A 123,654-nucleotide genomic window follows, 5' to 3' on the forward strand; every position below is an offset into this window, starting at 1 on the left:
AGAAATTGGATTCAACACATCTTCAATTTTTAATGAATATTAATGTTAAAATTTTGACAATAAACTGAGTTTTACATCGTCAGTGACATAAGACTGTGAACGATAAATAGTGTGTAAAAAATCATGTGTAAATATCAAAGAATTTAAACTAAAAGGATCACGAGATGAGTATTTATTAGATATCATCGAAGATATATTTCTAATATATCTGTTGTAGATAATTAGATATAATAGAACCGATGAAAAAATTATATCTACTTGTGCAACGCTGAAATACGTACGTTCTTAATGTATCTCTTATTCGATAAAAATTCACGTAAAGATTTCCGCAAATACTGATAACTTCGCTAGGCAGCCTTTGCCATAGCGTGTTTCTTTCTGCACTTTTTTTTTGTTATCCTTTTTGTTTTTCTCATCCGTTTGCTCGACGTAAACTCGTTTATATATTCTCATGAATGTTTATGAGACTGATTGTGATGCAAAAATATTTTTAACACAATTATACACTTCGATGAAAAAAAAATTTCAAACTTTTTCCTCGCAGCTGTAATCCGGCATTTCCTTAACTTCGCGTCTTCAATGTGCAAAAGCAAACGATTTGGTTGGTTACCTTAGAAAAAAAAAAAAATCTGTGGTTCAGCGGGGAAGCTATCGTTCTCCATTTAGCGTAGATATTAGAGTGGATAGTGTAATTCTTGTTATTTAATTATGCAGGAATAAATATTATTTGAAATTAGTTTTTTCGTCAACATGAACTATAACATCTTAGGTGTTATAATTATCTCTTGTCTAGATACATTAGATATATTGCTTAGGTGTTATAATTATCTCTTGTCTAGATATATTAGATATATTGCTTGCTGGATAAAAGGCAAAAAGAAATTTGATCATACACTTGGTGAATATCAGGAATGATATTTCGAAATATACGTTACGGCTTTGAATAAATTAACCGTCAAAAATAATTATCTACTATCATATGGCGCATTAAATTAGGGTAACGATAGGTTGCTGATGAACGGTTATAATGCGTGTAAGTTTTTATAATCGTCAAGTAAGTACGGCGGACAACCAATACAAATAGGTATACACCGACGGTGTATGTCAAATACGAGGGGTGATACTTTATTCCTCAAAATCACGTCTCCTGCATGCGTATAAAATTGCTTTTTTATCAATTTAAGAAAAGAAGAAAAAAAAAAGAAATTCTCGCGATGATATGTACGTACAAGCACAGGCTGTGCAAAGCTTTATGGATCTATATATAGTGAAAGCTGTTTGGGAATGACGGGATTTGCGTATTCACACAATATGTAATCAAAACGTAAACAGAAACAATCTCGCTCATCAATTCTTGAAGAGACCGATTAACCCTTTTACATTAAAACTATACACATGACGCACATGACGCACTGACTTTCCATTTCCACACTTTGCGGAGTCGCGATATCTCGGATTTGATAACATGCCTCCTGAAACACTGTTCGCAAATTTAACGTTAACGACTTACAGCGGTATCGTCGTTCGCAGAGATAAAGCTTCCTGACCTCTGCACCCATCTTGAAAGCTGTAATTTACATCACAAGTAGCCACGGGCCAGTGCAGTACTTGCGCGAACGTGAAGGCAAAGTGTCCCCGTGTCAAATCGACTCAGGATTTGAAAATTTTTTGACTCTAGATCATTTCATCATCACCACCAGCAGTCTTTTCGCGTTAACGAAAATGTCGTGATGCTGTATCGAGTGGTAAGTCTAATCATCCTCGACTGACGAGTCTCCAACAACGGATTTTACTTTTTTGACATCGAGATCCCGTCGTGCTTCGTACCAATTAGTGTTGTGAAGATCGGTCGAAAAATTCTTCGCCATTTTTATAGGATTGAACGATAAGTCTGTGTGTTCGTTGACGGTCGACGTTGTCCTGAAGTTTAAATGCGTCAAGTCTCGAACTTGCCTTCAAGCTGAGAAATATTTTTCCTGCAAAAATATGCCAATTATAATTTTAAAACTACCGATCTTCGCGGAACGACTGAAAGTCAATTAAAACAATCGTAGCATCTTATGGAAAAGGAAGTTCCTTTCGAACAAAAAAAACTTTATTCGAATCTGAATTTGGCTATAAATCATTTATTTTTCGTGAATGAAAATATTTTTATTCGATTAGATTCAAATAAAATTCCATTCGATCTGCAGACGAACTTCTGTTTTGCGCAATTAAATTTTTTACCAATTGGTAGTTATTGTACAAGAAATATTAGATCGGCTATATATTTTTATTTGCATAAAAATGCTTACGAATGAGGAAACTCTGATCTCCGACGCGTTATTTATTATGCTATTAAACAAATAAAACTGTAATCTTCTATCTTTTTTTATACTAGCTCTGAGTATGATGGCCACCCCCGTAAATAATCCTGGAGTAAATGAAAAAGAAATTCTATTAATTTATCTGATTTTGGAAACCTCAAAGTAGTTTGTAATACATTGTTTCAACTTATGTAATTTAAAGCTTCATTATGCGGAAGAATAATTTTGAGACTTCATTTTGTATAATAGATATTAACTATGGGTCAAAAATTCGAAAAATTGTAAATAAAATATATCTATCTCGTTTGTGAATCTTTTGAAGCTCACACATCCACAATTCTTGATGTATCAATCAACAGTATAATTCATCGAGTCATTTAGATATGCCGAGAATGGTTAATGTCTCGTGAATAACGTTCTATTGTGACGTTAAGATTACGTTGTTTGTATCGTGTTAAAATAACTGTGGCACGTAACATTGACGCGTTGAAACTTGTAATAATTAACATAGAAATGAATATGTTGGTGAATGTGAATCGCCAGCAAAGCTTTGCAGAAATCTGAAAATTCATACTTAGGCCAGAATAACTGAAAACACTTGAACACAAAAATTTAACTGATGGTTAAATCATGGTTTTTGTCTTCATATGCTTTTCTGTGCCACTTGGAATGGACTCAGGTTACCTTACCGATTACATAGCGTGGATAAAGAAGTCTAATGTCAAACATTCAACCAAACAAATAATCAAAGCAACGTAGGTAAATAGATAACTATACATTAGATCGAAAGATTAGAAGTTTATCAAATTCTAGGTCATGGTCCCCTCTGCAGAATCGCACATTGTACAGAGGGTGAGAAAAGAGAATAATGATGCAAAATGTATATTGTATAGGCGTATTACATGTATGTATGTATGTACGTATGTACGTATGTACATATTTAAATTAAGAACGAAGTCCGAGAGTCAAGTGTCACGAGTTACAGATACAGAATACGCGGACAACAGAGAAAACAATCATAATAGTAAACGTAATAATAATAACAACAACAATACGGATTAAGAAGGGATGTGGTCATGCGGAAATTTTTATATACCTACAGAGTGAATTCCTAACGACTGCATGATCCGTCGTCTGCTAATAAAAATTCGAAAGCGGTTGTTTGCCAGGGTGATCAACCACTGCGATGTATGTAACCTCAAAAATTTTGACAGCACTCGGTATCAGTGGTGCTCAATTAATTGATAACTGTCAAAATTTTTGAGGTTAGATACATCACGCTGAAATGTCGTCTAAGTTCATGGCGGTTGGTCACCCTCGGAAATAGCTGCTCTCGGATTGTGGCGCGTGCGCATTAAATATTACCAGACAACGCACCATGAAGTCCTTGGGTCTTTACTCTGTATAATTCACAACAAATTTCACAGAAATATCACTGGATTGCAAACGAATTCAATGTAAACTCATTTGTTTACTTTCTCCGAGATAAAAATTGCAAGGGGAAACAGTAACTCGTAATAAGGGATAAAAATATGGTGCTGTGGCATCTGGTGACAAAAAAATACATTATTCCAACTACGGGCCATTTTTTATTTTAGGATTCACGTCTCAGCGCCATATTACTTAGCCACGCCCCCATATTATTTTTTAAATCCTTAGGCCGCCGGGAAATCGAAATGTAGACGCTGTGGAGCAATCTATCAAAACTCTGTACTCGAGGCTTTTTGAGGTCGCTGATTGCGAATCTGAATTCAAAATTTCGAAATTCAAGACGGTGGACCAAAATCCGAAAAGTTACTCGACTTGGATAAAACTCGGTATTTGAGGGTTTTCGAGATCACTGATCACGAATCTGAACTCAAAATTTTTTAATTTGTTATGGTTGATCCAATATGGTTGCGTGGAGTAACTTTTTCGATTCTTATCTGCCATGTTGGATCTGCCCTCGTGAATTTTGAAAATCTGATTCCAGATCCATTATCAGCGTAATTGAAACTATGTATAGGTTATATTTAAGATATAGGCACACTATTTGGAGACTTTCTAAGGGGATTAAAGCTCATGAAATCCCGGCAGTCTAAAGGTATTGCACACTGACGGTATTGCAAGTTCATAAGATTTATTCCATGAACGAAAATTGATTTTTCTAATGAACTTATCTCGTTGTATAGTCATTTATGGACAAAGCTGTGTGTTATCTTTAGCGGTCATGTACAGCATGCAACTGAATTGGAACTTCCCCTAATGGTGAAAAGATTGAGCAATTCGCAACATTATTATTATGTGGATATGAATTATCCAGCAAATGTTGAGCACCGTTATCAGAATGGTTTAATGATTACACATAACATAATATTATGAGGATGATCTGTTTCTAGAAATAATTAACAACTATACTTAAATATGTATGTATGAAAAAAAAGTTTTTTATATGCTCCGCAATATCAGAACGTATCGTAATATCAAATCACGTTGAATATGCGACCATAATTTTGCGTGATAATGAAATTAGGAAACTGAATCGGGATAACGTTGTGACGAATTTGATATTCGACAACAATTTTTTATGGTATACCTACAGTGACCAGCGTAATAATATGAATGAATTTTCACTTTTTAAAGCAGAAAAGCCATCCTCGATGTTTCATGGATTCCGAGCTTTCGATCATAACCGTTAAAGCCCACGACGCTAGCCAGCACGCGACTTGTAAATACCTGAAGACCCCGGCGAGGAATTCACATTTCAAATGACTGCTGAGAAAACGAACTATTGGTTTAAACAAGGAAATACAAAAGGTGGAAAAATTTTCCAACAGGAATGGCTTTCGATTTTGCAGCGGGCTGCCTGGGAGGTGAGTTATCGAGACAAATGAAGATTTTTCATAAAGAAATTAAGAAGGTAGAAGGGGAGAAGGAGGGCACAATAGATGCCAAAATATGATATATTCGTGAGATTCGAATATATCATTAAAAACAAAAAATTGCAAGTACTAGGAATTATAAATGTGAGCTTTTCAAGCAGCCCAAAATCATTGATTGACATTAGACCTAAAGATGGCTTGATGATGACGATTTTGAAAAGACCTTCGTAACTTACGAATATAATAATTCGACAGGCATTCAATTTATGATTTTCTAGTATTAAAATTTATAAAAAAGCATAGATTTCTGGCCAATCATAATATTTTTGAAAGTGCCCGCTACGTCTGAGGCAGGAGCCTTCAAACCGGATTAGTTGAACTGAAATCACAAAAAAGATGGTTAAAATGAAGGGCCCAGGCTCTGTTGTAAAACCCAGAATTTAGCATTTCGGAAGATTGAAAAAAAATGACGCAACTCAAAACGAAACTTATATTTTTACTTGTTTTGTCAATGAATTTTTTACTTTAATCAAACAAACTTACTTCTAAAAGCCTGGAACTCATATTTTAAGAATCGTTTTCATTTGTTGCTTTCAGGTTAAACCTATGCTCAAAAAGGTGTCAACCAACAGACCGCTGAGCTTTTTCTTTATGGTATCCTTTAACCGGTCAGTTTTAAAGGGTACAAAAATGAAATCATTTTACTAATTTTCTCTGCAAAAAACCTCGAAAAGATGTACTTTCGAAACATTAAAATCGAATTTCATTTATACGCACAGTTTTTCCAAACATTTCGCAAAATTTCTTATTTTTTCGCATTCGATTATATATTTCACTTCAGCTCGTTTAATAGTCACGAAATAAACTACTGCAATAGTCGATGGACACGTTTCGGTAATTGACTTTGAACGAGGCATTTCAATAACGTCGCCAATACCCTCAAAATTTACCTTGTGTAAATTAATTTGCAACTGCAGCGATCAATCTGTTTGAATTTTCAGAACTTAACGAGATCGTCATACGGCCTTATATCGTCCATGCACCAAAACTGTAGCCTTATCTAATATGTCCCACGCAATATCAGCCTATCGTCGTCGGAATAATTATTGGCCGTAATTGCGTATTTTTTCGCGCGACAACTCCGGCCTCATGTCGATAGAATCCGCAATGTCGAAGGCCAAAAAGCGTGTGTATAAGATAAGAACTGCTATAACTGAACGTAGCACGTGCTATATTATTTATTTTGACTTTGGTAGCTACTCGTTTATTTACGTACAGACTACAGTAGCTTAGCTCAAGCACAAGCACAATAAGCTATCAGAATGGGGGAATTATGACTTGCAGAGTATATTAAACAAAAAGTCCAAAAGGGATTTATATGTTCAGTTTTTGAAACAGAATCGACATCGTGTATTTGCTCAGTCTTCATTTTCCATATCCGTTTTTCAATTCTATGCGATGTTAAAACTATTAAAGTTATTATTTTTTATAAAACAATCATCGCCAAATAATGGCAAGAACTTTGCGAAATCCTTCTACAACTGCAGATAAGACTTAATATTCTCATAAGATCGACTGCATTCCAACAGCCGTGGGACCCTGGTTCAATCACTGTAGGCGGAGACTATGGCTGATTACTGAATTTCATTGTGTACCTCCGATTAACGCGAAATAAAATCGTCTTAACGAATTGCTAAATACCGTTTATTCGGAACATATGAGATTCAACAACAACAGATTGTGGTTGTACGCTTATCGCTTTATAGTTTTACAGTTAGGTTTTTGTGTGCACGCAATTTGACACCAGAATCAATCACTGAGTGATCACTTACGAAGTTAGTTATATTTTTTTCGAACCCTCAATCGTGGCTCCGTCAATCGAAACCTGAACTTTGCCATTACGCTCGAAACCACCTTATTAAAAGTTTCGAGTTACAAAATTACACTTTACAATGAGGCTAAATCGTCGTGACGGTATAAGCGGAGCATATTTGTAGGTTAAATCGTATTACATGCTTCAGCTTTCAAGTAATATACAGTTTTCGATGAACCGGAAGGGGTAGGTAATATGAAATATCCATTGCAAACGGAATAATACCATTTTACGAATGATTTCCTTAATGAGATTCAATTCAGCTCCTTTGTCTCTCTGTTTTTCTTTTCTTTTTTCTAAATCGTTTCGAAATGCTGCCGTCACGGCACACTCGTAGTAGATACTTCTTCGTGTTCATTCATGCCGTAAAAGCGTGTAAAGGTTATCTCAAAGGCATGATTACTCTGTTTTCTGCTATCGTAAAGACCAGATAAAAATGATCGTGGATAATGAGGTATGCGTCGATGTTATTCCATAACCACGGTTTTCGATTAATGCGCAGAACTCTGAACGTTATATATGCTGAAAATTTAATTCAGAATAGCGGAATGGTTTACTTTTTTGAGAAATTTTTTTTTTTCCAAATCTAAAACGGTGTACATTTGTATAAGAATAATTGAACAAATTTTTTGTTCTTTCAGGGTGCGCCGGTGTTATGGTGGGACATCCTCTGGATACCATTAAGGTACACATTCAGACGCAAGACTTCCGAAATCCGAAATATACTGGAACATGGAATTGCTTTCGTACTATCGTGGCTCGAGACTCGGTAACCACATCATGATGATGACAATCTTTTTTCACGCATTTCTTGTTCACTCAAATCATTGTTGAAGCATTCATCTTGACAATAATGACAAATCGATTATCAACCTGGTGAAATCTTTCGAAGTTTTGGAAGATACCAATTTGCTCTTTCTATGGAATGCATCATTGGATTCAATGAATTATTATTGGAGTTTATAATTTCTGTTCTGTTTTGTTTACAATTACTAGTTATGGAATCTCTTTGACCCGAGAAATATTCACTGTTTACCTTGATCCAAGTGGCTTCTACTATTTAAACTAAGACAGCAATCATCTGCAGAAAATTGGATTTCAAGACAATCAATATATTTAGATGAATATCTAACGAATTGTTGATTGATGAATTTTTTGTTACACTGTAAAAAATAGCGGTCTTGAAATTAATCAAAATCGCCCGTTGTGTACTACCACAAAACAATCTTTATTGTTACATAAATTTTCTTACAGTTTAGATTTTCAAAAAGGGTTCGTCAACGGGTCAAAAGCATCAAATATTACATTAGAGTTAGTTCCAGGCCATGTTACTCGTCGTTTATTTGTTATCGACAAAATTTTTCTACTTCAACTTGAAATGAAAAAGGTCTCCGGTTTTGGTCTATAGGTGGCGGGTCTTTACCGTGGAATGTCATCACCGATGGTCGGCGTAGCATTCGTGAATGCGATAGTTTTCGGGGTTTATGGAAACACCCAGCGACAGTTGTCTCAGCCAGAGGCCCTACACTCCCACTTTATAGCAGGTGCAATGGCTGGGATCGCTCAAAGTCCAGTATGCAGTTCGATGGAATTGGCCAAGACTCGTTTGCAGCTCCAAACCATCGACGGACCTCGATTTTCCGGGCCTGTTCACTGCTTGAAACACATATACAGCAATGAAGGTTTCCGTGGAATATTCAAGGGCTTGGGTGTGACATTCCTCAGAGAAGCTCCTGGCTACGGCATATACTTCTTGACCTACGAAGCGCTGACCAGATCGAGTTCACCTGCCCCAATATCAACCTTCAAGATGCTGATGGCCGGTGGACTGGCCGGTACAGCTTCTTGGATAGTCACTTATCCCGTCGACGTAATCAAGTCTCGATTGCAAGCTGAACTAACCGGCAGATACTCCGGAGCGTTAGATTGTCTCCGGCAATCCATCAGCGCTGAAGGTTACGCTTGTTTGTTCAAAGGCTTAAACTCCACCATAATAAGGGCTTTTCCAACCAACGCGGCCACCTTCACAGTCGTCACATGGTCCTTCAGACTTCTGGACAACGGACCCACCAAGGCACCCGAGGTTCAAACGCAGCCTGCAGTCCTCTACAAAGAACCTCATCGAGTCCAAAAGCAGGATGCTGGTTTGCTCAGGCAATGGCATACGGCCATGACGAGCGTTTTGACGGACGCACATCAAGCCAGGTCCTACTCGACGATGTCTACCTTTGGACTGAACCAAACATTAGCAGTTTCGTTGGCTTCGTCAGTCACACACGATCATACGGAGTCCAAAAAGGTACTCAACTCGGGACCAGATGTACAAATGTTCAAAGACAAGGATTCCCATCTTGTGTCTGAAATCGAAGATGAAGGTGAACAGCGTGAATCGATGTCTGAAAAGAAGGATGAACCTCATGTAGCGTCGATTGCCAAAAGTGTCTCCGAGATCGTGCGTGTTGTCGATCAGTTTGACGCGTCCTTTGGCGAACTTAAGGGGAATTCTTGATCCTGGTGCTGCACGATCTTATATTGACAGTGTGCACGTTTATCAAGTATAAACTCTTAGAAAGCGCAAACAACAGTTTTCACGGGCAGAGCTGGAAAATCACAATCGTCGATACTAGTTGCACTTAAAAGAATTTTTCGTTACAACAGCTGGCATCATCTGCAGTGTTACGTTTGTCAATTATCAGATTCCATATGTGGCAGTGTAACTGTTGACGTGACTAGAAACTCTTCCTCGCAGTTTGGAGGTTCGTTGTTGGTCCTTAAAGACCTTCAGAAAAGAAGTGTCTAAATGTAATATAAGACAATTATACTAGTAAATAAAAGTATCGATAATTGTAAATAGAATATGTGTTATGAAATGTGATCAAATTTTTGTGATTCTTTACAATCATAATTGAACTAGCGCCTGAGCAATATTGCTGATTTATTATAGAATGCTTGAAATAAAAAAAAAGTACAATTGTACAAGCTATTACAAATGAAATATCGTAACAATTAGAGGAAACAGTGAAACTTATCAGGCTTAGTGATCAACTGCACACGCGCAAAATAATGAAATTCTATTGGCTGGTAAGATCGTATCGCGGCAATTACAGAGTATGAAGTGCAAACCGTCCCACATCAGGTGGCACATTCAAAAGGATGTCATTATACTGACTCGTAGCAGTCATCAACTATCATCGGTCAGTTAATATAAATGAAAGTTTGCCAAGCCTCCCCTAATATCATTACATCAACCATTTGGGAGCTGCTTGCCTACCATCACCCTGAGAAAATGATGTGGCCTATAGACCTTCCATAAGCCGCTGATGACAGGTGAAACTTGGGGTGGCTAGCCTGGATGTAAAGATGGCAATGTTCGCGCATGCCCAGTCGGACTTGATCTACTAGCAATAAATTTCACCGTTTCCTGTCGGTATGTCTATGTACCTATAATGATTATTGTATATAGATCATCGCTGCATGTAAATAAGTATACACGTACATTTATTATACAATAAATGTTTTGATATTATTTAAATGACTAATTTTTTCACACTTATTCTATCTGCAATTATGCTTTTCGAGAGCTGATTTGCGTTGTTACGTAATCCAGAAGACTTTTAAGATACAATTAAATTCCAGGTAGATCACTTTGCTGTATTGTAATTCAATTTATTAGTACGAGAATCAAAAGATTACCAGTTAATTACTAATTTTTACTACACTTTTTAGATCCTCTGGAGTGTCGCAAATAAATCACCACTTTTTAGTTGACTACTTGAAAGTATTGTCTGAATTTTCTTTTGATTTTCAAAACAATTCTGTGGGAATGTTCTTTTTATGTAATTCGTACAACTAGGATTGGTTAAGTCTGGCAAAAAAGTTGCTTATACAAGAAAATGTTATATTTAATTGAATTTTAGTGTAGTAATTTAAAAAAAAAATTTTATAGCACCTGCTGCTTGTCAAGATCAACTTTCGAAGCCTGTAGAGCGTCGTGCGTACAAAAGTGCCCCATTTCCGAATGTGGGGTGAAACAACGTTGGCACATTAGTGCTTTTTTTTTTTGGCCCATGCACACTTTCGAATGAGTAAGATTTGAATACTACAGACGAAAATATTGCCGCGACATGATCTCCTTGATCAATAGATTTGTTATGTTATGCTTTCGATCAGATCAACTTCAAATGAGTCGAAAACAATTGCCTAATTTGCCTGGGATAGTCCGCTCTGTAATTGAATTTTTTTTATGGAAATAACAATGTGGGAAAAACTTGTTTCCTCAGTACCTACTTGTACTTGGAAAATTGTGATTGAAACTGAAATTAATTGCTGATTACAATTATAATTTTTATCTCATTTCATCTCTAAGCATTATATAAAAAAAAATTGATATTCATGTTATTTTATTTTGTTTCTTTTATTTATTTTGATTTTATTTACTTCTTATTACGAATTACAACTAATTGTAAGATTTACATTTCATTTCATCGTAATTACAAATTGCATAGGTAATCTTTTTGAACAATAATAATATATGTTTTAAGGTTTAAAATAATAAAGTTTTGCCTTGTTTTTGAAATACAGAAAGAAATCTAGTCTTGAAGTGGTTGGATAAAACCACCACTTATCCGGGAAAAAACTATAAAATTCTGATATTCCGAAAACTGGCAGTCATGTAAATAGAAGGGGTGATTTTATACCCAAAAGGCGTTCGATTTATAGGTAATAATAATTATTCACACACCACATTTTTTTGATATGAGACCGGAATTCTTCTTTACACATTATTTAAATAGGCTGAGTCACTTATTCCAAATAGTCCTCGGTTAGCCAATCCCTTCGATTTTAGTTTAGTTAATATAAGTTGTAGTGCGTCGAAAGCTAAGAGTCACGTATTTTGTAATTTTTTAAAACCACGGGGATGATTTCCTGATGCGTTTGATGTATTCGAACAGAAACAAAGCTGAAATGTTTCTATTGATGAATAAAATTATTAATGACGAAATGCTTCTATTCAACCCCAAGAAGTTTTGAAAATGGCAATTAGTCAAGTCCCAGAATCGAAGAATACGGACATTATTACACATATTTAACGGTTTTTTATAATAATATGTCAATTAAAAAAGAGCAAGTAAGCTCATGGAGTGAAATTAGAAACATACTACCACATCACGTAAAAAAACATTCAAAAGTATGCATTGTTTTTCGGCACATATATATATATATATATATCAAATGATCGACGATGAAAAAATATAATTATAAATAATGAGGGAATTTTTTCCATTTTCAAGAACTATCGATTTGAAATCGTGAAAATGTAAAAAATGCTATGCAACAATGAAAATTTGTCAAATAATTCATGTAACAACTGGTCAAGTCAAGTCAAGTCAAAAAAAAAAAAAAAAAAAAAAAAAAAAAACGAGTGAAAATATAATTTTTTTTTTTTACAGTTTCAAACTTATTGCAAATCGAAGTCTGGAAACTGGGTGGAAAGTTTTTATTTTTTCCAAGCTAGCTAAATTTCAATTTTCGATTAATTTTTTTTTCTATTCTGAAAATTCAACGATTTTTTTCAACGATCATTCGTCAATATTTGTTTAATGAAGAACATTTTGCGCAGAGTTTCAGGAGGAGCTTTTTGAGAACCTTCAAAAAGGTACATGAGAGGTCGAAATTTGAGACATAGGCTCTATAAAGGAACGCGAATAGGACCTTCTACTGCGCTTGGTGATGAGCCTGCCATGAGTTACTTGGAAACTTTTTCTGCTGTGGTAACAATTGGTACAAATTCCAGACAATGGCTTCGGTTTGTGTGACTCAAGATCTGAGGTAGGTATAGTAATATCGGGGTGGAAAATTCAATGAATCACCTTTTGAATTTCAAGAATTAATATCCAGCCGTTTGACGATTTCAAACGATCGCAATCATCTCAACTGATTTCAAGTGATTTTAAGTGATTTCAAGCGATCTTAAAGTAACTGCTTTTCAAAGAAGTTTTCGATTTCAACAAGTAAATATCCCCTTGGTTTAGTCATTGAACCAGATAAATAATTCTCAGTTCGTTAAATAATTCAAATTTCACAAGTTTCTTTTTTATGTGTCCAAATCACCTTCCTTCGACCGCGTTAAGAATTAAATTCTATTATTATTTAATGTTTAACAGATAGATGCATAGATTAATAGTTACTTATTTCTGATTCAGGAATATGTTTTCTACCAGCTCATAGCCAAGGCATACAAAGGTGAACATGAGGAGGAAAGTCATAATATTTTTTACCCACGTATTACGTGAGGTCATCCACGTCAAACCGACAGAACCGGACCTCATCGCGAACGCGGACCGCGTGTTTGCAAATTAAATCAGAATATTCCACGTATTTCCTACGTATTTTCCCACGTATATTCATCGAATTGGGTTGGATGGGTGGAGTAGTAACATACTTGGCGTTGAACGTCCACGTCAGTTACCATATTGAAATAGAGTGTATAACTTGGAGAGAGACTGACTAAACACTTGTTAACAGCACACACGTAAAGCGATTCGGTGAACCACTCACTCGCAATTTGAGAGAGAGAGATGGATAGATAGATAGATATTCGTTTATTATGCCCAATTGCAATGTTGGGCAATTTGAGTAGGGTACAAAGCAAGGGTAACAGTAAAATCAAAGGTAAAAATAAAAACAAAAATATATAGAGCGCTAGTGAATAATTGGATGTGACAGTAGTTGATAAATAAATAAGTAATTAAATAAATAAATACGGATGAAATGGAATAGGATTGAAATAAAACAGGAATTAACTTAACGATAAAGATAGAAGTAATAAACAATAACAAATAAAATAAAAATAAAGCATAAAATAGAAGTAAATAAAAATAAAAATAGAAATAGAAATAAAAGTGCAGAGTGATAAGTACGATAGGTGGCACAGTATACGAGAGAGGCTTTGACAGACGGAGCCTCCTTGACCGGTGCTGGAAGAGAATTCCAAAAGTAGGTGCGAGACTGCAAATGAGCGCCTGTAGCTCTGGGTGTGGAAGCGCGGCACGAGAAGATCCCCCCTCTCAATTCTTTCGGCCTCAGAAGCGGCCCGCACTCTAAGAGTAAATAGCTCGCGCAGATATAGCGGCCGGTCGGTACGCAGCACCGAGAAAATTAGTATGCCCAGGAAATAGAGTCACCGGTCGCGAATAGTTAGCCAGCGGTATTGAACGGGTCAGAATAATTTCCGAAGAATGTATATCGTTAAACTTATTCATGAAATTTCCCAAACCATAAGACGAAGCAATCCCAGGCCAATGATGATCTCACGCGTTGCACGTGCCAGAAAGGCCGTACATCAGTTATTCAAGGAAGAACCATACCTGGAAAGGTAGCACAAACAAGGCCAGAACATGGCCGATGAACTCGGGCCTCTGACTTTCTCCCGTTTACGGGGTCCAGGTGGTCGCCATTTACGTCGTCATGGGCTACCCGCTAAAGGACCTTTCCTTAAATTGCCTCCCACCCTCACGGGTCCAGTCTTTACCGCCTAAGGCATGCATGAATTGTCAATAGCTCGGAACGGTAGTGACAAGAGAATGAGACAGAATTTAGGATAGACTATAACTAACAAGATAGATTAACGTTGATTAACAATCTTAAGAGATCGGTAGCTTCGTCGGGGGAATATTATTTACAGTAAATCGTGAGAGATGAGTTACGAGAGTATTATAAATAGATAATTGAATTAATAATATACAACAGTCAAAAATACGAGATAAGACTAACAAAGAAATTCTGATTTATAATTAACAAGAGAATATGAAAGCGTGAGAGTGAGTGATTTAGAGAAGGGTTCGCAAGATAAAGAAATACACTAAGTACATCTGATTACGATAAGCAGAACTTAAATTAATAGAAAAATACAGAATTACAAGAATCATGAAATATATAAGAGGTAATAAGCGATACAAAATCAATAATAAGCGATAAAAAAGTACGGTAGTATTTAGCGGTTTAATCTGCGCTCGAATATGCTCCAAGGAACTCTATTTCCGATACAAAAACCATTCACCATTACTCATCGGAATCATGCAGTCGTACGACGGCCTACACCAACCACAATGACTCACAAGGATTATGGTCCTTACCGATGAGACTTGGCATCGATTCTCGAAAATCTCTCGATGGTGGTAGAAACCTGCATCAGCCCAGGTGTCTCAGAAACACACCAGGGTTGGCCACATGAATCAGTCAGTAGATGAAGTCATCCGGAGCAGCGAACGGTAGTCATCGGTAGTTGTTGATCCCTCGGTGGTTGGGATGGTCGTCGCCCTGGTATCTAGTTTGCTTGCGCCGGAGCGCGAAATAACAAAATTCACAGAGAAAAGCATTAGTTGCTAGTAGTTATTGCCTATTTTGTATGCCAGGGGCGCGTTTCATGGGAGTTTCCTTCAGCTGTGTGCCCTTGTGACAGGCCATTCTAAAATGCCACGTTACAGTGGTTATATAAACTCATTTGAGTATTTTGTCTTTACTCACCATTGGAGTTACAACATCAATTAAAGCATGCAGAATTTTTCGCTGTTCAGGATGTCCAGTATTATGTGCTGCACAGCCAACGCAGTTTGCTGTATTCGAGGCAAAATAGCAATCGTCGTTTGTCAAATGACAGTCCTTGACTGAACGGCGGACATGTAAGACCTATGTCACAGCCAGAGGCGATAGTAATTCGCTCTTAAAATCACACAAAATAGTTTGTATCTCTCTGCCAGTCCACCCAACTCTTCTACTTTGTTTCACACCACTGGCTCCAATACAGTTTGCAACTGATAAATTGCCCGCATGTACGTCTGCAGCCTGGCGATTAAAATTTTAGTCCGTATGAGCAGGTCCATCAGCCAAACAATTTCGTCCAGCGCGATCAAAATCAGCAGCATTTTGCCTACGCTTTGACGGAACCCATGTGCTACAAGATCACTGGAAAATTATAAGTTGCATCCACCAGCCATTACCTGAATAGCGCTGCCCAACTGGGTCAGCTAACCTTGTAGCGCACAACACTCGGAAGATCTTTGGCAGTTTTCTTTGAAATTGTACAAGGTAAAACACGCCAAATATTTCACTACAAAAAGAAGACTTCCTTTTATTCAAAGTGTCATTTGCAAAGTTAAGCAATTTCCGCACCACATACAGACCACGAGTCCCATTTAATTCAGCTCCTCGCTTCTGCTCTCTAGAACATTATACAAGACTGGGCGGTCATCGTCGGAACAGTGGCTGCCTCGAACCCTTCGCAACCTACCTGAGAAAAGGATAAGGTCGTTGGATTTGTGGATTCTAATATGGAGGTGGATCAAAATGCCAGCAACTCAGCACCAGACAACTGTAACACAAACGCACAGCGTTTGATCGCGGAAAACGGGGGTCGATGTATGAGTACGCAAGCGATGCAATCACTCTACGACCTTCGTCAGAACAACTTACTCTGCGACGCAGTACTTCGGCTCGAAGATGGCGGTATTTTTCCTATTCATAGAGCAATTCTGTCCGCCTGCAGCACCTACTTTAGGTTCGTTACGCTACATGTCTTAGTTAATTTTATTTATCTTTGCCTAATTCCCGTGAAGTCAAGGATATCATAGAATATCTTAAATGTCCATATCGAGCTTACGTTGTAGGCACAACAGAAAATGTTCACAACAACATCACATTACCTTGCATCGAAAAGTATAACCGATTTAAATCTACTTTATTGAAATGAAGAACTTTTTTGATTTGGTATCAACATCAAGTCTAAGTTGATGGTTTACACCCACTTCTTCCACGCAGAGCCCTCTTCACGACGACTCTTCACTCGCGTGAAAAAACTGACGTACTTTTACCAGGGGTGAACAGTCACATGATGAATTTACTGCTGGAATATGCTTACCTCCGTTCGTTAGAGGTAAACAGGGATAACGTGTGTCAACTCTTGGTCACTGCGGATTACTTGAGCATTCTTGGAGTTCTCGATCTCTGCTGTGACTATCTCAGACAGAATTTGGCACCAGAGAACTGTATTGGCGTGATGAGATTCGCCAGGGAGCATTTTTGCAAGGGATTGGAGACCGATGCCCACCGATACGTAATGCGGCACTTCGTACAGGTGTGTCATCGACTTGACGTTTAGTTTTTTCATTGGTCTCTTTAAATCTCCTACTTCGCCAACGACAGGTTGCACAGAAAAGTGATGAAGTGCTATTTTTACCGATATCCGAACTTCGCGAGCTGGTCGGAGCTGACGAGCTAAACGTCAAGAGCGAGGAAGCTGTGTGGGAGCTGGTTCTCAGGTGGATAAACCACGACCCTGATCCCCGAAAAGGGCACATTGTCGAACTGATGAAGAACATCCGCCTCGGACTGCTAGACACCCAGTTTTTCCTCGAGAACGTCAAGGATCATCCGTATGTAACCGGCAATGAGGCCTGCAGACCCATCATCATCGAGACGCTAAAGTTTCTCTACGACTTGGAGATGATTACGCAGAAGGACGGGGAAGTACCAACGCCAGAAATCGCCAGGCCAAGAGTTCCGCACGAGATATTATTTGCACTTGGTGGTTGGAGCGGTGGAAGCCCAACAAACTTCATCGAAACGTACGACACCCGAGCCGATCGTTGGGTCAAAGTAAATTGATCGTAAACATACCAATCATCTCTGGTCGCTTTCAATCCCCTACAATCACTCAGGGTCACTGAATATCCGCAGGTCGAAGAAGTAGATCCAACGGGTCCGAGAGCTTACCATGGCACTGCAGTTGTCGGTTTCAATATCTACGTAATCGGGGGCTTCGACGGTATGGATTATTTCAACAGCTGTCGTTGTTTCAACGCTGTTAGCAAGGTGTGGCGAGAAGTTGCTCCCATGAATGCTAGAAGGTTGACTATATTTCATGGCTGACCCACCACGTTGCAGCCTTACTAGAGCTTATTTATATATGAGAAAATACAGGTGCTACGTTAGCGTCGCAGTGCTGAACGATCTCGTCTACGCAATGGGAGGTTACGATGGTCATCACCGGCAGAACACAGCCGAACGGTACAATTATCGCAGCAATCAGTGGTCCCTTATCGCTCCGATGAACGTCCAGCGATCAGACGCGAGTGCAACGATGCTTAATGGTAACTTATTGCAATCCTTGATGCATTTTTCGGGATCTTCATTCGCAGTTGCCTATTTTATTCTATTTCTTAGACAAGATCTACATCACCGGTGGTTTCAATGGACAAGAGTGCATGAATTCGGCCGAGGTCTATGACCCGGAAACTAATCAGTGGACTCTTATATCCGCCATGAGATCCCGCAGAAGTGGCGTTTCATGCATAGCCTATCACAGCTGTGTTTATGTCATTGGTAAGTATCATTTCTTGACTCTGTTAGAGAACGGGCAGAATACGGAGGTGGAGTCTCCACAACTTCTTGCCCTCATGCCTGCACTTCGCTATTGCAGTTTGACATGAAAATGGGCCCAGGGAAATTATTAATGGGAGTGACGAACGGGAAGTTGGAGAGCAACAAGTTCTGCGAGACCCACCGTAATTTGATATTTTCAGGTGGTTTCAACGGTATATCCCGAATGTGTAGCGGCGAAAAATACAATCCAGCTACGAACAGCTGGACTCAGATACCCGACATGTACAATCCACGCAGCAATTTCGCCATTGAAGTTATAGACGACATGATTTTTGCGATCGGAGGCTTCAATGGAGTCACCACTATCTACCACGTCGAGTGTTACGATGAACGGACGAACGAGTGGTGCGTTTTGTAATAAAGAGAATGCAATACTCGTAAAGGTGTTCTAATCTTGGCGAGGCATACTAAATATTCACAGGTACGAAGCAACCGACATGAACATTTACCGTTCGGCTTTATCTGCTTGCGTTATCATGGGATTACCGAACGTTTATGACTATATCCATAAGCATCGTGAACGGCTGATGGAAGAAAAGAGGCAAAAGCTACTTGCTCTGGAGGTGCAAAGAACACAACAGCAGCAACAAAATCAGCAGAACGAGAACAATCAAATACCACCAGCCCCACCTCTGGCGCAAATCGACCTTGACAATGATAATCAAATTTAAACGAAAGCGAATTCCTTTCTAGTATGGCATTGAGCGCTATTATTCTCTCTCAAATTTCAATTTCGATGGTCTCGCGGTCGATCGAATTCAGGCGGTGATGTTTCACGCGTATTGGAAATTTTTATTTCATTTCACTTTTTAAGTAGTAAAGGTTTGACAAAAACCTGTACCGGTGAACTCGACGATCAATGCGAGTGCTATCTTATGTGCCTTACAGAAAGACATGTTATAAAAACGACTTTGGAAATACTGGGGCATATTCAATCCTAACTGTTAGTAAAAGTGAAATTTTCACGTACTGTAACCTGTAACAATGAATTTAGCGCTCAATCTCACACCAGACAGGACGTAAAATGTTTTGAGAAAATTATTGCGAGGTGACGTTGATCGAAAAGAATGTTGCCTTGTTTGCGATCATTTTTTTTTATTTGCAGGATATTTTGAACCGTTTTATCATGTTTTTTATAAACCTTTTAAGGGTGGTCATTAGTTATAATCACTGATCGCTAATCGTCACCCAAAAAAATAGCTATAGAATTTTTACCGTAAGAACAACGCACGAGTGATATGAAAGGAGGTGTGTAAAGTGGAACTGGATGAAAGTGTGAAACTTGTAGAAAATATTTGACGAAGAATTCGTTAATTTCTGACTTTACTCTTTAGATTTGTGAATAAATCACACTAACCCAAAAAGGAGCAATGCTTTTACGCATAATCGAGAGAGCAATATTCGTAGAAAGAGAAATAAATTTACAAAATTAAAAAATTACTTTCCATATCCATGAACGGTCTTCCAATGACCAAATCTTATTCTCATCGGTTTCGTTTCCCAGCCTATTTAAATTGACCGAGTGTTGGTGTGAATAAATTTCTAGTCGGTTACTGATCAGGGCCGTCTTAAAGCATGAACTAGCGGGGCTCAGACCCATGGCGCCGAAGTGGCTGACCCCACGATGCTGGACTTGATGCTATACGACTCTGACTGACGTCAAAACTTGGCCTGAGATCATGCAGTGATTGTTAGTCTGTATACGGTATATCGGTGCCTGAGCGTCTGGCTGGTCGAATTTACGGCGTGTATTGAAGTACCTACGACCACCGCAAGGCGGCGCCTGCTCGTTGATTCGCCCACAAGTAAAGCTTTCCGGCGAATAATTATACCATGGTATATGGAGTATGTCGTATGGGGTTGCACACATTACAGTTTACCTATAATTCGTGCGCATTTGACTCATATCGATGTCTCATCATTTCTGATCAGTAATTCTCGCCTTCTTGATCGAAAGATAACTTCGATGACTCGGGTGCGTTGCACTGTGTGCTGTCGAAACGTTTCTGCTCGGGCATAGTATTCTATATAATTTTGGAAAGTAAAATTCAAAAAGAACAAGTGCTGGTAAATCACACTTTACTCCATAATATATTAGTTTGTCTTATGTCACTGTTACTAATCGTCCATCTTAATTTTTCTACCTTACAACTTGATAATATGAATACTAATAAATTGAGTGGTGCATAGTGCCTGAATTAAACAAAAACAAAGATGAGAAGCTCTCTGCAGTTTTACAAAACGTTCCCAAGCTGGACAGCTTTTTTAAGTTACAATCGAATGATGAATCCGCTTTTTCGAGAGCGATGGCAAACTCGGTCGCGCCTGACAACGACATTACCTGAGCTGACAGCACTGGGCCTCTGGAACAACCGATTCTGGTACAGTTGCAACAAATGTCTGCAATTCTGATTTAGAGTTTTCTGAAAATGAGCTCGAAATAGACGACTTACCAATAACCGACTTTTCAGATCCAGCTAAATGGCTGCCATTGTCTAAAGTGACAAGAGATTTGATACTTTGAAATATCACCTCTTTGAATAACTTAAAAGACATTGATTTTAAAAATTCTAAGCGCGTTTATGCAACCCAAACGAGATTAGCTTCGATATCTATGTTTTTTAGTAAAATGAAGAATAGTCAGTTGAGTAAAAGAGAGTGGCTTCGATAGTCACAATCTCAAGGGAAATTTTTCTGCATTTCGGGTAAACAATTTTCCGAAAACCGCGCAATGCAAATTCTTTTACAACAGGTTTTAACGTTTTGTTGTTAAAACCTCCTTTCATTCTAATACCCGAGAAAAATGATTCTAAATAATCTTGGAGTAACTTATAGGTCAACAAGTATTGAAATCCATAATGTTGTCGAAGATAATCTTACACGATAAAAACATTTTTCAAGCAAGTGGTAAAATCTTTGAATCCGGATTTTCGGTCAAAATGAACAGCCTAAATTCCACAATTGTTTTTCGGTCCAATAATGTAAGATGTAACATCATTAGCGAGTTTCTGAAGCTTCTCCTTTGTTGTTTCCATTTTTAGTATTCTGTACGGTTGTTTAAGAGTTCGCTATTTTGGTATCGTTGTCTGCAATTCTCCATGTCGAATCCGTTCTTAAAGATAGTACAAAATTTCACTGTTCTCCCGACGTTACCGTAAACCTAACCCTGTCTTTGCAAAAAACACAAGGCATCTTTTACAGAATTACTCAAAGTTTGTGCTGCGAGTCTGACATTCATTTTCTTTTCGTAAAATTAAATGTGTCTGTCAGTAATTTTCGTGCCTAAATGCAAACCTATTTCCTCCCTTCGGAATCGCATCTTCAACCTTTTTGAGAAGATTTAAGATTAATAAAACGTTGCAAAAGTTAGTTGCAATTAAGTAAAAAAAAAGGGTTTTTGATTTCTAAGAGCAGGAAATTTCCTACAAGAATTTTCCAACTCCCGGAACTCTACCACCAGTATTTATTATTTTAATCTGGAGGTGAAAATACGGCTGAAAACGGGCGATGTGACAACCGTGCGATCGGCACGATTCGCTCATATTTACAAAAAAAATTCTTTTAACCCATCTACTATAAATATTAAGGAACTAAACAATTCAGGTACCATTGAAACACATAAATGAACAATAATCCGTATAAACAAAATGTTGTCTATGAATAAACAAAAAAAATTTTTTACTCCGATTATTTAAAAAATTGTTATAAACAAATGCATTGTGAATTCCATTACGATTTCCTGTAAAATAATTTTTCGACATCTTTTACTGTCAGGAATATTTAAAAAAATGTCTTTTCCAGTGTCAGAATGCTCGGCATTTTGATTTGTGGTGATTGAATCAAAATTTTCCTCCTTTTTTAATAAATGTGAATGAGAATGTCCTGAATTCTCTTTATCTTCTTCAAATGTTTTACTTTCTGTTGGATCTGTTGTTTCCTTACTTTTTTTCTATTCCATTTGTTTTCCCACAAGAAACAAAACAAATTTTTATTTTAAACATTTACTCAACCATTGAATTTTCAAATCGATATAATATACATACCAGAATCGAGTTAAAAATGAAGTAGGCACAGCAGTTTTCTTTGATCTCGATCCTTTGGATACATTTGAGTCACGTAAAAAATATTGTTTCTCAAAATATGACTACTGCAGAGGCACACATTATCAGAAACAGAGTTGACTTGACACACATGTAGCCACAAACGCCTTCTCTTATCTTTTGGAAAGCTTTATATAAATTGTTTTCAATCATTTATTACTTATGAATCTTGGCTAACTTCAATTTTTTTATGGAACAGCAGACATCTTTTACTTATGTAAAATATGACAGATTTATTCCACTTTAGCGTTTGCAAATGACACATGTCTTCGTTTTTTTTAGTTTCTACTGTGGAATTGTTGAGTCTTGATTATTTACATTATCATTGTCTTTCACTTTCTGTGTTGCCCGTACATTAGTCATTCTTCTGATTTGTACATTACCTACGTCAACCTCTCGGAGCCTCAAAATAACTTTTCACAGTCACAGTTATTTGAATACAACGATAAGTAACAACTGAGTAAGTGATCTCATATATTATCTCAACCGTCACTAGCTGTCGGCCATATTGAAAGTGGACCTTATTTCACCGACCCATTATCCTACGTTGGGACCGTTGGAACCGTTGGGACCACGCCGCCGTGATTGGTGCCCAGTCCATGTAAAACCACTGTACTGAGGTGTAACGGTATGGATATGTGACGACATGCCGGATTTAACACATCTTTGGAACAGATTCATTCATTCCCTCAGATGTTCACCGCTCCGTAAGTATGCGTAACTGCTTTATTGCGAAATAATAAGGCACAGTTATTCTTGAATAGCTGTGTCTTGGCTTAAAATAAAGACCTTATTATTATCAACTTTCGATTATATGAGCATGAGAGATATCTAAGTGAAAGTCGCTTCATACTCTCTAAAGGAGAAGCCATCCTGTATCGTGCAGTTGAACACAAATTCACCTCGACAGGCTCGAATGAAAGATTTTTCATTCATATGTCGCGTACATTGATGATATCTGTCGGATTAAATTATACTCTTACAATGGACACGGATTGTATTATGTAAATATATTCATTTGTATATTCACCAGTATAAATGACATATCGGCGACGTAATCTAACATAACCTATGCGCACTGATCTAAAATTTTCGGTAAAAAAAATATACAAAAATTAGCAGCTTTTCTCGAAATTATTGGTAACCTTGCGGTTTTACTGTACTTAGAATCTACAATACTGCGAATCTGTTACTATACAACGAACTCTTTTAATATACCTACAATGTAAACACAAAAGCAATCTTCCGTCTCGAGAATACTCATCGCAAATTCCCTGTTTTTTGTGCCGATTATAATGATGATTAAAAATGACAAAATTTCTTCCCGCGATTCCAGATAGTTCTTACGTAGCTGGGCTCGTAGAATCTTTTCCAAATTTGTTGTAACTTTACCATGATTTTTCGTTCTTCGATCACTCATTCGTTTCGATTTTGGGCCGGTGTTACCGACACATGTGAATAAATTATAAAAACCGCTTTGCAAAATGTAAGGAATATTAAGACCTTGCACAAAATTGTTTAATCATTGGCTTTAATATTGTAAACAGTAAAATTTTGGGAAAATTGCAATGATTTTGAAACGCTGCCAAAAGTGATTATTTCCTGCTTGCTAATTTTTAGTAATATGACCTAAGGGCTTAAAAATGGGAGAATTTTTATACCTTAGATTACACTAAAGCATATAGAAATTAATATAACGTTGATATTTAAAAAAGACAGTAGCGCAAGCGGAGCTAATGATAAACTAATTCATTCTCAAGGAGTGTAGAGTTCTTCGTAATTTTTCAAGTCTTTCTTTTCAATTTTTTCCTGTTAGTCATAAGACTGAATGACGTCTATGTAGGTGATGTCAATTGAGTTTTCTCAGAAACTTAGTTTGCAAATAATTTGTTATCCTCATATCATAGTTAGTAAGAGGTAATATGTCATGTGTATATCCAAAACAGATTTGAGGGCGAGGTTTGAAAATTAAATTACCAAACAAATTTTGTAAATGTGAAAAATAAACCGTAAATCGTAACTGTATTTTGAAATTTTAAATCGAGGTTTTCCTTGATAAAAAGTATTGCTGAGTACTTCTCCAACAACTAACATGTGAGACGAATTAGTACTAACAGCCTTGACTCAAAAAAATGTTAACAAATCGCTCTGATTTTTGTTTCGCAAAAATCAATATGACGAGTTACCTTTGCCATTGATATTCTCAAAAGACATTTATACAGCTCGCTTATATTTGAACAAAACTTTAAAAAGTACTGCGGACAGGTTTATTCTGATGCGGTTAGGAATTGAATCGCAAACCAGAAATTTTTTGAAAGACTTGTGTTTAAAAGAGCAAAAGGTAATGTGAAAATGATGGACTTTTAAAAACATATGAATTTATCAAGGTCCAAAGTTTCTCGGATGCTTGTTTTTAAAAAACTAAAACTCGCGAATTCACGGTAAATTATAGCGATTTCGGAATCTCATAACAACTATTGAAATTTCAATATTTTTATTGATTTTATGAATGAACAATTTTATAAAATCAATTTCGGAGGCTCGTTTTATGGAGTAATATATTGCAAGCATTGTTTTTTATACTCATTCAATAAATTATTTGCATAGATAAATCGATAAAAATACTGATTTAGATATGTGATGACTAAGATGCGACTATATTTTATATTCTTGAGATAGTTTTAAACAGGCCATAAGGGGAAAGCAGAGTAAAAATCCTTTTTGCGAATATCTAAATGATATTTCATGGATAAGTAGGTATTATGAAAATATCAAGATCCTGAAAGTAAAAGACTTCAATCTCAGTTGGATATGGAGAAAGAGAGAAAATAATAAGAAATACAAAATAATTTTTTTCTCACTTCACCGATTTATTTGAAAATTATTTATGAAATCGAGAAAGTCAAGATTTTTTCTATATACAATGGAGAGATTTCGAGCTATATATATGTATATAATCAGGGTGATTTTTTGTCGAAAATGTTTTTCACTCCTCACATAAAATTTTGTTGGATTACGTAGAACAATTTACGCAGAATTCAACGATCTTCAAAAGTGTCTAGAACGCCGTAAGTGCAACTTACACTGCTGAGATGGTACCGATCAGTAAAGTTGATTTTTACCCGAAATTCTCGTTTTTTCGCTGTTATCTCCGAAATAATCAACCTTACCGAAAAAATGTTGAGAAAACATTTCTTCCCAGATTAATATTTCTTGATATTAATTTCTAATAACTGTTGGCTATTGTCAAAAATAAAAGATATCGCTGAAATAAAGGTCCCCGTAGAACGACTCGATTTTTTGACAATTTATAGGAGGCGCGCGGGATGCTCAAAAATGCCATTTTTAGTGTTAAATTTACGTAATCATTGATAAACGAAAACAGATTATTCAAAAAATTTTGATTTAATTATATAAGGTGCTCAGACATGTACATGCAAGCCCATATTTGCGGAACATTGACAAATCGTTCATATCTTCGAGAGAAATTTTTGAAAATTTATATTTTCACCATTTTTCAATTAATTCTCAATAAATACTGATTCTTCTATTTGATATAGTTTAGCGAAAGTTCGTGTGTTTTCAAAAGACTTTCTTGGCTGGCAGTTCATGATAAAGGAAATTACGTTCTCTCGAATTTTTTTTCCCTTACTGCGATAATTTTCGAGCAAGAAGATAAATAAACTATAAAAGCTCATGACTCTTTCAATGAAATCTTAAATTTTCAATGAAATCGGTTGTGTCAATCCTGAAAAAAAAATTTTCTTTTTTTTTTTGTAATAGTTTCTTCTCAAAAACCAATAGGCTGAGGTCTGATACTTTTACGGTTCTAGTATTTTAATTAGAGATGTGCAGGTTCCTGAAAACTCTGGGGAAAAAGTTCGGTTCTGGTCGCGTATAGGATCGGGTTTTTCGGCGATCCCGGAATAGTCAAGAAACGCGAAATTTCGCAAATCCGAAATCTTCAGGAAACGAGAAGTTCTTGAGCAACCCGAAACACGGATAACCTAACTTACCTAATATTTATAATATTTTACAAATACTAAATACTAAGGGAGATCCAGGAACCCTGAAAAATTCGGCAAAACTAATATTTTCGTGAATCCCAAGGTTTTCGGGAATCCCGAAGTGTTCTGTAGGTACTTCCCGAGTTATGGGGAAGCCGACCCGAAACCAAAAGATTTTTCTCGACCCGACTCGATCCACAGAATTCTGGTACCCATTCAGCCCTAATTTTAATAGTACCCATATTATGAAAATTGATTCTGCGATAGTTTATTTTCATCCCCAGCCAGTTACGTTGGCAATTAATTGCAATTGGAAAAATTAGCTGTCATAGTATCAATTTCCATATGTGTACCTACTTGTCCATAACACATCATTCAGATATTCGCAAAAGGCATTTTTACCCTCCCCCCTTCCCTATGGCCGTTATTTTATCGATGTGCAATAATTTTAGGTAATGCTAGATTGGTAACAAATATTGGTCGCATTATTGATTCATCACAACGAGCCTTAAAATTTAAAGACACAATTTGCTTCGAAGCGAAAGGAACAAATTACACATTTACGAGCCTGGGGGGGGGGGGGGGGGGGGGGAGGAGGATTCTCCCCCTGGTTTAGCGTATGCGCGTCGAATCATCCACAGTATTTAAAGAGCTGCAGGCAACATGTGATCCCAAACCGCGAACGGCGTGAGCTTACCAGCGAAATTTTGGTGGACACATCGAAGGTGGTCAACAATATATTGTGAAATTCGTAAAAGTGTCATAAAATCGTGAGTCTGGTTAGTTTTAATTTTTTTCGAAAGCAGATATCAGTGTCATAGGTATTATAGAAACTTGAAGGTCATTTGTAACTTCAATAGGTGGTGGAAATATGCATGCAGACACGTGATGGCTATCATTACTATTGTTGCCCTTTAGTATTATAATTTTGCAAGACGACGACAAAAAATTTTTTAATCATCAGTGACATGAGCGAATATTCCGAATTAAGCAACATTAGCTAGCAATCATTTAGTGTTACAGAAGTTACCTACCAACTTAATATATGTGACCATTGTGCTCGGCACATGGCTTGATTGTCATAAATTGGTTGTCGCATGTGAGTAATTGCTTGAACAAATGATCTTTGTCAGCCAAAATTTATTAAAAACTGTTGACGAACTTGTTTTATTTTTTAAGTCAATAATTAGGTTATTTTGACAAGAAAGTTTTCGTCAAAACTGCACCGATTTTTACGGTTGTTTCTTATCTTACAAAAGAATACGTAAATATAACAAATTAAATTGAATCGATGATCAATTTGGAAGCTCACAGAAATGAATTGAGGATTATGCTGAAAATAATGGTTGTTAGTTTACTAGTCTGTATATAGGTATTATCAATTGCTGAAAATTAATGAATTGAAATGAGATTCCAGAAGCTCAAACCCACAGAATAATAATAACACTAAGATCTATTATTATAAAGCCTAAAAGTCTGTGTTTGGGAAAGATATAACTATAACATGATCGAATCTGTGATATTCACTCCAATTGTACGAGTTGCCTTACGGCAGTCACATCAAAATGACTGGACAACATTCTATTCAGTTAAATTATTTCATCTTTTCTATTACACATTATAACAGCATCACTATGATTCCATTTGTCTACTGTGTGGCCTAAGAAGTTGAAACTTGGAAAGAAATAAAATTTCGAAATTCACTGCAAACAACATACTATATCATAAACTTGTCCAAGAGTCATTTCCGCAAACAAATCATAAAATCTCATCACCGAAAATAGCTAGCCAATGTTCTTATCAACATGCAGGTATCTCAAATGCCTTATAACTTCAAGTGAGGAGAATAGGTTTTTTAATTCTACATGCGAGTCCTTCACGAATTTGTAGTATTGTTTGCCATCGTACAATCGTACCACTTCACAATCGATCGCAACACGAATTTCTTACTCATGCAAAACTTTTATGATTCACCAATTAATTGATGAAAAATATTCGTACTCTGTTGCACGACTTTGCATAATATTTTTGAGTTCGCACGATGTATTCGATAGGCAGATTGGCGAACGACAGCTCATTAAAACCTAGGCTTGGTTCACCATTGGTTCAAAAAAATTAGTATCCAAATGGCGTAAAATCCAAGCCTATAGATTCAAGAATGTAGATATCGTAGAAGTCTTTAATTCGATCGTATGCTTATAGGTATAACTTCTACTCAAAAAGTATATGGGTCAACAAACTATAATCTTGAAGAAACTTTCACTACAAATTTAATATTAGTATTATTTTTTGTCATGGTTCCACAAATTGGAAATATTCATTTCATTATGTTACGTTTATAATTTGTACGAATTGCAAAAGGACGCATTTTCCAAATGGTCCAATTTTGAATCACGATAATCAAAGTTCACAGGTAGTTCAGGCTTACATATCAACCTCTCAAAGCTTTCAAATCAGAACTTTCCTTTCGACGTTTAAGTATGTGTAATCAGTATTTAACAAATATATTTTCATTTCCTAAATGCAAAAATCTTTATGATTACAGACTCAATGGCGATCGCACATTTGGTAACGACAACAATTGCATCTGTAATCTTGATCTCATCAAGTTCGCCTGGAGTATTGGTAGCCTCAAAAGAAATAAATAAAACACACCAATGTCAGAAAAAATTTATGAACTATTCTGTGAACGACGCGGATGACGATGGTCGGAGTTGTTCGGGCATAGTTGAAATTGGAGTTTGCGCTGGTTATTGCCGGACCGCTGAGGTCAGTACCATCCAAATTTTCGTTACATACTGCATCTTCTTGTGTTCAACTGTCTGATCCGAATAAATGTAATCACTTTCTTATCAACCCCATGGAAAAGGCTTTCGAGTTGGCAAACAGTAGTTACTTCCCAAGTAGAGTTGACTCAAATTTGACTTATTGTCAATAAAAAATGAATCCTCAATAGATTTAAGAAATTCACTAGGTTGTCAATTCACAGTTAATAGTGTACAAGGTGACTGGAAATTGACTTGTCATCTAAAAATATTGAAACAAAAGTTTGAAATTTTGAAAATTACTTTATTACATTATTTTCATCCTATTACATTCACTATGGTGAGTTCTGCACAATATCCAACATTCGTTTTAGCTTAGTCTTGATCGTGACGTTTTTGAGAAAATTTGTCTATATACGGTTGGCCTAGCTCCAATTTCCGGTGTATTGACAGTCATCCCCACGTACCTGACGAACAGTCACCGTATTGCCAACTTGTTGCCAATTCTACATCAAAGGCTTTACCTGTTGCCATTATGTCGGCTTAAATCAGGCAAATGATAATCAATATTTCGATAAGTGCACGCTCTGGGTTGCGTACGTTAAATGGCGAACAAAAAATGCCGACACTTTGAACAGATAAGACATGCTTTAAAGATTTTTACGTTGTATTTACGATTCCAGATCGGGTACTACGAATTTCCATTCAAACAACACAGCCACCATTCCTGCGTTCCAAGCTCAGTAGAGCGAAGAATGTTAGAGGTGCCATGCTATGGAGACGGGATATCTAAAATAGTAAAGTGAGCATCTCAAGTCATTTCGTTCATGCACACAGGGACGCAGTGATTCTGAAATGGCTAATTTTCGGACAAGTTAGTTACGTTGGCAATGCGGTATCAGGCCACAGCGCCACCGCCAGCTGCGAAATAGGGTCACAACCAATCTTTGTAAACATAACCTCCCCCATTTGAGTTTTGTATTATTGTATTGGGTTATGTTTACCAAGATTAATTGTAAGCCTATTTCGCGGCCGGCTGGAGATGGCGCTGCAGGCTGATTCTGCATTGCCAACGTAACCAACTTGGCCAAAAACATTAGCCGTTTGAGAATCACTGCATACGTGTGTACTTTGTTATTTCAGTCTGATACGATATTCCTAAGAATAAATACGTCAAGCGTTAAATTTAGCCCGTGAAACAAATATAGCATAATGAGTATGTAACATTTTTTTTAGCTTTGAATACGACGAACCAATTGAATGTAACTGTTCGCTGTGTAATACTTCTACTACCTTGTGCGAGGGATTAGTAAAAAAATCAGCCCCTGTGCGTTCAAAACCACCAATGGACGTGATATATGGTAAGGAACTTTCAGTTATTGAATTCTTTTTTCAGTCATACAAAATCCGTTCGATGCTCGTGCGTCATAAACAATATTATTAACCCAGTCTAGTGTTTTTTTTTTAAATTTATTTATAAAAAAGTGTGCAGATCTTTAATCATTTTAGGTGTTCTACGTAATGGTTTATTTGTAATTTTTCAGTAACAGAACGCTAGAAATTGTTCTCCTTGTCAAATTTGTCCGGCTGTAATGTGTATTCTTGAAGTCATTGTGAAATCATTGTACTAGATACCTGCTTCACCATGACTGATGATCATGTTTTGGATTCTTTTTTAAAGAATTGATGCCTATATTGAGTGGAAATTATCGATCACGTCGCCGACGGTCCGTCCCTTTCTAAGTCCTGCTGTCTGTCAAAAAATTCGGTCCAACATAAGCCTGAAACTACCCAAAACGACGACATGGCAACATGACAATTCATTCCGTTCAAAGTATTCCCGAACAAGAGTTATGCAAGATAGTATAATCCTTCTTACGAGTCACTTATGTACCTTTATAAATGTATTTGACAGCTACTGCTATTCGGCAGCTAATCGTTGTGATATTATTGAAACCTCTAGTATTAGATATGGTAGAATGTGAAGTATTTAATTACTCATAGATAAATTATCTTATTTATTAATGTTATTTATAAGAATATTTATTGGAATGATTGTGACATTATTGACGCTACAAGTAAATATTGTAAAGAGTACCTACCTGTGTTGTAATTTTTTTTGTTTTGCATATATCCTTGTCATAGCCCGTTATTTGCTAGAATTTAGTAGAATGAGAGCCATTCCTTTATTTCTGCGTCAAATTAAAATGTGTTGGAATGTTTTTGTTCGAAAGTGTGTATAAAATAGGGCTGTTTAACTCTTTTTTGCTTTTAAGATACACGGACTTCGATATTCAGACGAAAGAATGCCGCATTTTTTTGATGAATTTAGTAAAGCATCGTATAAATTGACTGCAAATTACGAGTTTTTAACGTGCGGACTTTATATGTTCAATTTAAAATACTAACGTACATTCTTCATAGATGCCAAATTAGATTGCATTGCTATACACTTGGAGACTACCAGTCGACTTTTAAGTACTATAGTGTTCATGAAAACTACAAAATAGTCGAGTTGTTGAGGGAGGTAGCGCAGCAAATATATTCTGCATTCGAATGACCATTTACGTAGGAATACGTATCCTGATCTTATTCTCGCATTGAACAAAAAAGGAATATTTGGAATTCGACCAGCATTGATGTAGATGCGAACTCACATCTACATCATTCTTTTGAAAAAATTAAATTTGCTAAAATCCATATTATATGGAAGTGCCACTTGGCAACGAGATGCATTAAATATGGCATTGCTGTATCCTGAACTAATTTGGTTTCTACCCGGCGATAACATGGCCGTACCGTATTTTGCACTTCGTAATACTGCCACTAGATGAATGCTGTTTCCGCAAACAAAGTTTCACAATAGACGAGATAATACCAAGCGGCCGATTCATTATGCGCGCATGTATAATTTTCCGTATATGGCATTAGGAATATAAGTTGTTTACTTTTAATAAAAATTGAAAACATCTCAAGAAATACGCATTGTGCAAAGAAATGTTCAAAACAAAAGCTACTCGATATTGACGGGGAAAATTGACCCCGTAAAATTCAAGCCCCCACCCAACCCCTAAGTACGTGAGGGGCAGTAACTTCGAAATCTTGAATAAAAACCCCAATTTTTTTTATTGTCGATTCAAATTTCTCATGAGAAAATACACAAGTTTTATTGAACAATCTTTTTTGCCATACGGATGTGCAAAGTGGTATTTTACGCACTGTTTTACGAGTATAAAATCCCGTTTTACGCACCGGTATTCGTAAAATAAAAAAAGCCCCTAAATTCCCATAACAGTTGTTTCCTGCACTCATAGAGTTGTGGTCAGATTGATTCGCAGAATGAATTGTCAGTTCGAAAACAGTGTAATTCGTGAGAGTTGGGCAACGCCTCTTTGTTTACTATTTCCCGAACTCGAACGTCCCCGAGTTGTCTCGCTGTCGTACGGAATCCTGATTCTATTATCCGCAGTCGAATAATGTAAGAGTACGAATTTCTATACGTAGTACATCAGTCGTCAGTCAGAAGTTCAAGAGTGAACACGCGCGTGCTGCGAAATTTTCATTTCATAGTCTGACATGGACATTGCAGTGATCTTTGTGATAAATAATTTTTACCCCAAGAGCTAATGGCTAATAAATAAAAATAATAATATAGTCATTTTGTTTTCTTTAATGAATGATAATCTATGTTTTAGGAAGGAAGGGGGAGCGGGGGGAGGGGGAGGGGGGAGGTTCTCCCCGCTTTTCTTTCAACTTTTATACAATGTTTTCCAAGTTTATGGCTCGTATGGAAAAAAATATAGATCGTATCACGTGCGGAACAATTCACTCCTTCTTTTGTTTTGAACATTTCTTTGTACAATGCGTATTTCTTGAGATATTTCGATGTCTCGAGATAAAAAAACTCACCCTGTATACTGTCAAAAGTGGCTGCTTGGTGATGGTGAGGTGATAAAGTTCACAGTTTTGTGTTTGTTTTGTGTCAGTGCAAACCCTGACGTTGGAATTTGCAGGCCAGGGAATGTAAGTAATTTCATATATTTTTTATTCAACAGTAGTCATTTTTATTGTATGAATACACCAAAATACAAGTAAAGACCCAATTTAATTAATACTTTTCGTAAGTTTACACGAAATAGATTATCTTTCATTAGTATTGGGCTCTGATAATATATGTATAAAAAGCATTAAACAAGTTCGCAGAATTCCGGAACATGCATTTCGTTCTTCTCACGATCAGCAGCATGCCTCTCAAAATCATTCGGCTGTGACGTAGATCGATGATTTCTTGATCGATATGAAATTTTCATGCCATATTTTATACTTACCAAAAATCAAGTCGAAAAAAACTGTCACCTCAGAAACAAAACGTAATTTTAAAACTATTTACAATTAGAAGTGAATCCGGCGGCCGAGTCAAGTCGTGCTCAAGCTATTGGTGGTGGGAAGTAATTTTCAAAAATCAAATTCCCTCAGTAATACTGAAACACTGTATTAGCTGTCACTTGAAATTGTTACCAGAGTTAAAATTATGGGGTGCCAGGCTGGCGGAAAAATAAATAAAATTAACGAGTGTGAAAAATCACTCATATTTAATTCGAGCCCTGCAGGAATTCTCTGAACACATAGATTCAAAATATAATTATAAGTACTTATACACGGTGAATGGGAGGTAATCTGATCGGCTTGATGAAGAGAAATTTAATCGGTGTCATCAATAAGTGATACAGCACATCGATTCATCTGACTAATAAACCGGTGATCACTTTACCATCCACCCAGAGTCGAGTATTCGTAATATATTATTTGGATGTGATGAATCATACTCAAACTAGACCCAAAAAGTACTGATCGCCAATGCATCGTATCTTCGATGTGTTGCTGGCAAAAAATAAAGTCAACGAATTAAAGTTATATAAAAAAAAAAAACGCATTTGAAACAAATAGTTGACTCTCGGACAGTCCAAAGTTTAGGAATTTTCTGCAGATTGTCGATTTACAGTCGAGAAGGGAGATATTGATTTTCAAATAACTTACCTGTCGTCGTGGAATGATAATCTAAATTTTTCAATTTTAATGTCAACGAAAACATTTTGTTGTGACTTACAACATTTCCTACGTGGCAAGTGCTTGTGTACGATATTCGTTTTTGCTGTGTTGAGGGTACGAAGTGACACCCAAGTGAGGTTTTTTTTTGTTCGTAATTTTTTAATATTTATATACCACCTACTCTCACGCCATTTTTTCTGCAATTCGAATCGCGTAAAATTAAAAGAGATATCGAAGGTGATATTGAGTAAAAAAAATTCATATCCATTGTTTTCTATTCACACAGCTCTTGCAATAAACTCAAGGTATACCAATTAAAAAGAAAAATCGTTTCCGGAAAGAATTTATTTGAAAATATACGAACATTCACAAATATTTATACTTTTGAGTATTAGGCACTACAATATAGGTGAAGGTCCGTAAAAACGTGGCTAAACAATGAAGAATGTCCCATTTACAGATCATTTCCGAAAATTTCATACACTTCAAATACCACTTACTTGGTTAACAACCCATATTACGCTATTCACACATCAAATTACAATTCTAAATCATAATCTTAGAGAAATCTTATCGAGTTAGCCAATTTCCTATAAGAATAGTCGACACAGGAATTTATACACTATCAGCATCGTAAGTTTACATGGATTTATATTCCTGAGTAAAAATTCTGAATACCGTCTGTTCCATATGACTACCATAAAATGTTCAACACGTGTAGTCGTTTAAAAAAAATCAAACTATCATACGAGAATCGTGATTTTTTTGTTGAAAAGTAGCGCATTGAGTGGTCGATCGACGTCATTTCGTAGCGTGATATGTTTCGGCTTCTACACTGTACGGATAGTGAAAAAGAATATGAATATACACTAGTGTATGTGTATAGGTGTGTATAACAAATATTATGATTAACACGTAGCTCACGAATCAGACGATCGGCACACTCAATAACTGGTCCATCTTTCCTTAATTTGAAGTACATGATCTCTATGATGATGAAAATTTCTATCGTTTAACATTCCTATTTTGTACTAGGTACTGTGAAGTGGGTCAGAAGTTTTGTAAATTTATGTACTTTCCAATGGTGTCGCGAAACAAAGTCTATTTTGAGCTCTAGGTATAAGAAATCCGAAAAACGTAATTTCAGTAATCTATCTATATATGCAACAGACATATTGATAATCATCACTTTCAATCTTATAGTGAAGTTAATATGTAATTCAGGTAAATAATTATAGGCGTCGTTAACTAACGCAATATTACGAAATTGTATATTAGTTTGAAATTACACTTCATTGACTGATATTCTTTAAACGTAACCCGTAAAAAATGATTAAAATTGTAATTGGAATTCGCGTAATTCGAGTGGAAATCTTAAAACTGAAAATTTTCGTATCTTTCAATCATTTTCTCTCCAATAATTTAACTTTTACCTTGATTAAAACTCGGAGATTTTCGATTATCGAATTAATCATACTACCTGCTAATCTATAACCGTATTAAAATTAAATTAAAAATGTGTGAAAAAAATGACTCGAAATCTCAACAATTGATCGTATGAAACTTCACCAAGTTTGAACAGATTCTGACAAATGCAAGAGTTTTTACCATGTCAAAATTACGTGGGAAGCCGGATAATAAAACCAATAAATTAAAACCATACATACCTCCATTACAACGCAGTTAAAAAAAAAATAAACAGACATAAAAAACCCATATAACTATGTCACTGTTGTTGTTAAAAATTGTATAACAATTTTTAAATTATACAATTATAAAAAATGCCACCACTTTCAAGCTGTTATAGTTAAGAGTCAAGAAAACTTAAAAATCATTGAATGCGAATTGTAAAATGGAATAACAGGAGCCTGCGTGGCATGCTTCGATTAGCACCTTATCACATAGAATGCCACGTGAGGTTTCTGGAGACGAACTCAAGCAATGCGTGAACTTTGTACTTAGTGGTGTAATGTGAGCCTATTGGCTGTTTGTTGTTGCAGTTCGTTGCCGCACCAATACTCATACGCAACTAATTACATGCTCTTTTTCACATATGATTTTTATATTTAAATACACTGCTCGATACAATTTTTTCAATTATTTGTTGCCGAGGTACGTGTAAATTATAATTGGGCCAAGGAATATTTCACGCAATTTGAGATGCGTTCCGAAATTAGCTTCCAGTGCTATCAGCAATCTCTTGTCTCTTTTGCGCTGCCGAGTTTGTCCCTAGCTCTGTCTCTGTACTAGGGAGTTTCTAGCGCTGCCAGGCTGCCAGTTAGTTTCGGAACACACCCTCGATAGTCTGTATATACTTACTTCGTAACAATAAATATAAATGTGGAATATCGTCACACTTGCTGACGTCACGAGGTAACTGGACAAGATGAAATGGTCCACTGCAATTGCACGGAATGTAAACTCACCGCGGAGTTCAAGCTAAAATTTACTTTTTAACATATCGCATTACTTCGTGTATAAAATTTAATAAAACAAGATTTCAAAGTTGTTAGTTATCAGAATATATATTTATATTTCTGATCTTTTATTACAAGTTCAAAGCCTCTCTACACATGAAAGGATCGACGATGGAATTATGTAACAATTCAAACACTTTATCAACTAATTTCAATACATATTTCGTAAACTACAGTAATGTTTTTAATGAGTATGATGGCAATAAGTAGTTATACATGTTAACAAAATGTTTTTTCTTATTGTTTAGCAACCTCTTCAAATATCATCTACGTTGATGATAATATTTATTATTACAGAACTAAAGCTGTACTAAAAATAGGAAAAGCAAAAACAGTGTAAAGGAAATTTGGAAATTAGTTAAGAATTTTTGAAAATTTTAGACAATTAAAAATTATATTAATGGTGATTGACGAACTAACTATTTATGCAATCATGGCACCAGCACGATGTTGCCGAAGGCACGGTGACTTTTTGTGTATGCGTCCCACACTGAATGGTGGTTGTAAACTATAAGAAAAAGTACAAGATTATGCTGTATCAATAATGAATAAGTTAGAAAACTAATATCAAAACCCGAATTTCACTCTAATAATTAGAATACATTCACAATTAGTTTAGGAATTAATTTACTATTCGATCGTAGAGATTAATACAAGAAAATCTTATTAAAAATTATCGAGTCCTACAAGGTAATGCAAAAATTTCAAAAAAAGTGGTAAATTAACTAACAATAATGATAAGACTGGTAACACTTACATTCTCATAGTCTTTTATACTACAGCATGAAGCTCTTGACATTGTTATTGGTCTTGGATACTTATTTGAACGTATTTTGAGAGGCGTAGGGAAGGAGCCACTCCAGCAGTATCCACTGCAAACATTTATACCAACCCGCGTCATGCCGGGACAATCTTTCCCAGGAATATCCGCATGATGACCTAGAGAAAAAAAGAGACAAGTTAAATTATTGTGATAATATGCGTGAATGTCCCCGTTATTCAATATTACATATACATTACACATATGAGGTATTCCATTCCAAGTCAGTGAACGATTGATCGGTAGATTTTCTATTCACACCAAGAATTTTTCGTATGATACTAAAACCCTAAAAAACTTACGGAAAAAATTCGTTTTTTTAGAAACTCATATTGAACCTACGATTTTTCAAACTTCTCTTAAAAACTTATCTGATTGATTTTCAGAAACCATGAGTAGGATTATTTGCTTTTCGATTGAGACAATTTTCAGACAAACTTCAGTTGGAAGGTAATTTTTTTTTGTACTGCTTTTCCTAAATCTTGTTTTATATTTTCATATACCGGTGTATTGCGTGATTTATCGTAATTTATCAACTGTAATTCATACCGAATATTTGAATGTGTAGTGCTAAATTTACATTTTGAAAATTGGAATGAAACCGTTTGAGAAAATGCAGACCCTCACTAGCTCAGGTTTAATAACTGTGTTTTTCAATGATTCTCCAAGTTCTATGCTATGGATTCCGGTTCTCAGTTTTAAAAATAAAATAATTTCAAATAACGCCCTTTTTTCAAATTTCGAATCAGTGTAAAAATCATAAAATCCAATTAAAGAATGAAAAACAGTTTACTGACACGCTAAAGTCTGTGAATGAGAAAGTTATAAATTGAAACCCTTCTAAAAAAAATGGAATGCTTTTGAGGAATGTCTGAAAACTCATTATAGCCTGAAAACGAGTTGTAAAAAAAGTAAAAATCTATTTTGGATGGTTTTTAAGGATTGTACGATCATATGAAACATTCTTGACGAACATAAAAAATGTCATGATCAATCGTTTACTGAGTTGGCATGTAACATCCTGAATATAGGGAAGATCGGGGCACAACGGCCCCTCTAAGCCAGTAATAATTTTTTGTGGCTTTTGAGAACCGGGTTAGTTATTTTGATTTATCTCAAACAAATTCATCATCATTTTGCCGTAATTCATAAAAGAAAAGAAAAAAATTCCGGGGCACCACGATCCCCCTCCAAAAAATGACAAAAACAAATTTTTGTACGGATTTTTAAAGGGGGTCCGTCGTGCCCCGGTCTACAACTTATTGGTTGCAGGAAAAATTAAAACCGGGTTTCCTAATGTTTCCGGGAAATGCGCTTTTTGGATTACAATTTTTTTCGTCAACGATTCTTCGAAAATGATCAATTGATCAGGTGATGACGTTTGTCGTGTCAACCTGCAGTAAATTGTATTCTGAACTGTAATTTTTCTTTAGTAAGCCGGGATATGAAAGAAATGTAGAAATTTGGGTTCACCTCTATTTCAAATCTTTAGAGAAATCATTTTTTGAATGAACAAATAGTCGAAACCGCTAAAAAAAAGACCTTTAAACGCATTGATCGACCTATAAAAGTTGATTTTATACGTCCTACTTGCAGCTGTGGATTCTTTTTATATCTCGAAACTTTTAAAAGGCGTGCTCGAAAAAAATTAAAAAGTCGTGTTTTATGAACCATCCTAATACACATGCGTTACCAACGTAATCGACTCAGCCAAAAAACTAGCCGTCTATGTATTATAACCACATGTTGATGTATATAATAAATTGACCATCGCGCAGATAAAAAATACGAGTTGAGAAACTTGAGCTGCATCGATATCACATAAACATATACCGAGAGCTTTTCTTGAAAGTAAAAATGTTACCAGCATAGTAGGCCGATAACCAATACTGGCATTGACACAAAAGAATAGATCGCGGGAGTGAGCGAATATAATGCGATAGTCATGTAGAAAGAGAAAACTGCATTGGACCCATAGACATCCTTCTCTACTCCCATATGTCTGACAAGAATACTCAGCCGTTTATACGCTTATCCATGACTCACGCGATTTATTCTTATATGTCTATGGGTTGTGGTCTTATCGCTAACGGTGGGCTCCTAGGGACATTTTACGACAGTAGCGATTGGTATTGCATCGGCTGTTCATTCTGGCGGTAACCGTTGGCCAATAAGATTCGAACGATTTGACGCACGCACATAATAAGGTGCGCACTTTCCATACGAACACACGTTATATTCGGGCTGCTCCGTCTCTCTCAGTCAATTAAGTGTACAGCGAGACAGATTATAGCCAACACATATCTTTCTCTCACTCCTCCGCTAGACTTTCCGTAAACGCAAAGCTACCTCCAGTAGTATATACTCTAGGGTTGTGGTTGATTGTCACTTGTCAACCGGTCAATTCTAGGGAATTTGTTCTTTTCAGGGAAGAGCACGGATGTCAGCCAATCGAAATTAAGCAGGTTGAATCGCATGCGCTACGAGCAAGTCCTTTCAGGAAAATTCTCGATATATTTCGAAATTTTCAGTCAATGGACATGTTATGGTAATCATAATTTACTCACCCACTAAAAGACACTGCGGTTCATCTGTATCAATCTCTTGACCTATGATTACGGTGCAGAAAACGAGAAGTAAAAAATAGATTACTCTTTTTCTTGTCTTGCGCATCACGCTAGTCCATCTGCACCAGCAATAGTCACTACTTCCCATGGTTGTCTGTAAGTACTGCATGAATCGTATACCGGTGTTCAGGAGGAAAGTGCGCACTTTCCTCATCGACACACGGTATAAGAAAATTTCGCATGTCTACTTATAATGTATAATTAATTGATGCAAAAAAAAAAAAAAAAAAAAAAACGAGCAGTACAAATTGACTGGCCTATAAAGACTATACTTACTTAATTCAATAAAATACTTCTGTCGGACGAAATACTTGTGACATTTTAATAGGGAATCGAATCAAGCCTTTGAATGATCATGCTGACTATTAATTTAATCAAGATATCACGGTGCACGTTCCTTGCAATAATAAATGAATATTAAATCGAGAAAATGTGTGATTGAAATTACTAAAAATTAGATCAAACGCACCGTCATCATCTTGTTTAGATAATATAAGATTTCGGTACCAAACAAATTGAGTTCATTTCAATAAATATTTTGTTAAGTAAGGAGGTCAATATGGATGAAACCGGTAATGAAATTTTTTGTAACAAATATCTTTTACATTGACTGAATTGACAGTTATTCAAGCGCAGAAAGCGTATTCCTCGAATGATATCTTTTATAATTTCTTTTACTCAAAATTTTTTGGAATTTAACTGCTATTTTATGGGTAAAACCTGAAAACTTATTTTCGTATACATAGAAGTATAAATTGAGCATGTGTCAATAGTGTACAGTTTATTTACAGTCAATATTAATTTCGATGATTCGAACTTTGATATTATGCTTTCTTCGGTTGTAATTCGTCTGATGACAAATTTTTTTTACATCATCGATATCTGATTTCCTAGCTGAATACCCGGTTGTATAACTATTTCTAAATTAAGCTACTTCTGTAGCCAGAAAATAACCGCCTAGTGGCCGTTCATAGTACTAGTATATATACGAGATATTTTTATACAAGACTTTCGTTGAATCAAGGAATTTGTTTGACTCATCATTTTGACAAACTAACTAAATCGAAATTGTTGAATTTCAAGTCGTTGTATTTGGAACAAATAAGGAATACTAGATTGCAGTGAATAGACGCCATCAAAATCTAATTTGTTGGTTCAAGAATTCCTTTCTATCCGTGTGAGAATAGTGCCTTTCATCGAAAAATGTTCTTGTGGATTAAAGTTGTGGATTAAAATCCGCAAAATCAAAAATGTGTCAGTCAATTTTTATCCAAACCTATCAGATTTGTAAAAGAAAGTCTCGTATCCCTTTCTTTTGCGGCACTACTTCAGACTTCGAAAATATTTTATTATATGCATTTTTTCCAGTTTCCAGTATTCCATACCTATCCTACTGAAAATGTTCGTGTGATAAATCATAAAAGTTATGAAAGAATTCAGTGTGTAATTTACTCCATGTAAATATGTAAGAGAACGTGTAATAAATTACAAAAGCAGGAATCATTAGATAGTCATGAGTGACATTAGACACGTTAACTTCTGAGAGGATTTGCAATTACAACATATCGTGGTAGTGAAGAACTATGTACCACTACACAAATTCAAGGTGGCGTTAACTTCGATGAAAAATCGTCCGAATGTCATTATTAAAAAATATCCGAATTACTTTTGTTTATAACTTCAAGTTATATCTGACAAAAAAATAGGTTTTTATTTGTAAAAATGGTCCTGATGAAGATTTGACAATTGTGGCACGATCTACAATTACATCGACTTTTCTAATTGCCCCCCCTCGAAAGTGATCAATTTTCATCTCAAACTTTTTCGTGTACCAGTTGGTAATAATTTTCTTTTTACAATAATCCACTTGAAATAAATTGGAATTAATTGTTTTTTTCGAAATTAACTGTTACAAAAGTAATTTGTAATTGAATCGTTTTTTATTGCGAAGTACAAGCGTGTTCAGAAGACTGGCGAAGATGCTATAGTCGAAATGCAGACAATTGCATTAATCTGATATATTTCTCAAGATTAAAAAAAACTTGCGCTGAAAATTGTTCAGTCCCTCGCCCTACAATAAAAACCTTACTTAATTTATGAACAGTACCTTACAAAATAAAAATATTTCGGAAGCTTGAACTTACTGTAAACGTCTACTTGTTCTACGTAAGTACGTGTTTGAATTGTCTCCTGCGATAATTATTATACACTTATTTTTATTTTGTACTCAGAACTGTAATTTTTGCTTTTGGTAAAAAATGGATATAGTGAAGAGCTGTATAGTGTTCGCAACTAGAAATTTGAATCTGTATACTTCGGTGATTCTACGCTCTGAACAGTAGCTGCTTCAGAACACCACTGCTACCGAGTTTTTTGACAAGCTCGATCAAAGAGGAGTTCTCCGAATAATCTACGCATTCATACCCATCCCATGTGACCCACCGTCACCGGTTTCAGTTTGGCCTTGGTCTTATAATTGCTTGACTATCACGCGGGAAGTATTCAAAACTTATATAGCACGGGGCAGAATTTTTCAGATACTTAATTTTTCGTTATTAAACCGGTGATAAAACATGAAAATATGTACAAATATTAATATTGAAATCCAACCATAGAATTTTCTTCTGGTAATACACGTACGCAGACTGAATTCTCGGTTTATTAGAATTTAGGTGAAATTATACTTCAACAGATGTTACGCGCACTGAAAAAAAGGATTGTTTTTGACAAAGAAAAAAATACTTTGCCGTTAGTAGCGAAACAGATATTTTTTTTACCGCATGTTTGAAAAGTTGGTACGCCTTTTTTGAACAGTGTAGTAAAACGACGCTGGCGCATGCGCTTTATTGAAATTCTCATCTTTACACACTACGACTTTCTTGGCGCATGCGCATTTTCTGGTTACTTAATTTTACGCACGGACGACACACCCCGCTAGTGACGGCATTGGGCTGGGTTATTTATTTTTAAGGGGTTTTTCTCAAGCAATTGATAAACACTTCTTCATTTCTATAAATTTATCCCGCAATAATAAGTTGTCACATACATATTATAGACTGACGTCATCATGTTCCGTGAACAAAACACAATTATCCACAAATTTCATAAGTTAAGTACGGAGAAAAATAATAGGAAGTAACAACATGAATTATGATAATTAGGATGAATTACAAGTCTAATTATGAAGCATATTTATTTTTATTACAAATCTTAGTTAAACTGAGTAATTTGTCGGCTTGGATGACAAATGAAAAATGTGAAAAATTTATACACCAAACTTTTTTTGAGTTAGATGTACAACTAACTCAACCATCTCATACTGGAGATTCATCTTGATGAGTATGCTGAATACTCCTGATTAGAAACAAAAATCCTCCTTTCTCTAGTCTTTTATCACATTTCGCTCCATCATACAAAACGCATGCTTGTTGAACAACTTTAATTTAATACTTGAAAGACTTATAATCATAGATGTGTTTACCATTAAGCGTATTAATGATCAATTCATCAAACGGCTAAAAACTTCATCGAAATTAGATGACTACGTTGCGCTACAAATGAAGTGGAAGGTAGTCAGCTTTTCAAGCCTGTTACAATTTCTTCATCATGAAAGCAGCTATCATGCTCATTGGTTAGGTACATCTGTGTTTTTCAAATAGATGCAGTTCGACTTTCTAAATTGATAAATAGGTTTGATTTATACTTTTTTATAATCACTATAATTATAAACAACAACGTGGCAGGTATAATAAACAGGCGATGATCGCAATGTGCCGCCATTCAAACAACTCATTGTCGATGTACCCGAACCAAGATTAACGATACTATAATGTTTTTTATCCATATTCCTAAGGCTTCTGAATGTTCTAAATGTTCTGAATAAATGCAACGCAAATAAAGTATATGGATAATTTAACATCGACGTGAATGAGCATTATTATTTTAGTATGGCTAGGCACATAAATACGCGTGTTGTGATCGATTCATCTAATTGTAATTGATGTTTTCCTACTCATAACCGATGAAAAATAAATTTATTCTGAATTGCCTGAGAGAAAATCAAATTCAACTTGGTGTTATACTTGCTAAATTACTGTAATCAGTGCAGAGACACGTTAAATTTTACATTTTATTTTCAGGGAATACAGTTTTCAAAAGATCAACCTTGTTCACTTTTCCCATAGCATTTTTCGGTATTGCGTCAACTACTTTCAGGACTGTGGGAACGGCATAATTGGGTAGCAATTTCTTGGCGAACTCCCGAAGTTCTGATAAAATTAATTCCTTTCCTGGGTGTAATACGACAATAGCAGCTACCTGAAACGTAAAAAATTGGAATATCAATAATTAATTTTAGCACGAAAGTGCATGGAATTTTGAATTTGTCGTAAAACTCAATTAATTTTCAGTCATCTACTCACTTTTTGGCCCCATGTGGTATCCGGCAAACCAATCACAGCACAATCCTGAATTTTCGGGTGACTAAGAATCTCAGTTTCTACATTCAGTGCACTGACCTTGTAACCCCCAGTTTTAATAATATCTACCGAACTTCGTCCAAGGATTTTAAACACTTCATTTTCGTATTGTACAATATCCCCTGAAATTAACCGCAAGTTTATAATGTCAATCATGTTATTTGTTTCTGTTTTTCTGAATTGTTAACGTCAGTAGTGTTTACGCAAAAACTCTTCTATTTTGACAAACAATTCTACTGAATCAAATTTTTCTTCCAAAGTATCGTCTGATATTTACCAGTTTTGAACCATCCGTCTCTTGTAAACGCCTCTTTTGTAGCTTCAGGCTTTTTCCAATATTCGCGAAAAATTCCACTACCTCTGACTTCAAGATGTCCATCTATTTCTTTATTCGAACCATTAATCTTTTCCAATCCTTTCGAAGAACCCTGTAGTAATACTTCTGTTTCCGGCCCAGCTGGGTCTGATTTTGTAATTCGAACCTCTATGCCAGGGAGTGGGGTGCCGACAGTCCCTAAGTATCCATGTGATCAGTATTAAAATGATATCAATAAAAATATGTTTCAGTGTTGTTAACAAAAATGTAACATGGAATCTCGGGTCTATCACCGAAAAGCAATGTTAAAAATCTATTCAGTTTTTCTTAAAGAGCATTTTCTCGTGAAAAGAAATGGTCAGGTATCAGATATTTTTTCATTCCCATTTGTACAGAAAAATCTAGTTACTGTAAAGCTATCGACGGGTCAATTAAAAAAAATATCTGAAAACTAATTGTTCTCACGTGAAATGGTCCCTTAACAATTGCACATTTTCCGTAAAGCTAAACGGGTAATTTTGATAATGCTAAATTAAGGGGTTGACCATAATAAAAGTCAAGTGTACACCTGAAAAAAATGTCACTTGAATAAAACTAAAGTCACTTGATAGTATTTCATTTTAACGGTGTATATTCGAGTGTATGGCTAAAAAAGTGGGTGAACTATTACCAATTATCCAACTCGATTGGGATTTGTTTTATTCAAAAGTATATAAAACGAACTTCACTTACATTTCTTTTGTACAAATCATTTAACAGTAAGCATTGATTACAATAATGTAAAATACATAATGACAATCACGTCAACTTTTTCAGTCAATGACATGTCTTGCAGTGTCAGTGATCTCCCGAAGGTGGCTCAACCAACTTACTTTAAAATTTCAAACATTATTCTTGGATAGTTTATCCTCCTTGCGACAATCCTCAAATTTGTCTGCTTTTTGAACGTCATGGCAACCATTTGGAGTTGAAATTTGATGCTTACTTAAGTAAGGACAAATACGAAAAGTAAAAGAACAAGTAGGACCGTGGCAAAGAGGATAAACTATCCAAGTATACTGTCTTCAAATTTAAGTAAATCGGTTGAGCCGTTTTTGAGATATCATCAGCACTTGAAAACATGTTATCAAGTAAAACGGTTAACTTTATTGTTATTAACAATGCTTCCGATTGATTCATTTTAATAAAGAGAACAGGGTAAAGAAGCTCGATCTAAATACTTGAAAATAAAACAAACCTCATTCGAATTAAATATTCGGTAGTCCAGATATAAATTTCCAAATTACACCCTGATTTTTAGCCGTCTACTCGTATATACTCTCTTAATTGAAGTGTTAAATTCATGAAGTTGCAGAATCAAACGTTCGTTTGACCCTTGGCTGGTTAACATGTCGTGCTAAATCAATATTACAACTCACTGCAATAAAAAGTACAGCCACACATTATTCCAGAAAGACTTTCATTGAAAAATCACGGTCATCAACTGATACTCTACAATACATTCTGAGATGCAAGGATCAGTATATTATTAATTTATGCTACGTTAAAAGATTTATCACCTGGTATACGTGGCCCATCCACTGGATTGGAGAGTGCCATACCAATTTCGCTCATTCCATATCTTTCCAATAGGCGGTGACCTGTGATCTCCTCCCATCGTTCAAATATAGGACGAGGAAGTGGTGCCGATCCACTAACCATCAATCTAGAAATGTTTAACATTTGTCAATAATGCATTTCTCTCTTGATCAAGAACTTTGACTTCGGCATAAAGTATTGATTTGATCAAATTGATGAGTATAAGTGTAGAATATAAGGATAGAAATCATTTTGTAAGCAAAATTAAAATTAAGTTATCTGGCAACTGGAGAATATAAAATTCCCTGAGGACGTGAGGTTTGCTAGAGCGGGAACATAATTCTTCCCTAAGTGAAAACTGTTGGAGGGTGAAAGGTGAATATTGAAAGTGGAAGGTGTAGAGTAGTTTGACGAGAGTTTGCATTGGGCAGAGTCAAGTAACCATTTTCTGTAATAATATTGATTCTACCGCTGTAGCTTAATAAAACAACACACAGTAAGCAATAACTTACTGATGAATCGTATTATTAGTACAACACTAGTGATGCATTACGGAATGGAGAGGGAGAGGGAGAGGGAGAGAAAATTCTGAATTCCCAAGAATCAGACAAAATTTCCTAACATTGCATTGAATTGTCCAAATTCAACTTCCCTGTTTCAAAATTTTCCCTGATAGCTATAGGCGTTCTATAGAATACGAATTTGTACAGATTGCTCAATTCGATTACAAATTTTAGCATGAAGTATTTGAAGTCTGAAGACATACACTATTTCAGCATTTAAACAGTAATTGAAACTCTCATTAAAAGGTAAACAGTTGCGTTACCATATCGTCCAGCAACTTGTGTAGCAAACCGTCTTGCTTGAGATACTAGACATTGCAACTAACAATAAGCCTCAGAATGTTAAGCTTCTGTACAAGGACTCTAATGGCATGAATTCCGTATATCAGACCTCTGTACATGCGTGTTTATTTTATTTTCGATATCCTGCATTCTTAACTGCATTTTGGGAAACTTTTAATGAGTGTCCTCTAGTCCTTTGAACGTGAATCAAACGAATCATTGTACTCATGATTATTACATCAACACAGTGCTATGAATCTCATGATAAACTGTGTTTTATTGTTAGATAATGTAACTACGAAAAGGTGAAGAATTTTTTGTACTACATGTAATTAGTGAGCTGACCTAATTTTGGTGCTGCATACTGTGTGAATGTATTCCTTCATCTTCTCATTTTTGTTAAACCGTTGCTCATATTCCTGTATGAGCTTTGCATAGATTGTAGGCACTGCCATAAAGACGTTGACTCTTTCTGTATTTTGTACGTTGACTGCCAGCAGTTGAGTCCAAACACTAGATGCATCAAACTTAGGAAGCATAACACATCGTGCTCCAACGTGTAGTGGACACAGAAGAACATTTACTATTCCATGTATATGATAAAGAGGCAGTGTATGTAAAATTATGTCCTTTTCCGTCCATTTCCATGCATCGACCAGTGAAGACACTTGTGACTGTATATTCTTATGGCTTAGAACCACACCTTTACCAATTAATGTTACAAGCAATTATTAGTATCTTCATCAATCTTCGTCAATATTTTTTTATACATCTGCAGTTAGCTTTTAATTAGTTCATACGTGTAACAACATCACTGCTAGTCCTGTATTGATATTGATTCACATCTGGATTCAAGGAGGTTGTTTCGTCAAAAATCCAAACTTTTTCTCAATTTTATTAAGAAATTGTTTTACAATGAGTATTCATGAAATTATCATATTCGTAAGACATGAAGATCTTTTTAAAAATAATAAAACGGAAAATACTGGAATTTCAAATAAAAAATAATATGCATGTTTCGTTTTAAATCGATTCAAACTTGTTGAGAATTTAGTGAATCCGTTCAATTTCAATCTGCAATGACTCATTTTATTCAGTAAACTATTTTCGATGAAGACATCGATGAACCAAATTTTTTTTCGCTAATCAAGTCAATATTGTCAATGCTACTAATAATGTAATGCTACCCGAAAAAAGTATTTCAGTGAGTTCATAAAAAATACTCTTCTGAATAACATAAACCATCGTACAGTGTTATCGAACAAATCTACTAGATTTTTTAATATTTTGAAGCGATTTGGAATGAAGCATCAATATCAGAGCTTCTGTTTGTAATTCCAATATTTTCCTATTTTTGAATTCAAAACTCATATTCTTAAAGACTCAATATAACATTATCTCGGAATAAAATTAATATCAAGTATCGATTCTTGGCCAACCAACATCCTTCAGTAATTCTAAAATCAGGAATTGAAAAGTCGTATTCAACATTTGTGCATACCTAAATTATATTACATCTAATGTAATTGATGTGTACTTTCACATCTGAATTTTTAAACAAGTATCCTGTGTTGAATTTAAGTCACATTCCACTTACTCGCCATTATATTCTGAACTTTTAGGGTACGATTATTCATTTTGACAATTTCGATATTATAACTATACACTCTGAATAATTACAAGAGGAAAATTGATCCGAGATTTATTAATATATAATGAATAAAACATCAATATGCCAATGATAATTTATCGCAAATTGCACATGTATACTTAAAATTTGTCATGAAATGTGTGAATTTTTTGCTAACAAAAAAAAACACACTTCTTGATTGCTACCGGCTGCAAGTATTTATGTAAATAAATATTACCTTTTGGTTTGCCCGTAGTGCCAGAGGTGTAGACAAACAAGGCATTGCTATTATTGTAGAAATCGCCATCCATACCAGCCTCGGGTAAATCTCCTATTTCATATTCAAACTGTCCCCTATTATTGGCTTTTTTCCCATCAAATTTCAAAGCCAACATTCGCAAAGTATCATCGAGAACAATTAATTGTCGTTTTGAACTTTTTGCTATAGGCTCAACAAGAGGCAAAAACTGTGGAGTTGTGATGAGCACCTTAGCATCCGAGTCGGTAATATAGTATTCGAGAATAGACGCTGGGTGAGAAGAACTAAGTGGAACAGCTAGAAAAAGTTGTTACACGTTAATCGGAAACTCACCTAAAACCACAATCGTAAACAATACTTATTACTTCTACCATAAAAATAGAATGTCAGATTGATATTGAAACTCAAACCACAAAATCAATCCCGCTCAAGTTACAGTATCAAGTATACAAGGTCTATGAAAGACTTTTATGTTAGATTTTGTACCTTCCAGGCATTCTGGAACCGAAATTTAAATATTTTCAGACAATATTGAACAATTTAGATGAGTTAAAAATTTTCATGACAATGACAAATACAAAACTTGAAGTTTTCTTAAAATATTAAAAAGGTACCTAAAATCATGCTTCTATAGATTGGCGTTTTAGAGAGACTAACGTATCATTTAAGGATATACAAGCGTATAGATCGAAACTCTTTGATCAAGCTTGGTGAATCGAAACGTCAGGTATATTATCTTATAACTTCTGAGAACTTACCAATTTGGCCACTCATCCAACATGCCCACTGTGTGATGACATAGTTCGCATCATTTGGCATCAGAAAAGCTACTCTTTCTTGTCGAGATGCAGACACAGCCTGCGTTATCTGGGTAGCGAACTGTCGTGAACTAAGGTACAAGCCTCGATAAGTATAATCACCATGTGCATCACGCAGAGCTGTTTTGTCTGCAAATCGCGATGCGTGTTTAAACACAGGAACGACATCGTTTCCTATCTGCAACAAAAATTCACCTTGAACACATGCTTTCTTTCGATCAATAATTAAATTGTCCAATTTTCTATTTGAAAGGGAATGAAAATGTCTTTTAGAATCGTCTACTCTCAAGTTTGATTTATCTGAAAATTCAACAAGATAAGAAATTTGTCTGGAAAAGATGGTGCTGCAAGTTAAATCTGCTTTTAGGTAATCCTACAGAAATGCTTTCTGAAGACAGGGTATTTCAATTTCAGCAATTGTCTGAAAAATTTAGAAACACTTCTCGGTACTGAAATTAAATTCGATAATTTAGAATCAGTATCTTCTTTTGATCTGTCTTATATTTTAACGTAAATCAGATTCTACTATCAGGTTGATGTATTGTTTGTATGATATTATATATCCACGTACAAGATATCCTGCAATACATTTGGGATTACTGGTTCGTGATGATCTCTTTGTTTTGTTTTTTTCAAGGGGCTTCTACTTCTACTAAAAAAAAAACAAACGGTCACATGGTCAATCCCGAGCCAAATTTTCCGGGCTAGAAGAGAAAAACGTTTCTGGTTGCCAATAACACACTTATTTATATCTTGGTGAATCAAATATAGTATGACAATCATGTGCCCGGTGTTTGTATAAACAGGAATAACATGACAATGAAATTCATTGCTGAGATGTTATATGCTAGCATCCAATTGAGTATAAAGAAAGAACCCAATGGACAAATACCAACTATCGGTATTTTTATTCAACCGATTATCCACAGATGTATCAATTACCTGTGGAAAACACGAATTTATAAATATTTAGATATTATTAAAATCTTTCATAGTACTGAACATATTTTTCATTTGCAATATATATAAAATATTTTACAAACATCGTCAAAATACCTTTACAAAAATTTGCTGATATAGTATTTGTCTAAAAATTTTTCAAACATCTACATGAAAATGTTGATCAATGGTATACAAATAAATACACCTTTATATATGTAAAGATAAGTAACATTTTGAATCTTTGGACAAAATATGTGAAAAAAATATTTTATATTGCATAGTCAAGGGCTAATTTCTTGTTATACAAACATTTATTAAACCTTTGACAAATCTATTCAAATATTACGAACACGTTGCGTCCTTATAGAATCAAGTTATTCAAACAATTGCAGGATATTAACAGGCTACCTGAATAACGTAGATATACAAATAACTCAATTTGTATCGCTGTGTGTTTTTTGCGAAGATAAAATAGTCACGTAGATACTAATAGAGTATTTTTGGAGGACTTATATGTGTCAAATTAAGTCTAAAATGCATTGGTTAATTAAACAATGTGTGATGATAAATCATAATATTAACCTAACGGCAGCGTGCTATTTTGAATTGAAAGCTGAAATGTAGTTTGATAATGATAAGAACATGCTTTAAGGAATGTAAGAGGCAGACTATTCATTTTACCTGGGTATTTTCATTTGATGAGTTTACAGCTGCAAATGTTTGTTGCAGGCGACGGATTACCACAGACGATCGCGTCCCAGGACTGGCAAAAAAAGGAAATCTACTTCCCAGGAGGGAACTCATTTTGTATGTCAGTGCGCAGATGAAGTCACTTCAAAAAAGCTGGAAGACATAAATTGAAGGGTCCACATGTTAGGAGTACTATTTTTGTACAGTATATATATATAAAAAAAAAGTTGAGAACGAAAACATAGAGAATCGAAGAAATGGGATAGACGTGACAGCTGTGCGAGAGGCATGTAATAGAAATTCATCGAAGCAAAATTTAGTTCGTATATATTCGATTACCCGAGAAAGTATAACTTTAGTTAAGTATGAAATAAAATACTTATTGAGAAATAAGAATACACACCAAAAATTTTGCCGCACCGCCCAACTGGCGCCGAATTACGTCATGCTTTGAAAGTTGTAAATATAAGGTATATTAAGCTATTCAGCACGAATAGATAAGGCGTAAAATCGTTTAATATTTTTTTCACACGTCAGTGACGAAATGCAACATCGAAATACGATAATTACCAAGCATTTTTCTGTTTTTTATCCTAGATATATGTTTGTCATATATCGTCAATTACGAGTCAACGATCCTCAACTCCAGACGTAGATTGTATTTTTATTTTGATAATTTTTCAGCCTCAAATTATATAGATCAGTATCGTATGTACATACGGATTTTCATGTGAATTAAATATAGACCGGCTTCACGAGTACCCGGAGAACACTTTTTTTAAGATCGATTCACGTACAAAATACAAAACATGATTTTCGGCTTCGACTTAACCTACGTTCGTCCACTGAACAAAGACTGCGCAACTATTTATGACCAGATTAACCACAGTAACGTGAACCGAGGAAAATAAAACTTGCAGATAGCCAATCCCAACAGCCAATGTAAAGAAAAAGATAGTCAATCTTTGCCTAGTTCCAACTGGATCGTCGATAATGAAGGAACCCGAATGCATGTGTCTGTTGTTGACTGAAACCATCCATCAACCTCGCACAAAATGCAAAATGCAACGTCGGAGAAATGTATAGCAGTCTCTATTATATAATATCTTCAGCCAACGCCCCTACATTAATTAATACATTTCAGATTATATTCTACTCAAGTCCGCCTGCGTATATGTAATTGAGAGTATACACCGTATACACCTTAGCCGTTGCCTTAGCGATCGACTGCGACCCTGAATTGCATAAATGCAGGCGCCTTATGCGCTGTTATGACAGAGTCATGAGAGATCCACTCTATCCCATCCTCTTTGCTCATCGGCTCTACCGATTGTTGTTTCCCGCGTAAATTGCGACGCTGTGCAGATGGTAGCGATGGTGGAAAGAAATGTTTTTAATAAATTAATGAAGTTGTTTCGTCAGGTCGTTTTTCAACTTTCATACCAACTTATTTCGTAGCAATGACACGGTCTAAAAATAACCTAGTTCAGGCTAAGCCGACATGGTTAGGTGTTGAAAAGAAATGTAGGAAAAGAAATCCATTTACGTTTACGTGCAAAACTTACGAGTAAGTAGTGTTAAAGTTTTCTTGAACTCAATTATTCCCTGAAAACTTTCTAAACCTGTCAATCATAACTTATCAATTTGATCAACTAAGTAATTATTCATTGAAAGACTGATTTTACGCTACTGTAACATATTTTCTAACTTATCACAGGGGGTTTGAATTTAACGGCACAAGAGCATGCGTTGGCGATTTCGTTTTGGTAAATGCTGACAGTGATGAACCTGATACTGTAGAAGGATGTGATGTAGCAAGAATAGAACATTTATTTGAACACTGTGAGTTTCTGGAATAATCGATAACTACAAAATCAGTAACGATCGGAATTAAATATCTCTTGTACCTTGATTGTTATCCAGCAACAAGAAAAAATGATAAGCATAGAGCAAATGTGCAGTGGTTTTCAAAGCCGAATAAACTACCTGAGAGCGTCGATAGGGATCACATAGATGAGATTTATGAAGTCGTTGAGGACCATCGAAAATTTAGCAACAATGTGAGCATTGAAACGATATATCAAAAGTGTCACGTAAGTTGGAAAATGGTTTATCATTGTGTTCATATGCATGATTTTCCCTATATCTTTTAAGAGAGATTCTTAATGTTGACCTGCTTCCTTAACGATCCATAGAAGGGCTTCTATGTGAAATAAAATTTAATCTTTATTATTTAAACACTATATGGAAACCGTCATTTGGCAACGACAAAAGAAGGCTTAGCTACAATCCTAATAAACAACGGTTTATTTCTTCTGATATTTATTAGAAATCAATTGAAATATTAACAACTGTAACTCGAATAACAAATGTTACAGGTAATCTATGCATATCAAGATGCAATACCTCAACAAGTACATGATGAGAATAGAAGCTATGGAATAGTATTTGTGTGCCGTTACAGACTATGTACAAGAAATTGCCAATTTTACATTGAGCCAGTGTTGAATGTTGATGACATATCGTCGAATCCTACTCAGAGTAAATCTTGTCTTAGAAATGATGATGTGGACAAAAATAGAATAAAATATATGCCAAATACAATTGTGACTGAAGAGTTAAATGGTTTATCAATCAAGGAAAATACATCACAGGAGGCCGAAAGCAGAAAAGAGAAACAACTTGTTACATCAAAGTCTAAATCTGTCGGGTCAAAAAATACTTTGCAAAACAGATCTACATTACAACAATTTTCTACCAAAAGTAACTCTGAAGCTTCTAGCGCTCTATCACCAACCAGAGATGCTTCCGGTGTGTATCAAAATTCGAATATTAAGAATTCTCCAAAAGCAACTCCCAGAAAAAATCTTCTCAGAAGTAGCAGGAGGAGTGAAGCACCGTTGACCAGTACTTGTGTCACCATCTTGAGATCCAGGCGGGATACACATCGAACTCCTTCGGAGAATGATATCAACGACGAAGTAATAGAAAGTACTCCAATCAAAAGCAAGTTGAATGGTACAGTGCGAAAACGTCGAGCTTCTAGTGGTAGTAACAGCGGAGAAAGCTTAGAACCAAGGAGTCGAAGCAGCTCACCCGAAATTGTGTCAGTTGGTAAGGTTTATTTAAATTGTTGATAAACGACTTTTTTATACTAGAGAATCTTATTATACTCTGGTGTGATTTGCTGTATGAATTTCTCATTTTTTTTATTTTCATTCAACAGGCCCTCCAGCAACTTACAAGCTTTGTCAGCTAAGTGGACAAAATTTCATAATAAAGACACCAATCGATATTCAAAGAAAGGAGACAAAAAAATTAAATGACTTGGATATATCAAGCATGCTGTTGTCTGATGATTCTGATAATGAACCAATTATTGACAGAATTATAAGAACCGGGTCAAAAATTGTAGCAAGATCAAAATCAGATGACACTGACTTTGAACTATTGCATACTCCAATAAAAAATGTTGAATCATTGGACAACATAAATGAGAATACTCAAGTAGAGACTCCAAAAAGTGCACGTCGTAATTTGTCACGGTGTTTGGAGAATGAAAATAGTTGTGACGCACGCAAAGACTTACTCTTGAAAAAAATGGCAGAAAAACGTGAAGATGCTTCATTACGAATAAAGCTGTGTAGATCGTCTGAATGGAGTAACTATAAAATAGATTCTGATTCAGATGGCAGCGTTAACAATAAAACGAGAAAACGAAATGTTCCATCTACTCCAAAAAGTATATTAAAAGTTAATTCTAAAAGACCAAACACACCAAGTGTTCATTTTGATAATCATCCTGAGATAAACGAATATTCACCAATCTCTAATCTAACTGAGAAACTGATTAGAGTAGAAATAAAATTAGACCGTGTCGACAGCGAACATGTTCGAAAATCGTCCAGAGATAGAAAATTAAATTCGAAATATTCAGATGGCTGGAATGCTGCTTCCCCGCCAAGCAAAAAAACAGATTCCAAAAAAGTCATTCATGCATCTACAAGATCGAATGAAACTCTCACGAAACGCAGTCGTAGAACTAGTAATTCCAGTGAAAATAACGACGACCCCGATTTTTCTAGAGTGTCTCTGAGACCTAGAACGAGAAGCTTAAAATATTCCGATCATTATGCCGACGATAGTCCGTCACCATCAAAAAAAAAAACTCCCAGCAAACGTATTCGTGAAAATGTTAATTATAACGAAGAGGCCAACAATGATTATACAAATTTAAATGAAAAGGAGATGAGCTGTACAATGGACAAAATGGAGTGGAATGATTGTGAAGTTGTTGAATCTAATGAGGAAAATGATCCCAACGGAACTCCAAGAATGGCTACAAGCTCAAAATATCCTATCATCAAAGGCAGCAATAAAAGCAGAAATGTTCCTAACGACCATGGAATTTTAACCGATAAAGAGAAAGCACTAAATGTAGTATCAAAAGAAAACAATAACAAAACTAGTATTGCCACAAACAAAAATGAAGATCTCAAATTGATGCAAACACCCAGGAGATCTAGAAGAACTCTGAGTACTCATGATGATGTATCGACTCCTGATCGAAGAAGCGGGAAATTAGATCATAAAGAAATTGAACCAAAAACGCCAAGGCGGAGCGTTACTGCACCAAAACTTCAAACGCCTTCGAAATCTGTGAAAACTGGTTTACTGACCCCATCCATGCGACAACGTAACATAAGCATTTCCCAGCCCTCGACGCCTCTGCAGGAAGCCAGAGCCCGTTTACATGTCAGTGCTATTCCTAAGTCTCTGCCGTGCAGGGAAGAAGAGTTTAATAATATTTATACATTTTTAGAAGGAAAACTGACAGACAACAGCGGAGGGTATGTCCTTTTGCTGCATTTTTTTTCTATTATTTAATTGAATCAAGTTATCTCAGTAATAGGATATCCTCATAAATATGAGAGGTTTTCATAGGAACTTGATAAACCATGAGAGTCATAATACGAAAATGTGATCAAAAATGTGCTTAGTAGCACACTTTCAAATCTCACCTTAACTAATATACAGTATTTTTTCCTGTAACGTGTTTGCACTCTCATTTGATTAATGCATTATACATGATTTTCATAGCATTTTTCATTTCCGTAAAATATTGAAACTAATTTTTTCGTTTTATTGTTTAACTGTGTAATATTTTACGAAAAACATAATGTTCTTTTAAAGGAGCAGAACAACCCTGGTAGGAATCTTGCTCTGAATAACTGTAACTTCATACATATTTTCACAGTTTTTTGTAGAAGCATTGTTCTAATCATCTTAGAAAAAGATGCTTATATTTCTTCAAAAATTTTCAGCCATACCGAGAGTCACAAAATGTCTTTCAATGGGTGTAAGAATTTAAACTACGGATATTTCCGAAAATTTTTCTGATTCCAACAATTTTATGAATTTTCTGGATGAACATAAAACTTTTGAAGAGAATCAAAGATGTTATTGAATATAGAAACGTCTCAGATTTACCGTAAAAGTTTGTACATGCATGACAAAGAAGTTATCACAAATATATGGAAAGAATGTGCAGAGAATTTAATAAACTTACAAAATGCAAGTACGAAGTTCTAAGAGAGAATCAGATAAATGTTATGATTGACTTTTAGAGCACTGTAGCAAACATTTTCAGAAATTATCAGAAGAAATCACTGAAACTTCTTGTAACAGTTCTAACTTCTTTAGAACTATACTAAACTTTTCTAAAAATTTTCTGCGTAGCTTTTCAGAGCATTTTTCAGAACATTTTTCAGTACTCCTGTCCTTCATTTTGACTGGTATACTTAATACTGATTGTTGTGAATCTAATTTTTTTTGTCGGAAAAATCCAATTCCAATAGCAATGTTTTTGAAACTCTTTTTTCGTTATAGTTGCCTCTACATAAGTGGAGTACCTGGTGCAGGCAAAACAGCAACTGTAAATGAAGTAATACGGTGTTTGAGAAAATCAGTGTCCAAAAATAAACTTGATCATTTCGAATTCATTGCAATTAACGGGATGAAGTTAACTGAGCCAAGGCAAGCGTATGTCGAGATATTGAAGCAATTAACAGGGAAGAAAGCTACATGGGAACAAGCTCATGAGCTACTTGATAAGAGATTCACAAGGGCTGCGCCCAGGAGGCTTATGACTTTACTGCTCATCGATGAGGTATGAAGAACGCTTAAAAATGAATGTTTTTACAGTCTCTTGAAATATGCAACATTACATAATTAATCAAGCATAACAATAGATTTGAACACTTTACACTGTTTGTCCGAATTTAGCTTGATATTTTGTGCAACAAACGGCAAGATGTAGTCTACAACTTGTTAGATTGGCCTGCTAAATCGACTGCTCAGCTTGTAGTAATTACAATTGCCAATACCATGGATTTGCCTGAAAGAGTTTTAATGGGGCGTGTCACATCTCGATTGGGTCTTACCCGATTGACATTTCAACCCTATACTCACAAACAGCTACAAGAAATAGTTGTTGCTAGATTAAATGATTCAAATGCTTTCAAAAGTGAAGCCATACAATTAGTCGCTCGGTAAGTTAAAATTACTCTTGCAACTTCCTTAAAACCAACAATCAGTTCTAAACACTCTCTATATATATATTGAGAGTTACATTAATTGATGAAATTATCATCAGCTAAGTATAATCTTGCTTCTGTGCAGGAAAGTAGCTGCTGTATCTGGTGATGCAAGAAGGGCACTGGATATTTGTCGGCGCGCAACTGAGTTAGCAGAAGTAAATAGATCTGATATTGTGTCAATTCAAGACGTTAATGAAGCCCTAACGGAAATGATTGCCAGTCCAAAAGTTCAAGCTATAAGGCATTGCTCAGAAATGGAACAAATGTTCTTACAGTCTGTTTGTGCAGAAGTTGGACGTACGGGTGTCGAAGAAGTCGTTTTTAAGAACATTTATAGTCAGCTGATATCACTCTGTTCTCTAGAAGGTAGTTTACTTCATTGAAAATAAGAGTAATACTTTATTCACATCCATTGTATTGTGGAAATCAATTATTAGTGCATCGTTCTACAAAGTTAATTGTATACATAATGCTTTTTTTTTTTATAACAGGTCTAAAGGTGCCTACCGTGACTGAAGCTATTATAATTTGCGCGAAACTCGGTGCTTCCAGATTATTAATATGCGAACATTCGAGAGCGGATATACATCAAAGGGTCCTCTTAAATATCTCGTCGGATGATGTTCATTTTGCGATGCGCATAACTGATGTTTAGCTAAAAAAAATGCCACATATTATCATTGCCCAATAGTATTTTATGTTGATTCGTTGATATTTAAGATAATTTGTGTGTGTCATATTTTAGTAAAATACGAAATTGTGAAAATGATTATTTTTCTTTTACTCTTGTGACTAGCCAAACTTTTACATACATACATAGTATAAATCTCGTCAATATAGTAAAAACATTAGTTTCGATGTGTAAATGTACTTGTATTTTCGTATGATAATATACATATGTTTATTTTTGTAGTTTCGATTGCATTGATTACATGGAAGCATTCATAGATACCTTATTATTAAGGAAACGTTCCCTTGTACTTCACACGCGTATTTCAAACGAATGATAAAAAAGTTTTGTAATTGGAACTACCAAAAATATTGAACTTTAATGTTTTTGGTCTGATTCTAATTATTTAAAGGGCATTTCATTCGTTGCCGAGATTCTCACAAATTACCTGAGACAGGTTCAAAAAATCTTACATAGTAGCCGAGTTATAATGGGTAAATGTGATTGTTAAAATTATCCTTGTCTGATTTTAATAGTAAACAGAATAAGCCCAAACACACCAGAGTTAAGGGTGTACTAGCTATACATTCTCAACCAATCTTTGAACAATTTATTGATAACCTTTGGGCATTATTATTATTCAAATTCAATTTTCTTATCGTCTTTAATGTGGTTAATTTTTTTCCGATTTTTACTTTATCACAAAGTATTCAATATTGTCGACGAGACGCACTTTTGTTGAGAGTTGAGAATCTATAGCCAGTGCATACTTAATTAATCTCTTTGAACGTTCTAGTTATACAACCGACTATAAAAATGTTGATATATTAGTTTGTGTTATTCGAATTTTCTCAATGACATTTTTATCACGTAATAGAAATCTATCGCTTGAGTTCACTATCATTATCGCAAATGACATTGCTGGAGATATTTCCTAACTCTTCATTCAGACAGTGAGGCCGATTCGTGCCCAAGGTTACGGCCAAATGTGAGTTCGGATACGCATAAAATATGAAAATCAGAGAATTACGAGGTCAAGGTTGATAAACCCGGAACAATACCTTCAGCTTCAATTGACGCCCTACCTAGAACAATCATACAGCAAGGATTTGATTATGCCGCCAAGAGGAATGGTTTTCCGCGACTCGTGCCTCATGCGAGGCTTCTAGAATTACAAAATGGCGGTTGATGCGCATATTATTTATTTTGGTTTGATTATTATTCCGTGAGTTTCGGACTGTTGCAAATACGAGACATTCAAAGTAAGTAAAATACAAGTTTTAGAATAGCTCCCTAAATATCCTAACATCCCCATAAGTAGTATGTACATGCGTTTGCTTTGCATTTGTCAACATGTAGCCTCTTTACGGGCCGAAAAAGGTAATAGTTTTTTACATCCGAGTACTCTGATCGGCTAATATGTTTTCTATTTTTCAGACACGACTGTAACACAGGTTGAAAAAATGGATGAAAATAACGTGGAAGTTTTGTCGGTATCGTCGAAAAAATACTGTGACCTAAAAATGCCACGCTCGAAAGCAAAATTGGGTCACAAACGGCGTAGGTCATTGACTCCCATGCGCCCTGTTGCGATCGCGCCAAAAACAAATTTCCCAAGGGGCGTTCAAAATGTAGACCTTAGCCAAAGCTTGGTCGTGAAAAACGAACCTGGGTACATTACTATAGTACCGAGAGTTAGTCAAACTGCGTTAGAAAATGACAGTAACAAATCAGTCTCAGTAATTGATCAATATGAGATTTTGGATTCCTTATCAGGGCCGCAAAATCCAAAGCGCATGAAAGTCAGTGGCACTGAAGACGTAGTTACGCAGCTTGTTATAGTCCCAAATCAACCTTTGGATGCATATAATACGATTCTGATCACAGACACCGATGACAAAATTTTACGTAAAAGAAAAATGAATCCACACGAGTACACGATATTAAAAAATGATCTGTCTAACCATTGTATATTACAACAATGCAACTTTACTACAGATAAATCGAACACTATCAATTGTACATTCTCAGTGTCACCAAAATTTGACTTTGTACATCAGGAACAAATTTCAGTCTCACAAACTGATGAAAAGACTCACAGTAATAATGTATATAAAACTATTCCAACAAAGTCAAAGTCATCTTCTCATAGTTCCAATGCATCAAACTCTGATAGTAGTAAAAGTAACGAATGTAAACTGTCAATTTACGGAAATACAATGTCCAATAATGAAATCGACAAATCCTCCTTATCGAATGTCTCTTCAATTGAATCTTCAGACTCCTTGGACTCCTTGAAAGCTAGATCTCAGAAGCCTGTTGTAATCATGCAACAACTACTATCACCTGCGAATAGAACAAATTCTATCAAAGGGAAACAGATATCGGCAGCAGGCTTAAGTAAAGTAGCACCATCAAATATTGAGAGTATAAATATAGAGATGAAGAATAGATCTGAACATACATCACTGCCAAAATCGAACGAAAGTTTTTATGACTTAAAAACAATGAATCCGAATGCAACTAGGGTAAACAATTACGAACACGAAACGGATTTCTTATTGAAAAAGGAATTCCCTATCATCAGCAGCAGTCAAGTTGACTCCGTGCTGAAAGCCATAGACATGCAAGGCACGAACAGGGGAATCATCTCAAACGACGCCGCTAATCACACTAAAAAGGAAGCGGGAGAGAAAAGTTTAACTGATGGCCATTTGCTGCCTTACATTCAGGTACAATATTTCAGTAACAGTATTTCATTATTATCAAATGTTTGTACCTCGTATTAGTAACAATTTCTGGAAATCGGATTGTGTGAAATAAATACAAGTACAAGAGTTCCTTGAAACTTGTTACTACAGTAATACACTCATGTTTGAAAAATGAAATGACAAGCAATGATGTCAGAGACATCAATTCAGATTTATTATTCAGGGCTTAGAATTGTTTCCAAACATTTTATCCCTAATACCGGTTGTAAGTGACGAAAACATCGGAGAAGACCATCACACAATGACAAAATTATTAGGAATCTATTGTTTCTTCTGATTTGAGATCCAGAAAATTATTCCTCTGATGATGATTTAGAATTGTAGTTGAAACTTTCTTTATTTTTGTACATTTACTCAGGGTGCAGCAAAACTATCCAAAAATGAAAATACGCACTGTGCAAATACAGTTACTAATTGTTCGACCCGATTTCAAACAAACCGACTTACGAAACGACTTCAGTTTGAGGAATCAGTGGGAAATAATGCCATGGTAATCCGTTTTGATTAAAACGATAATTCGTGCTAAATGTATTTCAAGTTAAAGATCAATTCATTCAATTTTAAACATTCCTTGCGAATAACAATTATTTTCACACTTCACATACAGACGATAGAAAAATTGACGGACACTCTACAGTGTTACAAATGCAAGGATTGTTCTTACATGAGTTTGAATGAAGCGTTTATTTTTGAACACATCAAAAAGCATATGAACGAATCTAGGAGCAAAGAAAAGCAAATGTTGAAATGTCCAGGCTGTTCAAATACTTTTCACCATGAAGCCTCACTGCTCTCTCACATTGTGCATGATCACCAGGTAAACAGTATAGATGTATACTATTCATGTTTCAGTTGAAACTGTGATTATTTGAGAAAAATTGGATTTCAGGTACATCAAAGAGAGGCTCAATTCATGGTTGAACAACTGATTTCCCAGCAAACTTTGGCAATTGTAAATAAGAACCAAAAACCATTTTCGGAAATTCGTATCGCTAAAACGGAAAATGAACAAATTCTTATCACAGAAATATCTAATAAATTTCTTGACAACGAAGGTCAGGCACAGTCTCTTTTGGTTTCACATCCAACAGTGCTCACCTCCTTTCAGGACATAGAAGACAACTCAAAGTTACCAAAGAACAATGTAGTGGTTGAAAATAGTGAGTTGCAATGTATGCAAAATGTGAAGAATATGCACGTGGCAATAAGAGAACCTATAGTGGACATACAAGAACTTACTTTTTTGAATGATAAAAAAACGTTTTCAAACAAGTCTAATGTGCAACAAAATCAAACAATCGAAGTAGTCGAAATCAAGCATGGTGATGGTGCCGAAAATCTAAATTTTGTCGAGCCCAAAAATGGTCAACGCCATTTTGAGTTTGTTAACTTTAAAAACGTTAAGGAGAGTGAAGGGTACTTGCAAGAGGATGATACAGTGGACAGAGGAATTTCAGATTCAGAAATAGAGCTCAGTGGTCTTCCGGCATCAAGATTGGACGTAGAAACCATCAGATTAGAGACCAAAAGCACAAAACCAAAGGTGAAACCAAAAAGTAAAGGGAGGCCTAAGGGCTCTAAGAGTCCTTCCACTAAGCCGCAAGCAGTTAGTGTAAAACAAGGATACAAGTAAGCACCAAAATCCTAACATAGTTCGTAAACCTAATATTGTCTATTAAATATACTGGCGAAATTACCAATAATACTGCATAAAATATCGTAAATATGCTATACAGTAGAGCATCGATTATCTGAACTGATTGGGACCGGGAACCATTCGGATAATCGAAAATACAGATAACCGAACAGTGTGAAAAAAAAACGCTGATTCATTCAATGTACAGATGAACTATTTTCTTATTCTTATATAAATAATATTTTGGATAAACGACGCTTTACTCTACTTATCTTCTCCTTTTTGTTTTGAAAATCTTGTATGCTGTTGCAGAATTGACAACATAAATATTTAATTAATATCTAAAATTTCTCCACACTGACAATCAAATTGAAGCAGTTTTGTTAAATTAGTTAACTTGTGCTTCAAGCAAAACTTGGACAATTTATTGTTAAAAAATCATACAAAGCCCAACAAATTCATATCCTAGATAATTTCAATATACGTGCTTTATAGTTCTTCTGGATATCAAGGTATTATTTAAAAATTGTTCTACCCTCAAAACATTTTGGCAGTCGTAGAGAAGACCTATTTACTCAGAACTAAAGTAAGTTCTGTGACCTGTATCGCAATTTTATGCTCACCAAGTCACATTTAAGGGAGTATATACGAGTAAATGATCGGAAAAGTGGTTGAATTTTGGGAATTCATATTTTGGCAACAAATTATTCAATTTATTAGTGTTTTTTTTATTCCAAATTATGTTGATGAAGCTTCATTTACATATTCTTCTTATTATAACCAATTAACAAGACGCATTGTTATTAAGAACATGAAACCAAAATGGTATTGCTATATTTGTAATATATTTACAGCTACACCCTCAAGTTTCTTAATAATCGAAATATCTATTACAGATGTGAAATAGAAGATTGTGGAGTACGTATGCTGTTGCAAGAAAACATTGTGTATCACCAAAAATGTCACGTCACTGCTACACTTCCATGCACTATCAGTTATCAGTGTCCGGAATGTGCAGAATTCAAGAGTAATAATTGGAATAATTTGGCTGGTCACTTATGGAGATCGCATATCATAGACATGGAATTGCACTGCTGTGACTTGTGCAGTTATAAAACGCCTAGGTATATTTATTTTCAATCAAATTTTCGAGTTTCTGATCTGAAAGTCAATTTCATTGATACACATCTGATTGATCTGTAACGTTTTGCACCACACTTACAGCTTAAGTCACTTGACGAATCAACACAGAGGCATACATGGTGAAAACCGTCCATTTTTATGTGATCATTGTGGTAAAGGTAAATACCAGCAACATTTAGTGTTCTCTGTTGAATTGTACAGTTGTAATTTGTACTTGACTATGTAAATCTGCGACTAGGATTCAAAACAAAAAAGCAACGAAGGAATCACCGAGCTCATCACAGAGCCAAAGAAAAGGAACCTTTAAAATGTGATGAATGCCAGCGAAATTTCACCAATGCGAGGTTGTTGAGGTTGCATCAAGACGCTGTACATAAAGAGTCAAAGCCATTCACTTGCAACTCATGCTCGTACTCAGCATCAACGAGAAGTGCCCTTAAACTTCACTTGAGGCGCCACACTGGTGAGAGAAAAAGGCGAATTAATTGCCAATAATTCATAAAAGAAGTTCCAGCACGTACATCAAACAATCTTGACTTGATTTTGCAGGAGAAAAACCATTTTCTTGCGATCAATGCTCGTACACTACAGGTGACCATAATTCGTTACGAAGGCATAAATTAAAACACTTAGGCCTTAAACCTTATAGTTGCCCACATTGCAATTATGCCTGCATTCAGACGTCGACATATAAAGTGCATCTAAAGAACAAGCATCCAGGTAAGACTCTGACTAATCATTTTACACCATGCACAGAGAACTCTGTAATTTACTTTTGATAACAGCATGTGTGCTGCTTTTTGGCATACTGTACGTAATGTTAGTATTTCAAAATGCTGTATTGAAATGACATTACTCTACACATGGTATGCCAAAAAGTAGTACTTGACGTATGGAAATCGAGATCAAAAGACAAATTTACTTTATGTGTACTATATGCAGAAAACTATTATTATTTAATTGTTCACAGGCTTGAACCACGATCTTATGTTTTCTTGCCAGTACTGTTCATACAAATCGATAAAGAAACAGAATCTACTTACTCATATGGCAAAGCACGATCAAGTATTGTCCGACAAATTCCAGGCTGGCTCTGGAATGCCAATTTTCGTAGAATAAGTGTGATTCCCATTCGAATAAACGATATTCATCTGTACCTGGATTCATTCCTGAAGAAGGTATTCTTAGATATCATTTATTTGTATGTTCCAATTATATGAAAGGAATTATTCATTAGATCTGGTGAGCAATGGTTTGTTTATACGTCTATTTCCGAATCAGATCGAATTCCAGAATCAAAATTGAACCACAATTCTCGATGATTTCGATGATTCTGCTTACACAATGAACGACCCACTGAAGTAAATTTCACTTGAAATGTTACTCACACAGATCACTAATTTGGAATTTATGTTTGGATAACTATTGCCCACGAGAACTGCAGGACTCAACATTCGAAAAACATTGTCTCCTCAATAACACGTTAATTAAGAGAAATTCCTTATAATGAGTTTAAGGTGGAAGGAATGATATTGATGATCTAGTGACAAACAATAATTACTTTGCTTACTGATGTCCTCACAGGTAGAAAAGATGAAGATAATTACTTACAGGTATTGAGGGAAATGAATAAAGTTTATTAAATCATTGTATCATGGCGTTTACGACAGTAGAAGAGAAGAAATTATAGTTTTGATAAATAATTAGTTACATTATATCATTCATCGAATATAGTATATTTTCAAGAAAATGACGCTTATACCATTGATATAATTATAGCCGGTATGGCAGCCAGTATTCTATACACTGATTAGGTGGTATTAAAACTATATACAACTGAAAGTGTATGGGTAATCAAAATTTTTTTTCTTACATACAATATATGCATACGATGAAAAGTGCCTAAAAAACCACTATTACCTAACATACACAGCGATATAATCTTTTGTGTTCCTAATCTCCCTAACTGATTCTAATATCCATCCAAGATCCAAAATTTTTTTATCAAATGGAGCCGGATCTGTACAAGATCCCCGACCTTCGCCAGGGCCTATGATTATAACAATTTTCCCCCCGTATTGATTCATGTAATTGAGAAACGCGGGGCCATTGTTAAAATAGCAAAACAGCAAAGCTTGAGATGGCAAAATTTTAAAACTGTCATTTTCTTCGTCTATGAAGTGAATAGTATTTAAAAATAACGGCGGAGAATAACCGCTGGACCACCATTTTCGGTCGACTTCAACACCAATGATAACGATCCCTGAAAAACATCGATTTTATCAATAATGAGGCAGCATACAGTGCAATAATGAGTTTTTTTGCCAATACTAATCAAGCCTTTCATTTCTTTCATTTTACCCGAATTTGATCTTACCCAAGTATTTCTGAAGTAACCATTCCAACAATCCACTACCGCATCCTATGCTTACGATTTCATGAACATTTTTCTTTGTAATAATATTTTGCAACCAATTTAAGTCATCAAAATCTGGCCATACCCACAGAAGTCTAAGCTTTTGAAAACAGTCTGCTGTATCTTTCAAACTCACTATTTCTTTCCACTTGTTTTCACTATACAATTCGACCACAGTTTTTTCTAATTCGTAATCTACCATTTCGACTTATCGCGTGATTATTTTCACGGTGTTAAGTTTACTTGTGAACAAATATATGACCTAACATTGAAACGATAGTTTATTTTTGTCCCGTTTAACACATTCAGCTCTACTTATCTATGCTATAACTTCTCTCGCACGTGGGTCTGATTATATAACCGTCATAATTATGTTTGAAGAGAGCTCGAATTCACAATTTTACCTACATTATATTTCGGACCTCTAAATATTACTTATATTCAATGAACTTGGAACAGCGTTTTGAATGGATATTTTTAGCATAAATAGATCGAGGATACCGTATCGTATAATTGGTTTGCATGCCAATTATTTTCGCAACGAAAAAGATTTAATACGTCAACTGAAGATATAATAGGATTCACGTACATATATAATGGGGGAAAATATGAAATGCACGAGGTAAATGGTGAATGAAACCATTTATTGTTACAAAATGGAACAATTTTGCTTTCGATACATCGGATTTCGGTTTAAGTTAGCATAGAATTTTGGTCTTATTTTCCAGTATTTTATAGCATTTGTTAAGAATTGCGTTATTGCATTTATTGTAACCTTAGAATCTAAAGTCTATACGCTGTGTTTCAAAAATATTTCGACGGCCGTGAAAACGTTCGGGTATAAATATTTGAAATATTTATGGTTTCAACACAATATTTCAGAAACATTCGCATTTCTGTTTGAATATTTCAAATTAAACATTCAGTGATGTGTGGCATTTATACATGTGTCTTCTTTACTATTAAGCATTGATAATAGAAATTACCATTTTTGCTGTTTTTAAATCAACATAATATTTTCTTATACCTATAATTACAAATAAGTTCAGGGCTATTGAATATTCATTGAGGATCGATCAACATGAAATAAATGAGTCAAAAAATTAAGGGAAAGATGAAAAAATGAATGTAGTTGCATCTAAGAAAAAGTATTATACAGAGCTTACAATATGAAGAGTTAAAGGATCACCGTACATAAATGCAGGAATGTAACGTAAATACGTCTATTTACAGTGAAGTTGATCGCGGGTAAAACACCTGCCTGAAGTACTACATAAAAAACACAATTAGATCTACTTGTCATCATTTCACCCTGAGCTGCATTATAAATGCAATATAAGTAAGTGTCGTTATTGTCACCATAGGTATAATCCCATCCGTTTGTAAATTTTAATTCCAGTAACATATACTATTTATTTGGTACTTTACCTCGTGGCAAAGAATGGGAACTCCCATTCCAATACGTCCAGTTTTTTTTTCTTATTTGTGGCATGCATGTCCATATGATACTAGGCGTTGATAAGGGGGGAAATAAGAGACAAGTGTGTGAAATTTTCTTGGTTTGCAATGACGTATCAATCAATTATACAATGTTAACTTTCAACTCAGTCATTTTGCTGTTTATTAGTTGTTTTGTATAAATATTTTCACTTTCTTCTCATACAAGCATTTTGATTGGCAAAGACTGACCCCAGCGTGTCCCAGAATATTCCAGGGTGCAAAAAAATGTGTAAAAATGAACAAAGCGAGAATCCTTCCTATCTGCAGCTCTGTGCTCGTTACGTCCGCGAGCTCTAACGAATTACCCGCTGTTGTAGTCATGGCCGTAAATACGTCACTAGTCTGTTACTAGACCCAGGAGGATAATATCTAGCCGCGAGTAATCCAAATGTTTTATGCAACGATAGATAATGAAAAAGGTGATATTCGCGATGCGGTATATTTTCTCTGCCTGTAATAACTGTTACAATAAATTATAAGTACTAGTAACTGTACAGATATATGTAATACATACATGTGCATGTGTAGCGTTCGAATTTAATTTAAGCTGACCAAGGTATAAAAATTTGTTCTCTCAACGAATGAATATAAATCTGACCCTACCCGGAGAGAAATTATTAGTGTTATTACATCGACTTTAAATGTGAAAAGTATTATGCTTAGTATATCCCATGCGGTGTTAGGATGAAAGCCTTTTTCACCGAGCGATGCGAGTGCATTATTACACGTAATATATTATTATACATTTTTCGCCCGGTGAAAAAAGAGCACGGCTTTCACACTAAAACCGCATAAGATACGCTATAATTTAAAATTTGTTAGTAATCCATCATTTCAATTGTAAGAGTTTGCTCAAAGATTTTATTGATCACTTTACACTTTATTTTTTTCTCCGGCAACTTGTACGGGAAAAATAGTAATCAAACGGGGGCTTCTCAAGTATAATCAGCTCTTTTAGAGGATATTGTTTCTTTCTGAAGCCCACTGAAAATACAGTCCGATCCCAGAATAAGCGCGAATCCTCCGTTTCTCGGTGAATTCTAAGAACACTATATATTCCCCCGCTATGTTCCCACTCCAACTAAGACTTAGAAAAGAGCTGATATTATATATACTCGTAATTTAGGTAAGAATCAATCGGAGAGAGAGCAAGAGAGAGGAAAACGAGTTAGAAAATAGAGAAGAATGGACTGAGCAAGACCGTCACTAATCTCCAGTATGCCGAGAGAAATTGGAACTCCTAAACCCTGCTTCCAGGGAAAGAAAAGGTAACTCTTACCTCTTGACTTCGGATAATTGATTTCGCTCCAAGTTTCTCTTGAACTTCAAGATAATTTCGGTTCGTTGTAACCTTTTATTATATATTGCAACGCGAGTAGGTCTTTCAGGGTGAGAATTGTCTATTGATTTCTTCAATCTAACTTCATATTCCAACGATTATTTCAATTCCGATTCAAATTGCTTTGCCAGGGCTAAAGTTACGAATATCTATTCGTCACGGCGACACAAGCCAATCAACTCACAAGATCATGATCTAAGGGAAAACTGGTCATGAGAGTGCTGCAGCGTTAGTTTCGTAGAAGGACGATGTGAATCGAGCATAATAGAGCGTACTAAGATTTGCGGTGCGGGGGCGACATCTATTGGAGATAAATCAGTGCAACCTGTATGCATGGTCTTTTCGTGGTGTCGGGAATAATTAAAGATTAATTATACAGTTTTAAAATAAATCGATCAAACAAATTGAACACTAGTTTGTCGAATTAATTAGTTATAGATAATAAGTGACCGATTCATTTAATGGATCCTAACATTGGTTGGTTTCAACCCGAGCAGTTCGGCCCCGCTAAGGTCTTGTGGTCACAACTTTGGGAGGCTGAAATTGCTGAAAAGAGACTTGATATCCTGACACTTAAGACCGACAATTCGTCCAACGCGATGGGTAATAAAGTGCAACAGGATTACATATCATTAGATTCGGTGTCGAGTCGTGTCGGGGAGGATCGCTTAGCGCCGCGCGTTCAACTCAGTACCTGTAACATTTATTACAATCCGTCGAGGAGGAAAGGCGACAACCGCGCTAGTACTTACGGTATGAACTACAATTCCGATGCTCTGATCGGAGAATACGGCGGCTGTCCCTGGCGTCAACCGAACAAGCATTACTCGAAGGGAGTCCTTGGGTGAGACAATTTTGTCATACCGTCGCCTCTTACTTTTCCATTTTTATCATATTCACCCCGCCATTAGCCACCTTCTCATTAACCGTATGTCTCCGCCACATCGCGAGGAGTGAGGTTAGGTCTATCACATGCCGAGATTTTATTCAAGGACACCGACACGCTGACACATTACATGCCTACCTACCTACCTACTTTCCAGTCAGTTATCACCTAGACGGCAAAATTTCTACTCATTCTAATCTTCGACAAACACGCGCCTAAATCAAACTATCCAACTTCATCACTGGTTTTGAATATTTTATCTTTTTTTCCCACGACTTATGAGTACCGAAATTGTAACGTCGTTTCCTTTTCCAGTTCTGAACTAATGATTTACATATGAATCAATTGTCATTAACTGATTAGCTGTGCAATGTACATATTCAGCAGCTTTACTTCGCACATGTTTTAGTTCGTCGACCTGTAAGTTAGAATATCGCACAACCTCTGTTACGTATTTATTTTCATGCGATATATCTTTGTTTAGCAAATCTTGTATTAAGATTGCTTGATGCGCAGGGCTGGGAGGATTTTCACTCTGCCAATTGATTTAAGGGTCAAGTTTCAGAGCTAAAGAGATTATGAGTTGAAAATCTAATCAATATGTTTTTTTGAACTGTGATCTTGTTTCGTTTCATCAGACGCACTGGGTACATGAAATGAAACCTGCAATAAGATTAAAATTTGTAACACTATTGTAACGATCCAGTTTTGGTCAATCTGGGCGTATTTTGTAATCTTAGATTCATCTAAAATTCAGTAAACTGTAACTTGTATTTTGCAAAACTTAACTCCTTCGAAATTATTATAAAATTATGAAATTTACACTTATATATATATATAATCATATAAATTGCAGGGCAAGTAGCAAATTACTTTTAATTTTTTTCAAGTAACCATTTCATTGAACTCATGGCTATTGGAACATTTAATTTTCCTGGCAGACTTAAAGAAAAGTCACAGGTCAAGAAATAACGAAGGAACACAATTTGAAACTATGATAATAATTTAATCGATGTAGCTTTCTTTGTTTGTACAGGCAAAGTTGCCTTATATTTTTTCTGGACTTTAAGTCAAGCAATATAATTTTGGCTGAAAATGAAGTTGACATTGATAATGCTAGTATCACAAATGTATAGATAAAAAAATACAGTCTCTTCATCAGTTATAAAGAGTTGTACTGCAGGCTGGTAGGATATAAGCATAAAATTTTAATTCTTTAAAATAATTCATGCATATGATTTATGTCTTCTTCGATCTCCTGATAGTTGAAGTAACTATATTTTTTGTTCATGTGCTGTTCTATTTATACAGGAAAATTCACTTCACTTGCACTTCAACTTTCTTTTTGCATTTCTGCTAACTTAGAACGATTACACATACAGTACTTTTTTTGCTTGTAATAATAAAGTGATACAATTTAGAATTGCTTAGATTGTGATTATTTAAAGGGATTTTGAGGTACAGGAAGCGTAAAGTTGTGATGAGAGAGTGCAACTGGATGGAGAAAGAAAAAAATTCTCATAGCAGAGACCATCACTTGTTTGTTTATCAAACTTTGAGATGAGTGGTCAATGCATATGGACGCATTATACTGATTGGATATATATGTTTTTCTCGTTCATACAATAAAAGCTCTAGATAAGTTATGTAACATCAAACGAAACTCATGATAATAATTTTGTCATTCTTGCTTCTGTGGTCTTCACCATAGTGCATAATCCTATTGTAAATCTGCAAAACTAGAAAAGCAAAGAGTTTTATTTAAAACTTAAAAATTCTGATAAGAGTACAATGATAAAATCATGAGTGAATGGTATAGCAATATTATGGAAAACTGAATTTGTTTATCCATGATTCGAGTGCATTAGATTGTTTTTCATTAATGTGCTGGTCTATAGTTAACTTCATGATTCACCCTCAAAATTCAAATTCAGCAACATTAAGATATGAGCATTTTTTTCTTTAACCAATTTGCTTAGCTGAGTATATTGAATGTCAATGTGAAAATTTAGGATATGTAGTTTTATATTTGACTGCAATACATTAAAAATCAAAATTTTCGTGACCCAGTATGACTAAATGTTTTGAGAATTATTTCAAAATATTTAATTCCTTATTTGGATAATCAGAAAAAATAGCGAAACTTTGCAAGTGATATTTTAACCTACTTTGCAATACAAAAATATATTTGAAATATCAACAAATCAAGTCTGATCGAAACCTCAAATTGCTCCTAAATTAAGTTGCTATAGTAAGTTCTTGATGGGTGAATAAAATTTGGTTAGTTATCCTCAAGCACAAAATGACAAAGTTGAAGTTAAATATTGCAGTGGCCTGTTTTTATTTATCTTTCAAACTCAATATTAACGTCAATTTGAGTTTCAACTTGGTTGATCGAATCTTAATATGTATAAATGATTCTGTTAAACGATTGAGAAATGTATTTACTATTTCTTCGAATTTTGTATGAATGATTGTATTAATATGATCACATACAGGTTTAATATTATGTACATTTTCGATTAGGTTACATGAGGAAATCGATGACTTCTTCACTTACATGTGTCCTTCCATGGAAGAGCATAAATTACGAGTACGTGTCGTAAAAAGAATAGAAGATGTGATACACGATTTATGGCCGAACTCGAAAGTTGAAGTTTTTGGAAGTTTTCGTACTGGTCTATATCTACCTACAAGGTAACTATTTCCTTTAGCTCGAAACTTGGAAATAAATTGTCATAGATTTTAGTATGTCTGGTAATACTTGTAAAAGTGAATGGTATTTTATGATATTGATGCACACATATTATAAAGTTGAAATATTTATTGTTACGTTTATTGAAGCTGCACAGGCTTTTGTCTAATTGACTATAACGATGAATAATAAATATGTTTCCAATAGTGACATTGACCTGGTCGTAATTGGTATGTGGAAAATGCTTCCATTAAGAACACTAGAACGAGCACTACTGGACCGCAATATAGCTGAACCATCGTCCATCAAAGTACTGGACAAAGCTAGCGTACCAATTGTGAAGCTGACTGACAAAGAAACTGAGATCAAGATGGACATCAGTTTCAACATGGATAATGGCGTTAAATCTGCAGAACTTATCAAATCATTCAAACGGCGGTTCCCTGTACTTGACAAACTTGTCATGGTTTTGAAACAATTTTTATTGCAAAGAGACCTGAATGAAGTATTCACTGGTGGCATTTCGTCCTACAGTCTTGTTCTGATGACAATTAGCTTTTTGCAGGTAATTATTCCCAATAATTGCGTTCGTTCTTATTGATACTCTAAAATTATTTCTTCTTTAGACTAGATGAATTCTTTACCATACTAATACTATGATATGTATTAACGGCGATGAAATTATCTTGCAGCTACACCCTAGACAGAATGCCTATTGTCCGAATGCTAATTTGGGTGTATTATTGATTGAATTTCTAGAACTCTATGGCAGAAAATTCAATTATGTTAAAACTGGTATTAGAATCAAAGATGGTGGTACTTACATATCCAAAGAGGAGGTAGGTTCAGTTTTATTCAGACATTTCAATTCATTTTTAAACTTTCTGTAATACCTATTGGTACAACAATTTTTCGATAGGAGAATATTTGTTGCAACTCACTGGGTACAAAAATGAAAATCACTACAAATTTGACTACCTTAGTAATCTCACAAATATTGTCAGAAATTTTCTTTGGGGAATATTGGGCCCCCAAATCAAGTCGACAACATTTAGTTCTTTTATTTTTATCATGAATTCAAAATTTTTTAGTTGTGACACTTTTGAGATTCTTTCATAGACTAGTTAGCTTCCTCAATCTACTAAACGCCGCATATTGTACTATTATTCATAATCGAATCAAAATACTCCTGCCTTTATTCTTTCGTACATATAATTAAAATTATATCCAGTTACATTGCAGTTTTCTTATTACGTATAATAAAGGGTCAGGTATTTATGATACTGTTACTAAAATTTCAATACGATTTTGCAGTAGTTTAAATTTCATGCACAATAATTGGTCCAAGTTTAATTTTATTGTTTTTCTGTGTAGTCCGTATGATTGTTATTTAGGTTATTGCTTGCAGTCTGATCTAAACTACAAATTAAGCATGCCCTTAATTGATAATTTGATGGTCACTTACAGGTCCAACGTGACATGATCGATGGGCACAGACCTTCTCTTCTGTGCATTGAAGATCCTCTTGCGCCAGGCAATGACATTGGTCGCAGTAGCTATGGAGCTCTCTATGTAAAGGAAGCCTTTGATTGGGCTTATTCTGTCCTGTCTCAAGCAGTTAGTCCTCTCAATATACTGGTAAATGATGCAAACAAAGTAAGGTAAGCACAAATTTGAAGTACATTGATGAAGCAATGCTGAATCTTAAATTAAATGATACGTAGGAAAAACATAACAAAAAAATCATGCCTGGGCTGATAACAGAGCTTAGAGTTGAATTTATTAGAACATGAACAGAGTTCACCTATAAAACTACGAAAATTTTAAAGAAAATGGATGATTCGAGAAAAATATTTTGAAACATGTATATTTATCTTACCTATGCAAAAGACCTTGCACGTATTTTTTTTTTGTACTACTTTGTCCAAATATTGTATACGTCCCAACACATCCGGTACATTATTGTTTTTTCTGTTGACTTTGCATGAGGCTGAAGTTAGTAACGTTCATGTAAGGATACACCAGGGTAAAAAATCATTATTGAGCAATGTGAGAATGACCTTCAAGAAGTTTGCTTTTCAAAATAAGAGTATATTTTGTTTACAATGGTTAACTAAATTTCAGAAAGTCATAAAGGTGCGAATTAGCATTTTTCCTAAACATCCATTGTAACAGTAATGTTATTAACTTCATCTTCGTGACTTCGCACATTGGAAATTCTTTGAAGAATGACAATTTTTGATTTCATTCGTAGTTTTATAGTAATTTGATTGATTAAAATGACAATTTTGATATTTTTGAAATAGATTAGCTGCTACTAGTCCTGTAATTCGAGCTGCTGTGGTTTATTAAGAAAAATGAGATTTAAGTACTTTTCACTTAGTTTCAACTCCCAACTGCTCGATGTTTTGAGTACTTTTACAGAATAAATTACTTGATTCAGCCGCTGCATATTTATCGTTTGATTCAGGATATGTTTTTCTATTGGCTATGTATTCAACTATTCACCAATATCTCTGTAGACTATGCTAAAAATAATGAAAATGACAAAAATAATCAACAGTCTTATCACATGGGTTTATTAACTCCAGGAAAAAACTCATATGTTTGATTTTGAAACGTGTCAGAAAGATATTGAGAATTTTTGTGAAATGTGCATGTATAAATGAGCTATCCAATGTCATCTACAATTGACTACTATAAAATATGACGGTACATCGATGACACAAGTTGAATATTACAATTATTCTGTAGACACAGGGTTTCATTTTTTTAAAGTGAATTTTCTGTACTTGATGCGATTTACAAGTCACACAAAAACATGTATGTTCTCATTTTTCTTACCCAGTCTGTATTCATTATGCAACGATGTTATTGTTATATACAATACTTATGAATATTGATTGATAGAAGTTGCGTATAATATGAGGATTTATGTTATCAACTTACAGTATATTGGGCAGAATAATTCGGGTAACAGACGAAGTGATTGAGTATCGAAAATGGATTAAAGAAACATTCCCACTGCCTCTTGGCGAGACGGACTCTCTTTCCAGTTCTACAGGGTCAGATGCGTCAACTCTTTCTGCACCTGCTAGTGACACGGTAAATGTGTAACACATAAAGCTCATTGTTGGTAGAAAAATCATTCTGAGCTTAGCTGTCCTATATATGTATATGCAAACACAGCGTACCTCATAACATAGATTTTATCCACGTGGAGAGGACGAAAACTATGCTAGGCCAAATAATGTATCTGCTTTATAATAGAGGTATTTTCAAATCGCATAGGGATATACAAAATCAATTTCTCAACATCTTTGACTGCATATACCCCCCTAATTGGCAAAAGACGTTTACCTACGTCATGTTTTACAATAATGAAGAAGTTGCCAGTCGAAGTTACGAACCATACTTTGGTTAACGCCGTTTCTTCATAGGATTCTGAGTGCAGTCGTGGCAATTCGCCTAATAATGCTGAGGGTAAAGGAGAAGAACGAAATGAGGATAGTCATACTTGCGACAACCAGCAACGTCATCAACGTCAGCCAAAGAAACACTACAAACCAAATGCACATGGTATGATAAATATTTTCACTGTATATTTAACCAGTACAAATGATAGTTGCTTTTTTCTTGAAGAGCAATTAATGTCATATGCAGAATAGGTAGTATAAGTTATCTTATGAAGATATATTGTATTGGTTATCATTTTATTTCCAATCATCTGTTATATTGATTATTTGCAGTTAATAATCAGCACAACTCGCGTGGAAATTATCAACACGGAGTAAACCACAATAATTCTGGCAAGAACAAGGTGAAGAATCCACAACACAATAATATGAGCAGCAACAACAACAATAACAATAGCAACAATAATAACAATAACAGTGGAAATCAGAGTCCGAACATGAGAACTGTTACAATGAAGCGTAAAAAGTCTCAGCTAACTCGCCGTGGACCCGGAAATGATTGTGTACGGTGATGAAGTATCTCCTGTGTTTCAGTGTGTCAAACTTATTTCTCTTAAAAAAAATCACAAAATCACAAAAACATAAAAAAACAAAAATCAAAAAAAAAATAATAATAAATAATACAACAATACAGTAATTCGTCATGACAGTGTGTCGAAGTTGCCGTGCGATTTATCTTAGCAATACAGATTGCAGTCCAAAACTTAGGTATCTAATAGTGACAATGTACTGCAACTGCTACGTTTTATAAGAAACAAATGTTTCCTCATATTATATGTTTTACATCAGGCAGGGTTTACATTTATAGCCAAGCAATTGGCAGTTGGTTCAATTTGCAGGTAATATGCTGTGACACGGTTAAACTGATTGCATGACTTCATTTTTGCTCTTTTAGTCGAATAAGTAAAAACGAAATTTTCTTATCCCTAAAATTTAAGAATGAAAATTTTGTTAGAAGCTCTGTAATATGATCAAAACTATAGTTTGTCAGGAATTTATTTTTTGGTACTATTAATTATGATTTAGTTCAATTTATATTCTGACTGATAATTAGGGTTTCTAAGTAATAATCGCACAGTTTATTTTAACATATTTAAAAAGTATTATTATGCTCTTACTGCGATTTGATTGTAGATCAGATTCACCAAATCAAAAGATCATTTTCGGTGAAATTTCTTAATTGATCGCAGCTTTATGCAGTAGAATTGCTTTTATTATCATCCTCTGTCTTTTGGGCTTTTACAGTGTCATAAGACATTCACCTTTAATACGAAAAAGACTTAGTTTTCTATATGAAACTATATTCTTATAATAATACAAAGGAATGAAGAAAAATGGTGATAACGGGATACGCCCATTGTAAATATTGTAACATACTCACAACACGTAAAATTTGAAAATGAGTGTCATTTATGTAGATATCTTTATTTTGTGTGAAAAAACGAACACCGTTTTCCTCGCAAACATTCTTATACCACTTTTCGTATGGATTAAAATCCATATTCATAACAAAATTTCAATAGTCTCTTTTTGTAATATACCTATATCATCATCATTTCTGTATAGCGACAAAGTAGCGTGTACAAATATAGCAGCTTATAGCAATTTAACAAACTGTGTAAATCTATATGTACGAATATATGTAAGAAAGATTGTTTTTGAACGAATGAGCCTAAATAGTAATTAACGCTGCTGTATAACTTATTGATTGTAATTTGTACAAACTTATCAGACTGCATATGTAAAAAATAAGCGGTCTCTATGAGATATCACTTTATTTATATACAATATTGTTGTATCATAATCTCAAGTACAAACATATAGTTCATTACGTTTCTTAATAAAATGGAAAAAGCGCGAGCCCAATATTGAATATAATATACAACACCCCAAAACAACTTATGAAAACAAATTTTGTTAACGAAGAAAAATTTATTAAAACTTGAACGGAGTTCGCCAAAAATTGTGATTTACTTATAATATTTAAATGCTCAGTACAACCAGTCAGATCCTAAAACGAATGCACACCCGAGTAAAGTCGCTTTCGACTCATCGCGCTTAAACGAGTCGTAAATATGATTGGCTCCGGTAGCCACCAACCAATCGCAGCGGCGTATCAAGTGGACACTGCGCATGTAGGCGCTAGGGCTGCCAACATTATTTTTAATCCGCGTTATTCGGATGTATACCTGATGAATACGATTCAGAGACGAAATTTTTCTGCAAATGAACCGGAGATTACTTAGCTTGTGCAAATCGGTTAATTCAAACTTATGGATCTAACAAGGAAGACAAGTGTGGTGTCAAACAATGATTCATTGGAAGGACGTTTTGAAGAACCCTTAAAATTGACCACTTATAATTAGATTATAGCTTTTGAACTAAGTGGAAAATATTGTACATACATACTAGTACAGTTTCTTATTACATACCAATTATAATTTGCAAAAGCTCAATCCCTGGAGTTTTGGAGAATGTTCAGAGCCGACATAAAGCGATAATCGAACAGGGTTAATATCAAAGACGAAGTTGAATGTAAATTGATGTACATATTTTTAAAACAGAAATTAAAACTAATGTGAGGTGAATACTGTGATTGTTGAAGGGGCAGCTTTTCAGATACCCAACTTTATTGGTACTAGGTACATTTGACCTTAGATAACATAGGGTAACAATTCGTTTCTTCTTTTTACCAGAATGTACAGAGTATCTGAGGTAAATAATGTGATTTATTAGAAATGATTTTTATTTGTTTTCCGTATGACGGGTGTACGATTTCATGTACAGAACTTGATTGTTACTGCCATACTTCAGACTACTGTAATAATATAACTATAGTACATATTATTCACCAATTGCTTATTTACGGGAATTGATTCCATCAATTGGGTTCATGTCGAGTTTCTTAATACGTTCCAGCTGACCTAGTTGATGTTCTTCGTCAAGCGTTATTGGTAGTGGGGGATAGACTGAAAAATTAAGAGTATAACATAAGCCGCCTCATATTTGATTTCGAGAGTTGAACGAAGTAAATGATATATTTAGAGGTAAACTTACCATACTTCCTCAAGTACATAAACATCCAAAGTGCGAGGCTAGAACCGAATAAAGCCCACCCAACAATACTCTTCCATTCGCCGGTCGGTGCATTAATCTCAGCAAAAGTTTGGCAGAAGCTAGCTCGGTACAATGCTTTTTTTTCGTCTATGGAAAGTTTTTTCCAGTCTCCCCTTTCTTTCTCTCTAAGAGCCTGTAATTACAACAACGTATGTCATTGAATATCCTGATACTTTTCGGCAATAATTATGACATTGTCCTGCAATAACAATTCATTGTTCAACTTTACGAACAAGAATGATTGCCTCAGATTGATTGCTTAGTTCTCATTATAAATCATTTGATAGAAACTTTTATAGCGTTTTCAGATTGCATTGTTCTGCTGTGTTCTGCTGCAGCGGGAAGGTAATTTCACATATGTAATTACTGTTCCGGTACAGCAGAACAGAGCAGAACAGTGCAAGCTAAAAATGATATAAATAAAACCGAGAAGCAACTTTTTAGCAATTTTTATGGATGCATAGTGGCAGTACTTATTCGTAACGAATAGCTTGATTAGTAGAGTCTGTATTGTGTCATAAAACTTTTTAAAATAATGTTTGGTCTGCAATGGAATTCAAGTCAAATGTATTTAAGTATTCTTAAAATAGATGAATTTATCCGGAATATTTAGAAACAAAAGTGAAAGTACTGAGATATCAAGGAAGAGGCTGAGTAATTTTTACTTAGTTCGTAACCGTTTAGACAGTTTCTGCACTGTTACTAAATGTTGAAATTTATATATTGTGCAATAACATTTCACTTCAGTTCCATCAAATATTTGTGAATTTTATTACACGGACGGATGTTATCCATTTTTTTTCATTTAAAGTCTCAAGTAGCACAGGATCATGTCAAAAACTGACCCATCGATAACCTTGAGTACTAATAGAAGTTTGTGGACCTTTGGGCGTCAGTATGTCGTCCTTGGCTACAATGTCAGTTACAGATGATTTCGTGCAACTTGGATTTGTGATATACATTAAAGCATGTACAACTAATTTTAGGTGTTAAAGAATTTGAGAATGGATCGACTGAACAAAATTTTATTAATCAGTTTCTCAAAAAACTAAGTGTTGTTTACAGATTGCTGGAATTTCGACTAATAATCCGGATTAACACCAAATTAAAAGAACTTATTGTCCTAGAGCATCACCTGAATGTCAGCAGTTGGTTCCCTGAAGCGAATTGCTGGCATGGGGTAGTCTACTCGATCAATGTAGTTTGGATCGCCGTTTACACCGTAGCATACTACTTCCCTGTTTCCAATCTTTTCCTTGTAATATGCCTGATAGCTCATACCAGCAGTGTTCTGCACTCGGCTGCATTGCAACAGCCTAGTGGCCAAAACCTTTCCAGCCATTGTGAACTGAAAAAATAAACAAACGAATTTCAGGATTTGTCACTTTGTGCGTGTGCATATTTATTGCAAACAGCCATCTCCCACCCAGCAGACATGTAAACGTGTAGCAGACGTAAGTGCAGCCTAACTGTTACCTAATCGATTGGAAACTGAATTATCAAAGTTACGATGCAATACTTAAAATTACTTACGATAATAGTATATTAGCAAGGGATCGCTAATAGTCATATCGGAAAATATTGCAATGTCGATATCATTAAGGATTACAATTTTATTAGTTTTCCTAATCTTACCTGCTCTCCGTCTCGGGCACTCGGCAGTCCTGATCGTGAACACGAACCAAACGCGAAGATGATGGCGGCGTTACATATAGAAATATTTGTGGGTAGGGTCTCAAAGAAAGTTTAACTTGAGCTCTAGCGGAATTGACCAGCCCCTGTTACCTTGAGTTGAGCATGTGCCATACGTTGATGGTGGCCGCCAGATAGCGCCAGCTATGCAGTGAGGCCCTCAGAGCAAGTGGGCCACATGCTTAGAGCATATCACGGACTTAGGAATAGGAATAGGGTAGCCAATACGTTTCCTCTTAGTTAATTAAATGTAGAGTGAGAGAGACGGAGTAACCCTAATATATATCTTTATCTCTCTTCTATCGAGGATGTCGAAATCGCTGTTTGTGACTCAATTAAAATACTTGGAGTATAACTTGGTAGCACTTCAAGCTGGCGTGCTCAAACCATAGCTACACCGAGAAAATGTTTTGCGGCCTTATCTCGTCTGCGTAAACGCAGCGATTTCTTACCGCGTTGTACTAAGCTTACATTAATCAAGTCACTTGTCTTTCCTTATTTTGATTACTGCGTTGGTGTCTATTTTAAGCTATCAAACAAGCATGTAATGATATTGATACATTTTTTATTTATCTAACGCTTACTTGTTGTCGAAATTACTATTATTTGGGTCCCTATAAGTTTGTTAATTCAATTAACGTTTATTTTATGGCAAGTCCGAATGCGCAGTGCGCGCGCCAAAATTTGTGTTGGCTTAGTACATTAATGGGTCTAAATCATATTGATACGCTCCTGAATAAAAAGAGACGGATATTGACCTCCATCGGTCGCTATCTCTTTCTATCAGCTGGTCATATTCTACCGGCCTAAGCGTAGTCCATACTATACGTCGATGATTTTAACTAATCAAAACATCGGTAGCGTCAATCTGTAGTCGTGTTCTGAAGTGCCGGTAGTGCCTGTTAAAATTCTCTGTACGATTATTATCGATCTGAATTCTATGATGTCGATGCTTTAATAAATAAAGTTTTCGATTCTTGTCTTATGCCAAATTTCTCTTAACACGGATTTTATTGCATTCAAGCTTGTCAATCGGTCGTGAAAAATCAAAAAATTCCCATTACCTTCCATTCGTAGTTTTAAAATCTACGACTGCCGCTGCGACATGCAAAATCTGCTTGTGTTGTGCGCAACTGCCGTGCGCAGGGTAGTCCGACCGATCGATACCGGTCAGACATATCGGTCAAAAGGGCGCGCAAGCGTCGCGCAGCGCTCATTCGGCTCCAATCAGTGTTCGCTGGCAGTCGAATAAAAGGCGAGCAAGCGTCGCGCAGCGCTCATTCGGCTCCAGTCAGTGCTCCGATTTAAATAGCTCGAAGAGAGCTGCGCACTCCAGTGTTGTAGAATCCAAATCGCAGTGTTATAATCAGTGCATATTTTTAGTAATTTACATTCGGTAATTACTATGCAACATACAGAAAAGTGGATATGAGAATCAAAATATTATTAACATCAAAACAGCCTGCAAATGTTGAAGGTGAGTTACATTCGTCGCATTTAAGCATCATACGTGTAACTTGAAGTTGCTTCTGTCCGCAGGGTGTTGTGTTGTGTTTTTTGCCCGCGCATTTTTGGTAACTACTCGATATCGACTGTTGAAAAACCTTTCGATATGAAATCAGCAATTTGAAGTTAGGTACATATTACAAATTATTCATGTAGATTCTAATGGTCACAGACTGCGCCGATACCGAATTTACAAAACTGTAAACGGGTTAAACAGTGAGCAGAGATTGGTTTTTCAACCCTAATCTTGATCATTCTTCAGAATAATCCAACGTGCGTATTACTTTTTTTTTATTGCAATGAGGAAATACGTTGGTTGTATAGTGAATTGGTTTGATATAACGGACCTTGCGAGGGATGACCATCGTTTGAATCATTGTTTCTGATCTCACATAGCGCTCTCACAGGCCTATAAAATGCAATTATCTCGTATAGGTCACTTTAGAACCGATTCTTGCGTATTGAAAACAAGTTGGATGAAAAAAAATTTGTGTCGGTCGAGCTTAAGAATGCATTGTTTACATATGGTGGTGCTTGTGTGGCGGCTGGTGCAGCTTACCCTTCGAAAACAAACCGAGATTCGTGTTTATCACGGTTAGTGTTTCCTTGAATTACGAAACAGCAAATTCATCTTCCTTCGCGTTTCTTTCTGAGAATTGATATTATAATACGTCGTTTCGTATTCTATTATGTTATCTTTTTTCAGAAGTTCATATATTACGTTCGGCAGCTTGGTTTTCTCGTTTTAAAATTATAATCTTATTATATGTCTGACGGCGACGAAGTATATAACGGTAAAATCTAAGGAACGTTAACGATCAATTATTTTCTATTTTCGAAAACAGTAGTTAAATTATGCTTGATTAGTAGATCGGTTTTAAAGTTTTAACGTAGTATCTTACCTGTTTACAGAAGCGAAATGGATTTTAGAAATGAAATATTAACAAAATCTGGTGTTGTTTTATCTGATTACAGAAATAAACTGCAGCAAGACTAATCGAGGTTCGCGAGTATTTGAATTGAGGCCAGCAATAAACATGAAAAATAAAACGCAACATTTGACCAGGCCTCAGTGCTGTTGAAAAATAAAAAACAGGTACATAATCAGGATCATTTTCGATTACACTATCATGCTAAATTCACTTTAAGAAAGTTGACTTTTTTAGTCGAAGTTCAATATTATTCACTTCTTAATTATGTTTCATAAAAATGGTAGTAAATTTTCAATGCTTTCTATTATTGGTTCTGTGGTTCATGTATCGGTGCATCAAGAATTACTAAATTTTATGAAGAAAAAAAAATAGTTTGAAATAGATAGTTTCTAATGAAACGAAATCTGATCCAAGTATGTCGCATGAGTATTATTCTGTTACATTCTTATTTCAGTGTAAAAAGTGCGTCACTTCACGATTCAACCTGAGATCTACCAGAACTACTGCGTCTAAGGTGTGGAGCAGCCCGGAGGAGGTGAAAATTGGTGAGTTTGCATGTGTTTAGGTTACGGATATTTCCTTGGTATTCCCTGTCACGTGGCGTGGCGGTAACAATAATATTAAATCAATCTTCGATTTCTTAGCTGCATGGGTAGGCTCATTCGCAATCGCAACGGTGCTTGACTTTCAGTTGAATCATTGTTTTCCTGCACTTTGATTTACCGTGGCTTACTTAAAGGTAGTAATTTTGCACGTTGCTAAATGTGGAATGAGCATCGCGACAGGTAACCATCACTCATTCGCAAATCACAAGATGGAATCGTGTTTCGCTCCTGATGTAATAATCTAGATTTGAATTTAACAATTATGCCGTTTAAGTGGTGGTTTCACCTGAGGTCTAAATGTATTCAGTTATTCACATTGTTGTTGAATCGATGAATCTACAAAGTCTAGCATAAAGTAACGTAATGAAATTGCATCTTATATTATGAATCGTTTTCAATTTTTTAACAAGCAACAAGTATCTGCAGTGAAATGTAAGCTTAGCTCGTTTAGAAAAATGCTGATTGGCATACAGGATGTTTTTAATCCATTTTACAAAAGGTTGGTGTACCGATAGTCTGCCAGTATTTTATAAAATCATGCATACAATATTAAGGTGGACGTGATACAACCGCGATACTGTATTTTGAGTGGGCGGACTATGGTACAAAAACATTTTGCTTCCTACAGGTAATAAACGGAAAAGTAAGTGAAAATGACCACGGCGCGAATGAGGAAGAATGATGTGTGTTGGAAAAAATGGAGAATCGCTTAGATCGAATATAGGTAACCGGGGAGGTAGGTGGTCGTTCTGGGATCCGTCGCGGGATTTAATATGGATGTGCGTGTGAATTTTGTTTCACCATTTCCGTTGGGTGGTTCCGTTGGGAATCAGGCGAGGGTAGGAAGGTCGCGATGTACCGTGATGTTACTAACTTTTGTAATCCGCAGCGTCAAATTATCACAGAAATTTTTCTCCTAAACCACTTGAAAGACTCTGTGTACGAGTCTAAGCCATTTATCAGTATTTGAATATTAAGGAGGTTGAATTTTCCATTTATTGTCACTGCAATTATTTACCAGCTGTTATTCAATTCAGTTAATCAGTCATTATCCATCATTATTTCATTCAATTAATCTCTGTGATAGTCTGAATGGGCAAAACTCATCTCTGGACTATCTATCGCGTTCCGTGGTACGCTAGATTGGGAGAGATGCTGAGCTCGAAGACTTCGCGTCGAAGAGGACCACCGACCGTCACGCCACAAAATAATGCATGCTTTCCAACCTCCCTCCCGGACTTGATTCGTATCTGAGAACAACAATCCGCATCGCAGTATATCTGATTTCAAAATACGTAGATGTGGATTGGGTTTCTACAGAGTTTTTACGACAAGTTCTAAATATTAGAAATTTTTTGACAATTCATTCGATTGCGCCTTTTTGTGTGCCGAGTAATCACTGAAACCGGACGCGCTTTTAATGAGACAATTGATGATGCGAATCGATTGCTCGTGCCTTTTGCGCATCGATTTCGCTGATAGTACGTGGGAAAGTAAAGCAATCTTGATATATTTAGCTTTCAGCTGGAGTCAATTTTGTTATGAATAAACAAGTTTTCATATTTGACCGCGCCTTTTGCGCGCCCACTTGAGACTTTATTGTTATGAGAGAAAGCGCGGCATATGTAAGCCGGTGCTCAACGCGCGGGGATAAAAAGCGCAGAGTGTATAGTGATAGTAAAGAACCTTAGCCAAAGTATTTATGAAATATATCTGAGGTGTACAAAATTATTCGTTTTTTAAACATGGTATTACTTTTTCTTCCAGGGCAACAGAGCAATTTTTTTTTGCAAGTACACTGATACCTATAAATTCCAGTCGAACAAAATATTTATTTCAATAACTCTTGTTGGGAAATAGATAATGATTAAAAAAATATGCAATTTGTTGTCATTATCAAAAATAATCAAGTTAAATTTTGCTACCGCGAATATCATGTTGGACTAGACATAGATTTTATCACTGTACTTGTAGCAACTTTCTCTGTTTCAGCTAATCAAACCTTTTCTCTGCTTCAGCTAATAAAACCTTTTATCTGTTTCGGTTAATCAAACTTTTCCTCTGTTTCTGCTAATCAAATCTTTCCTCTGTTTCAGCTAATTAAACCTTTTGTCTGTTTCAGCTCATCAAACTTTTCCTCTGTTTATGCTAATTAATTCTTTCCTCTATTTCAGCTAATTAAACCTTTTCTCTATTTCAGCCAATAATCAAACCTTTCCTCTGTTTCAGCTAGTTAAACCTTTTCTCTATTTCAGCTAATCAAACCTTTTCTCTCTTTCAGCTAATAAAACCTTTTGTCTGTTTCAGCTAATCAAACTTTTCCTCTGTTTCTGCTAATCAAATCTTTCCTCTGTTTCAGCTAATTAAACCTTTTGTCTGTTTCAGCTAATCAAACTTTTCCTCTGTTTCTGCTAATCAAATCTTTCCTCTGTTTCAGCTAATTAAACCTTTTGTCTGTTTCAGCTCATCAAACTTTTCCTCTGTTTATGCTAATTAATTCTTTCCTCTATTTCAGCTAATTAAACCTTTTCTCTATTTCAGCCAATAATCAAACCTTTCCTCTGTTTCAGCTAATTAAACCTTTTCTCTATTTCAGCTAATCAAACCTTTTCTCTCTTTCAACTAATAAAACCTTTTGTCTGTTTCAGCTAATCAAACTTTTCCTCTGTTTCTGCTAATCAAATCTTTCCTCTGTTTCAGCTAATTAAACCTTTTGTCGGTTTCAGCTAATCAAACTTTTCCTCTGTTTCTGCTAATCAAATCTTTCCTCTGTTTCAGCTAATTAAACCTTTTGTCTGTTTCAGCTCATCAAACTTTTCCTCTGTTTATGCTAATTAATTCTTTCCTCTATTTCAGCTAATTAAACCTTTTCTCTATTTCAGCCAATAATCAAACCTTTCCTCTGTTTCAGCTAGTTAAACCTTTTCTCTATTTCAGCTAATCAAACCTTTTCTCTCTTTCAGCTAATAAAACCTTTTGTCTGTTTCAGCTAATCAAACTTTTCCTCTGTTTCTGCTAATCAAATCTTTCCTCTGTTTCAGCTAATTAAACCTTTTGTCTGTTTCAGCTAATCAAACTTTTCCTCTGTTTCTGCTAGTCAAATCTTTCCTCTGTTTCAGCTAATTAAACCTTTTGTCTGTTTCAGCTCATCAAACTTTTCCTCTGTTTATGCTAATTAAATCTTTCCTCTATTTCAGCTAATTAAACCTTTTCTCTATTTCAGCCAATAATCAAACCTTTCCTCTGTTTCAGCTAATTAAACCTTTTGTCTGTTTCAGCTAATCAAACTTTCCCTCTGTTTCAGCCAATTAAACCCTTTGTCTGTTTCAGCTAATCAAACTTTTTCTCTGTTTCAGCTCATCAATTTTCCTTTTTATCACCAATCACAATTCTTTGTTATCTAACCCAATTTCTTTTTTGTCTATTTCAATACTAGTTATATTCTCATCTGTTCCATGTCACTGAGTTTAATTACCTCCACTGAAAAATCAACATTCAATTGTTTAGGACTGGTTTAGGTATATTGGCTGTAAACCTGTATTGAAATCATCTCATACGTGTATAGTTTATTAGTTTATTATTTATCCGCTAACATTGAGAATGTCATTAATTACAACGTGAAAATTAAATGCTAACGACTCAAACTAATAAACAAAGCATTTTTCTGTCATCATATGTCTCAATTTTAAGTGACAAATTGTAATGCTTGACATCTAGTTGGTTGCCGCATTTTAGAGAAAAAAAAATTAATGATAAACCATTTAGCTGATTCAGTTATATTTTTTGTTTTCACGGTGTAAAATTTGTCAGATATTATTCTATCCGTAAATTCTGGGCTCACAGTCAAAGTGAACACAAAGTGCATTCAGACTTATTAAGATTTCCTTCATTCGTTTTCGTTATGTTCTCGTTTTATTTTAAAATAGTTTCGTCCCGAATTATTGACCATTGGTTTTATTGATACCCCTTTATGAATTTTTCGTTTTGAATTGAACTGTAGAAAGATCTTACGTTTTGTGGAGATTAAGATTCTTCATCCTCTTTTTCTCCTCTCATTATTTGGATTGCATACAAAAACAAATTTATCAATGTTGTTGAGATCAATTTTACATTTCTTCTTCGTGGAATAGGCCTATTGGGGATACCACGTTAAAAAAAACGCACTGAATGCTCTACCCCTAGTGGTGGTGTGGAAACGAGCTGTCACCATATTTATATGAAATTTTAAAAAATGTATTATTATAGTAATGGTTGTCTTCATCTTCTTATGGATGTATACACAACACTGAAAGGGATTTTAATTCAATTATATTATTACGATTTATTGTTAGAAATGTTATATGGATCTTATACACTTTTAAACAACTGGACTTCTTTAGTATAATCATCTTTTATATTATGTTAACTAAATGCTGCTTTATTTGAAATATAAATCACTCAATGCTGGAACATGAATCGAAATAAAACTACCTGAAATGTGTACATATTTATTATATACATTAATATATTTTTATTGAATTGTTACAATTGTTATATAGATCTTAAACTCTTTTGAGCACCTGGACTTTTTTAGAATAATCATCTTTTATATTATGTCAACTAAGTACTGTTTTATTTTATAGCGCAGTCCATCCTATTATATGTACATTATAGTATGGACTGCGCGATCCCAACATAAAGGCCTTCGAAAAGTCTACACTAGAGAGTATATATATATAGTATAATATAAAATATAAATATACATTAAGAGCAAATGTAAACATTGTAGGATGTAATGCAGAACGAGGTACTTATTAAGTAATAATAATGTATTGAAATCTTAATAAATTAATTTTTATTTGCGGATATCTCTGCGGATATCCGAAAAATTCTGAAACACTTTTCTCTTTGACAGAAGCACGTTGAAGATATGTAGAAAGCTGAATCTATTTTCTGAGTTTTTCCCAAGATTTCGAAACGGTAATTGTGTTTTAACTCAGATATATTACGCAGGTGCTTGAATAAATTTAAACATAAATAATGAGAATAAATTTCTGCGCTACCTCCGTCAACAACTTTACTACTTTGTAGTTTTTAAGAGCACTAGTGCTCGAAAGTCGGCCATTGAGCACTGGTGCGTATAAAAACTACACAAGATTCTCGTTTTTGACAGGAGGTAGCACAGAATGCATGTCTGCAATGAGGGACTTGTTGATTCATGTACGGCACTTTATACTCCTCAAGAAATCCCTATGTTATGCGCACTTGCCACGAAAATAATGCGCACCTGCCAGGAAATTAATTATTATCGTGAAGTTTGTTGTAAATTGACTGAAATGGAAAATAAAAGTTTTGTGAACTTGTTTTAAATATTGATGAGGTGTTGACAGTTTTTCAGAAATACAACTTTTTGGGAATGTGCCAAAAAATAGCTAAAAAAATTTATTTTACCTTACGCATAAAATTGACGTGCATATCAAACCATATTTTTTTTCTCAATTGCTTAAATGCTGTAACATTGATCTTTGTCAATTTATGGTTCTTCAAAGTCCTGAAAAGACGGGAAAAAATCATTTTTCCACAGAGCAATGGATATCAATCGCTGATTGAGGATTATATTTTCATCAATACTCTCGACAGGTATGTGGTTTTATTTCACCTCTCACAAGTAGAATTTTATTCCATATTAGAACAAGCCAATTTATAACACATTCTTCATCTGTATGAACTGCGTTATTTATTTTCCAAATTACGATTCTCTAGAAGTATCGATTGCAACATTCAGCGAACCTCAGGATCGACTTTCTAGGAATGACAATTTCACGCTTAGGGCTGTTTTCTTTAACGTTAGACAGAAATCAATGTTGTCAGTTTGAAAGATTTTTTCTATTTATCTCGAAGAAAATTAAAGTTTGAAAATTGTTCTCGCAGAAAACTAAAGCTAACTCTTTGTATTTTTGGTGAAAATTTCAACGACTTTGGATGCTGCTAGAATCGACACCCCAATGCACTACATCGACGTAATTTTGCGTGAGGAATGGATTGTGCAGTCTCGACTCGCTGCGAACTATAGATTGAGAGGAACGGCAAAAAAAAATATGAAGTTTCCACCAAGTTGTTGGAGAGATGGGAGAAGGGAATAACTGATTCATAGCTAGGAATATTCGTTTCAGATCAGTAACAGTGTGTTGATTACGGCTTGATCCTAGTACAAGTGTTCAGGTGTCAGTGTATTATAAGTAAATCAGTTGCTGAATACTAGCAAATGTATGTACATGAAAAATTTAGGAAACGATGGAACATCACTTAACAAAGCTGATTATTATGTTAACATAAAGAAGGTCGATACATATCATCTTAAGGAGTATATGAAGAGTAATATATGAGATAAAAATGAATTGAGCTGGTGAGTGTATATATAAGGTTTTGCCCTGCGCTCAGATGCTATGTACTTCCGCAGGGTGCAATGTGTATGTATATGCGATTGTACTGTTCCATGTAACTTGAATTGAAATAAATGAATAGACAACTTTCTATGTGTTTTCATCGTATTGGTACAACGGTCGATCCATCGCTATTTTCATATCTTCTCTGCGTTACTCTGGGTCCAATCTGTCAAGGTGAATTCAGAAGATAGATTCTGAGACAAAACCATTTTGCTTCACGAGGGGAAAATTTGGCTTCAACATTCGAATTTCGAGCAAGAAAATCAGTGACTTTGGGTAATGCAAGGAACTATTGTTTCCTGCACTATTCCGACGTAATTTTGTAACAAAAACCGTGTGGGCGCAGTGTCAATACGCTGCAAGCATCGGTTCGAGAGTTACGGCCAAAGGAGGTAACGTTCGTTTTTCCATTTTTCTGCTGCTGATCTGTTGGTCGTAATTTCTCTGCCAATAATCCAACGCACTTTTTGCTGCGTCTTCTAAGTTCCTGGGGTTCCAATTAGCCAAAAAACGGTCATACAAATCAGTTCGGAGACGAGAAATTTTCGGCTCCAAAAATCGCAAAAAAAGTAAGGTTAACCCCTTTGGATTTTTGTCGAAAATTTCGACGACTTTGAAAAGTGCTGCAATTAATTCTTTAGGGCACTATTCCGACGTAATTTTGCGATAGAAATCGATTGAGCGCAGTCCCAATACGCTGCGAGCAACGGATCAAAAGTTACAGCCAAAAAACTGCAGATTTTCATCGTCATTTCTCTGCTGTTGGTCCTACGCTCTTTTTGATGTCTTTTTTGAGTTCCTGAGGTTCCAATTAGCCGAAAAACGGTCATACAAATCAATTCGGAGACCAGAAATTTTCGGCTCCAAAAATCGCAAAAAAAGTAAGGTTAACCCCTTTGGATTTTTGTCGAAAATTTCGACGACTTTGAAAAGTGCTGCAATTAATTCTTTAGGGCACTGATCCGACGTAATTTTGCGAGAGAAATCGATTGAGCGCAGTCCCAATACGCTGCGAGCAACGAATCAAAAGTTACAGCCAGAAAACTGCAGATTTTCATCGTCATTTCTCTGCTGTTGGTCCTACGCTCTTTTTAATGTCTTTTTTGAGTTCCTGAGGTTCCAATTAGCCAAAAAACGGTCATACAAATCAATTCGGAGACCAGAAATTTTCGGCTCCAAAAATCGCAAAAAAAGTAAGGTTAACCCCTTTGGATTTTTGTCGAAAATTTCGACGACTTTGAAAAGTGCTGCAATTAATTCTTTAGGGCACTATTCCGACGTAATTTTGCGAGAGAAATCGATTGAGCGCAGTCCCAATACGCTGCGAGCAACGAATCAAAAGTTACAGCCAGAAAACTGCAGATTTTCATCGTTATTTCTCTGCTGTTGGTCCTACGCTCTTTTTAATGTCTTTTTTGAGTTCCTGAGGTTCCAATTAGCCAAAAAACGGTCATACAAATCAATTCGGAGACCAGAAATTTTCGGCTCCAAAAATCGCAAAAAAAGTAAGGTTAACCCCTTTGGATTTTTGTCGAAAATTTCGACGACTTTGAAAAGTGCTGCAAATAATTCTTTAAGGCACTATTCCGACGTATTTTTGCGAGAGAAATCGATTGAGCGCAGTCCCAATACGCTGCGAGTAACGGATCAAAAGTTACAGCCAAAAAACTGCAGATTTTCATCGTCATTTCTTGGCTGTTGGTCCTACGCTCTTTTTAATGTCTTTTTTAAGTTCCTGAGGTTCCGATTAGCCAAAAAACGGTCATACAAATTAATTCGGAGACCAGAAATTTTCGGCTCCAAAAATCGCAAAAAAAGTAAGGTTAACCCCTTTGGATTGTTGTCGAAAATTTCGACGACTTTGAAAAGTGCTGCAATTATTTCTTTAGGGCACTATTCCGACGTATTTTTGCGAGAGAAATCGATTGAGCGCAGTCCCAATACGCTGCGAGTAACGGATCAAAAGTTACAGCCAAAAAACTGCAGATTTTCATCGTCATTTCTTGGCTGTTGGTCCTACGCTCTTTTTAATGTCTTTTTTGAGTTCCTGAGGTTCCGATTAGCCAAAAAACGGTCATACAAATTAATTCGGAGACCAGAAATTTTCGGGTCCAAAAATCGCAAAAAAAGTAAGGTTAACCCCTTTGGATTTTTGTCGAAAATTTCGACGACTTTGAAAAGTGCTGCAATTAATTCCTTAGGGCACTATTCCGACGTAATTTTGCGAGAGAAATCGATTGAGCGCAGTCCCAATACGCTGCGAGCAACGGATCGAAAGTTACAGCCAAAAAACTGCAGATTTTCATCGTCATTTCTCTGCTGTTGGTCCTACGCTCTTTTTAATGTCTTTTTTGAGTTCCTGAGGTTCCAATTAGCCAAAAAACGGTCATACAAATCAATTCGGAGACCAGAAATTTTCGGCTCCAAAAATCGCAAAAAAAGTAAGGTTAACCCCTTTGGATTTTTGTCGAAAATTTCGACGACTTTGAAAAGTGCTGCAATTAATTCCTTAGGGCACTATTCCGACGTAATTTTGCGAGAGAAATCGATTGAGCGCAGTCCCAATACGCTGCGAGCAACGAATCAAAAGTTACAGCCAAAAAACTGCAGATTTTCATCGTCATTTCTCTGCTGTTGGTCCTACGCTCTTTTTAATGTCTTTTTTGAGTTCCTGAGGTTCCAATTAGCCAAAAAACGGTCATACAAATCAATTCGGAGACCAGAAATTTTCGGCTCCAAAAATCGCAAAAAAAGTAAGGTTAACCCCTTTGGATTTTTGTCGAAAATTTCGACGACTTTGAAAAGTGCTGCAATTAATTCCTTAGGGCACTATTCCGACGTAATTTTGCGAGAGAAATCGATTGAGCGCAGTCCCAATACGCTGCGAGCAACGGATCGAAAGTTACAGCCAAAAAACTGCAGATTTTCATCGTCATTTCTCTGCTGTTGGTCCTACGCTCTTTTTTATGTCTTTTTTGAGTTCCTGACGTTCCAATTAGCCGAAAAACGGTCATACCAATCAATTCGGAGACAAGAAATTTTCGGCTTCAAAAATCGCAAAAAAAGTAAGGTTAACCCCTTTGGATTTTTGTCGAAAATTTCGACGACTTTGAAAAGTGCTGCAAATAATTCTTTAGGGCACTATTCCGACGTAATTTTGCGGGAGAAATCGATTGAGCGCAGTCCCAATACGCTGCGAGCAACGGATCAAAAGTTACAGCCAAAAAACTGCAGATTTTCATCGTCATTTCTCTGCTGTTGGTCCTACGCTCTTTTTAATGTCTTTTTTGAGTTCCTGAGGTTCCAATTAGCCGAAAAACGGTCATACAAATTAATTCGGAGACCAGAAATTTTCGGCTCCAAAAATCGCAAAAAAAGTAAGGTTAACCCCTTTGGATTTTTGTCGAAAATTTCGACGACTTTGAAAAGTGCTGCAATTATTTCTTTAGGGCACTATTCCGACGTATTTTTGCGAGAGAAATCGATTGAGCGCAGTCCCAATACGCTGCGAGTAACGGATCAAAAGTTACAGCCAAAAAACTGCAGATTTTCATCGTCATTTCTTGGCTGTTGGTCCTACGCTCTTTTTAATGTCTTTTTTAAGTTCCTGAGGTTCCGATTAGCCAAAAAACGGTCATACAAATTAATTCGGAGACCAGAAATTTTCGGCTCCAAAAATCGCAAAAAAAGTAAGGTTAACCCCTTTGGATTTTTGTCGAAAATTTCGACGACTTTGAAAAGTGCTGCAATTATTTCTTTAGGGCACTATTCCGACGTATTTTTGCGAGAGAAATCGATTGAGCGCAGTCCCAATACGCTGCGAGTAACGGATCAAAAGTTACAGCCAAAAAACTGCAGATTTTCATCGTCATTTCTTGGCTGTTGGTCCTACGCTCTTTTTAATGTCTTTTTTGAGTTCCTGAGGTTCCGATTAGCCAAAAAACGGTCATACAAATTAATTCGGAGACCAGAAATTTTCGGGTCCAAAAATCGCAAAAAAAGTAAGGTTAACCCCTTTGGATTTTTGTCGGAAATTTCGACGACTTTGAAAAGTGCTGCAATCAATTCTTGAGGGCACTATTCCGACGTATTTTTGCAAGAGAAATCGATTGAGCGCAGTCCCAATACGCTGCGAGCAACGGATCGAAAGTTACAGCCAAAAAACTGCAGATTTTCATCGTCATTTCTCTGCTGTTGGTCCTACGGTCTTTTTAATGTCTTTTTTGAGTTCCTGAGGTTCCAATTAGCCGAAAAACGGTCATACAAATCAATTCGGAGACCAGAAATTTTCAGCTCCAAAAATCGCAAAAAAAGTAAGGTTAACCCCTTTGGATTTTTGTCGAAAATTTCGACGACTTTGAAAAGTGCTGCAATTAATTCTTTAGGGCACTATTCCGACGTAATTTTGCGAGAGAAATCGATTGAGCGCAGTCCCAATACGCTGCGAGCAACGAATCAAAAGTTACAGCCAAAAAACTGCAGATTTTCATCGTCATTCCTCTGCTGTTGGTCCTACGCTCTTTTTAATGTCTTTTTTGAGTTCCTGAGGTTCCAATTAGCCGAAAAACGGTCATACAAATCAATTCGGAGACCAGAAATTTTCGGCTCCAAAAATCGCCAAAAAAAGTAAGGTTAACCCCTTTGGATTTTTGTCGAAAATTTCGACGACTTTGAAAAGTGCTGCAATTAATTCCTTAGGGCACTATTCCGACGTAATTTTGCGAGAGAAATCGATTGAGCGCAGTCCCAATACGCTGCGAGCAACGGATCGAAAGTTACAGCCAAAAAACTGCAGATTTTCATCGTCATTTCTCTGCTGTTGGTCCTACGCTCTTTTTTATGTCTTTTTTGAGTTCCTGACGTTCCAATTAGCCGAAAAACGGTCATACCAATCAATTCGGAGACAAGAAATTTTCGGCTTCAAAAATCGCAAAAAAAGTAAGGTTAACCCCTTTGGATTTTTGTCGAAAATTTCGACGACTTTGAAAAGTGCTGCAAATAATTCTTTAGGGCACTATTCCGACGTAATTTTGCGAGAGAAATCGATTGAGCGCAGTCCCAATACGCTGCGAGCAACGGATCAAAAGTTACAGCCAAAAAACTGCAGATTTTCATCGTCATTTCTCTGCTGTTGGTCCTACGCTCTTTTTAATGTCTTTTTTGAGTTCCTGAGGTTCCAATTAGCCGAAAAACGGTCATACAAATTAATTCGGAGACCAGAAATTTTCGGCTCCAAAAATCGCAAAAAAAGTAAGGTTAACCCCTTTGGATTTTTGTCGAAAATTTCGACGACTTTGAAAAGTGCTGCAATTATTTCTTTAGGGCACTATTCCGACGTATTTTTGCGAGATAAATCGATTGAGCGCAGTCCCAATACGCTGCGAGTAACGGATCAAAAGTTACAGCCAAAAAACTGCAGATTTTCATCGTCATTTCTTGGCTGTTGGTCCTACGCTCTTTTTAATGTCTTTTTTAAGTTCCTGAGGTTCCGATTAGCCAAAAAACGGTCATACAAATTAATTCGGAGACCAGAAATTTTCGGCTCCAAAAATCGCAAAAAAAGTAAGGTTAACCCCTTTGGATTTTTGTCGAAAATTTCGACGACTTTGAAAAGTGCTGCAATTATTTCTTTAGGGCACTATTCCGACGTATTTTTGCGAGAGAAATCGATTGAGCGCAGTCCCAATACGCTGCGAGTAACGGATCAAAAGTTACAGCCAAAAAACTGCAGATTTTCATCGTCATTTCTTGGCTGTTGGTCCTACGCTCTTTTTAATGTCTTTTTTGAGTTCCTGAGGTTCCGATTAGCCAAAAAACGGTCATACAAATTAATTCGGAGACCAGAAATTTTCGGGTCCAAAAATCGCAAAAAAAGTAAGGTTAACCCCTTTGGATTTTTGTCGAAAATTTCGACGACTTTGAAAAGTGCTGCAATCAATTCTTGAGGGCACTATTCCGACGTATTTTTGCAAGAGAAATCGATTGAGCGCAGTCCCAATACGCTGCGAGCAACGGATCTAAAGTTACAGCCAAAAAACTGCAGATTTTCATCGTCATTTCTCTGCTGTTGGTCCTACGGTCTTTTTAATGTCTTTTTTGAGTTCCTGAGGTTCCAATTAGCCGAAAAACGGTCATACAAATCAATTCGGAGACCAGAAATTTTCAGCTCCAAAAATCGCAAAAAAAGTAAGGTTAACCCCTTTGGATTTTTGTCGAAAATTTCGACGACTTTGAAAAGTGCTGCAATTAATTCCTTAGGGCACTATTCCAACGTAATTTTGCGAGAGAAATCGATTGAGCGCAGTCCCAATACGCTGCGAGCAACGAATCAAAAGTTACAGCCAAAAAACTGCAGATTTTCATCGTCATTTCTCTGCTGTTGGTCCTACGCTCTTTTTTATGTCTTTTTTGAGTTCCTGACGTTCCAATTAGCCGAAAAACGGTCATACCAATCAATTCGGAGACAAGAAATTTTCGGCTTCAAAAATCGCAAAAAAAGTAAGGTTAACCCCTTTGGATTTTTGTCGAAAATTTCGACGACTTTGAAAAGTGCTGCAAATAATTCTTTAGGGCACTATTCCGACGTAATTTTGCGAGAGAAATCGATTGAGCGCAGTCCCAATACGCTGCGAGCAACGGATCAAAAGTTACAGCCAAAAAACTGCAGATTTTCATCGTCATTTCTCTGCTGTTGGTCCTACGCTCTTTTTAATGTCTTTTTTGAGTTCCTGAGGTTCCAATTAGCCGAAAAACGGTCATACAAATTAATTCGGAGACCAGAAATTTTCGGCTCCAAAAATCGCAAAAAAAGTAAGGTTAACCCCTTTGGATTTTTGTCGAAAATTTCGACGACTTTGAAAAGTGCTGCAATTATTTCTTTAGGGCACTATTCCGACGTATTTTTGCGAGAGAAATCGATTGAGCGCAGTCCCAATACGCTGCGAGTAACGGATCAAAAGTTACAGCCAAAAAACTGCAGATTTTCATCGTCATTTCTTGGCTGTTGGTCCTACGCTCTTTTTAATGTCTTTTTTAAGTTCCTGAGGTTCCGATTAGCCAAAAAACGGTCATACAAATTAATTCGGAGACCAGAAATTTTCGGCTCCAAAAATCGCAAAAAAAGTAAGGTTAACCCCTTTGGATTTTTGTCGAAAATTTCGACGACTTTGAAAAGTGCTGCAATTATTTCTTTAGGGCACTATTCCGACGTATTTTTGCGAGAGAAATCGATTGAGCGCAGTCCCAATACGCTGCGAGTAACGGATCAAAAGTTACAGCCAAAAAACTGCAGATTTTCATCGTCATTTCTTGGCTGTTGGTCCTACGCTCTTTTTAATGTCTTTTTTGAGTTCCTGAGGTTCCGATTAGCCAAAAAACGGTCATACAAATTAATTCGGAGACCAGAAATTTTCGGGTCCAAAAATCGCAAAAAAAGTAAGGTTAACCCCTTTGGATTTTTGTCGAAAATTTCGACGACTTTGAAAAGTGCTGCAATCAATTCTTGAGGGCACTATTCCGACGTATTTTTGCAAGAGAAATCGATTGAGCGCAGTCCCAATACGCTGCGAGCAACGGATCGAAAGTTACAGCCAAAAAACTGCAGATTTTCATCGTCATTTCTCTGCTGTTGGTCCTACGGTCTTTTTAATGTCTTTTTTGAGTTCCTGAGGTTCCAATTAGCCGAAAAACGGTCATACAAATCAATTCGGAGACCAGAAATTTTCAGCTCCAAAAATCGCAAAAAAAGTAAGGTTAACCCCTTTGGATTTTTGTCGAAAATTTCGACGACTTTGAAAAGTGCTGCAATTAATTCTTTAGGGCACTATTCCGACGTAATTTTGCGAGAGAAATCGATTGAGCGCAGTCCCAATACGCTGCGAGCAACGAATCAAAAGTTACAGCCATAAAACTGCAGATTTTCATCGTCATTTCTCTGCTGTTGGTCCTACGCTCTTTTTAATGTCTTTTTTGAGTTCCTGAGGTTCCAATTAGCCGAAAAACGGTCATACAAATCAATTCGGAGACCAGAAATTTTCGGCTCCAAAAATCGCCAAAAAAAGTAAGGTTAACCCCTTTGGATTTTTGTAGAAAATTTCGACGACTTTGAAAAGTGCTGCAATTAATTCCTTAGGGCATTATTCTGACGTAATTTTGCGAGAGAAATCGATTGAGCGCAGTCCCAATACGCTGCGAGCAACGGATCGAAAGTTACAGCCAAAAAACTGCAGATTTTCATCGTCATCTCTCTGCTGTTGGTCCTACGCTCTTTTTGATGTCTTTTTTGAGTTCCTGAGGTTCCAATTAGCCAAAAAACGGTCATACAAATCAATTCGGAGACCAGAAATTTTCGGCTCCAAAAATCGCAAAAAAAGTAAGGTTAACCCCTTTGGATTTTTGTCGAAAATTTCGACGACTTTGAAAAGTGCTGCAATTAATTCCTTAGGGCACTATTCGGACGTAATTTTGCGAGAGAAATCGATTGAGCGCAGTCCCAATACGCTGCGAGCAACGGATCGAAAGTTACAGCCAAAAAACTGCAGATTTTCATCGTCATTTCTCTGCTGTTGGTCCTACGCTCTTTTTAATGTCTTTTTTGAGTTCCTGAGGTTCCAATTAGCCAAAAAACGGTCATACAAATCAATTCGGAGACCAGAAATTTTCGGCTCCAAAAATCGCAAAAAAAGTAAGGTCAACCCCTTTGGATTTTTGTCGAAAATTTCGACGACTTTGAAAAGTGCTGCAATTAATTCCTTAGGGCACTATTCCGACGTAATTTTGCGAGAGAAATCGATTGAGCGCAGTCCCAATACGCTGCGAGCAACGGATCGAAAGTTACAGCCAAAAAACTGCAGATTTTCATCGTCATTTCTCTGCTGTTAGTCCTACGCTCTTTTTAATGTCTTTTTTGAGTTCCTGAGGTTCCAATTAGCCAAAAAACGGTCATACAAATCAATTCGGAGACCAGAAATTTTCGGCTCCAAAAATCGCAAAAAAAGTAAGGTTAACCCCTTTGGATTTTCGTCGAAAATTTCGACGACTTTGAAAAGTGCTGCAATTAATTCCTTAGGGCACTATTCCGACGTAATTTTGCGAGAGAAATCGATTGAGCGCAGTCCCAATACGCTGCGAGCAACGGATCGAAAGTTACAGCCAAATAACTGCAGATTTTCATCGTCATTTCTCTGCTGTTGGTCCTACGCTCTTTTTAATGTCTTTTTTGAGTTCCTGAGGTTCCAATTAGCCAAAAAACGGTCATACAAATCAATTCGGAGACCAGAAATTTTCGGCTCCAAAAATCGCAAAAAAAGTAAGGTTAACCCCTTTGGATTTTCGTCGAAAATTTCGACGACTTTGAAAAGTGCTGCAATTAATTCCTTAGGGCACTATTCCGACGTAATTTTGCGAGAGAAATCGATTGAGCGCAGTCCCAATACGCTGCGAGCAACGGATCGAAAGTTACAGCCAAATAACTGCAGATTTTCATCGTCATTTCTCTGCTGTTGGTCCTACGCTCTTTTTAATGTCTTTTTTGAGTTCCTGAGGTTCCAATTAGCCAAAAAACGGTCATACAAATCAATTCGGAGACCAGAAATTTTCGGCTCCAAAAATCGCAAAAAAAGTAAGGTTAACCCCTTTGGATTTTTGTCGAGAATTTCGACGACTTTGAAAAGTGCTGCATTTAATTCCTTAGGGCACTATTCCGACGTAATTTTGCGAGAGAAATCGATTGAGCGCAGTCCCAGAACGCTGCGAGCAACGGATCGAAAGTTACAGCCAAAAAACTGCAGATTTTCATCGTCATTTCTCTGCTGTTGGTCCTACGCTCTTTTTAATGTCTTTTTTGAGTTCCTGAGGTTCCGATTAGCCAAAAAACGGTCATACAAATTAATTCGGAGACCAGAAATTTTCGCGTCCAAAAATCGCAAAAAAAGTAAGGTTAACCCCTTTGGATTTTTGTCGGAAATTTCGACGACTTTGAAAAGTGCTGCAATCAATTCTTGAGGGCACTATTCCGACGTATTTTTGCAAGAGAAATCGATTGAGCGCAGTCCCAATACGCTGCGAGCAACGGATCGAAAGTTACAGCCAAAAAACTGCAGATTTTCATCGTCATTTCTCTGCTGTTGGTCCTACGCTCTTTTTAATGTCTTTTTTGAGTTCCTGAGGTTCCAATTAGCCGAAAAACGGTCATACAAATCAATTCGGAGACCAGAAATTTTCAGCTCCAAAAATCGCAAAAAAAGTAAGGTTAACCCCTTTGGATTTTTGTCGAAAATTTCGACGACTTTGAAAAGTGCTGCAATTATTTCTTTAGGGCACTATTCCGACGTAATTTTGCGAGAGAAATCGATTGAGCGCAGTCCCAATACGCTGCGAGCAACGAATCAAAAGTTACAGCCAAAAAACTGCAGATTTTCATCGTCATTTCTCTGCTGTTGGTCCTACGCTCTTTTTAATGTCTTTTTTGAGTTCCTGAGGTTCCAATTAGCCGAAAAACGGTCATACAAATCAATTCGGAGACCAGAAATTTTCGGCTCCAAAAATCGCCAAAAAAAGTAAGGTTAACCCCTTTGGATTTTTGTCGAAAATTTCGACGACTTTGAAAAGTGCTGCAATTAATTCCTTAGGGCACTATTCCGACGTAATTTTGCGAGAGAAATCGATTGAGCGCAGTCCCAATACGCTGCGAGCAACGGATCGAAAGTTACAGCCAAAAAACTGCAGATTTTCATCGTCATTTCTCTGCTGTTGGTCCTACGCTCTTTTTAATGTCTTTTTTGAGTTCCTGAGGTTCCAATTAGCCGAAAAACGGTCATACAAATTAATTCGGAGACCAGAAATTTTCGGCTCCAAAAATCGCAAAAAAAGTAAGGTTAACCCCTTTGGATTTTTGTCGAAAATTTCGACGACTTTGAAAAGTGCTGCAATTATTTCTTTAGGGCACTATTCCGACGTATTTTTGCGAGAGAAATCGATTGAGCGCAGTCCCAATACGCTGCGAGTAACGGATCAAAAGTTACAGCCAAAAAACTGCAGATTTTCATCGTCATTTCTTGGCTGTTGGTCCTACGCTCTTTTTAATGTCTTTTTTAAGTTCCTGAGGTTCCGATTAGCCAAAAAACGGTCATACAAATTAATTCGGAGACCAGAAATTTTCGGCTCCAAAAATCGCAAAAAAAGTAAGGTTAACCCCTTTGGATTTTTGTCGAAAATTTCGACGACTTTGAAAAGTGCTGCAATTATTTCTTTAGGGCACTATTCCGACGTATTTTTGCGAGAGAAATCGATTGAGCGCAGTCCCAATACGCTGCGAGTAACGGATCAAAAGTTACAGCCAAAAAACTGCAGATTTTCATCGTCATTTCTTGGCTGTTGGTCCTACGCTCTTTTTAATGTCTTTTTTGAGTTCCTGAGGTTCCGATTAGCCAAAAAACGGTCACACAAATTAATTCGGAGACCAGAAATTTTCGGGTCTAAAAATCGCAAAAAAAGTAAGGTTAACCCCTTTGGATTTTTGTCGAAAATTTCGACGACTTTGAAAAGTGCTGCAATCAATTCTTGAGGGCACTATTCCGACGTATTTTTGCAAGAGAAATCGATTGAGCGCAGTCCCAATACGCTGCGAGCAACGGATCGAAAGTTACAGCCAAAAAACTGCAGATTTTCATCGTCATTTCTCTGCTGTTGGTCCTACGGTCTTTTTAATGTCTTTTTTGAGTTCCTGAGGTTCCAATTAGCCGAAAAACGGTCATACAAATCAATTCGGAGACCAGAAATTTTCAGCTCCAAAAATCGCAAAAAAAGTAAGGTTAACCCCTTTGGATTTTTGTCGAAAATTTCGACGACTTTGAAAAGTGCTGCAATTATTTCTTCAGGGCACTATTCCGACGTAATTTTGCGAGAGAAATCGATTGAGCGCAGTCCCAATACGCTGCGAGCAACGAATCAAAAGTTACAGCCAAAAAACTGCAGATTTTCATCGTCATTTCTCTGCTGTTGGTCCTACGCTCTTTTTAATGTCTTTTTTGAGTTCCTGAGGTTCCAATTAGCCAAAAAACGGTCATACAAATCAATTCGGAGACCAGAAATTTTCGGCTCCAAAAATCGCAAAAAAAGTAAGGTTAACCCCTTTGGATTTTTGTCGAAAATTTCGACGACTTTGAAAAGTGCTGCAATTAATTCCTTAGGGCACTATTCCGACGTAATTTTGCGAGAGAAATCGATTGAGCGCAGTCCCAATACGCTGCGAGCAACGGATCGAAAGTTACAGCCAAAAAACTGCAGATTTTCATCGTCATTTCTCTGCTGTTGGTCCTACGCTCTTTTTAATGTCTTTTTTGAGTTCCTGAGGTTCCAATTAGCCGAAAAACGGTCATACAAATCAATTCGGAGACCAGAAATTTTCGGCTCCAAAAATCGCAAAAAAAGTAAGGTTAACCCCTTTGGATTTTTGTCGAAAATTTCGACGACTTCGAAAAGTGCTGCAATTAATTCCTTAGGGCACTATTCCGACGTAATTTTGCGAGAGAAATCGATTGAGCGCAGTCCCAATACGCTGCGAGCAACGGATCGAAAGTTACAGCCAAAAAACTGCAGATTTTCATCGTCATTTCTCTGCTGTTGGTCCTACGCTCTTTTTTATGTCTTTTTTGAGTTCCTGAGGTTCCGATTAGCCAAAAAACGGTCATACAAATTAATTCGGAGACCAGAAATTTTCGGCTCCAAAAATCGCAAAAAAAGTAAGGTTAACCCCTTTGGATTTTTGTCGAAAATTTCGACGACTTTGAAAAGTGCTGCAATTATTTCTTTAGGGCACTATTCCGACGTATTTTTGCGAGAGAAATCGATTGAGCGCAGTCCCAATACGCTGCGAGTGACGGATCAAAAGTTACAGCCAAAAAACTGCAGATTTTCATCGTCATTTCTTGGCTGTTGGTCCTACGCTCTTTTTAATGTCTTTTTTGAGTTCCTGAGGTTCCGATTAGCCAAAAAACGGTCATACAAATTAATTCGGAGACCAGAAATTTTCGGGTCCAAAAATCGCAAAAAAAGTAAGGTTAACCCCTTTGGATTTTTGTCGAAAATTTCGACGACTTTGAAAAGTGCTGCAATCAATTCTTGAGGGCACTATTCCGACGTATTTTTGCAAGAGAAATCGATTGAGCGCAGTCCCAATACGCTGCGAGCAACGGATCGAAAGTTACAGCCAAAAAACTGCAGATTTTCATCGTCATTTCTCTGCTGTTGGTCCTACGGTCTTTTTAATGTCTTTTTTGAGTTCCTGAGGTTCCAATTAGCCGAAAAACGGTCATACAAATCAATTCGGAGACCAGAAATTTTCAGCTCCAAAAATCGCAAAAAAAGTAAGGTTAACCCCTTTGGATTTTTGTCGAAAATTTCGACGACTTTGAAAAGTGCTGCAATTATTTCTTTAGGGCACTATTCCGACGTAATTTTGCGAGAGAAATCGATTGAGCGCAGTCCCAATACGCTGCGAGCAACGAATCAAAAGTTACAGCCAAAAAACTGCAGATTTTCATCGTCATTTCTCTGCTGTTGGTCCTACGCTCTTTTTAATGTCTTTTTTGAGTTCCTGAGGTTCCAATTAGCCGAAAAACGGTCATACAAATCAATTCGGAGACCAGAAATTTTCGGCTCCAAAAATCGCCAAAAAAAGTAAGGTTAACCCCTTTGGATTTTTGTCGAAAATTTCGACGACTTTGAAAAGTGCTGCAATTAATTCCTTAGGGCACTATTCCGACGTAATTTTGCGAGAGAAATCGATTGAGCGCAGTCCCAATACGCTGCGAGCAACGGATCGAAAGTTACAGCCAAAAAACTGCAGATTTTCATCGTCATTTCTCTGCTGTTGGTCCTACGCTCTTTTTAATGTCTTTTTTGAGTTCCTGAGGTTCCAATTAGCCGTAAAACGGTCATACAAATCAATTCGGAGACCAGAAATTTTCGGCTCCAAAAATCGCAAAAAAAGTAAGGTTAACCCCTTTGGATTTTTGTCGAAAATTTCGACGACTTTGAAAAGTGCTGCAATTAATTCCTTAGGGCACTATTCCGACGTAATTTTGCGAGAGAAATCGATTGAGCGCAGTCCCAATACGCTGCGAGCAACGGATCGAAAGTTACAGCCAAAAAACTGCAGATTTTCATCGTCATTTCTCTGCTGTTGGTCCTACGCTCTTTTTTATGTCTTTTTTGAGTTCCTGAGGTTCCAATCAGCCGTAAAACGGTCATACAAATCAATTCGGAGACCAGAAATTTTCAGCTCCAAAAATCGCAAAAAAAGTAAGGTTAACCCCTTTGGATTTTTGTCGAAAATTTCGACGACTTTGAAAAGTGCTGCAATTAATTCCTTAGGGCACTATTCCGACGTAATTTTGCGAGAGAAATCGATTGAGCGCAGTCCCAATACGCTGCGAGCAACGGATCGAAAGTTACAGCCAAAAAACTGCAGATTTTCATCGTCATTTCTCTGCTGTTGGTCCTACGCTCTTTTTGATGTCTTTTTTGAGTTCCTGAGGTTCCAATTAGCCGAAAAACGGTCATACAAATCAATTCGGAGACCAGAAATTTTCAGCTCCAAAAATCGCAAAAAAAGTAAGGTTAACCCCTTTGGATTTTTGTCGAAAATTTCGACGACTTTGAAAAGTGCTGCAGTTGATTCTTTAGGGCACCATTCCGACGTAATTTTGCGAGAGAAATCGATTGAGCGCAGTCCCAATACGCTGCGAGCAACGAATCAAAAGTTACAGCCAAAAAACTGCAGATTTTCATCGTCATTTCTCTGCTGTTGGTCCTACGCTCTTTTTATGTCTTTTTTGCGTCCTGAGGTTCCAATTAGCCAAAAAACGGTCATACAAATCAATTCGGAGATCATAAATTTTCGGCTCCAAAAATCGCACAAAAAGTAAGGTTAACCCCTTTGGATTTTTGTCGAAAATTTCGACGACTTTGAAAAGTGCTGCAATTAATTCCTTAGGGCACTATTCCGACGTAATTTTGCGAGAGAAAGCGATTGAGCGCAGTCCCAATACGCTGCGAGCAACGGATCGAAAGTTACAGCCAAAAAACTGCAGATTTTCATCGTCATTTCTCTGCTGTTGGTCCTACGCTCTTTTTAATGTCTTTTTTGAGTTCCTGAGGTTCCGATTAGCCAAAAAACGGTCATACAAATTAATTCGGGGACCAGAAATTTTCGGGTCCAAAAATCGCAAAAAAAGTAAGGTTAACCCCTTCGGATTTTTGTCGAAAATTTCGACGACTTTGAAAAGTGCTGCGATTAATTCTTTGGGGCACTATTCCGACGTAATTTTGCGAGAGAAATCGATTGAGCGCAGTCCCAATACGCTGCGAGCAACGGATCGAAAGTTACAGCCAAAAAACTGCAGATTTTCATCGTCATTTCTCTGCTGTTGGTCCTACGCTCTTTTCAATGTCTTTTTTGAGTTCCTGAGGTTCCAATTAGCCAAAAAACGGTCATACAAATCAATTCGGAGACCAGAAATTTTCGGCTCCAAAAATCGCAAAAAAAGTAAGGTTAACCCCTTTGGATTTTTGTCGAAAATTTCGACGACTTTGAAAAGTGCTGCAATTAATTCCTTAGGGCACTATTCCGATCTAATTTTACGAGAGAAATCGATTGAGCGCAGTCCCAATACGCTGCGAGCAACGGATCGAAAGTTACAGCCAAAAAACTGCAGATTTTCATCGTCATTTCTCTGCTGTTGGTCCTGCGCTCTTTTCAATGTCTTTTTTGAGTTCCTGAGGTTCCAATTAGCCGAAAAACGGTCATACAAATCAATTCGGAGACCAGAAATTTTCGGCTCCAAAAATCGCTAAAAAAGTAAGGTTAACCCTGTTGGATTTTTGTCGAAAATTTCGACGACTCTGAAAAGTGCTGCAATCAATTCTTTAGGGCACTATTCCGACGTATTTTTGCAAGAGAAATCGATTGAGCGCAGTCCCAATACGCTGCGAGCAACGGAACGAAAGTGACAGCCAAAAAACTGCAGATTTTCATCGTCATTTCTCTGCTGTTGGTCCTACGGTCTTTTTGATGTCTTTTTTGAGTTCCTGAGGTTCCAATTAGCCGAAAAACGGTCATACAAATCAATTCGGAGACCGGAAATTTTCAGCTCCAAAAATCGCAAAAAAAGTAAGGTTAACCCCTTTGGATTTTTGTCGAAAATTTCGACGACTTTGAAAAGTGCTGCAATTAATTCTTTAGGGCACCATTCCGACGTAATTTTGCGAGAGAAATCGATTGAGCGCAGTCCCAATACGCTGCGAGCAACGAATCAAAAGTTACAGCCAAAAAACTGCAGATTTTCATCGTCATTTCTCTGCTGTTGGTCCTACGCTCTTTTTAATGTCTTTTTTGAGTTCCTGAGGTTCCAATTAGCCAAAAAACGGTCATACAAATCAATTCGGAGATCAGAAATTTTCGGCTCCAAAAATCGCAAAAAAAGTAAGGTTAACCCCTTTGGATTTTTGTCGAAAATTTCGACGACTTTGAAAAGTGCTGCAATTAATTCCTTAGGGCACCATTCCGACGTAATTTTACGAGAGAAATCGATCGAGCGCAGTCCCAATACGCTGCGAGCAACGGATCGAAAGTTACAGCCAAAAAACTGCAGATTTTCATCGTCATTTCTCTGCTGTTGGTCCTACGCTCTTTTAATTGTCTTTTTTGAGTTCCTGAGGTTCCAATTAGCCAAAAAACGGTCATACAAGTCAATTCGGAGACCAGAAATTTTCAGCTCCAAAAATCGCAAAAAAAGTAAGGTTAACCCCTTTGGATTTTTGTCGAAAATTTCGAAGACTTTGAAAAGTGCTGCAATTAATGCTTTAGGGCACTATTCCGACGTAATTTTGCTAGAGAAATCGATTGAGCGCAGTCCCAATACGCTGCGAGCAACGGATCAAATGTTACAGCCAAAAAACTGCAGATTTTCAGCGTCATTTCTCTGCTGTTGGTCCTACGCTCTTTTTAATGTCTTTTTTGAGTTCCTGAGGTTCCGATTAGCCAAAAAACGGTCATACAAATTAATTCGGAGACCAGAAATTTTCGGCTCCAAAAATCGCAAAAAAAGTAAGGTTAACCCCTTTGGATTTTTGTCGAAAATTCCGACGACTTTGAAAAGTGCTGCAATTAATTCTTTAGGGCACTATTCCGACGTAATTTTGCGAGAGAAATCGATTGAGCGCAGTCCCAATACGCTGCGAGCAACGAATTGAAAGTTACAGCCAAAAAACTGCAGATTTTCATCGTCATTTCTCTGCTGTTGGTCCTACGCTCTTTTTAATGTCTTTTTTGAGTTTCTGAGGTTCCAATTAGCCGAAAAACGGTCATACAAATCAATTCGGAGACCAGAAATTTTCGGCTTCAAAAATCGCAAAAAAAGTAAGGTTAACCCCTTTGGATTTTTGTCGAAAATTTCGACGACTTTGAGAAGTGCTGCAATTAATTCCTTAGGGCACTATTCCGACGTAATTTTGCGAGAGAAAGCGATTGAGCGCAGTCCCAATACGCTGCGAGCAACGGATCGAAAGTTACAGCCAAAAAACTGCAGATTTTCATCGTCATTTCTCTGCTGTTGGTCCCACGCTCTTTTTAATGTCTTTTCTGAGTTCCTGAGGTTCCAATTAGCCGAAAAACGGTCATACAAATCAATTCGGAGACCAGAAATTTTCGGCTCCAAAAATCGCAAAAAAAGTAAGGTTAACCCCTTTGGATTTTTGTCGAAAATTTCGACGACTTTGAAAAGTGCTGCAATTAATTCTTTAGGGCACTATTCCGACGTAATTTTGCGAGAGAAATCGATTGAGCGCAGTCCCAATACGCTGCGAGCAACGGATCAAAAGTTACAGCCAAAAAACTGCAGATTTTCATCGTCATTCCTTTGCTGTTGGTCCTACGCTCTTTTTAATGTCTTTTTTGAGTTCCTGAGGTTCCAATTAGCCGAAAAACGGTCATACAAATCAATTCGGAGACCAGAAATTTTCGGCTCCAAAAATCGCAAAAAAAGTAAGGTTAACCCCTTTGGATTTTTGTCGAAAATTTCGACGACTTTGAAAAGTGCTGCAATTAATTCCTTAGGGCACTATTCCGACGTAATTTTACGAGAGAAATCGATTGAGCGCAGTCCCAATACGCTGCGAGCAACGGATCGAAAGTTACAGCCAAAAAACTGCAGACTTTCATCGTCATTTCTCTGCTGTTGGTCCTACGCTCTTTTAAATGTCTTTTTTGAGTTCCTGAGGTTCCAATTAGCCAAAAAACGGTCATACAAGTCAATTCGGAGACCAGAAATTTTCAGCTCCAAAAATCGCAAAAAAAGTAAGGTTAACCCCTTTGGATTTTTGTCGAAAATTTCGAAGACTTTGAAAAGTGCTGCAATTAATGCTTTAGGGCACTGTTCCGACGTAATTTTGCGAGAGAAATCGATTGAGCGCAGTCCCAATACGCTGCGAGCAACGGATCAAAAGTTACAGCCAAAAAACTGCAGATTTTCATCGTCATTTCTCTGCTGTTGGTCCTACGCTCTTTTTAATGTCTTTTTTGAGTTCCTGAGGTTCCGATTAGCCAAAAAACGGTCATACAAATCAATTCGGAGACCAGAAATTTTCGGCTTCAAAAATCGCAAAAAAAGTAAGGTTAACCCCTTTGGATTTTTGTCGAAAATTTCGACGACTTTGAAAAGTGCTGCAATTAATTCTTTAGGGCACTATTCCGACGTAATTTTGCGAGAGAAATCGATTGAGCGCAGTCCCAATACGCTGCGAGCAACGGATCAAAAGTTACAGCCAAAAAACTGCAGATTTTCATCGTCATTTCTCTGCTGTTGGTCCTACGCTCTTTTTAATGTCTTTTTTGAGTTCCTGAGGTTCCAATTAGCCGAAAAACGGTCATACAAATCAATTCGGAGACCAGAAATTTTCGGCTCCAAAAATCGCAAAAAAAGTAAGGTTAACCCCTTTGGATTTTTGTCGAAAATTTCGACGACTTTGAAAAGTGCTGCAAATTATTCTTTGGGGCACTATTCCGACGTAATTTTGCGAGAGAAATCGATTGAGCGCAGTCCCAATACGCTGCGAGCAACGGATCAAAAGTTACAGCCAAAAAACTGCAGATTTTCATCGTCATTTCTCTGCTGTTGGTCCTACGCTCTTTTTAATGTCTTTTTTGAGTTCCTGAGGTTCCAATTAGCCAAAAAACGGTCATACAAGTCAATTCGGAGACCAGAAATTTTCAGCTCCAAATATCGCAAAAAAAGTAAGGTTAACCCCTTTGGATTTTTGTCGAAAATTTCGAAGACTTTGAAAAGTGCTGCAATTAATGCTTTAGGGCACTATTCCGACGTAATTTTGCGAGAGAAATCGATTGAGCGCAGTCCCAATACGCTGCGAGCAACGGATCAAAAGTTACAGCCAAAAAACTGCAGATTTTCAGCGTCATTTCTCTGCTGTTGGTCCTACGCTCTTTTGATTGTCTTTTTTGAGTTCCTGAGGTTCCGATTAGCCAAAAAACGGTCATACAAATTAATTCGGAGACCAGAAATTTTCGGCTCCAAAAATCGCAAAAAAAGTAAGGTTAACCCCTTTGGATTTTTGTCGAAAATTCCGACGACTTTGAAAAGTGCTGCAATTAATTCTTTAGGGCACTATTCCGACGTAATTTTGCGAGAGAAATCGATTGAGCGCAGTCCCAATACGCTGCGAGCAACGAATTGAAAGTTACAGCCAAAAAACTGCAGATTTTCATCGTCATTTCTCTGCTGTTGGTCCTACGCTCTTTTTAATGTCTTTTTTGAGTTTCTGAGGTTCCAATTAGCCGAAAAACGGTCATACAAATCAATTCGGAGACCAGAAATTTTCGGCTCCAAAAATCGCAAAAAAAGTAAGGTTAACCCCTTTGGATTTTTGTCGAAAATTTCGACGACTTTGAAAAGTGCTGCAATTAATTCCTTAGGGCACTATTCCGACGTAATTTTGCGAGAGAAAGCGATTGAGCGCAGTCCCAATACGCTGCGAGCAACGGATCGAAAGTTACAGCCAAAAAACTGCAGATTTTCATCGTCATTTCTCTGCTGTTGGTCCTACGCTCTTTTTAATGTCTTTTCTGAGTTCCTGAGGTTCCAATTAGCCGAAAAACGGTCATACAAATCAATTCGGAGACCAGAAATTTTCGGCTCCAAAAATCGCAAAAAAAGTAAGGTTAACCCCTTTGGATTTTTGTCGAAAATTTCGACGACTTTGAAAAGTGCTGCAATTAATTCTTTAGGGCACTATTCCGACGTAATTTTGCGAGAGAAATCGATTGAGCGCAGTCCCAATACGCTGCGAGCAACGGATCAAAAGTTACAGCCAAAAAACTGCAGATTTTCATCGTCATTCCTTTGCTGTTGGTCCTACGCTCTTTTTAATGTCTTTTTTGAGTTCCTGAGGTTCCAATTAGCCGAAAAACGGTCATACAAATCAATTCGGAGACCAGAAATTTTCGGCTCCAAAAATCGCAAAAAAAGTAAGGTTAACCCCTTTGGATTTTTGTCGAAAATTTCGAAGACTTTGAAAAGTGCTGCAATTAATGCTTTAGGGCACTATTCCGACGTAATTTTGCGAGAGAAATCGATTGAGCGCAGTCCCAATACGCTGCGAGCAACGGATCAAAAGTTACAGCCAAAAAACTGCAGATTTTCATCGTCATTTCTCTGCTGTTGGTCCTACGCTCTTTTTAATGTCTTTTTTGAGTTCCTGAGGTTCCGATTAGCCAAAAAACGGTCATACAAATCAATTCGGAGACCAGAAATTTTCGGCTTCAAAAATCGCAAAAAAAGTAAGGTTAACCCCTTTGGATTTTTGTCGAAAATTTTGACGACTTTGAAAAGTGCTGCAATTAATTCTTTAGGGCACTATTCCGACGTAATTTTGCGAGAGAAATCGATTGAGCGCAGTCCCAATACGCTGCGAGCAACGGATCAAAAGTTACAGCCAAAAAACTGCAGATTTTCATCGTCATTTCTCTGCTGTTGGTCCTACGCTCTTTTTAATGTCTTTTTTGAGTTCCTGAGGTTCCAATTAGCCGAAAAACGGTCATACAAATCAATTCGGAGACCAGAAATTTTCGGCTCCAAAAATCGCAAAAAAAGTAAGGTTAACCCCTTTGGATTTTTGTCGAAAATTTCGACGACTTTGAAAAGTGCTGCAAATTATTCTTTGGGGCACTATTCCGACGTAATTTTGCGAGAGAAATCGATTGAGCGCAGTCCCAATACGCTGCGAGCAACGGATCAAAAGTTACAGCCAAAAAACTGCAGATTTTTATCGTCATTTCTCTGCTGTTGGTCCTACGCTCTTTTTAATGTCTTTTTTGAGTTCCTGAGGTTCCAATTAGCCAAAAAACGGTCATACAAGTCAATTCGGAGACCAGAAATTTTCAGCTCCAAATATCGCAAAAAAAGTAAGGTTAACCCCTTTGGATTTTTGTCGAAAATTTCGAAGACTTTGAAAAGTGCTGCAATTAATGCTTTAGGGCACTATTCCGACGTAATTTTGCGAGAGAAATCGATTGAGCGCAGTCCCAATACGCTGCGAGCAACGGATCAAAAGTTACAGCCAAAAAACTGCAGATTTTCAGCGTCATTTCTCTGCTGTTGGTCCTACGCTCTTTTGATTGTCTTTTTTGAGTTCCTGAGGTTCCGATTAGCCAAAAAACGGTCATACAAATTAATTCGGAGACCAGAAATTTTCGGCTCCAAAAATCGCAAAAAAAGTAAGGTTAACCCCTTTGGATTTTTGTCGAAAATTTCGACGACTTTGAAAAGTGCTGCAATTAATTCTTTAGGGCACTATTCCGACGTAATTTTGCGAGAGAAATCGATTGAGCGCAGTCCCAATACGCTGCGAGCAACGAATTGAAAGTTACAGCCAAAAAACTGCAGATTTTCATCGTCATTTCTCTGCTGTTGGTCCTACGCTCTTTTTAATGTCTTTTTTGAGTTTCTGAGGTTCCAATTAGCCGAAAAACGGTCATACAAATCAATTCGGAGACCAGAAATTTTCGGCTCCAAAAATCGCCAAAAAAAGTAAGGTTAACCCCTTTGGATTTTTGTCGAAAATTTCGACGACTTTGAAAAGTGCTGCAATTAATTCCTTAGGGCACTATTCCGACGTAATTTTGCGAGAGAAATCGATTGAGCGCAGTCCCAATACGCTGCGAGCAACGGATCGAAAGTTACAGCCAAAAAACTGCAGATTTTCATCGTCATTTCTCTGCTGTTGGTCCTACGCTCTTTTTAATGTCTTTTTTGAGTTCCTGAGGTTCCAATTAGCCAAAAAACGGTCATACAAATCAATTCGGAGACCAGAAATTTTCGGCTCCAAAAATCGCAAAAAAAGTAAGGTTAACCCCTTTGGATTTTTGTCGAAAATTTCGACGACTTTGAAAAGTGCTGCAATTAATTCTTTGGGGCACTATTCCGACGTAATTTTGCGAGAGAAATCGATTGAGCGCAGTCCCAATACGCTGCGAGCAACGGATCAAAAGTTACAGCCAAAAAACTGCAGATTTTCATCGTCATTTCTCTGCTGTTGGTCCTACGCTCTTTTTAATGTCTTTTTTGAGTTCCTGAGGTTCCGATTAGCCAAAAAACGGTCATACAAATCAATTCGGAGACCAGAAATTTTCGGCTTCAAAAATCGCAAAAAAAGTAAGGTTAACCCCTTTGGATTTTTGTCGAAAATTTCGACGACTTTGAAAAGTGCTGCAATTAATTCTTTAGGGCACTATTCCGACGTAATTTTGCGAGAGAAATCGATTGAGCGCAGTCCCAATACGCTGCGAGCAACGGATCAAAAGTTACAGCCAAAAAACTGCAGATTTTCATCGTCATTTCTCTGCTGTTGGTCCTACGCTCTTTTTAATGTCTTTTTTGAGTTCCTGAGGTTCCAATTAGCCGAAAAACGGTCATACAAATCAATTCGGAGACCAGAAATTTTCGGCTCCAAAAATCGCAAAAAAAGTAAGGTTAACCCCTTTGGATTTTTGTCGAAAATTTCGACGACTTTGAAAAGTGCTGCAAATTATTCTTTGGGGCACTATTCCGACGTAATTTTGCGAGAGAAATCGATTGAGCGCAGTCCCAATACGCTGCGAGCAACGGATCAAAAGTTACAGCCAAAAAACTGCAGATTTTCATCGTCATTTCTCTGCTGTTGGTCCTACGCTCTTTTTAATGTCTTTTTTGAGTTCCTGAGGTTCCAATTAGCCAAAAAACGGTCATACAAGTCAATTCGGAGACCAGAAATTTTCAGCTCCAAATATCGCAAAAAAAGTAAGGTTAACCCCTTTGGATTTTTGTCGAAAATTTCGAAGACTTTGAAAAGTGCTGCAATTAATGCTTTAGGGCACTATTCCGACGTAATTTTGCGAGAGAAATCGATTGAGCGCAGTCCCAATACGCTGCGAGCAACGGATCAAAAGTTACAGCCAAAAAACTGCAGATTTTCAGCGTCATTTCTCTGCTGTTGGTCCTACGCTCTTTTGATTGTCTTTTTTGAGTTCCTGAGGTTCCGATTAGCCAAAAAACGGTCATACAAATTAATTCGGAGACCAGAAATTTTCGGCTCCAAAAATCGCAAAAAAAGTAAGGTTAACCCCTTTGGATTTTTGTCGAAAATTTCGACGACTTTGAAAAGTGCTGCAATTAATTCTTTAGGGCACTATTCCGACGTAATTTTGCGAGAGAAATCGATTGAGCGCAGTCCCAATACGCTGCGAGCAACGAATTGAAAGTTACAGCCAAAAAACTGCAGATTTTCATCGTCATTTCTCTGCTGTTGGTCCTACGCTCTTTTTAATGTCTTTTTTGAGTTTCTGAGGTTCCAATTAGCCGAAAAACGGTCATACAAATCAATTCGGAGACCAGAAATTTTCGGCTCCAAAAATCGCCAAAAAAAGTAAGGTTAACCCCTTTGGATTTTTGTCGAAAATTTCGACGACTTTGAAAAGTGCTGCAATTAATTCCTTAGGGCACTATTCCGACGTAATTTTGCGAGAGAAATCGATTGAGCGCAGTCCCAATACGCTGCGAGCAACGGATCGAAAGTTACAGCCAAAAAACTGCAGATTTTCATCGTCATTTCTCTGCTGTTGGTCCTACGCTCTTTTTAATGTCTTTTTTGAGTTCCTGAGGTTCCAATTAGCCAAAAAACGGTCATACAAATCAATTCGGAGACCAGAAATTTTCGGCTCCAAAAATCGCAAAAAAAGTAAGGTTAACCCCTTTGGATTTTTGTCGAAAATTTCGACGACTTTGAAAAGTGCTGCAATTAATTCTTTGGGGCACTATTCCGACGTAATTTTGCGAGAGAAATCGATTGAGCGCAGTCCCAATACGCTGCGAGCAACGGATCAAAAGTTACAGCCAAAAAACTGCAGATTTTCATCGTCATTTCTCTGCTGTTGGTCCTACGCTCTTTTTAATGTCTTTTTTGAGTTCCTGAGGTTCCGATTAGCCAAAAAACGGTCATACAAATCAATTCGGAGACCAGAAATTTTCGGCTTCAAAAATCGCAAAAAAAGTAAGGTTAACCCCTTTGGATTTTTGTCGAAAATTTCGACGACTTTGAAAAGTGCTGCAATTAATTCTTTAGGGCACTATTCCGACGTAATTTTGCGAGAGAAATCGATTGAGCGCAGTCCCAATACGCTGCGAGCAACGGATCAAAAGTTACAGCCAAAAAACTGCAGATTTTCATCGTCATTTCTCTGCTGTTGGTCCTACGCTCTTTTTAATGTCTTTTTTGAGTTCCTGAGGTTCCAATTAGCCGAAAAACGGTCATACAAATCAATTCGGAGACCAGAAATTTTCGGCTCCAAAAATCGCAAAAAAAGTAAGGTTAACCCCTTTGGATTTTTGTCGAAAATTTCGACGACTTTGAAAAGTGCTGCAAATTATTCTTTGGGGCACTATTCCGACGTAATTTTGCGAGAGAAATCGATTGAGCGCAGTCCCAATACGCTGCGAGCAACGGATCAAAAGTTACAGCCAAAAAACTGCAGATTTTCATCGTCATTTCTCTGCTGTTGGTCCTACGCTCTTTTTAATGTCTTTTTTGAGTTCCTGAGGTTCCAATTAGCCAAAAAACGGTCATACAAGTCAATTCGGAGACCAGAAATTTTCAGCTCCAAATATCGCAAAAAAAGTAAGGTTAACCCCTTTGGATTTTTGTCGAAAATTTCGAAGACTTTGAAAAGTGCTGCAATTAATGCTTTAGGGCACTATTCCGACGTAATTTTGCGAGAGAAATCGATTGAGCGCAGTCCCAATACGCTGCGAGCAACGGATCAAAAGTTACAGCCAAAAAACTGCAGATTTTCAGCGTCATTTCTCTGCTGTTGGTCCTACGCTCTTTTGATTGTCTTTTTTGAGTTCCTGAGGTTCCGATTAGCCAAAAAACGGTCATACAAATTAATTCGGAGACCAGAAATTTTCGGCTCCAAAAATCGCAAAAAAAGTAAGGTTAACCCCTTTGGATTTTTGTCGAAAATTTCGACGACTTTGAAAAGTGCTGCAATTAATTCTTTAGGGCACTATTCCGACGTAATTTTGCGAGAGAAATCGATTGAGCGCAGTCCCAATACGCTGCGAGCAACGAATTGAAAGTTACAGCCAAAAAACTGCAGATTTTCATCGTCATTTCTCTGCTGTTGGTCCTACGCTCTTTTTAATGTCTTTTTTGAGTTTCTGAGGTTCCAATTAGCCGAAAAACGGTCATACAAATCAATTCGGAGACCAGAAATTTTCGGCTCCAAAAATCGCCAAAAAAAGTAAGGTTAACCCCTTTGGATTTTTGTCGAAAATTTCGACGACTTTGAAAAGTGCTGCAATTAATTCCTTAGGGCACTATTCCGACGTAATTTTGCGAGAGAAATCGATTGAGCGCAGTCCCAATACGCTGCGAGCAACGGATCGAAAGTTACAGCCAAAAAACTGCAGATTTTCATCGTCATTTCTCTGCTGTTGGTCCTACGCTCTTTTTAATGTCTTTTTTGAGTTCCTGAGGTTCCAATTAGCCAAAAAACGGTCATACAAATCAATTCGGAGACCAGAAATTTTCGGCTCCAAAAATCGCAAAAAAAGTAAGGTTAACCCCTTTGGATTTTTGTCGAAAATTTCGACGACTTTGAAAAGTGCTGCAATTAATTCTTTGGGGCACTATTCCGACGTAATTTTGCGAGAGAAATCGATCGAGCGCAGTCCCAATACGCTGCGAGCAACGGATCAAAAGTTACAGCCAAAAAACTGCAGATTTTTATCGTCATTTCTCTGCTGTTGGTCCTACGCTCTTTTTGATGTCTTTTTTGAGTTCCTGAGGTTCCAATTAGCCGAAAAACGGTCATACAAATCAATTCGGAGACCAGAAATTTTCGGCTCCAAAAACCGCAAAAAAAGTAAGGTTAACCCCTTTGGATTTTTGTCGAAAATTTCGACGACTTTGAAAAGTGCTGCAATTAATTCCTTAGGGCACTATTCCGACGTAATTTTACGAGAGAAATCGATCGAGCGCAGTCCCAATACGCTGCGAGCAACGGATCGAAAGTTACAGCCAAAAAACTGCAGATTTTCATCGTCATTTCTCTGCTGTTGGTCCTACGCTCTTTTAATTGTCTTTTTTGAGTTCCTGAGGTTCCAATTAGCCAAAAAACGGTCATACAAGTCAATTCGGAGACCAGAAATTTTCAGCTCCAAACATCGCAAAAAAAGTAAGGTTAACCCCTTTGGATTTTTGTCGAAAATTTCGAAGACTTTGAAAAGTGCTGCAATTAATGCTTTAGGGCACTATTCCGACGTAATTTTGCGAGAGAAATCGATTGAGCGCAGTCCCAATACGCTGCGAGCAACGGATCAAAAGTTACAGCCAAAAAACTGCAGATTTTCATCGTCATTTCTCTGCTGTTGGTCCTACGCTCTTTTTGATGTCTTTTTTGAGTTCCTGAGGTTCCAATTAGCCGAAAAACGGTCATACAAATCAATTCGGAGACCAGAAATTTTCGGCTCCAAAAATCGCAAAAAAAGTAAGGTTAACCCCTTTGGATTTTTGTCGAAAATTTCGACGACTTTGAAAAGTGCTGCAATTAATTCTTTAGGGCACTATTCCGACGTAATTTTGCGAGAGAAATCGATTGAGCGCAGTCCCAATACGCTGCGAGCAACGGATCAAAAGTTACAGCCAAAAAACTGCAGATTTTCATCGTCATTTCTCTGCTGTTGGTCCTACGCTCTTTTTAATGTCTTTTTTGAGTTCCTGAGGTTCCAATTAGCCGAAAAACGGTCATACAAATCAATTCGGAGACCAGAAATTTTCGGCTCCAAAAATCGCAAAAAAAGTAAGGTTAACCCCTTTGGATTTTTGTCGAAAATTTCGACGACTTTGAAAAGTGCTGCAAATAATTCTTTAGGGCACTATTCCGACGTAATTTTGCGAGAGAAATCGATTGAGCGCAGTCCCAATACGCTGCGAGCAACGGATCAAAAGTTACAGCCAAAAAACTGCAAATTTTTATTGTCATTTCTCTGCTGTTGGTCCGACGCTTTTTCTAACGTCTTTTTCGAGTTCCCGGGGTTTCAGTTGGCCAAAAAACGGTCATACAAATCAATTCGGAGACCAGAAATTTTCGGCTCCAAAAATCCCAAAAAAAGTAAGGTTAACCCCTTTGGATTTTTGTCGAAAATTTCGACGATTTTGAAAAGTGCTGCAATCAACTCTTTGAGGCACTATTCCGACGTAATTTTGCGAGAGAAATCGATTGAGCGCAGTCCCAATACGCTGCGAGTAACGGATCAAAAGTTACAGCCAAAAAACTGCAGATTTTTATCGTCATTTCTCTGCTGTTGGTCCTACGCTTTTTCTAACGTCTTTTTTGAGTTCCTGGGGTTCCAATTGGCCAAGAAACGGTCATACAAATCAATTCGGAGACCAGAAATTTTAGGCTCCAAAAATCGCAAAAAAGTAAGGTTAACCCCTTTGGATTTTTGTCGAAAATTTCGACGACTTTGAAAATTGCTTCAATTAATTCTTAAGTTACTATTCCAACGTAATTTTGCGAGAGAAATCGATTGAGCGCAGTCTCATTACCCTGCGAGCAACGGATCAACAGTTACAGCCCAAAAACGAAAGACGTATTTTCTCAATTTTTCTGCTGCTGGTCTTTGCGTCGTAATTTCTCGGCTGTTGGTCCTAGGCTTTTTCCTCGTGTTTTCTGAGTTCCTGGGTGTCCAATCAATCTAGAAAGGGTCGTACAAATCGATTCCGAGATGAAAAATTTCCAGCTCCAAAAGTTATCAAAAAAGTACGACTAACCCCTTTGGATTTTTGTCGAAAAATTTGACGATTTTGAAAAGTGCCGCAAACCGTTCTTTCGTGCACTATGCCGACGTAATTTCTGAGAGAAATCGATTGGGCGCAGTCAGATTTTGCTGCGAGCAACGCATCAAAAGTTAGAGCCAAAAAACTGAACATTTTTTTCGTCACTGCTCCGCCGTCGGTCCGACGGTCCTTTTGCTGTGTTCCGTCAGATTTTGAGAGTTAATTAGTTTAGAAAGGATCATACAATCTCATTATGAGACAAAAGATAGAATCAAATCTCAGACCTACGATATCGACGGAAGTTTCACCTGCAATGTACACCAGGTAGTCAAAGAAACGGGAAAGGGAAATAACGAATCCATAGCTACGAATTCTTGCTTTTTTTAGTTTCAGTTCATTTATTATGCGTTCATCCTAGTACAAGTGTTAGGGTGTTAGAGTGCACTACGTCAACAAGTTGTGAAATAATATCAAAGTATTTGAAAACATATTCAGAAAAATGATTGCACACTACAGAATCAACCTGACTTTCACCTCCGGCCGAAGAAGTACAATATTATGTAAGCCCCGCAATAACCGTAAGGCTTTAAAGGCTATACCCTTAAGCTCTCGAAATTTCTGGATACGTAGTACCTAGATCTTCAATAACTAGCGTACGTGAACTCTTATTACCAATAACAGATCTGAAGAATATAAATGTCTCGCTGCGATCCAATTACGAAGAATTTCCTGCATAACGTTCGCAAATGTCATACACACGTGAACAAAATATCGCAAGCCGCTAATCTTTTTTTCTAGTATTGCGGGAAAATCGAAATACTGTCTGTTGAGCATAGATAGGGAAACCCCTTCTGATTCACATTTGGAAAAAGTCAAAGATGATTTTGCCGGCTTCAAGGCTCAAAACAACAAAATATGAAGCATAATCACTGAATATCGTAACATAAAATACGTTCCCCTATACAATAGTATTTTATTCAAACTTAAATATTATACATAGGAGAAATATCATGATAAAAATGTTTTCTTAATCTTAGTCGATTCAATTTTCTGTCGCTACTTTTGAATTCAATCCATTGGACCATCTTGCAGGACCGACATTCGGCCTTTTGTTGTAGAGCAGCCTTAGGTATCGTGCCCCCTTAACCGGACCTGACAATATATGATATATATCAATATAATACATATTACCCCTCAAGCAGCATATGAAAACTGGTATATGAGATAGTAATTAATGAAGTTTGTGCGTTTATATTAGGTTCCGCCCTGCGCACAGATGCAATGCACCTCCGCAGGATACAATATGTTTATGTATAACATTGTATTGTTTCATGTAACGTGAATGAAAATAAATAAATAAACAAATTGCTGTGTGTTTTCTTCGTATTTCCTCAACGGTCGGTTCGACGCTATTTTTATGCCTTTTCTGCGTACCTCAGAGTCCGATCCGTCAGGAAAGGGTTATACAAGTCGATTTTGAGGCGAACGAATTTTGGCGTAACAAAAGTGATGCTAACGCCTTCTGATTGTTCGTTAAAATTTTGTTGATTTTGAATAATGCTGAAATCAATACTTTGCAGCAGCATGCAACAATCATGCCCAATTCTGCTGTAAAGTGTAGCCGAACATGTCTTGTACGATCGGTGCTACAGAAAATGCTACTTGGATATACGCTCATGCTGCACCCGGCGAAAAGCTTGGTAGTCAGTCTCAATACTACTTCCCTCCGTAACACAGCTTGGGTAATTGTCTCATTATAAACTCGCATTTTCAATTTTTAATTCAGACCAAAGTTGGACTTTTTACTTTCGATTTAGAACAAACTCGCACTCGAACAAATACTCAGTTGTATTTCTGATTTAAATAAACAGTATAGTATTCAAATCTTTGTAATACCTGATTGAAAGATTTGCATGAGAATATCACTTATGTCGTTTGAAATCAGAGCCATGGCACCTTTTGTCCCATTTTTCACGGTCTTCTGAACAGGAAGACCCCAAAAGATGTGGGTTTCACGCTCGAATGAAGAAATGGCACGAAATCTAGAACATTGTAACAATTCGCTTAAGCTCGGAAACATACCTAATAATCCATGTGTTACCAACAGAATCCGCGACGTAGCGCGCAAGTTGACCGTGCGTTGGTGTTGTTGACAATCGCAGGTCGTTACGATTTTCTACATTTCATCCCATTTCTTTATTTCAGCAAGAAATACACGTATTTTGGAGTCCACCTGTTCGGAACTTCGTGAAAAATGGGGCTGTGATGTTCTTTTTTGGATAAAAGGTGCCTGAGTCTGATTTCGAACGACATAAGTGACACGCCCACACTTTACGATGCCCACGACGTAAATTTTTTTTGATTTTGAGTAATTTCATGCTTTTATCGGAATCTATTGCTCGAGAAACATGCAAGGCCGCGAGGAAAATCGATATCGATGCACCGTTTCCGAGATATCCGAAAATGTTCTGGGAGTCCGCGGAAACGGCTTGGGCACCCCCTTAATCGGAAAGATTCGTAATTCTTTGCTATTGGTCTTATAGTCTTTTTCACGTCTTTTTGCGTCCCTAAGGGTCCAATTAGTCTAGAACGAGCCATGCAAATCATGAGTATTGGATCGATAATGACAGCCTAAGAACATGAAAATTTCTCCGTATCGTCCGTACTTTAATCTTTGAAACATATCGAACGATTTTCGGATAATCAGTGGGCCAGCCAATGCTTGCAAGCCTTTCTGGTATTTGTACCTGCAGGTCTACAGCTGACGAGGACAGGTCCTAACCAGTCCAAGGGGTTTTGTCGCCTTGAAGTCATAAGTAGGGAAATATCTTCATTCCGCTACGAGTTGTTAAAGCAGACAGACGTGCAATGAAGCCTCCGCGAAAAGTAAAATAAAAAAAAAATAATATCGAAATTTGGTCCTCGAGTTCAAGAAGACGTAACCCAATTGATGGAACGGCATCAGGAGGTCTACGCAACAGCCACAAGATCTGGAAAGCTCACAAAGAAACCTATAATCAGTTTTTTGATAAAGTTTCGCGACCTTACGTAAAAATGGAGCCTTTTTCGTACATTATTGACTCGTGGGATGGGCAAAGGAATCCCTAGGCTCCTTATACAATGGGCTGTTTGTCGATGAAATCGTAATAACGAGGTGTTCCTTAAAAGTAATTCCGCCAAAGAGTACACCGTTCTGTCAACCTTGCGACGTATAACTTTACCGACAGGTGAAGAATTACATTTGCCGATTACAGAACTGTGGTATAATTACATTGAGCAGCAAAGGGAAATCACAAGTAGAAGTGATGCAATTAAAATAGACGCCTCGATCCGTCATTAATTTGTAGGCTCTAACTTTCGCGAAAATGCTTCGATACTCACACTAAAAAATGTGAAGAATGCACTGGTTCTCTTGATTGCAAAAGTAAAAATACAATCAAAAATTGAATTACCAGAATTTATAGATTTTTCATTTCCAATTACTGGTAATTGGGTATATAATAAGATTATACGAGATTTATGATAGTAAAATCCATTTTTAAGAAGCTTTGTAATGCTTGCTTATTGTTTAAATAATTTCACATTTGTATGTATTTCACAATTTCACAAAAAATACGATATGTATGATATTAAATTGTTACTTTTTCATGTACCCTGGATAGAAGTAATAACCCTCCGTGTCATTCGTGTCTATACTGAGTCTTTAAAGGCACAGTCGAAATTTCAAACTCATTTTTCCCGCTGTCAAATGTCATTTTTATTAAGAACGGTTTTCAACATTTGACTTTGGCAACTTCTGGGTCAAGAATCCGTTGCGCACAGTCTCGACGCGTTGCGAAGAATGGATTGAAAGTTGAAGCAAAAAAATATGAAATTTGCACTGCGTTTTTGAAGAGGTGGGAAAGAAAAACCATAAATCAGCAACTTCAAAGTTTCAGTTTTATTCCAGTTTCAGTTTATTATTTACGTCTTAATTCTAG

The 123,654-nt window shown here is 36.5% G+C and overlaps 9 protein-coding genes and 1 long non-coding RNA gene across 18 annotated transcripts; 5 read left to right on the forward strand and 5 right to left on the reverse strand.

Annotated features, from left to right (window-relative positions):
- Positions 1–1,601: 1,601 nt before the first annotated feature.
- LOC124407065 (mitochondrial basic amino acids transporter) lies at positions 1,602–10,544 on the forward strand. Of its 2 annotated transcripts, none has more exons than XM_046882876.1 (4): positions 1,602–1,745; positions 4,929–5,158; positions 7,682–7,809; positions 8,449–10,544. In XM_046882876.1, the coding sequence occupies exons 2-4, from the start codon at positions 5,125–5,127 to the stop codon at positions 9,547–9,549; spliced, it is 1,263 nt and encodes a 420-aa protein (XP_046738832.1). In that variant the 5' UTR covers positions 1,602–1,745; positions 4,929–5,124; the 3' UTR covers positions 9,550–10,544. The 2 variants fall into 2 exon arrangements, with proteins under 2 accessions (XP_046738832.1, XP_046738833.1); XM_046882877.1 differs by having other exon boundaries at positions 4,932–5,158.
- A 5,825-nt stretch (positions 10,545–16,369) lies between these two features.
- Positions 16,370–19,150, forward strand: LOC124406471 (kelch-like protein 10). Its single transcript, XM_046881898.1, has 8 exons — positions 16,370–16,596; positions 16,857–17,172; positions 17,241–17,693; positions 17,775–17,944; positions 18,018–18,187; positions 18,261–18,419; positions 18,620–18,824; positions 18,901–19,150. The coding sequence occupies exons 1-8, from the start codon at positions 16,370–16,372 to the stop codon at positions 19,148–19,150; spliced, it is 1,950 nt and encodes a 649-aa protein (XP_046737854.1).
- A 15,305-nt stretch (positions 19,151–34,455) lies between these two features.
- LOC124406593 lies at positions 34,456–41,771 on the reverse strand. The gene is made up of 3 exons (XR_006929247.1): positions 41,710–41,771; positions 35,353–35,360; positions 34,456–34,466 (listed from the first exon to the last, which is right to left on the reverse strand). It is a non-coding gene; the product is annotated as an uncharacterized LOC124406593 (long non-coding RNA).
- Positions 36,909–42,612, reverse strand: LOC124406592 (thyrostimulin alpha-2 subunit). 2 transcript variants are annotated; one of them, XM_046882038.1, is made up of 4 exons: positions 42,469–42,612; positions 40,265–40,427; positions 37,635–37,816; positions 36,909–37,385 (listed from the first exon to the last, which is right to left on the reverse strand). In XM_046882038.1, the coding sequence occupies exons 2-4, from the start codon at positions 40,410–40,412 to the stop codon at positions 37,293–37,295; spliced, it is 423 nt and encodes a 140-aa protein (XP_046737994.1). In that variant the 5' UTR covers positions 40,413–40,427; positions 42,469–42,612; the 3' UTR covers positions 36,909–37,292. The 2 variants fall into 2 exon arrangements, with proteins under 2 accessions (XP_046737994.1, XP_046737993.1); XM_046882037.1 differs by lacking the exon at positions 42,469–42,612 and having other exon boundaries at positions 40,265–40,444.
- A 998-nt stretch (positions 42,613–43,610) lies between these two features.
- LOC124406591 (malonate--CoA ligase ACSF3, mitochondrial) lies at positions 43,611–52,755 on the reverse strand. 4 transcript variants are annotated; one of them, XM_046882033.1, is made up of 10 exons: positions 52,451–52,755; positions 52,284–52,328; positions 51,872–52,033; positions 50,189–50,426; positions 49,410–49,727; positions 47,887–48,244; positions 46,678–46,823; positions 45,080–45,316; positions 44,746–44,924; positions 43,611–44,641 (listed from the first exon to the last, which is right to left on the reverse strand). In XM_046882033.1, the coding sequence occupies exons 3-10, from the start codon at positions 51,992–51,994 to the stop codon at positions 44,447–44,449; spliced, it is 1,794 nt and encodes a 597-aa protein (XP_046737989.1). In that variant the 5' UTR covers positions 51,995–52,033; positions 52,284–52,328; positions 52,451–52,755; the 3' UTR covers positions 43,611–44,446. The 4 variants fall into 4 exon arrangements, with proteins under 4 accessions (XP_046737989.1, XP_046737990.1, XP_046737992.1 ...); XM_046882034.1 differs by having other exon boundaries at positions 52,601–52,754; XM_046882036.1 differs by lacking the exon at positions 52,284–52,328 and having other exon boundaries at positions 52,601–52,755.
- Positions 52,756–53,196: 441 nt separating this feature from the next.
- On the forward strand, positions 53,197–59,318 carry LOC124406590 (origin recognition complex subunit 1). Its single transcript, XM_046882031.1, has 9 exons — positions 53,197–53,447; positions 53,598–53,722; positions 53,804–53,973; positions 54,259–54,994; positions 55,107–56,730; positions 57,770–58,049; positions 58,166–58,431; positions 58,562–58,845; positions 58,971–59,318. The coding sequence occupies exons 1-9, from the start codon at positions 53,341–53,343 to the stop codon at positions 59,132–59,134; spliced, it is 3,756 nt and encodes a 1,251-aa protein (XP_046737987.1). The 5' UTR covers positions 53,197–53,340; the 3' UTR covers positions 59,135–59,318.
- Positions 59,319–60,292: 974 nt separating this feature from the next.
- Positions 60,293–65,853, forward strand: LOC124407683 (zinc finger protein 99-like). Of its 2 annotated transcripts, XM_046884083.1 has the most exons (10): positions 60,295–60,411; positions 60,587–61,881; positions 62,279–62,410; positions 62,528–62,737; positions 62,810–63,549; positions 64,453–64,680; positions 64,781–64,857; positions 64,938–65,162; positions 65,249–65,419; positions 65,670–65,853. In XM_046884083.1, the coding sequence occupies exons 2-10, from the start codon at positions 60,613–60,615 to the stop codon at positions 65,816–65,818; spliced, it is 3,201 nt and encodes a 1,066-aa protein (XP_046740039.1). In that variant the 5' UTR covers positions 60,295–60,411; positions 60,587–60,612; the 3' UTR covers positions 65,819–65,853. The 2 variants fall into 2 exon arrangements, 1 of the variants encoding a protein (XP_046740039.1); XR_006929337.1 differs by lacking the exons at positions 65,249–65,419; positions 65,670–65,853 and having other exon boundaries at positions 60,293–60,411; positions 64,453–64,704; positions 64,779–64,857; positions 64,938–64,956.
- Positions 65,854–66,570: 717 nt separating this feature from the next.
- LOC124407685 lies at positions 66,571–67,822 on the reverse strand. The gene is made up of 2 exons (XM_046884087.1): positions 67,077–67,822; positions 66,571–66,962 (listed from the first exon to the last, which is right to left on the reverse strand). Exons 1-2 carry the CDS (start codon positions 67,315–67,317, stop codon positions 66,616–66,618), a joined length of 588 nt encoding a protein of 195 aa, XP_046740043.1. The 5' UTR covers positions 67,318–67,822; the 3' UTR covers positions 66,571–66,615.
- A 2,400-nt stretch (positions 67,823–70,222) lies between these two features.
- Positions 70,223–78,871, forward strand: LOC124407684 (terminal nucleotidyltransferase 4B-like). 3 transcript variants are annotated; one of them, XM_046884084.1, is made up of 8 exons: positions 70,231–70,798; positions 73,367–73,537; positions 73,743–74,100; positions 74,228–74,374; positions 75,003–75,196; positions 76,487–76,640; positions 76,976–77,114; positions 77,285–78,871. In XM_046884084.1, exons 1-8 carry the CDS (start codon positions 70,416–70,418, stop codon positions 77,521–77,523), a joined length of 1,785 nt encoding a protein of 594 aa, XP_046740040.1. In that variant the 5' UTR covers positions 70,231–70,415; the 3' UTR covers positions 77,524–78,871. The 3 variants fall into 3 exon arrangements, with proteins under 3 accessions (XP_046740042.1, XP_046740041.1, XP_046740040.1); XM_046884086.1 differs by lacking the exons at positions 76,976–77,114; positions 77,285–78,871 and adding an exon at positions 76,827–76,969 and having other exon boundaries at positions 70,223–70,798; XM_046884085.1 differs by lacking the exon at positions 74,228–74,374 and having other exon boundaries at positions 70,229–70,798.
- Positions 78,872–79,736: 865 nt separating this feature from the next.
- On the reverse strand, positions 79,737–81,895 carry LOC124407686. The gene is made up of 4 exons (XM_046884088.1): positions 81,764–81,895; positions 81,264–81,476; positions 80,069–80,261; positions 79,737–79,980 (listed from the first exon to the last, which is right to left on the reverse strand). Exons 2-4 carry the CDS (start codon positions 81,468–81,470, stop codon positions 79,871–79,873), a joined length of 510 nt encoding a protein of 169 aa, XP_046740044.1. The 5' UTR covers positions 81,471–81,476; positions 81,764–81,895; the 3' UTR covers positions 79,737–79,870.
- Positions 81,896–123,654: the final 41,759 nt, after the last annotated feature.

This window comes from Diprion similis, chromosome 6 (genome assembly GCF_021155765.1).
Source record: "Diprion similis isolate iyDipSimi1 chromosome 6, iyDipSimi1.1, whole genome shotgun sequence".
In the NCBI taxonomy this organism is placed as follows: Eukaryota; Metazoa; Arthropoda; class Insecta; order Hymenoptera; family Diprionidae; genus Diprion; species Diprion similis.

Bases quoted from the DNA above. Each gene is read 5' to 3' on its own strand.
- LOC124407065 (XM_046882876.1), top strand. From the start codon at position 5,125: ATGGCTTTCGATTTTGCAGCGGGCTGCCTGGGAG. The intron at 5,159-7,681 runs GTGAGTTATCGA...TTGTTCTTTCAG, and splicing joins TGCAGCGGGCTGCCTGGGAG to GGTGCGCCGGTGTTATGGTG. The intron at 7,810-8,448 runs GTAACCACATCA...TTTGGTCTATAG, and splicing joins CTATCGTGGCTCGAGACTCG to GTGGCGGGTCTTTACCGTGG.
- LOC124407686 (XM_046884088.1), bottom strand. From the start codon at position 81,470: ATGGCTGGAAAGGTTTTGGCCACTAGGCTGTTGCAATGCAGCCGAGTG. The intron at 80,262-81,263 runs GTGATGCTCTAG...TTGTAATTACAG, and splicing joins AACCAACTGCTGACATTCAG to GCTCTTAGAGAGAAAGAAAG. The intron at 79,981-80,068 runs GTAAGTTTACCT...TTAATTTTTCAG, and splicing joins TATGTACTTGAGGAAGTATG to TCTATCCCCCACTACCAATA.
- LOC124406591 (XM_046882036.1), bottom strand. From the start codon at position 51,994: ATGAGTTCCCTCCTGGGAAGTAGATTTCCTTTTTTTGCCAGTCCTGGG. The intron at 50,427-51,871 runs GTAAAATGAATA...TTTTTGTTGCAG, and splicing joins CATCAAATGAAAATACCCAG to ATAGGAAACGATGTCGTTCC. The intron at 48,245-49,409 runs GTAATATTTATT...TAATTGGTAAAG, and splicing joins CACTACGGGCAAACCAAAAG to GTGTGGTTCTAAGCCATAAG.
- LOC124406592 (XM_046882037.1), bottom strand. From the start codon at position 40,433: ATGCAGTACTTACAGACAACCATGGGAAGTAGTGACTATTGCTGGTGC. The intron at 37,817-40,264 runs GTGAGTAAATTA...TTTTTTCTCTAG, and splicing joins ACCGCAGTGTCTTTTAGTGG to GTCATCATGCGGATATTCCT. The intron at 37,386-37,634 runs GTAAGTGTTACC...TTTTTCTTATAG, and splicing joins GTATAAAAGACTATGAGAAT to TTTACAACCACCATTCAGTG.
- LOC124407684 (XM_046884084.1), top strand. From the start codon at position 70,416: ATGGATCCTAACATTGGTTGGTTTCAACCCGAGCAGTTCGGCCCCGCT. The intron at 74,375-75,002 runs GTAGGTTCAGTT...GGTCACTTACAG, and splicing joins CTTACATATCCAAAGAGGAG to GTCCAACGTGACATGATCGA. The intron at 75,197-76,486 runs GTAAGCACAAAT...ATCAACTTACAG, and splicing joins AATGATGCAAACAAAGTAAG to TATATTGGGCAGAATAATTC.
- LOC124406590 (XM_046882031.1), top strand. From the start codon at position 53,341: ATGACACGGTCTAAAAATAACCTAGTTCAGGCTAAGCCGACATGGTTA. The intron at 54,995-55,106 runs GTAAGGTTTATT...TTCATTCAACAG, and splicing joins ACCCGAAATTGTGTCAGTTG to GCCCTCCAGCAACTTACAAG. The intron at 58,432-58,561 runs GTAAGTTAAAAT...GCTTCTGTGCAG, and splicing joins GCCATACAATTAGTCGCTCG to GAAAGTAGCTGCTGTATCTG.
- LOC124406471 (XM_046881898.1), top strand. From the start codon at position 16,370: ATGGAGGTGGATCAAAATGCCAGCAACTCAGCACCAGACAACTGTAAC. The intron at 16,597-16,856 runs GTTCGTTACGCT...TCTTCCACGCAG, and splicing joins GCCTGCAGCACCTACTTTAG to AGCCCTCTTCACGACGACTC. The intron at 18,420-18,619 runs GTAAGTATCATT...TGATATTTTCAG, and splicing joins CAGCTGTGTTTATGTCATTG to GTGGTTTCAACGGTATATCC.
- LOC124407683 (XM_046884083.1), top strand. From the start codon at position 60,613: ATGGATGAAAATAACGTGGAAGTTTTGTCGGTATCGTCGAAAAAATAC. The intron at 62,411-62,527 runs GTAATCCGTTTT...CTTCACATACAG, and splicing joins CAGTGGGAAATAATGCCATG to ACGATAGAAAAATTGACGGA. The intron at 63,550-64,452 runs GTAAGCACCAAA...TATCTATTACAG, and splicing joins AGTGTAAAACAAGGATACAA to ATGTGAAATAGAAGATTGTG.
- LOC124407685 (XM_046884087.1), bottom strand. From the start codon at position 67,317: ATGGTAGATTACGAATTAGAAAAAACTGTGGTCGAATTGTATAGTGAA. The intron at 66,963-67,076 runs GTAAGATCAAAT...GATGTTTTTCAG, and splicing joins GTTACTTCAGAAATACTTGG to GGATCGTTATCATTGGTGTT.